The 136976-nt window shown below is 42.7% G+C and overlaps 1 pseudogene; it reads right to left on the bottom strand.

Annotated features, from left to right (window-relative positions):
* Positions 1-20674: 20674 nt before the first annotated feature.
* On the bottom strand, positions 20675-114228 carry LOC120023342 (annotated as a pseudogene).
* Positions 114229-136976: the final 22748 nt, after the last annotated feature.

The following is a 136976-nucleotide window of genomic DNA, read 5'->3' on the forward strand; positions in this document are numbered from 1 at the left end:
GTATTTGTGTGTAAGGTAGTTGTTGTGAATTTGTTAGATTACTTGTTAGATTTTACTGCATAGTCGGAACTAGAAGCACAAGAATTTCACTACACTCGCATTAACATCTGCTAACCATGTGTTTGTGACCAATAAAATTTGATTTGATTTGAAAAGTTTTGAAATCTCCCAGTACTTTGCTGCAGCTTCCTTTTTCGCCTGCTACTTTACTGCAGACACAGTTATCTGAGCCATCCGATGGCCAGCGCTAGGCCTACAGTGCACTTGATTTACTCTTTTGGCCAGAGTTTGTACGTTCAGACACATGAAATGATTTAAAATCAGAACACTACTCCTACCCGGCGTGAAGGGCAGCTGAATCGAGTGCACCTACCGCCAACAGCGCGAGACAGCGCGAGATTTTTTTTTTTTTTTTTTACAGAAATGTTTGGCGATCGACTAGAAATGCCTTTGAGATTGACTAGTTGATCGACCGTTTGTTGACCACTGATGTACACTATCGGACACAGTGTCTGCGTTCACACGTGAACTCCACATTTGTGTAGGCATGCTGGAGAGTATGTTTGTGCAGATTTAGCTGTTGAATATCCAATTCTCGCAGGTCTGTGTATTGTAAGACACATTTTGGGCTTGTTGGAGAACAAATGTTGCCAAGCATAATAAGAACCACTGTAGAAGATTATTCATTGCTCCCAGCAAAGGTTTAGCCAAAACTAAAAATCCCAAACTGATTCACTTTTCCAAAAGCTGCACAATATCTACCAGATGCATCAGTGTTCCTCCAAGCAATCGAGAAGTAATTCCCTTTATCGGTTAAGATGAATATTAAAGTTTGGTGCCGCGGGGATTCGTTCAGTGTATCTTAACTGCACTGTTTATGCACCTGTCAGGGATTGGGTTCTCATAAAAGATAGGGCATTCTGTCTCTCAGAGTGCAAGCATCAAGCTGTTAAGTTACCAGCGGTGACAATAGAAACATACAAGCTCACTGGGAGTGGTAATCATCTCAGTCTTCAGTCCCCATTATCTGACACATGTACTATCAACCCAAACCAGAACAACAGACCACCACACTGATGTTGTTTACACTCGATGCAAATGATCGGTAAACAAACACCGGAATAGAGACAGGGAAGACATTCCAGTCAGAGGACCTGTGATGCATATGCAAATGAGTGCTCTCATGGCACGTGTGTAGCAGGAAATTAAGAGAGGAGAGCAGAATGAAGGCAGAATTACAGAGTAATATGGACATATGCAGATGTGTAGATACGCATTGCTGTTTCGTTATGACCCGGAGAAATGGCCCTTGTTAATATTCAAACATCTTGATAAACAAAAGATACAAATGAAGCCGGTCCTCGAGGAATGACAGGCTGCTGAATACTTAACGCCTAGCCAAAACACACTGTGCAACTGAATTCATTTAATGGGCATCACATGTATTACACTAAAACAAACAAAGAGTGGGAGCATGCTGGACCACTTAATGTGTATCTCGGGTCATGTCTGGTAATGCACTTAAAACAAAATGGCAGTCATGTAACCCTTGGCACCTGAGGGTCATTTATCAAATTGGTCTGCTGCAGCTGGCCCAACTTTCAAGGACCTCCTTCCTCTTTGACATGGATTTCATTAAGGTCATTCTTCTTACCCTACAACAAAGAAGAAGACTTTGAATCAACCTAGCGACGTTCTATCAATGTTCTTGTTTGAAACCACCATGTATCAATTTAACAAATGAACATTCAATACACAGCCTGATCCTGCTATGCCATTGGCTCGTCATTGTCTGTGTTTGCTGTGGCATTAGGGTCATCATTGCACCTATGTTCATATGGAGAGAGATGACTTGTCATTGTGTGGTGTGTACTGTATTGCACTGTTGACTTTGTCATGCTGCCATATTGGATAGAGTCCACCCTTGTTTTCATGCCCAGATGCTACAAGGGAGATAAATGGATTCGACAGAGGGAGTTTGTCAGTTAGCTCATATATTCACTCAGTATACGCAGACAATGTTAACAGGACACAAAACTGCTTTAAAAGTGAGTTAGCACACATATAGGGTTTGTAGTGGCTTTTGTTATGGATTATACTCTGACATCAACTTGGCTTTGTTTCGGGCCTTGGTTCTTGGAAATAACTTGAAACGGCTGCCAGTATCAGCTATGTATTTCTTAAAAGCCACAGAGTATATGCAACGTCTAGCTCAGGAGTAGGAATGTTATAAATGTGAATTGGAATTGTTCCTGAGCTATCATTATCATATCATGACATGAATAAGGTTGCCTTCCTATGACCCAGTTCACATAATCAGAAACCGTTGGAGTTAGATGGAAGCTTTGAAACGTTTGCATTAGATGTGCGAATTGATTTGGGTATTTCCTTAGTGTTGATAACGGCGATCTACTCCTGACTTTATAATTAGCATTTCTAAAGGCATGAAATTGTTCATTTATAGCTAATATGTTTCGGGTCGGATGGTATATTGGCTGTCTGCTTCTATGCTTTATCTCGAGGTCTATTGTCATCTGATTATGTGTTAGATGCCTCCCTTGCCATAACACCACTGAAGCATAAAGTAAAAATAAAAGCAATTTGAATGTGAACATGCATAATGGCCACGCTAAGTGCACTAGCCTAATGGTTTCATTATATCATAATAAAGGTTTGATGTATATTTCAAATGGCCATTTAAACCATTATGGTGCATATAGGGATTCCTAACAGACACTTTAAGTAGTCTTCTAATCTTTTTTCAGCTTCAGGATTGTAAAAGTGCGACTAAAAAAACAACAACATTTTATGATCTCTGAGTTCATTGCAAAGCACATTATACTATTTCTGGGGACGCAAGGCTTGAAGGCCATCGTCTTGCAAGTGTGAGTCACTCTGTCGCTTGATTAGATTTCGAAAACGGAGTAGGGCGCATTGAGAATAACAAGGAAGGGGAAGACCTAAACATGTCCTAAGACATCATAACACCGAGTGCAGGAGAGGGTTAAAAAAAGATTAGTCAGCTTCTCTGTCCCAAGCAGCACACTCTCCTTTGAACGGAGGCCAGCAGAAGAAAAGGCTCTCTCTTCTTTAACTCCCAATCCAGCGCTGTCAGTCAACTTCAAAGCGGTGGCTGTGCTGTCTTTCTTAACCTCCAAATCTGGCGAGTCTTGTTACAGCTGTGCAGTGGGGACAGAGTGGGCACTGTGCTGGGGCTCCTGATTAACCCCAGGGCCAGGGCCGCTTTCCACAGCCCAGACGGATCCACTTTCGCCAGCCTCGGCCCCTGTAACGAGACCCCGCTCCAATAGCCCACTTCAAAGAGGCAGGCCAGCAGGAATGTCAGGTTCAGAAGCAGAGGGAGGGAGAGAGAGAGAGAGGCTGTGTGTTTGTGGGGGGAGAGAGGCCTTGTGTGTGGGGAAAGGGGATGTGTGTTTCTGTGCATGTGTGTGTGCCAGTGTGGGAGAGGATCAGTCTCAGTTTCTGGACAGCAGGACATCGCCTCTATCTGGGCCTAACTCGCTCAAGCGCTTCCTTTTTTCATTTGCAGTGGAGTGAAGTCCTTTTAATTTAATTTGGCAGCAAAGCGAAAGGCCCTTGGGGTTGTTTGGCCTGTGTCTGGACCAGCTATTCCACTTTAGAGCTAGACATCATGTGTACCGTTCAGGCTTTTCCACTGCTACAGCTCCCTGCCTGGTTATGCTTCACGATGCTTCATCTTCTCTCTGATCTCAGAGGCCAAACCAAATCTGTCACACCAGGCAAGTTTTTTTGGGGGGCAGTCATGCAAAAATCATTAAAGTAGCTGATCACTGACATAACTCAATGACTGTATGTAACAGGGTTTTCTTTCAGGCATCATACTAGGCCTATATATCACCTATTAAAGTGCTTCAATTTCACTTCAGAAGGGAGATGTACTAGTGAAGTAATCCATCGCGTGAGGTGGTGAGCGATGAGGAACGACCCACTGAGCACAGATGTCAGTTCAACGTTTTTTTTTAAATTATTTACATTTGGTTAAGTTGTCAACTAATGTGAATTCAACGTGAAATCAATAAAAAATGTCACCATGACGTTGGATTTAGGTTTAAAAATGTTGATGACTTTTTGCAAATCCAATCAGTTTTCCTCCTTGATTCAACACCATCACATTATATTTTTTTGCCCAATGGGGAGGATCATCATGTCATTGTGATGGAGTAGAGACGTGCGGTGGATAAAGCCGTCGCTGCTACTGTCAACCACCCATGTCTCTAGCGTCTCTCTCTCTCTCTTGTACTCTTCACAGAGAACTCTGGATGACCCTTGTTCCCATAGAGAGGGGAACTAGTCTCAGAGCCGGATCTAGTATGTGACCTACGTTCAATTTTTTTTGATCAAATCTTTGCAACGGAGATCAAGGCACACCCACTAACTATTACCGGTGTCTTTCTTTCCTTCCCCTCTTATGAAGTGAAGACATCTGGAGTGCAAGATCAAAAAAAGGATTGAGGTGCGTAAAACACAACACGACAACAAAAACGGTGCATCAAGTTGGAGCAATGAAATATCATCAAGTTATAAGCCTTTAATCTGTGCCTGGAGTCGCCGAAGAAACTCTAAAGGCAACATCTTAGAACTATGAAAACAAAAGAACACATCATCTGTATTCTGCCTCAGTGGCTTCCAGCGTTCCAGTACCATGTCACTCTGGATCACTTTATGATATTGGGGGATGTGAATGATGCGAGCTAGAGGGCGGTTTATCCAGCACGCCCCCGCCATAAGTTGCATTTCCCCACAATTCAATAAACAGAACGGCGGGGGGTCCGGCAGGGATAGAACAAATCAAACCACTCTTTGAAGATGAGCAACAACTTCCTTCCTTGATGTTCCCTGTGTGCCAACGCTGAGAGTGTGATCGCGTTAGTTTTGCAAAAGGGCCACACCCACAAATATGGAGTCGTGTGGAAAGTCCCAGCGAATCCCTGGCAGTGTCACGAACGTCGTAGAGAGGAGACCAAGGCGCAGCGTGATGATAATCCATCTTCTTTTAATAAAGAAACAACACTGAACAAACTACACAAAATAACAAACGACCGTGAACGCTATAAACACTGAGTGCAGACATGCAACCTCACATAGACAATAACCCACAAACCAAACTGGAAAATGGCAACCTAAATAGGATCCCCAATCAGAGACAACGATAAACAGCTGCCTCTGATTGGGAACCAATCTAGGCCACCATAGACTTACATATGCCTAGACTACACACACACACCTAGACATACAAAACAATCATATCCACCCTCGTCACACCCTGACCTGACCAAAATAATACAGAAAACATAGAATACTAAGGTCAGGGCGTGACAGGCAGACTTGGTTTTAAATACTATTTGAAAGAATTTAAATACTAATACTATTTGAAATCATTTAAAATACTTTAGCTGGGTTTGATTGAGCTGCCTGGTAGAATGGATCCCAAAAGTGCAAATCCTGCCCATCTGGCACTTCAGACAGGATAAACCAAACACTGAAAGTAGTTGAAAGATCTGTGTAAGGGCCACATCTTTTATTCTATAAATAGTATTTGAAACCAGGTCTAATCCCCGGTGGGGAAATTAAGAAGACTGTGTGGCTGTGAAGATGTGCAGTACCAGTCCCTTCGATCATGCTGGGTCTTCCTTTTGTGGCGTGGAGACAATGGGCGGCGGCTGGGGACAGACAGGCAACCTGAACCTGACAGAGGAAGCTCTTAAAGCCACACAAAACAAACTGCTGAGCTCGGGCATTTCCCTCCTCCTGAAAGACTATCTCCGCTGTCTTTAAAGGCGAAGACGACTAATCTCCTCAAGTCACTGTGCTTGTGCTATTCCCCCTCCCTCTCTCTTTTTCTTACCATCCCTCAATTTTCACTCTCCTCTGGGGTATCGGCCATTATGATGTCATTGGATCCCCTCGCTGGTCGTTCAGGGTTCAGAGGTCAATGGACAAAAATGTCCTGTTCAGTGTGTTGTGTTCCTTGCAGGGCCAGGTGTGTTTTGGTTAGTAAGGCCGGAGATACTCAAGAGAAAAGGCATTGTGCTGTTTCGAACCAAACAGTCCAACACATTAGGTTACGGCTTTTTATACTTGTTCCTGGCTTAATCGATGCTAAAAATGTAAATGCAAGTTTTTATTAGTTTTGTCTTTACAATTGACATGAAATAGCTCAAATAAATGTTTCCGCTTGTAACCGTACCTATATAGTCCTTGCAGAGGATGAGTGAGCATCTCATGCTTCTTGGGACAATATTTACAGATCTGTGTTTTTAAGTTGGAAGAACCCTAGGCAGGTAATCAGTACTAAGCCAAGTAACTAAATAAACACTGTCTCTTTGATGTGATTTGAAGAAAAAAACATAGACCTACAGCAAACAGAGAACCACCCATCCACCCTCAACCAACTGACACACTAATGAAAACGCTCATGATGGTCGTGCTCATCTGCACATAGAAATACATTACATTATGTGTTACCACAGTACATATCATTTCTGATGACATCCACAATGGGTCGAAACACCGAGCAACAATTTAGTCCCGTTTTGAAATCAATTATCTTTTTCAGACAACCCTATCTCTCCTTCTCCATCATCTTCCCCGGTGCCTTCATTAAAGAAAGGCCTGGAACAATTATATTCAAGCCTCCTATTATGCCATTAAACCTGCCTGGACTGTGTGCATACTGCCTCATTACCTTGGCCAAAAAGCCACCTTAACCTCCATTACAAGCCCGTCCTGTATTTAATTATGTTTTAAGCTATTGAACCAAAAGCAATTAGGTTATAAAAGAGAGCTTGTTCGTTAACGTGAGGACTTTTTTCTATGAGGTAGATCCTCGAAGAGCGGATGATAATGAAACGCGACAGTTATCGAAATGACAGTACAATGCTAATGTTTCCAGGTACTTGAACTTGTCACTCACGATTTTGATTGTTGGAAAAAAAACGAAAGGAAAAGAGAAGTCTACGCTCTGTAGAAAATGAGTAATTTGTGTTTGGGTGGGTTAAAGTTAAGGTTAGGGTTAAGGTTAGGTAAAGGGTTAGGTTAAGAGTTAGGGTTAGGAGTTAGGGTTAAGGGTTAGGGAAAATAGGATTTTGAATGGGAATCAATTGTTTGGTCCCCACAAGGATGGTAAAACAAATGTAGGTTCTGGCCTTTCTAGGGAGTTTTTCCTAGCCACTGTGCTTCTACACCTGCATTGCTTGCTGTTTGGGGTTTTAGGCTGGGTTTCTGTACAGCACTTTGAGATATCAGCTGATGTAAGAAGGGCTATATAAATACATTTGATTTGATTTTTGTGTATTTGTCTGCCTGCGTGCATGTGTGTGTGTATGTGCGTGCGTGTTTGTCTGTGCGTATGTGTGCGTGCAGGCATGTCTGTCTGTGCATACGTGTGTGTGCTTCCATCCGTGTTTGCCTGTGTTTGTGTGCATGAGGAAGACTGTGAGTCAGAAATTCTGCATGTGTTCTGTCATCACAACTGCAGCGCGCAGAGACACAAACTGATAAGAATTCACACATCACATTCGCTCTGGATTTGCTTTAAACTTCCTTGTGTGTAACTGAGGGACAGACACAGGCCAGACACGTGGTCTACATTCTATTGGCCACTAAAGGGTCAACCCACCGGTCAAACAACACATTACTCTATGTCCACACAGGACAGGTTAGAATGCACAAGACTAATGCAACAGCTCATCCAATAGTTAATCTGTGGATATTAATGCAACATTTACCATAGGCAGCATGAAAAAGAACCTGTCTTAAGAACAGGGAACAGAACACAGTGTACTTCTGGGATAGTGGTAAATATGGAGGTTCCAATTATTTGGATCATTTCAATGTAGCCCTTGCATTTCTCAAAACTAATGAGCTTACTACCACCAATTTATTTTTAGCTGGAAACGTGCCCCCGGAGGTAATCGAAGAGCCTGTGATGATTAGTCGGGCTATTGAACAACCTTTTCCCGATACTTTTGGCAAAATTTGCACTCATAGCATATTATCACCTTGTATTTCATCCACTTGTAGCCTAGCAACTAAGTGGGGAGAAACAAGCTTGATCTAATAACACGCAGAGGTTATTAGAATTGATTTCTGCAACTTTTTCCAAAGTGAAGTCAAACCAGACCAGCCGTCGGGAAGATAATTAAGTATCAAAATAAAAATAAGTTTCAATCATATTCTTGGCCATTGTTAAGAACTCTTGTTTGGCGCCATCTTTTTATAAAACACCTTGTCTGACCTGACTTGACTGTACTGGCTATTGATGACATCTAAAGTATATGCCTTTGTAATAATACATTGGTGGGAGATGGTGACAGTTGACTTCCAGTGACAAAATGGTTTAAAAAAAAATTGGTACCCAGAGTACCCTTAATATCAAAATGGGGGAAGAGTTACTTCTTGAGCACAGAAAAAGCAGAACAATTTCCTACATAGGCCTACGGCTAAGTATGCAAATAATCTGTGTACAATAAAAAGGGGTTATGCTGATGATTAGGCTGTTACTGTTTCATCTAGTAAAAAGGGGAAAGACAAACAGGTCGATATAGATACACATTTGGTCATTCAATCCCATAGGTGTTTGATTCAGCTGTGATTGCTGTTAATCCAGCAGCATGGGGTCCTGCTGACTCGTGTCTGTCTGGTCTGGTCTGTCTGTCTGTCTGCCTGCCTGTGGTTGGCTACACTACAGCCTCTAATCACCGCCATCACGTTCATCTTACAGACGCCGAAAAGGAGTGCAATTGAGCAGTGAGGCCGGTTAGGAGAGGTTTCGATATCACTGTTGGGCCTCAGCTTTGAGGTCTGCAAGCATGTTTATTTTATGTATAATTATCTGTTAACAACGGTTATATGGGCATAGACAATTGATTCACATCTGACTTATTGATCAGGTATGATAATACAATTCAGAAAGATTGATCGTGGTAATGTGAAAAACGTGTTTTTTAATATTCCTGGTAGGAAAATGTAACAATCCCCAGCCTTATCAGCATGGAAGAGGACTGGTGCTTTTATAATTTACATTCATATAGATGGCTTTTGGAGGGCTGCTGGCCAATTTGTTTTCAAATTAATTGTTTGCCATGAAATGTAAAAGTCTTCTTCATTAGGTAGTGTGAAATCCTCCCTGTCTGCTATTTCTCTGAAGTCTAGCTAACCATTTTAATCTCGGCTCCCAACTCCATGGCATCTATACCCTGATAGAACCTCAGGCCTGCCGTCTAAATAATTGCCTCATTAGTAAAGGGTGCACAGGTATGGCATAAATATAAACTCTGAGACTGTATGTTAATCCATCTGCATGTCAGACACACTCTTTATTCATGTGATCAAAATTCAGCTGAATTGTATTGAGGGCTTTAGAACTGAGATGGGGATTTAGTAACAACCAATGCATTCCAATGAGGAGCCAGCTATTTAAGGGAGGAAATGCCTTAAAAAATTGAACTTACTCCTGTTTGGCTTTGTTTACACACAGTAATTTCACTTTATGCTATTCAGAAGTTTATCGCATTGTAGACAGACCCAAAACACAGCGCAAACATCCCATGCTATTTTACCTTTTTACCTCGATAGGTCAAAATCCTGTGAAGATCAGAACAACACAGAGCAAAACAAAAGAGATCCAACTACAAGCCTCTCCAGTCTCCAGCATCAAAGCCATTTGGCCAGACTGCAAACCTGCTGAATTGTAGCTTTGCCTCATTTTTCTTCCTGTGATGATGGACTTGCCATTACACCTTTGGCCTCCAAAGCAATGGCTCAGAGAGCATCAGCGCTAGTGCCGGGCTAGTGCACTGACCATATGACACAGACTTGTGAGGTTACCTTGAACAACCAGCAACCTGATAGACGACGTGACTTTTCCATGTAGTGCTGTTCCAGGAAGACAGAGTGCACAGGAGTGAACGCGTGACAAAAACAAATCACCGCCACAATAGGGATAATTCATCTGAGCTTATGCTTACGAATAACGCGTCTGTTTATTCCAATAGATTTGTATGAATGGCAACGGATTGAAAGGATAGCGCTAGTAACGTTGAAGATGCACCTGGAGCGCTAGGACGTAGCAGAGCTTTAGCTGCGTTCACATCTTCCATCAACTCTTTCCCCCAAGGGTATCCGTCTGCTTCAATATCTGTTTTCTTAAGTTGTTATTATTCATACTATCTTGTTTAGCCACGACTGGGAGTGTGTTAAGCAGTTGAAAAATAGTCATTATGCAGATTTAAAATGGATTAAGAGAGGACCTTGCGCAACCTTGAATTTTAATGAGCACAAACACACACACAAACACACACACACACACACAAACACACACAAACACACACGCAGATAAAACCTGGACAGGTTGTGTAAGAGAACACAGCACTTTCCTGACTCGCTTCATTTTCAAGAAGAACGCTGACAAGAGAAAAAGAGCTCTCTATTCTACACACAAACTATCCAGCCAGAGACAAAAGTGTTGGCAACTTCTGCCCTCAGCCTTGACTTCCTTGCAGCGGGCCCAGTGTGCAATCACATTAAGGACTGTTTGATGATGTATTATGTCAAGTATAGCAGTGACCCCCCTGGAGAGGGTTCAGTGGAGAGATTGGACAGAGGTGTAGCTCCCTGTAATTAAAAAGTATGTTATCTCTGGCCAGAGTGTTATGGCTAAAGCATTGGCACCGGTCCAACTCTGATTTAATCCCACCCAACCCTGTCTGTGGACGAGGTCGCAGGGTCACAAACAGCCTCCGCACAACACTATTCAGCTCCACTCAGACAGAGCAAGCCTTCTCCCATGGGGCTGCAGCAGCGGCTCCAATATACCATCCCCCACCCCACACTGCCGTGGTTAGGGCCGAGCCAGGAAATAATCATCCTCCCCAATACACACACACACAATTTTTTTTTTTTTATCAGGGAATCATAAAATCAATGACAGAAGCCTTGTGCCAGGAATACAGGGCATTCGGAAAGCATTCAGACCCCTTGACTTTCCACATTTTGTTACGTTACATCCTTATTCTAAAATGTATTAAATAAAAATAAAAAATCCTCAGCAATCTACACCTAATACCTCATAATGAAAAAGCGAAAAAAGGTTTTTAGAAAAACAGAAATACCTTATTTACATAATTATTCCAGGCTGTATCACATCCAGCTGTGATTGGGAGTCCCATAGGGCGGCGCACAATTGGCTCAGCGTCGTCCGGGTTTGGCTGGGGTAGGTCGTCATTGTAAATAAGAATTTGTTCTTAAGTGACTTGCCTAGCTAAATAAAGGTTAAATAAATAAAAAATAATTCTGACCCTTTGCTATGAGACTCGAAATTGAGCTCCGGTGCATCATGTTTCCATTGATAAACCTTGAGATGTTTCTAATACTTGATACTTGGAGTGTTATGGCTAAAGCATTGGCACCGTCCAATTTACTTGTGTTAAATTGATTGGACTTGATTTGGAAAGGCACACGCCTGTCTATATAAAGTCCCACAGTTGACAGTGCATGTCAGAGCAAAAACCAAGCCATGAGGTCAAAGGAATTGTCCATAGAGCTCTAAGACATCATTGTCTCGAGGCACAGATCTGGGGAAGGGTACCAAAAAATGTCTGCAGTTTTGAAGGTCCCCAAGAACACAGTGGCCTCCAACATTCTTAAATTATAGAAGATTGGAACCACCAAGCTCTTCCTGGAGCTGGCCGCCCGGCCAAACTGAGCAATTGGGGGAGAAGGGCCTTGCTCAGGGAGGTGACCAAGAACCTCGATGGTCAATCTGCCAGAGCTCTAGAGTTCCTCTGTAGAGATGGGAGTACCCAAAGGACAATCATCTCTGCAGCACTCCATCAATCAGGCCTTTATGGTAGTGGCCAGAAGGAAGCCACTCCTCAGGAAAAGGAACCTGACAGCCCACTTGGAGTTTGCCAAAATGCACCTAATGACTCTGGTCTGATAAAAACAAGATTGAACTCTTTCGCCTGAATGCCAAGTGCCACATCTGGAGGAAACCTGGCACCATCCCTAAAGGTGAAGCATGGTGGTGGCAGCATCATGCTGTGAGGATGTTTTTCAGCGGCAGGGACTGGGAGACTAGTCAGGATCGAGGGAAAGATAAATGGAGCAAAGTACAGAGAGATCCTTGATGAAAACCTGCTCCAGAGTGCTCAGGACCTCAAACTGGGGAGAAGATTCACCTTCCAATAGGACAACGACCCTAAGCACACAGCCAAGACAATGCAGGACTGGCTTCGGGACAAGTCTCTGAATGTCCTTGAGTGGCCCAGACAGAGCCCAGACTTGAACCCAATCGAACATCTCTGGAGAGACCTGAAAATATCTGCGCAGAGACGCTCCCCATCCAACCTGACAGAGCTTGAGAGGCTGTAATCGCTGCCAAAGGTGCTTCAATAAAGTACTGAATAAAATGTCTGAATACTTATGTAAATGTAAAATTTCCGATATAATTTTTACAAATATTTTCTACAATAAAAAACAACAACGGTTTTTGCTTTGTTTTTTGGGGGTGTTGTGTGTCGTCATGAGGGAAGAAAAAAACTAGTTAATCAATTTTAGAATACGGCTGTAACATAACAAAATTTGGAGAAAGTCAAGGGTCTGAATACTTTCCGAATGCACTGTATTTAACTCAGTGGGCCATTGGCTGCGGTGGTGAGGTAACGGGAGGTTCACTACTCGTTCAGCCATGTCTTCCGTTGTGAAGCCATGACTGCCGGTTTGAAATCGCCTTCAAAGCAAGCCCAAAGCAGGTCCAATCAGTTGGCAAGGAGCTGTTCAACCCATATGACAACATCCTCAGGTAATGAAAAAAATGAAAGTTCCCTTCCTCGTCTCCTGGTGCATATCAATAAGTCTCTTGGAGGACTGTCGTGTATTAGTAATACATGGTTATAACTGGGCAGAGGTAGCTCGGAGATACAGTATAGTTCTTTACGCTATCCATGTTTTCCTACACTCAAGTTTTCTGCTACTTCCCAAATCTGAACATATTTTTAGCCACGTGTAAGTCAGGGTGAATACCGCAATAGACCAGCTAACAGGTGTCAACTTCAATAGATCCCCCATTTTGTAACAATTATCTTTTATATTCATATGGTATGCATGCTGCCATTGCATGATTGATTTAATCTATACCATGCTTCCTCAGTCACTGCAGATGTAAGCTTTCCCTGTCCACAAGTTGTCAGGAGGCAAGAGGTTAGGACACCTGAAAATGACTAACGGACCAGATAAGAATTTCCCAACATGCTAAGGTTATCGAGGTCACAGAGGAGGTCAGTTAGAGTACTGGGTTGAGGGAGAAAGTAGAGCCATACTCCAACAGCTCCCTTTCAACCCCCAAAGATAAGGAGTTTTTTATTTAACTAGGCAAGTCAGTGAAGAACAAATTCTTATTTACAATGACACCCTAGGAACAGTGGGTTAACTGCCTTGTTCAGGGGCAGAATGACAGGTTTTTACCTTATCAGCTCGGGGATTCGATCTAGGAACCTTTCAGTTACTGGCCCAATGCTCTATCCACTAGGCTACCTGCCACCCCCAAGTTATAGACAATCAGAGATGGTAGTCAATCATTCTTTCAATATCAGCTTTTAGGCCCATACACTCGACTTAACGTCATATGGTGCTATCCTCAAAACAACTTTTCCACTGAATGTACTTTCAGTTCCAAACATTCTCATGTATACTGTGTATGTACTCATCTGCAAATTCACTTGTGCCTGCTACAGCATTGCCTAAGCTGCTGTAGTTGTTGTAAAATTGCACAGATGTGCTGTTTATACCCAAGCTAAATTAGACGAAGTTGACCGCAAAATGAACTGCTGGGGGTTTAATTCCTGTTTATATTGCTGGCTTTGTTTTGTTTTGTTTGATTCAATATGATAATAGCAACCCTCTCAGATCGTACACTGAGAACTGACACACCGCACCACTCGATATTTGATATCCCCCATCTCCATAAAGTTGCTATTGCTTTCAAAAAGACAAAGCAAAATGTGATTCGATTTTGGGTGACGAGTCCTTTGGCTTCATTGACATTACAAAACAAATGTTATACTGAACAAATAAGTAATGATGATTAAACAGACTTGTCCTTTGTATACGGTACCAGTCAAAAGTTTGGACACACCTACTCATGCCAAGGTTTTTCTTTATTTGTTGTAGAATTGTAACGCTCGTCGTTGGAATGAGAAGAGATGTCGGACCAATATGCAGCGTGGTAAGTGTCCATATTCGGTTTATTAACTGAACACTAAGAAATACCAAAATAACGTGAAATACAAAACGAAAACGAAACAGTCCCGTATGGTGATAACACAGACACAGGAAACAACCACCCACAAAACACAAAGAAAAACAGGCTACCTAAATATGGCTCCCAATCAGACAAAACGACCGACACCTGCCTCTGATTGGGAACCATACTAGGCCAAACACAGAAATAGACAACCTAGACATACAACATAGAATGCCCACCCACATCACACCCTGACCAAACAAAACATAGAAACATACAAAGCAATCTATGGTCAGGGCGTGACAGTACCCCCCCCCCAAAGGTGCGGACTCCGGCCGCAAAACCTGAACCTATAGGGGAGGGTCTGGGTGGGCATCTGTCCGCGGTGGCGGCTCTGGCGCGGGACGTGGACCCCACTCCACCATAGTCTTAGCCCGCTTAAGTGGCGTCTTTGGCACGGCAACCCTCGCCGCCGACCTAGGACTGGGGACCCTAATAAAGGGCACCACTGGACTGAGGAGTGCTTCTGAACTGAGGGGCGCCTCTGGACTGAGGGGCAGCTCCGGACTGAGGGGCAGCTCCGGACTGAAGGGCAGCTCCGGACTGAAGGGCAGCTCCGGACTGAAGGGCAGCTCCGGACTGAAGGGCAGCTCCGGACTGAAGGGCAGCTCCGGACTGAAGGGCAGCTCCGGACTGAAGGGCAGCTCCGGACTGAAGGGCAGCTCCGGACTGAAGGGCGCCTCTGGACTGAGGAGCGCCTCTGGCCTGAGGGGCAGCTCCGGACTGAAGGGCAGCTCCGGACTGAAGGGCAGCTCCGGACTGAAGGGCACCACTGGACTGAGGAGCGCCTCTGGCCTGAGGGGCGCCTCTGGCCTGAGGGGCGCCTCTGGCCTGAGGGGCGCCTCTGGCCTGAGGGGCGGCTCCGGACAGAGGGGCGGCTCCGGACAGAAGGGCGGCTCCGGACTGAGGGGCGGCTCCGGACTGAAGGGCGGCTCCGGACTGAAGGGCGGCTCCGGACTGAAGGGCGGCTCCGGACTGAAGGGCATCTCAGGCGGCTCCTGACTGAAGGGCGGCTCAGGCGCCTCTGGACTGAAGGGCGGCTCAGGCGCCTCTGGACTGAAGGGCGGCTCAGGCGCCTCTGGACTGACGGGCGGCTCTGGCGGGTCAGGACAGACGGGCGGCTCTGGTGGGTCAGGACAGACGGGCGGCTCTGGATGGTCCGGAGCTGCCCTTCAGTCCGGAGCTGCCCCTCAGTCCTGAGCCGTCCTTCAGTCCGGAGCTGCCCTTCAGTCCGGAGCTGCCATTCAGTCCGGAGCTGCCCCTCAGGCCAGAGGCGCTCCTCAGTCCAGTGGTGCCCTTCAGTCCGGAGCTGCCCTTCAGTCCGGAGCTGCCCCTCAGTCTGGAGGCGCCCCTCAGTCCAGTGGTGCCCTTTACTAGGGTGTTCAATCCAGGGTCGGTGACGAGGGTCGCCGCTCCTAAGGTGTCACAGAAGTGGGCCGAGACTATGGTGGAGTGGGGTCCTCGTCCCGCTCCAGAGCCGCCACCGCAGTAAATGCCCCCCCAGACCCTCCCCTATAGGTTCAGGTTTTGCGGCCGGAGTCCACACCTTTGAGACACCTGCCCCCCCCCCCCCCCAATCAGAGGCAGGTGTCAGTCGTTGTCTCTGATTGGGAGCCATATTTAGGTAGCCTGTTTTCCTTTGTGTTTTGTGGGTGGTGGTATCCTGTGTTAGTGTTTTCACCATACGGGAATGTTTCGGGTTGTTTGTTTTGTATTTTTGTTATTTCGTTCAGTGTTCTGTTTGATTGATTAAATTATCATTATGGACACTTACCACGCTGCACATTGGTATGATCCTTATTACTCCTCCTCAGACGAAGAGGACGAAACCCGTTACAAGAATAATAGAGAAGACATCAAAACTATGAAATAACACATATGGAATCATGTAGTAAGCAAAAAAGTGTTAAACAAATCAAAATATATTTTATATTTGAGATTCCTCAAAGTAGCCACCCTTTGCCTTGATGACAGTTTTGCACACTCTTGGCATTCTCTCACCCAGTTTCATGAGATAGTCGCCTGGAATGCATTTCAATTAACAGGTGTGCCTTAATTTCTGGAATTTCTTTCCATTTTAATGCGTTTGAGCAAATGAGTTGGGTTGTGACAAGGTAGGCGTTGAATACAGAAGATAGCCCTATTTGGTAAAATACTATGATGAAACTGGCTCTCATGAGGACCGCTACAGGAATAGAAGACCCAGAGTTACCTCTGCTGCAGAGGATAAGTTCATTAGAGCTAACTACACCTCAGATTGCTGACCAAATAAATGCTTCACAGAGTTCAAGTTTCTTTTTTTATTATATATATGTACATGTTTTATTTAACCTTTGTTTAACTAGCCAAGTCAGTTAAGAACAAATTCTTATCTACACCGGCCAAACCCGGACGACGCTGGGCCAATTGTGCACCGCCCTATGTAACTCCCAATCACGGCCGGTTGTGATACAGCCTGGATTTGAACCAGGGTGTCTGTAGTGACACCTCTAGCACTGACATGCAGTACCTTAGACCGCTGCGCCACTCGGGAGCCCCAAACAGACACATTTCAACATCAATTGTTCAGAGGAGACGGCGTGAATTATCTCTGCATGTGTGGTTCCCACCGTGAAGCATGGAGTAGGTTGTGTGATAGTGTGGGGGTGCTTTACTGGAGAAACTGTCTGTGATTTATTTAGAATTCAAGGCACACTTAACCAGCATGGCTACCACAGTATTCGGCACGATACGCCATCCCATCCGGTTTGCACTTTGTGGGACTATTATTTGTTTTTCAACAGGACATTAACACCAAATACCTCCAGAATATGTGTAAGGGCTATTTGACCAAGAAGAAGAGTGATGGAGTGCTGCATCAGATAACCTGGCCTCCACAATCACCCGACCTCAACCCAAATGAGATGTTTTGTGATGAGTTGGACCGCAGAGTGAAGGGAAAGCAGACAACAAGTGCTCAGCATATGTGGGAACTCCTTCAAGACTATTGGAAAAAGCATTCCAGGTGAAGCTGGTTGAGAGAATGCCAAGAGTGTGCATAGCTGTCATCAAGGCAATGGGTGGAAACTTTGAAGAATATAAAATATATATTTTTGATGTCTTACCCTGTTAGTCTACAATGTAGAAAATCGTAAAGTAAAATAAAAGAAAAACCCTTGAATCAGTAGGTGTGTCCAAACTTTTGACAAGTACTGTATGTCTTCACTTCATGTAAGATATCTTCAGGTTTCATCCACAACTTTCTTTCAACGTGGATGGTGGTGAACTTAAATGCCCACAAATGATTTCCACAAAGATATTTTGAACATTTCTGATTTGCTGAACTTAAGCAAAGGCCTCATCTTCAATGCCAAGGTATAATCAACTGCTCTGTGCTGTACATCTGACTCCAGTTACTCCACTTCAGTATTCATATCCTGCTCTCTACCTCTCCATATCTGATCCTCCTTTGTGAAGGGCCAATCATCTCTTCTGATTCGCTCGTATTGCAGTTGGAACCATTTCACTATACATGTCCTGTGATTGGCTATGTTACTTTCGGATGGAAAACATCAACCATTCTCAGACAGACAGAGGTAGAAAACGTATATCTGGGCTGATCAGAGTGCACAATACTGTTGGAATGTGTATGGCTTCAATCACGTCACTTGGATAAGGCACAAAGTTCTGATCATTTGTGACCAGGGCGAGTGCAGCCTACCATATGCCCTATGATCCAATTAGAGGTCCTCCTGTTGACATTGGCAGGCAAAACTGTGCTCTGTGACGTATTCCTGTTGTAAATAAGTATCTCAGTGAAGTTATACTACATTTCATATAATCCAGTTTGAAACTCCACTTTAAACATTATGGGGTAAAGTCAGCTAGGACAGTGGAATACAACATCTAGCATTGTGTCTCTCTGCACACAGCTATTTACTCCACCCCCGGCCAGGTTGTACACTGTTTTAACAGTTTCCCAGTGTTCTTTTGGCCCGGGAGCAAGAGTGGCCTCTAAACATTGATGTTCACTTGAGGGACTGCATATTCAAGAGTGAAGAGTTTTGAAATGAGAAACTAAAATGGACCGTCGTTAAGAAGAAACAAAGGTTGCAATTGTAAGCGCACTCTAGATGACAGGGACCTTGACGTACATGTCACATAAGAGGTCAGAGTTCACTGACTTTTCTACTGAGTCTTTACTCAATGACCTTTCACTTGAAGATTTAAATAACTCTCAGAGTAATAAGAAAGCTGGCCATTTCTTAAACTTATAATGTGCTTAAAGAAAAGGAGATGAAGGGTGAAATCATTTGTGGGAAAACACTTTTTTAATTTGTTTGAACTATGGGGTCTTCAATGTCTCTTATTAGGCAAAATTGTCCATTAGCATTTTAAACGACCGGGTATCTTCATTATAATCAGGGCGAGATGCGTTTCTAGAGCCGGGGAAGTATTGATTGAGCGGCAATGTCAAAGTCTGCATGAAGACGCGGCGGCAGACTGCATGTGACAGGCCTTGGCCTCGGTTGAAAGCGGATCAGTAGTCAGAGAGAGGGGGCTGAGGGAAAGGAAATAATCAGTTTTGCACACTTCCAAATAATTACAGTAATATGAAGATAATTACAGTGGAGGCTTGGCAGCTTTATCATGAGACGGCCACATTCGGTAATGTAATTTAATTTATGCTTCCTGTGAAAATAATCCCTCATTCCGATTACACAGAGGCGAAATGACATCGTTGTAATTGTGTTTTGTTCATTTGCACAAGATGTATGGATTTTAAATGTATGCCCATCCGTATTTCTCCACATAAAAAATCTATACAATGTGTTTGAGGAATGAGCTGAATTACTCTTATCTATATTTATTGAATACCAACAGCCGGGTATATCCTTACAATGTGTTCACAAGAGGAAATTGTGAGGAGGGTAAAATATACCTACATAGGTAACACTTTATTATAAGGCCTATAATAAACCATTTATATGGCATTTCTAAGGCATTTACAAACCGTTTGCTCACCATTTATGAATAATTTCTCCCACATTTGTGAATGTTACTAAGCTAGTTATTCACACATGTATATATATTTCCTTAAACATCCTGTGGTGTGTGCTTGTTCTTTAACCAGGTACAGAAGGAATGTCTACCCATGGCATGCCCATCTTTTTGGGAGAAATTACACTGGTCACTCAAGTATTTATAAAATATAAATAGCACTCACTTTAGATTAGGGACTGGAAAAACACTTTACTAATGATTAGTAAATTACTTATAAATGTGGAAGTAATAATTAATCAATTGTGAACACACAATTTATAAACGCCTTATAAATGTTCGTGTTACCCATATGTTTAAGCACAGTTAATATTTGACAAGAAGAATTCTAATTGCCTGTCTTGAAAGGGGGAAAATATTTTATGCTAGTGGATTCCTGCCACACATTACGCTTGTTAAAGGATTTCTGCTGCTAATTTACACTACAATAATGATAAAATGATGGTTACTTCTGCTATCTAACAGGGTAATTATGAAACCAAAGATGCTATCCTTCCTAAATCCAATGAGTTGAAGTCACTCTCAGATCTTCGCAGTTACAGATTTATCTCTACTTCTAGAAAATCTTAACTGAAATCAGGCAAAAATATTCCAAGAGCCTTCTTGGTATGAAGCAAACTTGACAGGAGTTTTGCTTTTCACTGCATCGCACACACTCACAACGACATCATACAAAAAAATAACAAGCCCCTAACTCATTATCAATCTTGGAGACCAAAGTATGACCGCAATAATCTCATTTTAATTTGGGTTTTATTGGAGTTGGGGGTGAATAATCAGATTGTCCCAGTTGGAGATGGGAGTGGGTTGGCCAGCACTTGTGAATGTCTCCAGATGGTGTGGCTAAAGCAGACCGGCAGTGAAGCAAAACTGAGGGAGGGAGGACCTCAAAGAGCATGGCACTGACTTTTTTCTCTCTCTCTCTCTCGCTCTCTTGCTCTCAGCCTCACTCTCTCTCAGCCTCACTCTCTCTCGCTCTCTTGCTCTCAGCCTCACTCTCTCCGCTACTCTATTTCCATCCATCTCTCTCTCCCAGGCTCCACTCCTCTCTCTTGTCTTCCCTCCTTCCCACTCTATATCCCCCTATCCATCACCCCACTCTCTCCCCCCCTCCCAAACAGTTACGCACAATCCTCCAGCAGAGGGCTAGCACTATGCCCCTAGTCCCCTCAACCCACCAGCCGGTCTCCCCACACTCCTACGGGGGGGCGATAGTGGCCTGCCCTCCCATTACACCAGGGGCGTAGGGTTAGCACACAGCCCTCAGGGCAGGCAGCTGTCAATTAGTGATTACTCCGCCGAGAGACCCCCCTCGTTAATCAGGGGCCCATCGCCTAGCAACCGGCCAGAGGAACTCTTCACTACTCTGAATGCCTGGTGAGAGGCACAACACTGAGAGGGTCTTACAAAGAGAGAGGTATGGGGGGAGAGAAGGAGGGAGAGAGAAGGGAGAGATGAGATGGCTGTACCCCATGGTGTTGTTTTGACTGGTAATTCCTTTCTGAAGGGGATGGACCACAAGTATTTGAATTGCAACAACGGTTGAAAATGTATATAATGTACATGACATATTTGTGTGAACACAGCTCCTTCTGGGTTATATTTTAATATGAAACTACAACTGTATAATTGAAAAACTAAAATTACACAGCAGGATCTACATTCATGCTGGACACCAATCTACCAGAATCCTTACACTTTAGACATCAGCAGCTCTGCTGCTCAAAAAAACAGACCGCCTCCATTTTAATCAATTCACTTCATCAGACAGACCTTATTGCCTTATTCCTCCAGGCTGTTCCATTGCAAATGCATTAATAACCTGTGAATATGACTTCTGTGAGCTTGGAGTCACAGCCGCCTGACAGAGTGGCAGCGCCGAGAGCCTCGAACAGGTGATAAATCTTTGTCACATTTTATTCGAGGTGGGCATGCAAACAGTAACCTCATATCGAGCCGTATTACCCAAGGAGACACTGTGGGGTGTCGTGGAAAAAAAGAGTGCGCTGCGCCAGTCGGTATGCTAGCCACGAGCGTCTCTTCTGTGATGTCATTAAAGCAGCAGTGGAAGAGGAATAAGCCCCTGCTGGTATAGAGGACCAGAGGGAGGCTCTCGCTAGCTGAGGTTGAATCCTTCCAAGTGGTGCTTCTAATGGCTGGGTGTATGAGAACCTTCAACCACTGCAAAGTGGAGGCTCCCATGACCGTGACAGGTTCATCACGAGCTAATTACATTCCTATCCAAATTCCTACCTTTTATCATGAATAATATTATAAAATGGTGGTGCTACAAGGAACCTCAATTGATGGAAAACATAGGCTACTATATACTCTATGTCTGCAGGAATGTGTAATGTTACTGTATTTAGTTGTGAATTGCACTGGAATGGAAATTAATGGAGAAAGCTTGCTCAGTAACCTAGGTAACAGAGTTTGGCTAATTCCCTGAAGCAGAAGTCTCAAGCTAAGCCAAAGACAGGCATGGATAAAACATATACCAATAAAGAGTGACAATGACCATTCCCTCTCATTTTGGTGGGAAAGATAACATTAAAATGCAGAGAAAACAAACACAGTATACGCCTCCTTAAGGTTATGACATCACTGTAATCACAAAACAGCAGTGAAACCCGTTCACCATGAAGACGCCAGCTGTGAACACCAATTTATTTGACAGTATAAATATTATATTTTTTTAGAAGAGAAACGTTTACAGTTGACCTCCGCGGGTCAACTGCTGACTGGACAATAGAAATTGTCACTTGGCTCGTTATTTATTTACCTTGTGCGGTCACTTTTTAGACAATTAATTATTCTTGGCCCTGAAAGATTTATAAGCAGGTTGACCGGGGCACTCAGACAGTAAACGGGGACTGTTGTCAAGGTACTAGGGGAGTGATCTTAGCAACCCAATTACTGAATCATGGCAACCCCCCAAAAAACTGGTCCCCAATGCTAGGTCATCGCAAAACGTTAACCTGAAAAGCTTCCTTGAATATTCACATTATTCAGCATTAAAGAACAGTAAGGAGAGCCTTTCTTATGGTAGTGCACGGAAAGTAGCTGACACACTGCCCAGTCACCCCTCCACTCCACCCCCCCATCGCTAAATGATGCGCAATGCCTTCCCACCAGTTCCCAGGACATACAGCTTCACATCTGAGCAAACTCACTGTATTTAAATGCTTTTGTCCTCTCAGCATATCTCGTCGTTGTCTAAAAAAGGAGCCGGGCTCCTTCCTCCCTTCCATCCTTCTCTCATTCCCCCTCCCTCCTTCCTGCCTCCTCTGCCCTTGTCTTTTTCCTTGACGGCCGAGCGCTTGGGTGGTCCGTCTGACCGCACTGACCCCGATGCTTGGGATGACGTAAATTCGCTAAGGATTAGCGTCTCCCTCCTCCTGTGACAGTCTTCTTTGCTCCAGCTGATGTGGGTTTGTGCCCCTGGTGAGGCGAGGTGGGGTAAAGTTGGAGGAGGTTGGGGGGGATGCTTGGTTACCGACAGCTGTGTGCTGGTGGGCTGGGCAGTGGTGTAACAGTAGCAGTCTCATCTGCTACAGCACTGTATGCATAGCTGCTGCACTGTGGTTGTGAGTGGGGATGTACTTTACTCCACCGCATGCCTATATAAGCTATAGGCTAGTGTGGGCAAGCAGTTCATTCACCGTTGAACGTGTAAGTCAATGGTCCCTAAGACGTTCTATCAAGCCATGCTATCATTCACAAACAACGGAATCCTTAGGAACTTTTACAGCTGCTCCATCGAGAGCATCCTAACTGGTTGTATTACAGTCTGGCATGGCAACTGCACCACCCTCGACCGGAAGGCTTTATAGAAGGTGGTGCCTGAAGGCCAAGCGCATCACTAGGGGTGAGCTCCCAGCTATTCAGGATGTACATTCCAGGCAGTGCCTGAGAAAGGCCACCCCCAAAAAATTGACAAAGACTCCAGCCACCGGAGACATGGACTGTTCTCCATGCTCCCGTTCGGCAGGCGGTACCGGTGCATCAAGGCTCAGACCAACAGAGTCCTAAACAGCTTCTATCCCTTGGCCTTAAGACTGATAAATGGCTAAACACTACTGCTCCCCGTCCCTCCTTCGCTGCTGCTAAAATGATTATTGATTGGTTTAATTACTACCACTACTACTGTACTACCACTACGCTGCTCTTCATTGATTACTGATTGCCATTACCATTAGTACCTATCTATTTACACTGCTACGGGTCATTATTACTCCTGTTCACATTTACATATTAGTATCCACCTATTTATCTTGCTACTGGTCACCGTTACTCCTGTTCACATGGATACAGTCCATTCGGAAAAGTATTCAGACCCCTTCCCTTTTTCCACATTATAAAATGAATTAAATCAGTTTATTTTATATTTTTGCAAATTTATAAAAAATTAAAAAAACGTAAATACATTATTTACATAAGTATTCAGACCCGTTACTGTGATACTCGAAATTGATCTCAGGTGCATCCTGTTTCCATTGATCATCCTTAAGATGTTTGTACAGCTTGATTGGAGTCCACCTGTGGTAAATTCAATTGATTGGACATAATTTAGAAAGGCATACACCTGTCTACAGGGCATATTTTTGCAAATTTATAAAAATAAAAATAAAGTGAAATAGCACATTTACATAAGTATTCAGACCCTTTACTCAGCAAAAATGTAATATTTTGCTTTGTTTTTGCTTTGTCGTTATGGGGTATCGTGTGTAGATTGATGAGTGGAAAAACATGTTTTTATAAAAAAATTGAAAAAGGCTGTAACGTAACAAAATGACTTCAACCTAAGTATATGAAAACTATGGAATCAAATTTAGAACAAGGCTGTAACTTAACAAAATGTGGAAAGAGTCAATGGGTCTGGATACTTTCCGAATTCACTGTATATTATTATCTATTTATATATTCCTGCTACCAGTGACATATATATATCTACCTATTACTGTTTACTATTTTACTATTATTATTATGAATCCTGCTACCAGTCAGTTCCTCCTAATCCCCGCTTACATGTACGTATTTACCTCAAATACTCCAGTATCCCTGCATATTGTGCATTTCGTATTCCCACTGACCCTGTATATACAGTTGAAGTCGGAAGTTTACATACACTTAGGTTGAAGTCATTAAAACTCGTTTTGACTGTGCCTTTAATTAAACAGCTTGTAAAATTCCAGAAAATGATGTCATGGTGTTAGAAGCTTCTGATAGGCTAATTGACATAATTTGAGTCAATTGGAGGTGTACCTGTGGATGTATTTCAAGGCCTACCTTCAAACTCAGTGCCTCTTTGTTTGACATCATGGGAAAATCAAAAGAAATCAGCCAAGAGCTCAGAAAAAGTATTGTAGACCTCCACAATTCTGGTTCATCCTTGGGAGCAATTTCCAAACGCCTGAATGTTCATCTGTACAAACAATAGTACGCAAGTTTAAACACCATGGGACCACACAGCCGTCAAACCGCTCAGGAAGGAGACGCGTTCTGTTTCCTAGAGATGAACGTACATTTGGTGTGAAAAGTGCAAATCAATCCCAGTACAACAGCAAAGGACCTTGTGAAGATGCTGTAGGAAACAGGTACAAAAGTATCAATATCCACAGAAAAGTCCTATATCGACATAACCTGAAAGGCCGCTCATCAAGGAAGAAGCCACTGCTCCAAAACCGCCATAAAAAAGCCAGACTACGGTTTGCAACTGCATATGGGGACAAAGATCGAACTGTTTGGCCATAAGGACCATCGTTATGTTTGGAGGAAAAAGGGGGAGGCTTGCAAGCTGAAGAACACCATCCCAACCTTGAAGCACGAGGGTGGCAGCATCATGTTGTGGGGGTGCTTTGCTGCAGGAGGGACAGGTGGACTTCACAAAATAGATGGCTTCATGAGGATGGAAAATTACGTGGATATATTGAAGCAACATCTCAAGACATCAGTCAGGAAGTTAAAGCTTGGTCACAAATGGGTCTTCCAAATGGACAATGACCCCAAGCATACTTCCAAATTTGTGGAAAAATGGTTTAAGGACAACAAAGTCAAGGTATTGGAGTGGTCATCACAAAGCCCTGACCTCAATTCTATAGAAAATGTGTGGGTAAACCTGAAAATGTGTGTGTGAGCATGGAGGCCTACAAACCTGACTCAGTTACACCTGTTCTGTCAGGAGGAATGAGCTGAAATTCACCCAATTTATTGTGGGAAGCTTGTGGACGGCTACCCGAAACGTTTGACCCAAGTTAAACAATTTAAAGGCAATGCTACCAAATACTAATTGACTGTATGTAAACTTCTGACCCACTGGGAATGTGATGAAAGAAATAAAGTCTGAATAAATCATTCTCTCTACTATTATTCTGACATTTCACATTCTTAAAATAAAGTGGTAATCCTAACTGACCTAAAACAGGGAATTTTTACTCGGATTTAATGTCAGGAATTGTGAAAAACAGAATTTAAATGTATTTGGCTAAGGTGTATGTAAACTTCCGACTTCAACTGTATATGTTATTTCATAGTTTTGATGTCTTCACTATGATTCTACAATGTAGAAAATAGTAAAAATAAAGATAAACCCTTGAATGAGTAGGTGTGTCAATACTTTTGACGGACCAACTGTATATTTTTTGTTAGTCATTCACTTTTGTTATTGATTACTGGACTGTTGGTCAGAACTTCCAAGTTAAGCATTTCACTGTACTTGTGCATGTGACAACAAAACTTGAACTTGAATGGAACAGTTGCAATTCATGGGTTAATCCTCCAATATTACCCTGAACTCATCTACTTGACTGTCTTCTTACTGTCATACTGCCAGAGCCAACACAGCTGGGAGCTCTTAAGGAAACTTGGCATAGCTATGTAGGATGGTGCCCATCCTGTTTGCTGTTTTGTAAAAATAACAGAGAGACCGAGATTTTATTATTTTCCTTGCACGGTAATTCACCCAATCTCTTACTGTAAATACACAGCGGAAAACACGAGGGCCATGTTTGTATTCCCAAATTAAAAGGAAATCTTCTATCCTCTACTCTTCTCTCCGGGTCATCCCTCGTTCTGCATGCATGACCTTACAATGGAAAAAGATGTGTTTACATGCGAGGTCTTAGGAGAACAGCAAGGGTGAAGGAGACACTCATTCTTCTTTCCTATTATACTGAAAGTAGAACCACAAGAGGAGAGCTAACTATTAGAAGCCCTTGGCAAAAGAGCTTCTCTGTAAACAGAGGCGCCCATGGTGCTCAGCAAGTGCCTGCCTGCCTGCCTGCCGTAGAGAGGTTAGCACACTCGAGTCTCCCAGCTCTGTTTATACAGTAACCATACTGAGAAATGCTGTGGCATCTTTGATGCAACCTGACTCTCTGTAATCACTTGTGTTTGGCTTTGATCTCAGGGAGGGGAGAGAGAAAATAATTACATGTTTTTGGGTGCCATTTTACAATGAATAAAAGATGAGACTACATTTGAATAGTATGGCAATAAGAGGTTGTCTGGTTGGTAGGTGATAGGGAGCTGTTGAATGCTACTTGGGGGGGAATAAAACAAGACCAAATAAGAGAGAGTGACACGGTGTTCTCCGGCAAAGAGGCTCTCAAGGATCAACATTCTCCATTCTACCTCACAACAACAAGAGGGTCTGAGCTCATCATTGGCTCACTGTGTGGCCAACCTTATCTGGCCTCGATGCATCCTAGGAGGCAGGAACATATTGACCACTCGCTCTGCATATCAAAGTGCTTCTCCACTTATTTGCTGCTTCAGTCTGCCTGAAATGCTTTCATTTTAGCCCTTCATGAGCCTCAGAGTTCTCTATGAAGTCTGATAAGAGGAGTCTGATGAGATATATGGATATGACGCAACGAAAAAGAAAGAGACAGATTTATTCTGCTTTCATCTATTGTCAGAATGAAAAGGATTGTGTGACGCTGAGCAACAGATGTCTGGGACGTTGAAAAGCATGTCCTTACTTGACACAATGTCTGACCGAACTCAGACGTGTATCTACAGCGAACCCCTGGAATATGTGTAAGTAGAGAGAGAAACTGTCTAGGCAGTGACAGTGGGCTAGACTGTGGTGGGAAACAAACAAATTCAATCGAAAATGAATACGCGCAACAACAGTATATGATTTAGAAAAATCACAAGTTTGATATTTAGTGCCAGTCCTGAGAATACTTCCATATGCTGTGTATGATTATTAATCATGTGGTATTTGATTGAGTGTATGGTCAGACAACCAGCAAGGGTTGACTCATGCAGTTACAATTGCGATCACTATGATGGAAATGTATCAATTGCTCAATCTATGAGCATGGGAGGACAGGAAGTCTGTCATCCTCACCTTTCACAAGTGATCTATTTCCTAAGTTGAACATTTATTGCCGTATTGCATGCACACACACCATATAGGCTATGGTATTATATATTGAGGGAGTCCAGACGTGATGACAGTAAAACATGCAATAAGCATTCCTCATCTCTACCAGACAACACCCTCAGTTTGAGTGATGGTGTTACGAGAGTCCTCAGTCTCTAAGTGCTGGGGTGGGTAGACTCTTGATTATGACAACACCACTCCACCTTTGGCTCTGACCCCTATCCTGCTTGGGGAGTCGTGACCTCTTTTCGAGTAGGGGGAGGGAACGGTTGACCAGGAACGGTTGAATAAATAAAGGAAGGGGAGGGGGAATGCTTGGATTGGTCAGAGAGAGGTTTATTTTTGGCAGCAGCAAAATAACGTAAGCCTCCAACGATGGGATCCATTTGCGTAAAACAACTGGATCACTCAATTAACAATAATATAGTCTTTGTTGATGAGAATAGACGTTTTACAAGCAGATCTCATCGGGACTACACTAAACTACAGTACCAGTTGGCTTCAACAAACGTGTTGAGTTGAAGGCAAGTATTGTTGCTGTTAAATCTGTAACTTGCAGTGTTTTTTCCCCCCACAATGATATGTCTGAAGCTGACAGCAGAGTCCTTGCCTTGTCCTATGGCTCCATGCAGAGGGGTTGTTATATAAGGTAGCTAGTCGAGTACCTGAGGGAACGTTTGCTGTGCTCCACTGCTTTCATGCTCTGAAGATGGAGAGATGGGGGGGGTGAAGGAGGGAGGGATGCAGAGGAGGAGAGGAGAGGAGAGGAGGGGAGGGGAGGGGAGGGGAGATGAGGCAGCTACGCAGCAGGTAGTCTCAGCAGGTCTACCGCCTCCACCGTTCCCAGCTCTAACCTGAGGAGACATGACACATGGCTTGCTCCATCCCAGGCCTGAACGAATGACTGACTGAATGAGCAATGGACCATTGCACACATCCCAAAAGGCAGCCTTAACGGCCGATACATCCCCCGTCAGCCCCAGGTTCCTAATTGATTGCAGTGACAGGTGTTTTCTTTTGAAATTCTAATCTAGTTTTTTTCTCCAGGTCGGTGTGTGTTTTGTTACGTCTGACAGACCAGGTGGATTATTGTGGTTCCTGTGTCAGTTAAGGCGCAATACATCTAGCACATCTATGATAATCTGACGCGAGGCTTCGGTGTAATGTCTGGTCTGTGACGCTCTGGATTAACTCTAAACATTTCTGAAACCTCTTAATCCCTAACGAACCAGACCTGATGCTATCCTAACTGACACTTTTGGCTTCAGTCAGGACGATGCCGTTTGAAGTCCCACCTCCAAAAATCCACTCTGATGAGCGAGATGACGTCATTGCTTGAAATAACTGGTAAAACTTTTTAACAGCTTTAGGTTCACAGTAGAGATTCTATTAATAAGACAGTGTTGCGGCCCCTCTGAGTGCATTCAAATCAAATGTTATTTGTCGAATGCACCGAATACAACAGGTGTAGACCTTACCGTGAAATGCTAAATTACAAGCCCTTACCTGGGGCGGCAGGTAGCCTAGTGGTTAGGCCAGTAACCGAAAGGTTGCAGGATCAAATCCCCAAGCTGACAAGGTAAAAATCTGTCATTCTGCCCCTGAACAAGGCAGTTAAACCATTGTTCTGTGGTAGGCTGTCATTGTAAATAAGAATTTGTTCTTAACTGACTTGCCGAGCTAAAAATAGGTTAAATAAAATAAACTTTACCAACATTGCAGTTCAAGAAAGAGTTATGAAAATATTTACCTACTAAAGTAATAAATTCTAAAAAGTAACAATATAAAATAACAATAACGAGGGGTACCGGTACCGAGTCAATGTACGGGGGTACAGGTTAGTCGAGGTAATTTGTACATGTAGGTAAGGGTAAAGTGACTATGCATTCTCCTCTTCATATGGTTTGACTTTGACATTTGAAATCAATAAGGAACAGAGCGATTGGTTTTTACAGTAGCATTGAGCTCTGGCCTAAACACTTCAATCAGACCCACAAAAGTCTGACACGAGAGACATGATTTGTAATGAGAAGAACTTTACCTGTGATATTTTGAATGCTGGCCTATTCAACTTTTCAAATCATCTAAATAAGTGTAATCCACGTATTACCATTTCAGTATGCTGTCTATTGAAAACGAAATAAAGAACCTTTCTTCCTTTTTAAAAACATCTGTCAAGCACAAAACGGTATACATACTGTTCAACTGAAAACAGAAATTATTAGTGGGTGCCTCATTCAGTTGAACATCTGGCATCTTTACATGACCAACTTGTCATTCATCAGGATTAAGAGAGAGTGAATATAGACCATTATATAGACCCTTACCCCCAGATTCCCGCCCCCTCCCTCTCTCCTTCTCTCCAGTGGCCTCCACCGGCCTTCATACTAGAAAGGTATTGGCCGTTTCAAAAGATGCTATTGTATCATCAGGCACAGCCAGGCCTGTTAATTAAGGCACACATGCTGTCTCTCTCGCTCTCTCTCTCTCTCTCTCTTCTGAATCTCTCGTCTCTCTGAGATCCACTGCTGCTTCTTGTAGAGGCTAAGTGCTAAAACATGTTCCCACCTGTACAAGACCTTATGGAACTAGAGCTCCATAGGCTTCTATGCCCTGTCAGTGTTCTCTGAGCTCTTGATCAGAACTGGATCTGTTACCAGAAACGTTAGACATGGAGGAGAGGGTGGGTGTGAGAGTCTAAAGAGTACAATGATCTGATAGCGGTCATAACAGCTTTGTTTCAAAAATACACTTTTCAGAACACTGAGGGAAGGAGGCATGTAACGGATAATGTATTTATGGAGAGAAAAAACTCAAACACAATGAATTCAACAGACCAGGCATAATTGAAATATAATTCCCCACGAATAACTTGATTCAGTATACTGCAAAGTGTAATGAACACGAGGGGCGACAGAGAGCTGGATTCAAGCGCAGGGCACAGCAGGTGTTTATTGCAAAGGACCACAGGAGGAGGCAGGTAGCTGAGTCCAGGGGCAGGCAGAAGGTCATACAGAGGGTGCGAAAGGGCAACAGTACAGGCAGGGAAAAGGCTAGTAACATAATCCAGGAGATCAGGCAATAGGTTGATTACAGGAAATCCGATAGGCTAAAGTACAGGCAGGGAATAGGCAAAAGGCGTTGTTAGTGAGGCAGGCCAAAACTATCATACACGGGAGGAGTAAATCACGTGAAAGCCCAGTGCTCTGAAAGCCGTGTGTCACAAAACAAACAATACCTCACAGTGATGGGGTGCAAAGAACTGAAGTAAAGAGTGTGTGATAATGACCTACAGGTGTGTGAACAGGTGGTCAGAATTCAGGTGATTGGGATCTGGAGAGTGAGCTGCATTCAGGGGATCTATTTGTTTGAGGGTGTGAGTTGGAAGCAGACGTTACACAAAGGAGATTTTTCATATTCTTAACTCAAACCAGTTCCCCACAAGCCAAGTAAATATGCCAACTCCAATGAAAATGGCCCTCTATCACACCGAATGACCTAATATAACAGCATGTTTACCTCAAACTGCCTCACCAAGATTCCATGTGAGCTCACTGACGACTGCTTATTCTATTACCAGCATCATCTTGCATCCACAGTTCAGAAATATTTGTCTTTTTTTTCTCATTACAATAACCACTGATCCCACACAAAAGGTAACAGAGATAGTAACAAATCCCAAACTTGCCAAATAGAGCAATAGAACAATACATCTCGGCATTAAAAAGTATGTAGGAAGTTATGGAAGATTTCCATTAGGATTCATGAAAAGCATTAGCATTTTTAGCGAACAGTAAATCTACAGTGTAAGATTATGCCGCGGCGCACCCACCTGTCTGTCTGAGACTGAGTCAGTAAACCAGAGCAATGTGAAAGCCATCTCGCCAAAGTCAGAGAAATGTGATGTCAATGGGCGAGATAATGAATGGCGGCGATAACTGGGGGAGAAACTCATCATACGCCTGGGTGATGGGTCCGCGCGAGGACGAGGAGGCCATAAAAGAGTGAATGAAGAGATGTAAAACAATACGCCTGGGGAAGGAGGGAGGCAATCTCAGGGGGGAGGTGGGGGGTGACACTTCCTGGTTGCCAGGAAACTGAGGAAGGAGAGGGTGAGTCAGCCATGTCTGCGCTCCATCAAAAAGTGTGTCCCTCACTCACCGCCACCCCTGCTCCCCGTCACTCTCCCTTCAAGTCACACGTAATTCCACTTATTTTAACCGCCAGCGAGAGGTGTCCTCGGCTGAATGTCAATTGTCTGCTCAGGGAGTGAGGGAGAAAAAGCAAGCTCCCTCAAAGGCATTTTTATTTGAAGCTGTTACCCAACATGACCTTATATTTTCCCTTTTAATTGCTCGGTATAATGTTGTTTCTGTCTGTTTTGACTGCCGTTTTGAGTCATGACATATACAGATATTGTCCTGTATACACTGAGTGTACGTGACTGACTGGACAGGTGAATCCAGGTGAAAGATATGATCCCTTATTGATGACACCTTCAATCAGTGTAGATGAAGGGGAGAAGACAGGTTAACTTCTTGCAACTATAGGGGGTGCTGTTTCGCATTAGCATAATTTGCTCTACAGATTAAACTGCCTAGTACTCAATTCTTGCTCGTACAATATGCATATTATTATTATTATTGGATAGAAAACACTCTCTAGTTTCTATAGCCGTTGGAATTGTGTCTCTGAGTGAAACAGAACTCAATCTACAGCACTTTTCATGATAGGGAGTCAGATTTCAGACATCTTGGCCCCTGATCTGGAGTCAGTTTAAAGGTCCGTGTAAATGCTATGGAGAAACAGACACTTCTTACGTCTTCCCCTGGATGTCAGTACGTGATGACGCTTTGAATGGAGTCGATTGCGCAATCAGTGCCTCTATAAATCACCAAATACCGGAAGTAGCGTTCTTTTGGACTCTGCGCTCAACGCAAGAAGGACATCTGACTGGCCTTTTTCCAAGCCTTGGTTTAGCCAGTAATATAGCGCCGGTCATGTTTTTACTCGTAATAGGTGTTAAAAACATCATAAGGTAGTTAATTTAAACCGTTTTATAGCAATTTATATCCGTTTAGTGCGATTTTGAGGCATTGCTTTGTAATACACTTTGAAGAGCCGGGCACGTTTCGGGGTCCCGGTCGTACGTTAGTGGGCATTTCGACGGACAAGTGGACATCTTTCGACCAAAAGAAGATTAGACCCAAGAAAGGATTCATTGGCCAAGATTCTGATGGGAGAACAGCTCATAGTAAGAACAATTTATGATGATAAATCGTGTTTCTGTCGAAAAATGTTATACGCTTATGCCGCCATTTTGTTTGCTATAGCTTCGCTTGGCGCAACCTGTATTGAAAAGTAAGGATAATTTAAAAAATGTAATTCCGCGATTGTATTAAGAATTAAATTGTCTATCAATCGCTGTCCACCCTGTATTTTTTAGTCAAGTTTATGAGTATTTATGTATAAGACTAGATCACTGTCTAATATGGCGCACGACATTTTCTGACCAGCTGGGCTACTTTTATCATTGTCTAACCATGATTTTGGTGGCTAAATATGCACATTTTCGAACAAACTCTATATGTATGTTGTAATATGATGTTACAGGAGTGTCATCGGAAGAATTCTGAGAAGGTTAGTGAAAAAATTAATATATTTTGGCGATGATAATGATATCGCTCTCTTTGGCTTGAATCAGTGCTCGGGTAACGTTTGCATATGTGGTATGCTAATATAACGATTTATTGTGTTTTCGCCGTAAAACACTTAGAAAATCTGAAATGTTGTCTGAATTCACAAGATCTGTGTCTTTCCATTGCTATGTGCTGTGTATTTTTAAGAAATGTTTTATGATGAGTAAATTGGTAATACAAGTTGCTCTCTGTAGTAATTCTAGTCGCTTTGGTGAGATTTGTGATGGTGGCTGCAATGGCAAACTATGATTTATACCTGAAATATGCACATTTTTCTAACAAAACCTATCCTATACCATAAATATGTTATCAGACTGTCATCTGATGAGGTTTTTTCTTGGTTAGTGGCTATCAATATCTTAGTTTAGCCGAATTGGTGATAGCTACTGGTGGAGAGAGAAAATGGTGTCTTTTGCTAACGTGTTTAGCTAATAGATTTACATATTGTGTCTTCCCTGTAAAACATTTTAAAAATCTGAAATGGTGGCTTTATTCACAAGATCTGTATCTTTCATTAGGTGTCTTGGACTTGTGATTTAATGATATTTAGATGCTACTATTTAATTGTGACGCTATGCTAGCGATGCTAATCAGTGTGGGGGGGGGGGGGGGGGGGGGTGCTCCCGGATCCGGGGTTGAGGCTCGTGAAAGGTTAAAGAAGGATTTTTAAGCCTTGAGACAATTGAGACATGATTGTGTACCATTCAGAGGGTAAATGGGCAAGAAAAAATATTTAAGTGCCTTTGAACAGGGTATGGTAGTAAGGGCCAGGCTTACTGGTTTGATTGTGTCAAGACCTCCAACGCTGCTGGGTTTATTACGTTTAACAGTTTCTCGTGTGTATCAAGAATGGTCCACCATCCAAAGAACATTCAGCCAACTTGACACAACTGTGGGAAGCATTGGCGTCAACATAGGCCAGCATCCCTGTGGAACACTTTCGACACCTTGTCGAGTACATGCCCCGACAAAATTGAGGCTGTTGAGGGCGAAAGGGGGTGCAACTCAATAGTAAGAACGAGTTCCTCATGTTTTGCACACTCAGTGTATACTCTGATATGCAGTAGGCTACAAACAGGACATCGAAACTCCAACGAAAGCAACTGATGGAAGCAAAGGAGGAAGATGCAAAAGACCCCTCTCATCAAGTTGGCACACACCGCTCCAGCTGTTGCCGTGAATTATGGGAGTTATGACTTATTCAAAGCAACCTTTGTGTCCCACTGAAATGTATTCCCTGAATGTGCTTATACCAACATTATGGTTTTATTTCTTTATCTATCTGCACACACCCTAAGTAATTAGGTCAGTCTTGATAAGTGAGCTGTGTGTGTGTGTGTGTGTGTGTGTGTGTGTGTGTGTGTGTGTGTGTGTGTGTGTGTGTGTGTGTGTGTGTGTGTGTGATAAATAGAACACAAGTGGCGTATGGCTGGTGAACATGGCATGCGTGAAACATAAATGCACTTAGGCTGACGTTCAAGGTCGACCCTCTGTGACAGCTGGCCCATTCTTACGGACTATGTTCGTCCTGTCGGTTCTTGAGAACAGCACTTGGCTCAAGACCAACCACGTTACATTGATCTTGGTAGGGAAACTTTGCAATAGAAAGAGTGGACTGCTCCATACCAATTGCATGCCCTCGAACCAGCAAAATAAACTAAATATTTTCTCTGACTAATAACCTATGTGTTCATGTCAAGAAATTAATTTGTAGCCTACATCACTCCTGGCCTGTTATTAGTAGGGGGGGGGGGGGGCTAAACAAATCCATATTCTGTGGGTCCATGCTCTATGAGATAGAAACAGAAAGAGATACAGGCCACCGATAGAATCTCTAGCCAAAGGGCAAAAGCAATTATTAATCAGTGTATTTTCTCACCCTGTGAACTGTTTTACCTTTCCCAGACTACTAACACTTACCAGGCATCCAGCAATGACTACTAAATATGACTTGCTTAGTCAAAGGAGGAGAGGGAAGAGGTGATATGAAGTGTCTCCTATAACCAGTCAGCTTACATTTTACAGTGCCAGCCTGCACTTAGGACGACAGACAGATAGACAGACAGCCTGGCCATGTGTATGAGTTATGGGCATAGGGAGATGGAAAGGAGGGCAGTCTTGGGTGAAATTCAAGGGCAGGACACTCATGTCTCTCCAATCTCCCACCTCCACCACACCATAACACATTAGGATTCCCTGTTGGCTATAATCTCACAGGGTGTGTGTGTATGTGTGTGTGTGGAGGGTGAGGCTTTTGTGTGTGTGTCCGTTCTTTTTTTTATTAGCTGAAAAGGTTACTGGTGCATTTGTAATACCCCATACTTGTCACCCCCTACGCCCCTCAGCCTGGGTTGAGGTAAGGCGCAAATCTCCCCCCATCTCCTCAATGAAGCCAGACGCGGACATTTCAATGGCATTATCCCTCCCTATCCCCCGTACCATAGGTGCCGAAATATCAGCCGGGAAATAAATAACCCAGCCAGATTAATTATTTGGCCCAAATAATACAGAATAAAAGCTCATCGGCCATGCGGCGACAGAAAGGGAGGAAATGATGGGCAATTGAGCAGAGTTATTGGACGCAACAGTGCATGTGTTGGCTTCAGATAGATATAGGGCCAGGTCTTGCCCGGGCTATGAATATGCCGCCTGAAAGGTAAGAGATTAATGAGACGCCCTGACATCACAGCCCTGAGAGACAGTTATGAGAGGGATCCATCTTGGGCCTCATCTCCATGAATGGAGAGAAAAATAATGATATTGTGAGTAGAAATGACTGACTGGCTGCCAGGGTATGTATTGTTGAAGTCGGAAGTTTACATACACTTAGGTTGGAGTCATTAAAACTCTTTTTTCAACCACTCCACAAATTTCTTGTTAACAAACTATAGTTTTGGCAAGTCGGTTAGGACATCTACTTTGTGCATGACACAAGTCATTTTTCCAACAATTGTTTACAGACAGATTATTTCACTTATAATTCAAAGTATCACAATTCCAGTGAGTCAGAAGTTTTCATACACTAAGTTGACTGTGCCTTTAAACAGCTTGGAAAATTACAGAAAATTATGTCATGGCGTTAGAAGCTTCTGATAGGCTAATTGACCTAATTTGAATCAATTGCAGGTGTACCTGTCGATGTATTTCAAGGCCTACCTTAAAACTCATTGCCTCTTTGCTTGACATCATAGGAAAATCTAAAGAAATCAGCCAAGACCTCAGAAAAGAAATTGTAGGCCTCCACAAGTCTGGTTCATCCTTGGGATCAATTTCCAAACGCCTGAAGGTACCACGTTCATCTGTACAAACAATAGTACGCATGTATAAGCACCATGAGACCACGCAGCCATCATACCGCTCAGGAAGGAGACGCGTTCTGTCTCCTAGAGATGAACGTACTTTGTTGCAAAACCTTGCAAAACCAAAACCTTGTGAAGATGCTGGAGGAAGCAGGTACACAGTAAAACAAGTCCTATATCGACAACCTGAAAGGCCGCTCAGCTAGGAAGAAGCCACTGCTCCAAAACCGCCATAAAAAAGTCAGACTTACAGTTTGCAACTGCAAATGTGGACAAAGATCGTACTTTTTGGAGAAATGTCCTCTGGTCTGATGAAACAAAAATAGAACTGTTTGGCCATAATGATCATCGTTAAGTTTGGAGGAAAAAGGGGGATGCTTGCAAGCTGAAGCACACCCTCCCAACCCTCCCAACCTTGAAGCACACCCTCCCAACCCTCCCAACCTTGAAGCACACCCTCCCAACCCTCCCAACCTTGAAGCACACCCTCCCAACCCTCCCAACCTTGAAGCACACCCTCCCAACCCTCCCAACCTTGAAGCACACCCTCCCAACCCTCCCAACCTTGAAGCACACCCTCCCAACCCTCCCAACCTTGAAGCACACCCTCCCAACCCTCCCAACCTTGAAGCACACCCTCCCAACCTTGAAGCACGGGCCATTTTGAACCTGTAATCGAACCAACAAATGCTGATGCTCCAGATACTCAACTAGTCTAAAGAAGGCCAGTGTTATTGCTTCTTTAATCAGAACAACAGTTTTCAGCTTTGCTAATGTAATTGCAAAAGGGTTTTCTAATGATCAATTAGCCTTTTAAAATGATAAACTTGGACTAGCTAACAGAACGTGCCATTGGAACACAGGAGTGATGGTTGCTGATAATGGACCTCTGTACGCCTATGTAGATATTCCATTAAAAATCTGCCATTTCCAGCTACAATAGTCATTTACAACATTAACAATGTCTCCATTGTATTTCTGATCAATTTGATGTTATTGTAATGGACAAAAAATTTGCTTTTCTTTCAAAAACAAGAACATTTCTAAGTGACCCCAAACTTTTGAACGGTAGTGTATATATAAAAAATATATAAAAAAGAGGGGTTAAATACATGTACAAAAAAATTGAATAATGTGTCCTGATCTTAAGATATAGGACAGACACTTCAGAACAAACTTCCTTTAGATCATTTTTTGGGGACTATCTTTTGTTCCATGTTGTGAATGTAACGCTCGTCTTCGGGAGAAAGAGAGGAGGACCAAAGCGCAGTGTGGTAAGTGTTCATGATGACGTTTAATTCAAACTCAGAACACTAAACAAAACAATAAACGATGAACAAACGAAACAGTACCGTGTGGCGACAAACACCCACAAACCAAAAGACAAAACAGGCTACCTAAATATGGTTCCCAATCAGAGTCAATGACAAACACCTGCCTCTGATTGAGAACCATATCAGGCCAAACGACAAACCCAACACAAAACATAGATAACCCACCCAACTCACGCCCTGACCACACTAAAATAAAGAAAATACAAAAGAACTATGGTCAGAACGTGACAGTGAATCTGTTATTCAATGCATTTGTATTGGCTACTAGCAAATAGTTTTTGTATATAACTTTTTGATACATCAAGGGGTCTTAAAATTCTAAATCAAATAGCTAAATGATCCTTGGTATGACCATCTTAAAACAATTCCATATAGCTTAGTAGAACCCCGGCTTAGACAGGGCTTAGACTCTGAGTTAAAAAGCATATTGATGAGTTAATTAAGAAGCTGAAAATAAAAATGGGTTTCTTCTATAGAAATAGGTCATGCCTCTCGCTAAATAGCAGGAAGCAGATTATTCAGTCCATGTTTCTACCGGTCCTAGACTATGGCGACATCATCTGTAATACATATGTCAAACTCATTCCACAGAGGGCCGAGTGTCTGCAGGTTTTTCCGTTCCTCCCTTGTACTTGATTGATGAATTAAGGTCACTAATTAGTAAAGAACTCCCCTCACCTGGTTGTCTAGGTCTTAATTGAGAGGAAAAACCTAAAGCCTGCAGACACTAGGCCCTCCATGGAATGAGTTCGACACCTCTGATCTGCATTTTTTTTAAAGCCGTTAGATGCCGTTTATCATAGCACACTGTGCTTTATTATGGGCTACAGTTGTAGCACTCATCACTGCATTCTCTACCAGAAAGTTGGTTGGCCATCTTTTATGCCACGTAGGTTGATACATTGCTATGTTTTCATTTATAAAGCCCTTTTACAAAAACTCCCACTGTACCTAACATCATTAGTAACCTTTAGACATACTGTATGAGTTACCACACCCGATTACCATACCCGGTTTAACTCTGGAAATTCCTTGGGTCTCTACTGAGTTAGGTAAATCGGTGATTCGTTTTTTTTCCACCGTAATCTTCAAAATGTTCTTAAATTTGATGTTTTGTTGTCTCTAGGGTAGGGATATGACAAATGGGAAAATGTTCTTAACGTTTAACCAATAAGAAAAATGTATACAAATCTGCTCTGCTGCAAGAAATAGTTTGGGTCTCTTTCAAGCATTGCACCTGTACTATCCTTCTCATTTCACTTCTCAAATTATTGCCATACAGGACCTGATGTCACTTGCCTTTCTCTGCCATTTTTCCAACTGTTGACGACAATGACGTAGTGCTGGAGTCAACACCAAAATAATTGATTCCACGAATGGATACCATTTGCACGGGTTCCTTCACACTGTTCATAGCGTTGTAGCCAGGTAACCAAAACCGCTGAGAAGTTGAGCTTAGTGCTTCAACGCTCTTAGTTGTTGCAGAAATTGACCCGCTTAGGGCTGTTGCGGTGACCATATTACTGCCACACCAGCGGTCACCAGTTATGAAGACAGTCAAATTCCATGTGACTGTTTAGTCACGGTAATTAGGCTTCTCCAAGCTCTGATGCTGCTGCTAGTCATTAGTAGCCTATCAAACTTGCTAACTGCTTGGTACTCAGCATTCTATTGTCCAGCTAATTACTCTGACATCAATGCAAATATAACCAAAAATCTAATCAAACACTTCATGAGAGCCCATGAGCTCATGTTGTGCAACATTTTTATAGAAAACAGAGTGATGGCCTCTACTAAAATGAGAAGGATCCCATAAGCTTTCTATAGACTAGGCTTACAATATATATTTCCCAACTTTCCAAATATTAAGCACATTGTTTATCTTTAAAACCGGAGTATAGCCTACCTCGCTGGTATGAAAATGAACTACAGAAAAAGTGTCCTCCATTTGCTATATACAGTTGAAGTCGGAAGTTTACATACACCTTAGCCAAATACATTTATACTCAGTTTTTCACACTTGCTGACATTTAATCCTAGTAAAATGTCCCTGTCTTAGGTCAGTTAGGATCACCACTTTATTTTAAGAATGTGAAATGTCAGAATAATAGTAGAGAATGATTTATTTCAGCTTTTATTTCTTTCATCACATCCCCAGTGGGTTAGAAGTTTACGTACACTCAACTAGTATTTGGTAGCATTGCCTTTAAATTGTTTAACTTGGGTCAAACGTTTCGGGTAGCCTTCCACAAGGGTGAATTTCGGCTCATTCCTCCTGACAGAGCAGGTGTAACTCAGTCAGATGTGTAGGCCTTCTTGCTCGCACACGCATTTTCAGGTCTGCCCACACATTTTCTATAGAATTGAGGTCAGGGCTTTGTGATGACCACTCCAATACCTTGACTTTGTTGTCCTTAAGCCATTTTGCCACAAATTTGGAAGTGTGCTTGGGGTCATTGTACATTTGGAAGACCCATTTGTGACCAAGCTTTAACTTCCTGACTGATGTTGAGATGTTGTTTCAATATATCCACGTAATTTTCCAACCTCATGATGCCATCTATTTTGTGAAGTGCACCAGTCCCTCATGCAGCAAAGCACCCCCTCAACATGATGCTGCCACCCCTTGCTTCACGGTTGGGATGGTGTTCTTCGGCTTGCAAGCCTCCCCCTTTTTCCTCCAAACATAACGATGGTCATTATGGCCAAACAGTTGGAAACCGTAGTCTGGCTTTTTTATGGCGGTTTTGGAGCAGTGGCTCCTTCCTTGCTGAGCGGCCTTTCAGGATATGTCAATATAGGACTCGTTTTACTGTGGATATAGATACTTTTGTACCTGCTTCCTCCAGCATCTTCACAAGGTCCTTTTGCTGTTGTTCAGGGATTGATTTGCACTTTTCGCACCAAAGTACGTTCATCTCTAGGAGACAGAACACGTCTCCTTCCTGAGCGGTATGACGGCTATGTGGTCCCATGGTGTTTATACTTGCGTACTATTGTTTGGACAGATGAATGTGGTACCTTCAGGCATTTGGATATTGCTCCGAAGGATGAACCAGACTTGTGGAGGTCTACAATTTTTTTCTGAGGTCTTGGCTGATTTCTTTTGAATTTCCCATGATGTCAAGCAAAGAGGCACTGAGTTTGAAGGAAGGCCTTGAAATACATCCACAGGTACACCTCCAATTGACTCAAATGATGTCAATTAGCCAATCGGAAGCTTCTAAAGCCATGACATCATTGTCTGGAATTTTCCAAGCTGTTTAATGTTACAATAAACTTAGCATATGTAAACTTCTGACCCACTGGAATTGTGATACAGTGAATTAATCTGACTGTAAACAATTGTTGGAAAAATTACTTGTGTCATGCACAAAGTAGATGTCCTAACCGACTTGCCAAAACTACAGTTTGTTAACAAGAAATTTGTGGAGTGGTTGAAAAACGAGTTTAATGACTCCAACCTAAGTGTATGTAAACTTCCGACTTCAACTGTAAGTGCATAGATGACAAGGATTTTTTTTTTCCTGCCCCATTTCGAGGAAGGTGCATGATACTGGTCCATTCTAAATCAAAACAAATTTCACACATATATTATTTAGTACATGTAAAGACAAGATTAAATCAAGAATAGTCTGATGGGTGACAATATTAGCCTATCACTGATAAATTATCACTTGTGAATGATGCCCAGCATAAGAAACTGCCTTTTTTTGCCACTTTTTAGAATCATAGTCGCACATCCCATGTACCCTAGCCCATAAGCCTATATGTTTTGATAAGGTTTGTATCGTAACTAAAGTTGCCAAATAACTTCTTAAAATTAAGCACATGAATCTGCTTTACAAGGGGTTTAGAGCCTAACTGGTATACATAAGCAGCGCGTGAGTTTCAAATTTGGGGAAGACAATTTTCACCGGGTTAGGGTTTGGCCGGGGTAGGCCATCATTGTAAATAAGAATTTGTTCTTAACTGACTTGCCGAGTTAAGTAAAGGTTAAATAAATAAACAAATAAAAATGAACCTTTATAATAAAAGTATTACATTCATTATCACATTTGTGGTCACTTTTGATAATGGTGTTTTCCGCTAATGGAACATTCGCGTTTATAACCTACTTCCATGTGCACATTGCTGCGCTCATAATGTGAAGAAATAGCCTGATTGTTTATCAACATTTTAAGCTAAATGTTATGATCTTTTGCGCCAGCCACATTATATACATCAAAAAAAATGTATTATGCTAGAGGTTGTATTGATTTGGGATCAATTGCATCCCACAACTGTCCCAGACTATGTTTGGTATATTTATCTCTTGCACAGAACAAAATAGGTCGACTTTTGTCCTATGGGGGATCGTAGATTGACATAGGCCAGTGATTTTGCTTTCTGTTAGGCCTACTCATCTTGTTGGCTGACGAAAAGTAAACGTGGACATTTCTTCCAATATCTTCAATATGCACCTCGGAATTGGATAAGGATGCACGCATTTGCGTCCCCAATGTGTCTGTGAGAAAGACCCGATCACGTGACGGAGAGCCATGTGAGTGAGAGGCGCTTTGGATTGTGCAGCACTCAGGGAGAAGGGCACAACGCACCACTCCGGGCCGCAAAAGGCATGGATTGTTTTAGGGTGCATTACGGCCACAAAGAGGATGCCGCCGTGAAATCCGAGTCATTATCAAGTGCTTGTCAAATTGTCAATGAGAGACTATTGAAGTGTGTACAGCCTGCGCCAAAAAAAACAAAGCAGGGCTCATGCCTTTAAGCGACTTTTTTCAAATCATTAGAGTCTCATCATGCAGCCTTATGTATTAAAAATCAAAACATATAGCCCAATGTTTGTAGAACAACCAAAGTTACATTAATAACTCTAAAATAAGCATGTAGGAGTATCTATTTGTTTACCGTTCAACACAGAATAGCCGCATGTGTGCACTCACTCAAATAGTTTGGAGAAAATATTGATATTTTATTCAGCCTTGTTCAATTTTATTCTTCATACTATAAAATTATATAAAATAATGCCACTGAATTGTAAGCACTCTGCATCACTGGCTCTGTGGAAGCCAGGTGGTGCTGAATGTGTTTATGTTAATTAACAGTCTATTACCGTGAGACTTACAGGTATTTGCTTGACAATCACTGGCTGACGAAATTTCGTGACCGCCACAGGCCTAGCCACTATGCTGTTTACTTTCTGCATCTACGTCATATCGTCTACTTTTACACAACTTTCCCCATGCCTTTATAGCCTATCATCTAGTTAAGTCATAACACAGAACAAAAATAGGTTTTGCAATAAAAGTGAACAGTTTTTGTTTCGGGATTTTTATTAACGTTAAGGATCCCAATTTCTTTTAAACGTTTAAACATTCACATCCATGTAGGGCAATTCAGAAAGCTGATTGAGGACCTTATGACTGACTAATGTGCCATTTTTTATGACTGTGTTTTCTTTCTGCTTACCTTTTGTATTTGTGTTTTGATGTGTGTATTTCTGTAATTTCTGTAATTCAGTGCTCATCTGTAAAAAAAAGAGCTTGGACTCCATGATAAAATAAATGTTAAATAAATCCGGTAGCCACATTTCTAAAGACCCACTCTTCAAAAAATGGGTGAATCTAACCCAAATACTCTTAATCTAGTCAGAAGTAAAGCCTATGCTGGCCTAGTCCCCATGTTGCAGAGTGAAGATTAGGCTCCCTGAACCGTCTCCCACCTGATGAGGGCAGGCTGGATTAATTTTCCATCAGGCTAGTATTTTCCCTATGGGAGAGGAGCTAGCTACCATCCACATTCAAGAGCTAGACATACTATGAAATAAAACATGGAATCATGTAGCAACCAAAAAAAGTGTGAAACAAATCAAAATATATTTTATATTTGAGATTCTTCAAAGTAGCCACCCTGCACACTCATGGCATTCTCTCAACCAGCTTCATGAGGTAGTCACCTGGAATGCATTTCAATTAGCAGGTGTGCCTTGTTAAAAGTTAATTTGTGTATTTTCCTTCCTTCTTAAAAAAAACAAGTCCATATCATGGCAAGAATAGCTCAAAAAATCTAAGAGAAATGACAGTCCATCAATTTTCTAAGACATGAAGGTTAGTCAATCCGGAAAATTTAAAGAACTTCTTCAAGTGTTGTCGCAAAAACCATCAAGCGCTATGATGAAATTGACTCTCATGAGGACCACCAAAGGAAAGGAAGACCCAGCGTTACCTCTGCTGCAGAGGATAAGTTCATTAGAGTTACCAGCCTCAGAAATTGCAGGCCAAATAAATGCTTCACAGAGTTCAAGACACATCTCAACATCAACTGTTCAGAGGAGACTGCGTGAATCAGGCCTTATGGTCAAATTGCTGCAAAGAAACCACTACTAAAGGACATCAATAACTTCTACTTGCACACAATCCCGGATCCGGGAGCACCCCCATCAGTAAAAAAGCTGACTAGCATAGCCTAGCATAGCGTCACAAGTAAATACTAGCATCTAAATATCATTAAATCACAAGTCCAAGACACCAGATGAAAGATACACATCTTGTGAATCCAGCCATCATTTCTGATTTTTAAAATGTTTTACAGGGAAGACACAATATGTAAATCTATTAGCTAACCACGTTAGCAAAAGACACCACTTTGTTTTTCCACCATTTTTTTCCTGCATAGGTAGCTATCACAATTTCGACCAAATAAAGATATAAATAGCCACTAACCAAGAAACAACTTCATCAGATGACAGTCTGATAACATATTTATTGTATAGCATATGTTTTGTTAGAAAAATGTGCATATTTCAGGTATAAATCATAGTTTACATTGCAGCTACAATCAGAAATTGCACCGAAAGCAGCCATAAAACTTACAGACACCAACGTCAAATACCTAATTACTCATCATAAAACATTTCTGAAAAATACATAGTGTACAGCAAATGAAAGACAGGCATCTTGTGATTCCAGCCAATATTTCCGATTTATTAAGTGTTTTACAGCGAAAACAAAATGTAGCATTATATTAGCTTAGCACAATAGCCAGAAACACTTGGGCGCCGACGACTAGTTCACATCTACGACAGATATATGAAATAACATCATAAAATGTTTCTTACTTTTGCTGATCTTCCATCAGAATGTTGGACAAGGTGTCCTTTGTCCAGAACAGTCGTTGTTTGGATTTAGAACGGCAACTTTCCCTCTTCATTTAGCACGCGCACTAGCCAAGTGGCACGGATCTCTCCATCGTCAACAAAGTCAGAGAACGGAACACGGCAAAACTCCCGAAAAAATTTCAATAATCTGATTAAACTATATTGAAAAAACATACTTTACGATGATATGGTCACATGTATCAAATAAAATCAGAGCCGGAGATAGTAGTCGTCCATAACGGCAGCTAAACAGAAGGCAATCCCACTGTCCACCTCGCGCTCCCAAGAGTACCGGAAATGAGGGACACGTCATACAAAGAGCTTGTATTCCAATTCAGACCAAGATAAACACGAAATTTCTTCTCTCACAGCCTCTTGACATCCAGGGGAAGGTCTATGAAGTGCACGTATACTCTTACGTATCATGCCCATGTATAGGCAGGAAGTAGAACAGAGCATTGATTTCAGACTTTCCACTTCCTGGTCAGGAAGTTTGTGCCAATGAGTTCTGTTTGACTCACAGATATAATTCAAACGGTTTTAGAAACTAGAGAGTGTTTTCTATCCAATAGTAATAATAATATGCATATTGTACGAGCAAGAATTGAGTACGAGGCCGTTTGAAATGGGCACCTTTAATCAGAGCTACTCAATACTGCCCCTGCAGCCATAAAAAGTTAAAGTAAAGACGAAACACGAAAACACTACAACAAACTACAAAACAAATAAACGATGTAGACAGACCTGACTAGAGAACTTACAAACTATGAAGAACGCACAAACAGGAACAGACTACATATACGAAACGACAAACGAAACAGTCCCGTGTGGTAGACATACAGACACGGAAGACAACCACCCACAAACAAACAGTGTGAACAACCTACCTTAATATGGTTCTCAATCAGAGGAAACGTAAAACACCTGTCCCTGATTGAGAACCATATCAGGCTAAATGACAATGAACCTAAACATAGAAACACATAACATAGAATGCCCACCCCAACTCACGCCCTGACCAACTAAATACATACAAAAACAAGAGAAAACAGGTCAGGAACGTGACATAACCCCCCCCTCAAGGTGCGAACTCCGGACGCACCACCAAAAGTCTAGGGGAGGGTCTGGGTGGGCATCTGTCCACGGTGGCGGCTCCGGCTCCGGACGCTGTCCCCACACCACCATAGTCACTCCCCGCTTCCGTATCCCCCTCCCAATGACCACCCTCCAACTAAACCCACCTAAATTAAGGGGCATCACCGGGATAAGGGGCATCACCGGGATAAGGGGCAGCACCGGACTGAGGGACGGCAGCTCCGGACTGAGGGACGGCAGCTCCGGACTGAGGGACGGCAGCTCCGGACTGAGGGACGGCAGCTCCGGACTGAGGGACGGCAGCTCCGGACTGAGGGACGGCAGCTCCGGACTGAGGGACCGCAGCTCCGGACTGAGGGACGGCAGCTCCGGACTGAGGGACGGCTCTGGCTGGTCATGGCTGGCTGACGGCTCTGGCTGATCCTGTCTGGCGGAAGGCTCTAGCGGCTCCTGTCTGGCGGACGGCTTTGAAGGCTCATGGCAGACGGGCGGCTTTGCAGGCTCAGTACAGACGGGCGGCTTTGCAGGCTCAGTACAGACGGGCGGCTTTGAAGGCTCAGTACAGACGGACAGTTCAGACGGCGTTGGGCAGACGGGCAGTTCAGGCACCGCTGGGCAGACGGCCAGCTCTGACGGCTCGGGACAAACGGGCAGCTCTGACAGCTCGGGACAGACGGGCAGTTCTGGGCAGACTGGCAGTGCAGGCGGCTCTGGGCAGACTGGCACACCTGTAGGGAGGAGACGGAGAGACAGCCTGGTGCGTGGGGCTGCCACAGGACCCACCAGGCTGGAGAGACCTACAGGAGGCTTGATGTTAAAAGGCACCTGAAGGACCGGGCTGTGAGGGAGCACTGGAGCTCTGGTGCGCAGCCTTGGCACCACTCCCCCAGGCTGGAGTACTACTCCAGCCCGTACCCTCCAGAGTGCAGGCACAGGTTGAACCGGGCTGTGGATGAGCACTGGAGATCTAGTGCCTACTACGCGCACCTCTCCCTTAGGCTCCACTCCCACATTTGCCCGGTACGAGCGAAGCGTAGGCATAGGACGCACTGCACCCTCCCAGTGCCCCGGAGACACAGCACGCAGAGCCGGCGCAGGATACCCTGGACCGAAACTGCGTACCGGAGACCAGACGCGCTGAGCAGGCACAATACGCCCCGGCTGGATGCCCACACTCACACGACACTTTCGGGGGGCTGCCCTATAGCGCACCGGGCTATGGGCACGCACTGGCGACACCGTGCGCTTAACCGCATAACACGGTGCCTGACCAGTGACGCGTTGCTTATAATAAGCACGAGGAGTGCGCTCAGGTCTGCTACCTGGCTTAGCCACACTCCTCTCTAGCCCCCCCCCCCAAAAAATTATGGGGCTGCCTCTCGTACCTGTCGCGCTGCCTTGCTGCCTCCTCATATCGCCGCCGCTCAGCTTTCGCTTTCTCCTGCTCAGCTTTGGGGCGGCGATACTCCCCAGCCTGTGCCCAGGGTCCTTCTCCGTTCAAGATCTCCTCCCATGTCCAGGAGTCCTGGGATTTCTGCTGTTGCTGTCGCTGCCCTTCTCCCCGCTGCTTGATCCTTGTTTGGTGGGTGGTTCTGTAACGGTCGTCCTCCTCCTCTTCAGACGAAGAGGAGGAGTAGGGATTGGACCAAAGCGCAGCGTTGTAATATGACATAATGAATTTTATTAAAGTAAAGACGAAACACGAAAACACTACAACAAACTACAAAACAAATAAACGATGTAGACAGACCTGACTAGAGAACTTACAAACTATGAAGAACGCACAAACAGGAACAGACTACATATACGAAACGACAAACGAAACAGTCCCGTGTGGTAGACATACAGACACGGAAGACAACCACCCACAAACAAACAGTGTGAACAACCTACCTTAATATGGTTCTCAATCAGAGGAAACGTAAAACACCTGTCCCTGATTGAGAACCATATCAGGCTAAATGACAATGAACCTAAACATAGAAACACATAACATAGAATGCCCACCCCAACTCACGCCCTGACCAACTAAATACATACAAAAACAAGAGAAAACAGGTCAGGAACGTGACAACGCAGCACAAATAAATACCCGAAAATCGCAATTTACTGATATAAACTGATATAACTCGGTTTAAAATAACAACATTATGATGTCTTTAACACCTATATCGAATAAAATCAGAGCCGGATATATCTAAGGGCTATAACGGGAGCTTTCTAGAACGCCATCCTGAGGTCTGTCTTGCGTCATGGCGAAGGGAAAAAAGAGAGTACACCACGTTGCCAGCCCATTTATAAGGCCTCAGATCTGCCTAGCAACTCCATTCCAATTCTCACTATTTGCTGACATCCAGGGGAAGGCGTATGCAGTGCATCTCAACCAATAGAATACATGCAAATTAATAAACCGACCTCAGAACAGCCTGCAGATTTCAGATTTCTCACTTCCTCATAGGAAAATTGCTCCAACTCGAGTTCTGTTTTACTCACAGATATAATTCAAACGGTTTTAGAAACTAGAGAGTGTTTTCTATCCAATAGTAATAATAATATGCATATTGTACGAGCAAGAATTGAGTACGAGGCAGTTTAATTTGGGAACGAAATTATTACAAAGTGCAAACAGCACCCCCCATTGAGAAAAGGATAAGAAGGTGGAGACTTGCTTTGGCCAAGAAACATGAGCAATGGACCTTAGACTGGTGGAAATCTGTCCATTGGTCTAATGAGTCCAAATGTGCGATTTTTGGTTCCAACCGCTGTGTCTTTGTGAGACGGAGAATAGGTGAATGGATGATCTCCACATGTGTGGGTCCCACCGTCAAGCACGGAGGAGGTGTGATGGTGTGGGGGTGCTTTTCTGGTGACACTGTCAGTGATTTATTTAGAATTCAAGGCACACTTAACCAGCATGGCTACCACAGCATTCTGCAGCGATACGCCATCCCATCTGGTTTGCGCTTGGTGGGACTATCATTTGTTTTTCAACAGGGCAATGACCCAACACACCTCCAGGCTGTGTAAGGGCTATTTGACCAAGAAGGAGAGTGATGGAGTGCTGCATCAGATGACCTGGCCTCCACAATCATCCGAACTGTCACGCACTGATCTGTTTCACCTGTCTTGGAGATTGTCTCCACCCACCTCCAGGTGTCTCCTGTTTTCCCTATTAGTCCCCGGTGTATTTATCTCTGTGTTTCCTGTCTCTCTGTGCCAGTTTGTCTTGTGTTGCCAAGTCAACCAGCAGTTCTCCTAGCTCCTATATTTCCCAGTCTCTGTTTTTTCTTAGCCCTCCTGGTTTTGACCCTTGCCTGTCCTGATGCCGAATCTGCCTGCCTGACCTCTCTGCCTGTTCTGACCTCGAGCCTGCCTATCCCTTTGTACTGTTTGGACTCGTACCTGTTCACTGAACCCCTGCCTGTCCTGACCTCGAGCCTGCCTATCCCCAGGTACTGTTTTGACTCTGACCTGGTTTAAACTCTCCTGTCCCCTACCTGCCTTTTGCTTACCCATTTTGGTGTAATAAATATCAGAGCTCAACTACCTGCCTCCTGTGTATGTATTTGGGTCTCGCCTTGTGCCCTTATACAACTTCAACTCAATTGAGATTGTTTGGGATGAGTTGGACCGCAGAGTGAAGAAAAAGCAGCCAACAAGTGCTCATCATTTGTGGGAACTCCTTCAAGACTGTTGGAAAAGCATTCCAGGTGAAGCTGGTTGAGAGCATGCCAAGAGTGTGCAAAGCTGTCATCAAGGCAAAGGGTGGCTACTTTGAAAAATCAAAAATATATTTTGATTTGGTTTACACTTTTTTGGTTACTACATGATTCCATATGTGTTATTTCATAGTATTGATGTCGTCACTGTTATTCTACAATGTAGAAAATAGTAAAAATAAAGAAAAACAAGTTGGTGTGTCCAAACTTCTGACTGGTACTGTATATATTTCCTGAACTTTTTTTTATATCTCCTATATACAGACACTTCAAAACCTTTTACTTCATGATGTATTTTTTTTACTATTATTTGGTCATTTATGAATGCGTTATTCAATGCGTGTGAGCTCCACAGAGGCTACAGACCCTGGTAATGTCCATGACATCCATGAACCGGGCCCTTTGCCATACCCTTATTCCCCTACATCCATCCATCCGCCCTAAACCCACCCCTCTCCACTCTCTCCTCCCTTTTCACCCGGCTCCCCTCTGGCCCTGTGGGGGCAGCCCCTGCCTCCCATCTGCTGTCTGCCCCAGCAAGGAGCTGCTCCTGCCTGCTCCCCCTCCACTCACATTTACAATTCAATTAAAGGCAACGAGCCCCTTCCTCCCCTCCTTTGTCCTCCTTTCCTCCTCCTCCTCTCTCTATTCAGACAAGCGCGGCTGGGCCCAGTGGAGCGGGAGAGAGGGCTCTCCCCCATGCAGTGAGGGTGAGGCAGGACACTACACACTATGAAGGGTGGGATAAGAAATACTCTATGGGTAACCTCAATCTGTGTGAGCCAAGCACGCACGCACGCATACAGACTCACGCATGCACACACACATAGACACACACACACATAGTTAAGTTTACATAAACATGTACACAATAACATGCCCCCTCTGCCTCTTTTCCTTAAAAAAATAGAGATTGGAAAACGTGCTAACATCTGGCAGGGTGATATTGGCAGGCTGGTATTTAAAGTAGAGCCAAACACTGTACGTATTATCAGTGTCAAATATTCAAATGAGGTGATGGTAGAGGGGTGAAATATTGTATATTAATGATTGACACTATTCTTTTCCCCATTGTGACAACCTTCATAGAAAAGAGGGTGGGTGAGGGGTATAAGCCTATGAACAATACAACTAAACAAAACTAGGTCACACGTTGCATTACATTGGCCTTATAACAGAGTAACAGTGGAATAACCTATGCAAGGATGACATATGATTTGAATACTGTCAGTCCATTCAGATATGCGTAAGATATTGTCATGAATTCAATTTCTTTGGACAAAATGTATAGTTACTCAGAGAACAGACCGGTGTTAAGCTACGCATACACTTACACTGCATAGTGATTCCAGATAGCTAGATGCTAGATGCAATACAATAAAATAATGACACATTAATGTCAATACAGTTGACCCTCTTCTTGAAATTAGCATGGCTTTCTCCCAAACAGTTTTGGCTTCTTCTGATTTAATCTATGGGTAAAAAAAAGAGCATTATGAAACCTTGAGAGTCTAACTTAAGTCCCTCGTAACTTTTGATCCACTGTAATGTGAATGCAATATCCACAGGCATCCTTTTCTCTGGGGAAAAAAAAAGATGACCAAAAAGAAATTGGGTCTTTAATATTTAATTACCACCGTGCCAACATGTAACTTTTATCACTTTCTTTTGTCATCTTGGGCGAACCCAGAAGAAATACAGAGAGAGAGAATACGGAGAAAGTGTAGGTGGCAAGCACAGACGACTGAGAAAGAAAGAGTGTGAGTTGCAGAGGGAGCGGGAGGGAGAGAGGGGGAGAGGGAAAGACTTTGTCATGAGGGAGCACATAAGACAGTGGAGTATACTTGAGAGGGAGAGGGAGGGGAGAACAAGATAGAGTAATGAGGTGAGAGGGGTGGCAATATATGAGGTGTGTCTTTAAAAAACGTGCGCCAAAGTGCCAATTTCAGTATGCGCTGGTGGGGATATTTAAGACCAACCGAAAGCTGGTTTTAGCAGTAACAAGGTTGGTCATGGCATAGATTTTGACAACAGAATCACAGCCAATCCAGCCGTGACGCACAGTACCCATATGCACATGGAACAAAAGAGATGTGCTTTTTTGGCCTCAAACCTCCTATTTAGAACAAAATAATAATTTGCATTTAGTTTCATTTGATTAAACCAAGCATAGCGTCTCCTCCTCTCAATGAAGGCTGTTTTTTTTGTCATGCCCAACCAATTCACCAATTTGTCAAGACCATCGATACAGGGCTTGGCTCATGTGACCGATTTGAAATAAATCTTAATCACCAAAGCTTAATTAAAAGAACAAGTTTGGCAGCAGCAAACAGTGAGCGGACATCACCTTTTATCTATGTAAGCTGTTCAATTATTTTTTCCAGCTCCTGCTTATTTTTCCAGCTTATTTTGGAAAAGCATAAAAAAAACTCCATTTAGGCTATATGCCCATCATGGAATGAGAGATAATCCAGGGACACTCATATTTAGAGACATTTAAGTTATTTTTCTGTAACAATTGCTTGTTTTCCATTTCGATGGATTCAGAAACAAGCCCTTTAAAAGTAGCCCTGGTTAATTGGATTTGTTCTGACATTCTTGATTTTCTAGTTTTTATATTAATTATTATTTGTGTACTTGTTTGACATTTTACTGCACCGTTAGGCGCCAGTAACACAACCATTTCACTGCACCTGCTATAAGATCTACTAATGTCACGAATCCCGCTTCCTGAGTCTGGGTTTGCCTGTGTGTCTGTCCTGGAGTGTGTTTCAGGTGTCCTGGAACGCACCCTGTCTGGTTGCCGGGCGAATTAGCTTGTTGGGAGATTGATGTTCACCCGCACCTGTGTCCCATCAGTATTCTGCACACCTGTCCTGATCATCATCTCTCCCCTTCAAAAGCTCTGACCTGACTTCCATTCCCTGCCGGATCGTTAGCCATGAACAGTATGTTGTGCCATAGTACCAGACTCAAGTTGGATAGTATTTGTTTTGTTGTTTTTGTTTACGTATTGCTTGCCTTGAACTTACCTCCGTTTGTTTTGCCTTCAGTTACTCACCCGGATCATTCACCCCATTCCCGCCTGGTTGACGGAGGATTCCGCTACTCCATTGGATTCACCTATTTCCTCTCATCAATTCACCACCGCTGCCCGCTACGCCATCTGGATATATCTACCCTTTCACATTTAATTGTAAATAAATACTCACCTTCTTCCTACGCTCCTTGTCCTGGTCTGCTTCTGGGTTCGATCTTGAAAGAACGTGACAACTAAACTGTGTACGGGACCAATAAACGTTGATTTGACTTACCCTTACTCTACTGTAACAAAAGCTGGTTCAACAGCAATGTGTCTGATGTCTTTCTTATCCTGGCCGTGCATTTGCCAAGTAGCCTATCCATAAAATTATTCTAAACGGTCTACTTGTGAGGCTTTTGCGGACATGCTTTTGCATTATTCACAATTCACATAGCATAGGCCTGCAGTGCATACTCCATTCGGCTTGTATCCATCCCCATTTCCAAAGAGTGCTTCTTGTCCAGTTACCAAAGATATGCTCCTCCAAACATAGGCCATTCAAATTGTTCAGTCCTATAAAGCCATGTCATCGGAAGGCCTAGGCTATATATTTCTTTTTGAGAGCATGCCTCACACATACAATATAATTCACGGGAGCCTAATATTTTTTGGGGGGGAAGAGAAGTGTGATGCGTGAAGAAAGGCCTGTACTTGTAGCGCTCCGCCAATGCTTAAATTTACCATTGCGTTAGGTTTGTTAAAATAGAGCCCTCACAGACATAGTGTCATTACTGCTACAACACTACTCCCTGTGCTCAGTGGAGGTGGGTGGTGAGGTGCGCAGTACATTGCACTGCTGTGCGTCTGACTCCCTGACACATGCAGACTGACAGCCCTGTAGCCCTTTCTGGGGCCCTGTGTTATTAGCTGCTGTCTGTCTGTCTGCCTTTCGTCCTCATGCAGCATCCCCTCTGAGAGGCCCCCCCCTGCTTCTCCCATCCTCCCTGCTTCGCCCCAGCTCCCGTCTGGGATGAGGTGGCAGACTGCGTTAATGGCTGATAATTTGTGTAATTACCAGACCAAGAGAGAGAGAAAGAGAGAGCAGCACACACAGCTGATGAAGGGCCTCTCGCTCCTCAACGCTCCTCATTTAGGGCCCCTTGTTCCCCCTCATTCGCTCGGAATGGAGCTAGAGTACAAATGAGGGCCTCAGACCATGGCGCTGCCTGTCATTAGGACGACAATAATAATAAAAAAACTGTCATTATCATAATAATGCATGTCAAAGTGATTTGATGTGTCTTTAATTTCAATGGCAGAGGCACTTCAGGATGAGGATTCCTGGGCTGCTTCAGTCTGTTCTATGTTGGAGACAGACACTTTGCATTTTCTACTCATTTAACAGCTCATATCCCCCCAGAGCTTTTGATTTAGCCTGGTCTCCGACCCAGAGCAAATAGAAGCCTAATTATTATTTCTTATTCATCCCAAACACATTTATGAAACATGTTTTCCAAGGCTTGATATCTAAACAAGTCTAAAGAGTTAATACCTTGTGCACACAAACATGGCTGAACCCAGTTGACCCACACCAAGCTCTGTTAAAAATGTGGACTGTCGGCCAGGTCCAGAACATGGTGTTTCTCTGAATTCTCTGTGGCGGTGCAAAAAAGGCGATTTATTGAGAGTAGAGAGAGGGCCAAGTATGGTGGCAAGAGCAGATGTAAGATTTATGACAGGGAGAAATATCCATGTTTTTCCATCATACGTGTACATTCAGCCCATCTGAGTGGAACTGGGGGACGAGCTGGGGAAAGAATTGGGCGAATTATGTGCTACTCCAACTAAGAGTGAGGCTCGCAAAACTCTCACCCAGCTCATAAACCACACTGCAAAGGGAAGGTTGTCGTTCAACGCCCAGTGCCCAATGTTCCATACACTCCTCTCCCTCTGGCTCCCATGAATAAAATACTTACTGTATTTCCAGCATTCCAATTTCTATACTAACATCCGACGGGCCAGTCTAGTGGGTAATCTTTGTATGCATATTCATTCTGAACGATTTTATACTAGCCTACAAGTAAATATATATTTATTAAACATAATTGATGTGCTGATCCAAAAAAAGTGCCTCAGTCCTAAAAACAAATAACCAGTAAGCATTAAGGAGTCCTCGCCACTGAGTTTCTCAGGGGGCAAGAATAAGATGCAGTGACACAACAGCTGCTGTGTGTGGTGCAACAACGTGAACCCTCCTAACTGATGGATGGAGAGCGAAACCACAAAGTGGTCTGAAGTGTGGAGTGGGGCTGCCATAACACGGCTCTGACCCTCATCTAATGATGTCTGTGGTTCTTCATGGTTGTTCACACGCAGCAGGAGCCAGCTAGTAATCAGGAGCAAAATTCTATAAAAGTTTGCCTATCTAAACTCTGCTAATGTGATGACTCATCGGGGACTTGCCGTGTTCGAAAAAGCCTAAAGATTTCAACATCTTAATGCCACTGTAAAAAGCTGTTTAAACCTCTCGCGCCAAGTGTTAGGTCTATTGTTTTGTCTCTTCCTTGATTAAACTTTGATTGGGGACAAGTCGAGCCGCAGTTAAAATTACAGTGAGTGAATATTCACAGCTGTACTAATGCACATCACTTCGAAACCAACTCTACAATTAGCCTGCTTATAACATCTATTTTAATTGACTGCTAGGCTCATTTTGCTTGAATGTATAGCGCTTCAAATGTTGAGAGAGGGGAAGTGTGTGTTTCGCTCCCTCTCTCCACGTCAATGCTTGTTTTGAGAAAAGAAACAGACATGGCTGGCAAATCCGAGGCTCCCGGCGATGTCTAGAATGGTGTCTGTTTTCCACTCTCCCAGTGCTGCTGAGCCTTAATGCATCTGGCACTCTGAACAGCATGTTGCTACAGTTTTAACATAACAACCTACGGCTTCCAACCAGGAATGGGCTCGGGGAGCAGAGTAGAGATTCAAAGTATTTACAGACACACTTAAATCCCCTCCTAAAATGGCAGAGATGAGGAATTGAGAGCAGTGGAAGTCAGGCAACAGTGGATGTGGGAGAATATGTTTAGCAAGAATGGACTGTACTGTTGGGTCTATTTAGGTTACTTTAGTGCAGGGCAGGCTCATCATGGATGGATGGTGTTGGAGAATAGCTCAGCTCTTCCACTGAGGACAGGACAGAATTTGACTGGGAAGACAAAAAACAATAACACACCACAGTTAGACAAAAGCGCTAAGAATTAGTTAGTCCAAGCAAGGATGGAAATCCCATTGATGTGTAATAATGTGATTTGTGTTTGTGTAAGTGATTGACTCTACATACAGTAATTAGAGAAAATTGACAGGGCTACTCAAAATACTTGGAGAGGAAACATTCAATGCGCCAGTGGATGACATGGCTTCAGTTCATATTAGGAGAGAGTAGTGGAGTGGTCATCAACTTTTAATCAGGGAACAGGAGGAGACTTAGCTGCAAATACAAATAGCAGATACATTCCATTACAGCATCTCATCATACGTTTGAGCAAAACATTTCTCCATGAAGTCCATCTCAGAACTCACAGAGTCAAACACAGACTGCACATCTCACCCACTAAGCACATCAAAGTATCCCAATAAACGTTAAAGCCCTAATCATTCACATACCTGACGATAACTAACAACTGCGAGTGACAGCTGATGTCTGTTGTTTTATCCATTTGCCATGATAAAAGATCCACTGCGTCAACATCTCTTTTAATCGAACTTTTAATGGATGATGCAAAGGAAGCTATCAAATCATTCTAAATTGATTTAGACATCCCAGAGAAGACAGTAGAAACGTCCATAGGCTCAGCAAGTAAAGCATCATAACGTGCAATTACCTCTGCAAGCTCCTTTCAGTTGCACTTGTTAGTGTAACTTTCCCTCTCGTAGTGCCCCCTTGCTTCGTCCCACAATAAGCCATTGTTTACAAAGCAACGTGCCCCCTTAAAGCCAACTCTTACATGCCCAAAAATGCTGTATCCCTGTTTCTTCTTACCTTCTCATTGTGTTTCGCAGTTTGAATACGCAGACCGTGGTCCATTACATGATCGATGCAGCTTTTCCCCCAGAAGCTTGAATCTGATGTGGGCAATGACAGGAGTTCTTCAACAAAGAATCAACAACATTGTCATTGGCATTAGCGAGTCATTCTGTCCGGAGAAAACTGCAATCTGGTAGCTGGCTAGAAAACAATATATAATCTACTTCCTCTGTCTCCTGGAGTTTGAATAAACTTATTTGAATTGAATAATATCCTACAAATGCTCAACTATCACTATTCAATATCTCAATCTATCCAACAATTGTCACCAACTCATCAGGCTTCTAAATCATATGTGTACTACTAGGCTCATTCTCTGATTCTTTGATTGGACAATATGTCAGTTTATACTGCAAAATATTTGACTGGGTGGAAGACGTCCTCCGGAAGTCGTCATAATTACCATGTAGGTCTATAGAAGGGGGTGATGAGCACAAGCCTCTCAAGTTTGGTGTTGAAGTCAATGTAGCCAGAGGAGGATGGAAAATAGCTGTCCTCCAGCTAGACCATGGTGCTACTCTAGAGGGTGCTGTTGAGACTACTTTGATCTTCATTGCAAAATAATGTGTTTTAATCAGGTATTTGGTGACGTGGATATATTTAGTATAGTTTTATCTAAAAAGGATAACTTTTTAAATGTTTCATTATTATATTTTTTCTGAAATTCCCTGACTAGCATGGTCTTCCCCTTCCTCCTCTGAGGAGCATCCACTGCTTAAAGGTTATATTGCTCTTTGCACAAAAATAGGAAAGGAGAATTTTAACATTAATTCCAGTCCAGCTCTCTTGACTTTCATTCCTTACCTATCAATGTGTTTGTTATAATTTGTATACTGGGGAATCAATATGATCAATATATAAACACATAACAAATGACACTGTGGGCATTAATGACACCCTGGGATTATAACAGCTAATGCTGCCTGGGAAAATCAATCGATTAGATCCCATCGCAGTGCACAGAATCAACGGGAGACACATTGGGAACTAACCAGCCAAGCCTAACACTACTCATGAGTTCACCTGAAAAGGCCTTTCTTGGATATCCTTTACAGCCTGCTGTGTCTATCTGGTAACCTCTCAGAAATCTAAGAAAAGAGTTGAGCGGGTGCCATGATGAGGCATTGGCTAATGTTGAAATGTCAAAGCACCTTAATTAACACTAGGGCTATAACTGTGATCAGAGCTCTCTTGGTGCAGCCCGAGGTAACATAAGCGAGCTGTGTAGACCCAATCCCTCTGCCTCAACCTTGCTCCCAGATCAATGGAAATAGATTTCCTGCTTTGGCACACACCTGAATGCTGTCAACAGCACATACATTTCGTTCTCTCTCGCTTCTTTTCCCCTCTTATCCAGTATTTCCTATGCAATCCATATTTCCCTAGCACGGTGCATGGAAATCTCAGGAGCTTTTTTGGCACAGCACCTTGCCATAAAACAGGAGAGTCTGTTTATGGTGGCCTCATTTTTACTCTGTCAGCTTGCCTGGAGACTGAAAGGGTTCTTTTAAAAGGGGGACTGGGGCCTTTGGATGAGGCTAAAGCTTTGGTAAGCCCTCTCCTCTCCTGTATACATAACAGACACAAGGCCTTCTCTCCTTACTCCTCAGCCTTTAACATTTGACATGTTTTTTAACTTATGATCTGGATTAGCAGAAGATCATTTGGAAGAGAGTGAGGGAGACATGTTAGAGGGGAAGGGGGAGAGGGTTACAGTGCACTGTTATCATTCACATCCTGACTCAGTCAGAGTTGACACCGCTGCTCCAGAGAATTACTGGTGCGGCAGCCCGATACCTCCTTCCCGGAGTAGCTCCTAATCTTCCCACTCTGCCGATTCCGAGTTTTCCACCACAAGCCACCTGAGTTCCCGAGGTTTGCGATTGACTCGTTACCAAGAGTGCTGAGTAAGCAGAGTGTCACCTAGCTAGGGGAAAGAGTTGTTCTCAGTAGTAAATCCATTTGCATCCTCCCCTGTTTTATTTGCTCTCGTCACTCTGTTCCCCGTTTCTCCATTCAGGCTTGTTTACCTGGCAAGCCGAGTGTGACTAAAGGAAATTCCCAAAGCCCGAGATGGGATTGGAGAAGGGAGGGAGCGTGGGGGGATTGAGCAGTTAAGGGGGGTTGGGGAGGGGGAATAGCAGTATTACTTAGAGCTGTAACCCACCATCCCCATGCAGCCCCCAAAGGGTTAATTATAATGTGCAGCCTAGTGTAGATGAAATAAGGGAGGATCTCACACTAACACACACACAGGGAGTCGACAGGGCTGCACACTAACAACGATAGGAGATTGAAACAACATAGTGCCGCTGCTCTGCTTTTAATCTGAGCTAATCGGGAATGAAAATAAATATACTTCTAGCATGGGGAACATTCATCTTAGGCTCGTGCTGAGGCTGAGTGATGAGGCCAAACAGAACAGCGCATCATATGTGTTCTAGTCTTTTAACATGTCTGCTCTTCATTTGGAGAATTAAGGTTCTTATATTGGTTTAAGGGCGGAAGCAGCCCAGAGATGAAGAGGTAAAATTTTAGGATGGATTTCTCCGGGAGACATTAATCACCCGCAAACTGAATTGCATTCGCGGGTCATCCCGGTCTTTAAAGGCAGACCTTGTGAAGGATCCACAAAGGCAACGCCTTGAAAAGTGGGACAGATCTGACAAACCAACTGTTTGCAATTGATCTGTCAGAGTTGCCACATAGCTTAGCATAAATCTTTAATTAGCTGTTAGCTGAGAAGTTGGAACTATGAAAAAAAATTTTTTTTGCAGACATGTCTTCAGCAGCGGTTCTGCAAAGCCTCTGCTCAACAACAGCAGAAAAAAACACTTTCCTTCTCTTCTGAGATTCCCTAGTCTACTTATAACACAGATAGCAAAAATAAATTATTTACACTTTCGACCGGCTATAAAGGATCAAGACTGTTGCATCTCTAGCTTTGTGGGGCATAGAGGAAGTAAATCAATCAGGCTTTCTCTCAAACGACGACAGAGAAAGCAACGTGCAGGTTTCAGAAATCAGAAAAGGCCAGTTGCCTGGTAAGTGTTTGGGAGTTTTTAAACACAGCCATGTTTGTATTCAGACCGCAGTTTGGAGGATGAAGGTTCTTATATTGGTGTAAGGGCGGAAGCAGCCCAGAGATGAAGAGTTTACATTTTAGGATGGATTTCTCCGGGAGACATTAATCACCCGCAAACTGAATTGCATTCGCGGGTCATCCCGGTCTTTAAAGGCAGACCTTGTGAAGGATCCACAAAGGCAACGCCTTGAAAAGTGGGATAGATCTGACAAACCAACTGTTTGTAACTGATCTGTCAGAGTTGCCACATAGCTTAGCATAAATCTTTAATTAGCTGTTAGCTGAGAAGTAGGAACTATGAAAACACAACCATTTGTAAAGACATGTCTTCTGCAGTGTTGCGCTCACTGAGCCGTAGCAGCGGGGAACCCAACCCAGCCACAGACACTCCGACTGAGGCCTGGGCTAATTTGGCTGGGATCACTGGGTAACCCCCTCACCCCCCCCAGATGAGGTGGCAGTTGACAAAACTACCTTCATTTCCTTTTGTTATTGTAGCAATAACGGAGAGCAGAGCAGAGTCTGAGAGCAGCCCATGTTCCGGCTTAAGGACAGTGGGGGCTAGAAGGTGAAGGCATGAAGGCAATGCTCCATTGAACTTTAGGGGCTGATCAAAAGGAATGCGACCTGGGCTTGGCGAGGCAGTGGGGCTTATCGCCACAGCAGCAGAGGTTTTGAGGAGAAGATCCAGGAGCACCAGCTCTTTGACATGCATGTGGATGTGCCCTGTGGTGTCACCCAGGAGCCTATGCAATCTGCAGTAAGCAGACCATTGCGTTGTACAGTGTAAGCATGGGCCAGAGGTAGCTAGAAGGGAGAGTGTTCAATACTCAGTCGACAGTGGTGGGGGGTACAGCGACTGTATACATTTCCATAAACGAGCCAGCAACAGCGGTGGTTGATCATGCTTCCTATAGCTCCACTGTGCTATGTACTTACCCCCCACATGTCTACAGGCCAACCCCGTCAAACGAGCAAGTGTACCTCAGTGTTGATCAACACCTATTGATTATCTCTCTTGCTAATTGAGCTCAAGTAAATTACGAGCAATTAAAGCATGAATGATACATTAACACAGCTGCATTAGCCATGCAAGACTTAACATGCCTACATTAGCCAAACAGTATAAATACTATAAAAACACTAACACATACACATAGGCTATGGACACAATCTTTTTTTTGCTGCACCAACAACTTCTAACAATTGATGCAGTGCCGGTTAAATCGCTCGAATTGCCTCACTTTTCCCGAGCGCTTAGCTCGGGTCAGTTGATCAGTGCCTTTACCCGCGGGAAAAGCCACCTGCATAAAGGAGAGGGAAATAGTTGCAATGTTCTTCTCCTGTCGTAGTTACCCCAGTGCTCCCCTACTTCCCTTACTTGTGATCAATATTGACGTCGTCGTTAAGGGCTACTTGGTAATGAGTTCTGGGCCAAGGGACAGAGATGAGGATGCAGGTCATGTGTGCACTGTGCAGTATAAACTGAGACCTGTTGAAGTGGCGCCACGTACTGGATATCATCCATGTTCCTACTCCTGTTTTTGAAATTGTGAAGATCGGTTAATCAATGAGTGTATACATTTCAGACCATGTCTATGGTTAAAAAAAAAAGAGTTTGTGTTATTTAACGGAACACACAACTTAACAATGATTTCATCAAACTCTTCAAAATGAGGTGGTCAGCCGTGATGCTTTGCAGACATCTCTCATCAGACAAATGATAGTGTGTCACAGGGGGAGGGCGGGGGAGGGAGGAGGGAGGGAGGAGGGATGGGAGGAGCTGCTCTGGGGTCAGGAGAGTGCGTGACTCAATCACTGGGCCCCACTAATAGCCATGCAAACACACATTTAGCCTTGCAAACACACATTTACCCGTGACACTAAAATCCAGTGGTGAAAAATCGTCCATCACAGACTAGCAAAAAGCTTCAAGCTGAAAATAAAAGAAAGAATGAAAGAAAAGGACAAGAACTGAGCCACCATGAGCCGCAGCAAGAAAAAGACAGATCTATTTGCAGCTCTGCCGCTATAAGAGATCCAGTGAATCTCTGTCACTCCTGACCAAGAGGAAACCAAAAGACAACACGAAGGAGCCCATTTGTTTTGGTCCTCCAAGCCGTCTCTTTGCTGTGTAAATATGGGTAGTGCTCTAAGGCTGGAAAACGCTAGGCCGCTAAAATAACACTTGCATGGATGGCCACCTCCGGCTAGGATTCAACCACAAACGTGACAGGCGATTACAGCCAGTAAGGCAAATTGACCAACTCACGGCCTCCTATAAAATTCTCTGTCACCATCCACTGTGTGTGTGTGTGTGTGTGTGTGGTTGTGTGTGGATAATCCAAGTAAATCTATCACTTAATCATTATCAATAGGTATGTTTCCATCCAATTGGCGACAGATTTTGGTGCAAATATTCTAAAATCTGCATGTCAGATGTCCATCAGAGATATGGGAGGTAGGCCGTCATTGTAAATAAGAATTTGTTCTTAACTGACTTGCATAGTTAAATGAAGGTTCAATTTAAAATTTAAAATGAAACGTGGGAGGTAAAAAAAAAAAATTGAAAAGTGTTTACATCAAATCCATCAAAACAGATAAAAGACTGTGTGTGATAACGTAGTGAACATACAAATGACTTTTGAGGTTATATTCCCATGTAACGAATATGAAATACAATTTAAATGGGTTTCCATCGCATTTTCAGCTCTACTGTTCTGTCACACAAAAAATGCATTATATAGCGAATGTCTTGGCACGCTCGCTGTAGCCAACAGCTCGCAGATACAGTGAAGGTATAGCCTACATGATGAGATAATTATGTACAAAATAGCGAGATTATCTTTATTTGTCAAACGGCAGCCAAGCATCGATCATGATGTCACCAGAATAAGACCGTCGATATTTATTGGAACGGAGCAAAGCTCATCACTGTGCACTTTCACCACCCTGTGAAGTTTATCATAACTTATTTCATCTGTAGCCTAATAAACTGCATGCTTTCCCGAGTCGTAGTGGGAGGACCACACACCATATCATCGCGTGACTCCAAGTTTACTTCGATATGATGGTTATTGGCGTAATTCATTTTACAGACACAAAAGATCCCATCTTATCTTATTTTGTTTTGTCGACATTTGGAACGTTTACTGATACGGTGGCTGTTTCCATCAGGCCTGCAATGACAGCTTTTATCCAACATATACTTTACTCACATAAAAAGGTTGGATGGAAACCTGGTTAATGTGGAAGATAAAGATACTGTACATTTAGGCACAGTAGGAGGCTATAAACAGCACATTAATCATAGGTTCATAAAGAGTTCCTTTAGATATGCAACCACGATGCCAACACTGAGGCATTCCAAAAATGATACATATTTTAATAGAATATGGCTTTTTAAAACACCATAACAGAGTAATGTTACACATTGTACTCTCCAAGATTCTGTCTGGAGGTGTTTAAGATATTTGCTTAAATGGAGGAGTTGTAATAGGTATTGTTTTAAGTGGGGTAACGAGGAGTTGAAATAGGTCTTGTTTTAAGTGGGGTAACGAGGAGTTGAAATAGGTCTTGTTTTAAGTGGGGTAACGAGGAGTTGAAATAGGTCTTGTTTTAAGTGGGGTAACGAGGAGTTGAAAGAGCAGGTGCAAAATATTTTATATGTTTTTCAATGACAGAGGCTGTTTTCTCTGTCTTTCAACTTACCAGCCAAATCAAATTGATGCACCGAATACAACAAGTGTAGACCTTATCGTGAAATGCTTACTTACAAGCCCTTAAATATACAGTACAATGAGGATTTACACATTCATATAGGGGGAGATGGCAGCCTAATGTGGCTGATATGCCAAGTGACAACTCCTTAACAAGTCTGTGGGATCAAATGATTTGTTTACCACTGGGGTGAGTTGCCACTGGGCTATAACAAACTCCCATCATTAACATAGGCCACTGTGGTGTCGTTTTCGGCACGCGGTCCCTTCAGCCAACGCTGACACTTTCAGCACTTGTCTTACATACATTTGATGTGTGTTATAATGGGAGGGGGGGGGGGGGGGGGGGGCATAGCAAGTTCTTTATGTATGTGGAGTACGCATCCATTCTCCAATGATCCAAATGTGCCCGTCTGAAATACTGCCACGAGATTACAGGGCTAGTAGGAATGACAGCAGCTGCATTTCGTACAAACGGAGCTGAATACATAATGCATACCGTTGTCTCCATGAACCCTTTCTCATGCTAATAGGAACCTTTCTGGAGATGTCTCCAAGGTATGTGTGGATGGGGAGCCCAGTGACAGGAGAGAAAAACTCTAACAAAATGCACAGTAAAATCATCGCCGCCTTCCATCCTCTGTATAATCAAGGCATTAGATTAAACATCTTTAATTAAATAGGCCTATACTTCAGCTTTGTTTGGCAAATAGGAGAGGTACCTTAGTTCAAAGTTGTTGTCAGCCTATGATTGGAAATTTCCAGAAAATCACAGCAAAAGGCCTATGAGGTTATTTATGGCTGTAGAGGCCTGGGTCCAGACAGAACACCTATACAACATGTATGGCAGAGCCATCAGTAGATGTGATTAACATGTCTGAGAATATAACCACTGTAAGTGGGAGGAATGGCTCTCGGGGTGACGCCTCAGACACACCAAGGAAACTGACTGTCGAGAGGTACTTAGCACCTCTACCCAGAGTGTTGGCAGTCAATTATTTGTTGGTTACATAGAACAGAATATCCCCAGTCAGCCTCGCTAAAATACTCCAGACCACAGGGTGGCAGTAGTGCTGCTTTGTTAAGCTATGTTTGGCTTGTGCCTGCTTCTAACTACCTAGATAGCTAATGTTAGCTAACTAGCACACCGCAGTAATGTTGTTGCTCGCTAGCTAGCATTTGCAGAAAGGCCTTGTTGATACTAGCCAGATGGCCACAACTAAATCAAATTTAAAAAAAAAAAATGTATTGGTCACATACACATGTTTAGCAGATGTTATTGTGAGTGTAGTGAAATGCTTGTACTACTGTAGATAACTAGCGTAGCTAGCAACACTATAATTTAATCACAATGGATTTGTTTTTGAATGAAGCAGCTGCCTGTTAGCTGCCAAGAGTCAGTGGAGTTGCTAGCTATGTCATCCTAACTGGCTGTAACAGTTCCAATGGTGGAATGAAAGAGTCAGGTGCAGAGAGCAGGGTAATCTCCAACAAGTGGATATTTATTCCTTCCAGAAATAAAGTACATAAACGGCGACGCCACACAAACAACGGGCGCGTCAAAATACTGTCCAATAAAAGTAGGACTGAAATCCACTATAAGGAACACCACCAACACAAACAGAAAAACAAGCCCGCACAAAAGTCGGCGGGCCAACTGGGTTTAAATACCCCCTAACCTAAACACAAAACAGGTGATACAAATTAGACTAACTCAAAAGAAAACAGAAAAAGGGATCGGTGGCAGCTAGTAGACCGGAGACGACGACCGCCGAGCGCCGCCCGAACGGGAAGAGGCACCATCCTCGGCGGGATTCGTAACACTGGCAATCGGTGAGGCTAACGCTAGCTAGCAAGCAAACTGGCACTGGCATTATTGGATAATGGAGATTGGAAAAAATGATTTATTTATCAACTTGTTAAATAGCTGACTTGGTAAAGCATTGAGTGTTGTTTGCAGCACTTACCACCACATTCGTTTCATATTAAGTGTGTGTGACAGCCTGGATCAGTTAGCTAGCAACCTTTAGCTAACTAGCTAACTAGTGAGCAAGTGCCCATTATCAAACCTAACAAAAAAATACTCATTCAAGCACAAAACTCATTCGGCAGATAGAGAAGATGTAAAGACTTGCACTTAAATAGTTTCAGAACAATTCTGATGAAAAGGGGTTGGATTACACCAGTTCATTCTACATGGCCCAGTGGCCCAGGTGGGCGGATTTAGCACATTTTTGAAAATTCCATTGGTCCTTAAGTAAAATCACCAACCAGGGGAACCGGGCCATACAAAACAAACTCGCCCACTCTTTCGGCTCCCCCATGTGGAGGTCTGTGCTCTCTGATTGGTTCAAAGTCAAGATGTCAGCCACCGACACGCAGGGCAATTCTACATGTAGAGACGTCCAGTTCGTCAGTACCAGGCAGTGTCTTTTGTTCTAGCAAGAGAAGTACCTATCGGCAGTTTTCTTGCTGTGTCTGACCTCTAAATCGAGTCCAGGCATTAAAACCCAAGCCATTTAATAGTATGGCTGATAGGTATAGCCACTTAGGTATAGGCACTAACTGCTGTTGGGTAGATGAATGAAATGCCCATTTATGTTCCCTCTGCTTAAATGTTTTACAATTCCCCTTCGTTTAGTTGTTTGAGTGCACGGTTCAGTGATCGAGAACACACTTCCCACTGGGCACACACTGGTTGCATCTACGTTGTTTCCACGTCAAACCAACATGAAATAGACGTTGAATTGACATCTGTGCCCAGTGGGTTTCAACTAAAATGTAAATCAAGTTACTTTTTACAAGCATGTGGATGCCAATGTCCAAGTTAGATACTCATTTGTCATTATGTGTGTATTGCAAATCACTATACACGTGCAATGAATATGTTTACGGTCTGTATCCTCCTATGCAATGTCTCCACATCTATTATTATCTCTATGTTGTTATTTACGTGAAGTCTGTATGTGAATGATCAATTTGTGTTGTGTTTGTGTGGAGGATGTTGTTACAGCAACAGCGAATAATAATCCTGATGACTGAATAAACTGGGTGTCCCGTATATGGACTTTTTGTGGTTTCACAGTGTGTTCTGGGCTGTGGTGACCTCATCCCTCCTGTGGACAGGACTCTGTGGTCAGGCCTCATGGAGTAGGGTTTCAGCCACTGTCTTTAGCATTGTTTACTCTTCAGCCTGTCACTGGTGCTATGTCAATACTAGGTAGGTTTCAAATCAAATGTTATTGGTCACATACACATGGTTAGCAGATGTTAATGCGAGTGTAGCGAAATGCTTGTGCTTCTAGTTCCGACCGTGCAGTAATATCTAACAAGTAATCTAACAATTTCATTTATTACATCCACTTTTTAATTATTAAAGTGGCTAGAGATTTGAGTCAGTATGTTGGCAGCAGCCACTCAATGTTAGTGATAGCTGTTTAACAGTCTGATGGCCTTGAGATAGAAGCTGTTTTTCAGTTTCTCGGTCCCAGCTTTGATGCACCTGTGCTGACCTCATCTTCTGGATGATAGCGGGGTGAACAGGCAGTGGCTCGGGTGGTTGTTGTCCTTGATGATCTTTTTGGCCTTCCTGTGACATCGGGTGGTGTAGGTGTCCTGGAGGGCAGGTAGTTTGCCCCCGGTGATGCGTTGTGCAGACCTCACTACCCTCTGGAGAGCCTTACGGTTGTGGGCGGAGCAGTTGCCGTACTAGGCGGTGATACAGTCCGACAGGATGCTCTCGATTGCGCATCTGTAAAAGATTGCGCAATCGAGAGCAAGCCAAATTTCTTCAGCCTCCTGAGGTTGAAGAGGCGCTGTTGCGCCTTCTTCACCACGCTGTCTGTGTGGGTTTGGACTGGCCTTTTAGATTCTAGCCACTCATTCCACACCAGTCTTAACTGATCAGATTGGGGATCAGATTGAATCATGTGTGAAAAGGCTAGCTTTTTCCATTGACATGAATGTGTTTTAGCGGACATATGGAATTATTTTAAGGTCATACTATGGATAATTTAGCTGTTTGATTTTACATTTTAGGACCCCTTTAGGTATAAAAATATATTGATGTTAAATGTTGGTCTTTAAAACTAAAAACCATAGAAAACGCATTGAATAATCAATTCCTAAATAGAAAAAAGGGCAATCAAATAAATCATAAGAAACAAGGTTTTGAAGTGTCTAAGAAAACTCAGGAAAAACATCTAAGAAAACTCAGGAAATACAGTTGAAGTCGGAAGTTTACATACACCTTAGCCAAATACATTTAAACTCAGTTTTTTACAATTCCTGACATTTAATCCTAGTAAAAATTCCCTGTCTTAGGTCAGTTAGGATCGCCACTTTATTTGAAGAATGTGAAATGTCAGAATAATAGTAGAGAGAATGATTTATTTCAGCTTTTATTTCTTTCATCACATTCCCAGTGGGCCAGAAGTTTACATACACTCAATTACTAGTTGGTAGCATTGCCTTTAAATTGTTTAACTTGGGTAAAACATTTTGGGTAGCCTTCCACAAGCTTCCAACCATAAGGTTGGTGAATTTTGGCCCATTCCTCCTGACAGAGCTAGTGTAACTGAGTCAGGTTGTAGGCCTCCTTGCTCGCACACGCTTTTTCAGGTCTGCCCACAAATATTCTATAGAATTGAGGTGAGGGCTTTGTGATGACCACTCCAATACCTTGACTTTGTTGTCCTTAAGCCATTTTGCCACAACTTTGACAGTATGCTTGGGGTCATTGTCCATTTGGAAGACCCATTTGCGACCAAGCTTTAAACTCCTGACTGATGTCTTGAGATGTTGCTTCAATATATCCACATAATTTTCCAGCCTCATGATGCCATCTATTTTGTGAAGTGCACCAGTCACTCCTGCAGCAAAGCACCCCCACAACATGATGCTGCAACCCCCGTGCTTCGGCTTGCAAGCATCCCTCTTTTCTCTCCGAACATAACGATGGTCATGATGGCCAAACAGTTCTATTTTTGTTTCATCAAACCAGAGGACATTTCTCCAAAAAGTACGATCTTTGTCCCCATATGCAGTTGCAAACCGCAGTCTGGCTTTTTTATGGCGGTTTTTGAGCAGTGGCTTCTTCCTTGATGAGCGGCCTTTCAGGTTATGTCGATATAGGACTTGTTTTTCTGTGGATATAGATATTTTTGTACCTGTTTCCTCCAGCATCCTCACAAGGTCCTTTGCTGTTGTTCTGGGATTGATTTGCACTTTTCACACCAAAGTACATTCATCTCTAGGAGACAGAACACGTTTTCTTCCTGAGCGGTATGACAGCTGCGTGGTCCCATGGTGTTAATCCTTTTACGGCTAGGGGTTCCGCTAGCGGAACGTTTCGACAACATCCGGTGAAATGGCAGAGCGCGAAATTCAAAAGAAACTATTAGATATATTTCACTTTCATACATTCACAAGTGTAATACATCAAATTAAAACTTATCTTCTTGTTAATCTAGCCATTGTGTCAGATTTCAAAAAGGCTTTACGGCGAAAGCACACCATTCGATTTATGTTAGGGCAGCGCCTAGCCACAAAAAACATACAGACAATTTCCAGCCAAGGAGAGGGCTCACAAAAGTCAGAAATGGCGATTAAATTATTCACTAACCTTTGATGATCTTCATCTGGTGGCACTCCCAGGACTCCATGTTACACAATAAATGTTCGTTTTGTTCAATAAAGTCCCTCTTTTTGTCCAAAAACCTCCGTTTAAATTGCCGCATTATGTTCTGTAATGCATTGTCTCTAATAACATCTGGTGAAATTGCAGAGAGCCAAATCAAATTACAGAAATACTCATCATATACATTGATGAAAGATACAAGGGTTATACATAGGATTAAAGATAAACTTTTTGTTAATCCAGCCGCTGTGTCAGATTTCAAAAAGGCTTTACGGCGAAAGCAAACCATACTATTATCTGAGGATAGCACCCCATCAAACAATCACAGACAATCATATTTCATCCCGCCAGGTGCGACACAAAACTCAGAAATAAAGATATATTTCATGCCTTACCTTTGAAGATCTTCTTTTGTTGGCACTCCAATATGTCCCATAAACATCATAAATGGTCCTTTTGTTCGATTAATTCCGTCGTTATATATCCAAAATGTCAATTTATTTGGCGTGAATGATCCAGAAAAACACCGGTTCCAACTCGCGCAACATGACTACAAAATATCTCATAAGTTACCTGTAATCTTTGTCCAAACATTTCAAACAACTTTCCATATTTTCTAATGTAAATAATCGATAAAATTTAAGACTGGATAAACTGCGTTCAATACCGGAGGAAAACAAAGTGGAGCGTGCTTTTCATGTCACGCGGCTCTATCAAACAGTACACTTCACTCGACCCTCGTTCTGAACAGGGCTACTTCTTCATTACACAAAGGAAAAACCTCAACCAATTTCTAAAGACTGTTGACATCCAGTGGAAGTGATAGGAACTGCAAGCAACTGCCTTAGAATTCTAGATTCCCATTGAAACCCCTTGAAAAGAGAGTGACCTCAAAAAAATGTTTTCCTGGATGGTTTGTCCTCGGGGTTTTGCCTGCCAAATAAGTTCTGTTATACTCACAGACATCATTCAAACAGTTTTAGAAACTGCAGATTCTTTTCTATCCAAATCCTACTATCCTACTAATAATATGCATATCCTACACTTTTCATCCGGACGTGAAAATACTGCCCCCTAGCCCAAAAAGGTTAAACTTGCTTACTATTGTTTGTACAGATGAATGTGGTACCTTCAGGCATTTGGAAATTGCTCCCAAGGATGAGCCAGACTTGTGGAGGTCTTGGCTGATTTCTTTAGATTTTCTCATGATGTCAATCAAAGGGGCACTGAGTTTGAATGTAGGCCTTGAAATATACCCATATGTACACCTCCAATTGACTCAAATTATATCAATTAGCCCATCAGAAGCTTCTAAAGCCATGACATCATTTTCTGGAATTTTCCAAGCTGTTTAAAGGCACAGTCAACTTAGTGTATGTAAACTTCTGACCCACTGGAATTGTGATACAGTGAATTATAAGTAAAATAATCTGTCTGTAAACAATTGCTGGAATTAATTACTTGTGTCATGCACAAAGTAGATGTTCTAACAGACTTGCCAAAACTATAGTTTGTTAACAAGAAATTTGTGGAGGAGTTGAAAAACAAGTTTTATTGACTCCAACCTAAGTGTATGTAAACTTCCGACTTCAACTGTATATACAGTATATATATATTTTTTACATATATTTAACCAATTTTTTTGTGTAGTCACAAATCCACCTTCATAGTTCCATTTGTTTTTTTAATCCTGTACCGGTTACCTTCAGACGAGTCCCGTGACACTTGTGGTGGTACAGCAAAACCATGTTGTTCGTGAGAATCCCATTTCCAAAGAGTGGTCAAAATAGTTTGTAGGCCAAACATTTCGGGACGCTACAGACGTTTTACCAAGAAGACCGATTTTCGGGATGTCTCATGGTCTGACAAACACCACTCTAGCTCTGCTACCTTTCACCCCAGATGCAGAAGTGCGACATCGGCGGATGTGGTAGATTGAGACGGATCCAATGCAAAAAAATAGATATCTGTAGCTTAAACTGATGGATTTTGATTGGTATGTTTTTATTATGTTAATTAGGTTGATGCACCAGTGAGCCAATCAACTCTAGCGGGTTAAAGGGGTATTTGTATAAATGCCAGGGAAGGGTTGTTGAATAACCTTTGCACTTTGGCTTGACCTTTTCCCCATTACTAGCTCTAACTTTGCTGATAGCTACTTTACTGAGGAAAAAAGGTACTTACTATGACAGTGATATGCGATTGTCTCACCTAGCCATCTTAAGATGAATACACTAACTGTAAGTCGACTGGATAAGAGCAGCTGCTAAATGAGTAAAATGTAAAACTCCAGACAGACTCTACTAAGGGAGAACAGATATCCCCTACTGAAGCTCAGTGGGTATGATCACGTAAATTCAATAAAGCCCTGTTCTACAAATTAATTATCCTTATTGATAACTGGAGTTTGACATCCTATTTTGGCCTAAAGTTTCAGATACATCCATAATTTGCCCTTGGACAAAATATTGGATATGTACAGTATGAACTTCATATTGATTAATACTGAATCGTTGATTGTTTGCAGACATGCCAAAAAGGTTACTAAAGACAAATATTAGGCTACCATCCGGAATTTTCTATAAGGGGGAGTGGGCTGTGTTTGCTATTTATATGTTCCAACTCAGCGGCCGAAGAGGGGGGAAATGGGTTTCTCTCTGAGGAATCATCCATTGGTAGCAGAGAGAGGGAGAGGGAGCCTCTAACACACATTTTAGTGACCTATTAAGAGCATTACATCGGGCCCCAGACCCGGTAATCTGGCCTATCCTCTTAAAAGTGGAATTGATTGAAAGAATTGATCCGCTCAGGCATGGCAGACACCATAATTACCTCACGTAAATCTTGTCAATCACGTATGAAATGTCAGGGGGGGGGGGGATCTTCTGCCCATGTGATGCTCGTCTTACAATTGATGGCTCAGAGCCAGCCCTGGTGTTTGACAACTGAGGACAAAATAGTGTGTGAGAAAGAAAAGTTTGGATGACTTATCAAGGCCACCGGCTGCAATACTGGATGAGATTGATGGGATTTTTGAAAATAAGAGAGAAATGTGACGTTTTCAATTGATGTTTATCATAAGAATATGGGGCATTGCCATATTGAAAATGTTTAACGCAAACCTCCTTAAAAAGGAGGTTGCTTGACGTTGTTTGGCTTGTTTATAATGGCTAGACATGGCTGAATATTAGTTAGACATCAACTAAAACAATTGAATAAAATGCAAACATCCATATTTATCCCGGCTGTTCAAACAACTGATGCAGATTAATATCAGACAATCAATCTCCTAATCTACCATCAGGCGACCACAGAATATACAGTGCCTTCGGAAAGTATTCAGGCCCCTTGACTTTCCCCACATTTTGTTACAAGACAGTGATTACAGCATCGAGTCTTCTTGGGTATGACGCTACAAGCTTAGCACACCTGTATTTGGGGAGTTTCTCCCATTCTTCTCTGCAGATCCTCTCAAGCTCTGTCAGGTTGGATAGGGAGCGTTGCTGCACAGATATTTTCAGGTCTCTCCAGAGATATTTGATCAGGTTCAAGTCCGGACTCTGGCTGGGCCACTCAAGGACATTCAGAGACCTGTCCTGAAGCCTCTCCTGATTTGTCTTGGCTGTGTGCTTAGGGTTGTTATCCTATTGGAAGGTGAACCTTCACCCCAGTCTGAGGTCCTGAGTGCTGTAGAGCATAACTGTTTTCATCAAGGCTCTCTCTGTACTTTGCTCCATTCATCTTTTCCTCGATCCTGACTAGTCTCCCAGTCCCTGCCGCTGAAAAACATCCCCACAGCATGATGCTGCCACCACCGTGCTTCACCGTAGGGATGGTGCCAGGTTTCCTCCAGACGTGACGCTTGGCATTCAGGCTGAGGATTTTTATTTATTTCGTCAATTTTAGAATAAGGATGTAACGTAACAAAATGTGGAAAAAGTCAAGGAGTCTGAATACTTTTCGAAGGCACTGTATATCTGATGGGAAAGCTTCTAAACCCCATCCCAACCATCTCTGATTAAATGTGATTCAGTGGGGCATCTTTTCCCCCTTCCCTAATCAGGACGTGATAGTAACAAGGCGTGTGGTGGACCAGGGAGGGGGTGACGATGGGTGCCATGATGCACTAAAAAGCAGCTGTGCCGTGGATTATGGCCTTGCTGAGCATTAGTCAGCTGGGCCATTTCTATAACAGTGAACTGCAGCTTAGCAAGCCACCTCTGTTTATGCTTTTTGGAGGAGAAGTAGGATTCCTTCCCTCTGACAGATGACCTTTCAGCCCACAAAGTGCAGTGTTAAGACTTAGCTCGGCTCTGGGGCAAGGCAAAAGGCTCTGATGAAAAAGCACTCAACAAACAACTCCCATATGCAGAGGTGGCAGTGCAGGCAGGACAGAATGGTGTGGAGGAGAGCGAGAGTCCACGAGAGAGAGAGAGAGTGAGAGAGATGGGACAATGCGATAATAACGGGACTAAAACATAGTCTACGATTGTCCACTCAACTCAATTTACATTGCCCTGGTCCGAATTGTGCACCGTAAGTTGAAACGTGCTTCAAATCAACCAACCAATCCCCCTCCCCCGAATCAATACGGTCCGAGAAAGAGAGAGCGAGAGCGCTCCTGGCCTGCTGTTAATTAAAGCCCTGTTGATTGTTAAATTCGGACGGTGGAAGTGTAAAGAGGTGCCTTTATGGACAATCAGCAGCAACAGATTTAGCATTGGTAGGGTAAACAGAAGAGTGAAAAGGACCAGCTGCTCGAGAGAATTAGCATTGCCGCATCTGATCCAACACAAACCCACAACTGCTTACTCTCAGAAAGAGGAGTGTGGAGAAAAAAATCTGCGCCTGACCTAGACTAACCCCAGATACAAAGCCAGCGAGGCCCTGGAGGCAGAGCATTAATTGCAGCCCACTAAGCCTGATACGGCACATCTAAAAGCAGCTAGCAGTGAGTTAGCAATGAAGGCAAGTGTTAGGCATACAGCTGGAGGGGGGGGGGGGGTAAAATGGAAAGTCATACAAAATGCATACTGTAAACATCAACAAACACTTGACGAATCCCAGCTAAGCCTATTGAGGGATTGTTTTGAGGTAAGAGTTTTGAGTTGGTGGCAGGCGGATAGGAGCTCATGACACCAGACAGGGGGTAGGGTCTCACACACGCACGCACACACACACAAAGGCCTGCATTCAGCAAACAAACCTTCCTTCATCAACAACAAAAAAACTCCTCAACTCCTCTCCCACATCATACACATCCTCGAGAAGAAAATAGATAGTGAAAATACCCTCTCCTCACACACTGAAATAAATTACGAGTGTGGGCGTTATTCAGTTGTGTTTACCCTGGTTGCTGGCTTCAAACCCACGCTGTTGGAAGAGAGCTAAATTGGACTCTCTCACCGTATAGATTTCCCATCACCAGTCAGGAATCAAAGAAGACGCAGAGAAGAGAGGAGAGAGAAGGGAGAGGAGAGAGGAGGCAGAAACATTGGCCAATATGATCACCAGAGCCCATTGTTTCCCCTTAGATTAAATACATACTCAGATTAAAACCTCTTAGTGAATAGGGGGCGCTGTTTTCACTTTGGGAAAAAATCGTGCCCAAATTAAACGGCCTCGTACTCTGTTCTAGATCATACGATATGCATATTCTTATTACTATTGGATAGAAAACACTCTGAAGATTCTAAAACTGTTTGAATTATATCTGTGAGTAAAACAGAACTCATTTGCCAGCAAACTTCCAAACAGGAAGTGAAAATTCTGAAAATTGGGCTCTGTGTCAGGCCTTGCCTATTCAATTGCCTTTTATTTATGGATCTGTATGTACATCATACGCCTTCCACTAGATGTCAACAGGCAGTAGAATGTTGAATGGGGTGTCTAGCTTGATGTGAGACCGAATGAGAGCTTTTGGAGTGACAGGTCCGCCCTATTGGCAGTATTCAGCTGCGCACCAGGGAACACGACATTGTTTTCTGCAATGCGTTAGGTATACACGACGAAATGCTCCGTCTTCGACGTTATTGGATACATCATAAAAATGGATTTTCAACTGAGTTTGACCAGTTTATTCGACGTTTATTGTGACTTTTGGAATTTTTCGTTCCATGCGCCAAGAGTTGATGGACATGTGCCCTCCACAATGCTAGCCAAAGTTGCTAATTCGACAGAAGAAATGGACAATCTAAAACAAAACAACGATTTATTGTGGAACTAGGACTCCTTGCACTACATTCTGATGGAAGATCATCAAAGGTAAGAGAATATTTATGATGTTATTTCATATTTTTGTGGAATATGTTGGCTCCAACATGGCGGAGAATGGCTGGGCGCTGTCTCAGAATATTGCATGCTGTACTTTGTACTAAAGTAATTTTTTAAAATCTAACACAGCGGTTGCATTAAGAACCAGTGTATCTTTCATTTGCTGTACAACATGTATTTTTTAGCAAAGTTTATGATGAGTTTTTTGGTTAGATTACGTGACTGTCCAAAATATCTCCGGACAATTATGGCGCCGTATTCACAATGTAAAACCACGATTTGTAGCTGTAAATATGCACATTTTCGAACAAAACATAAATGTATTGTATAACATGATGTTATAAGACTGTCATCTGATGAAGTTGTTCAAAGGTTAGTGATTAATTTTATCTCTATTTGTGGGTTTTGTGAAAGCTATGTTAGCAGTGAATAAATGGCGTTGTGTGTTTGGCTATTGTGGTGAGCTAACATAAATATATATTGTGTTTTCGCTGTAAAACACTTAAAAAAATCGGAAATATTGGCTGGATTCACAAGATGTTTATCTTTCATTTGCTGTACAACATGTATTTTTCATAAATGTTTTATGATGAGTATTTATGTATTTCACGTTGGTCTCTGTAATTATTCTGGCTGTTTTGGTGCTACTTGTGACGGTGGCTGCAATGTAAAACTACGATTTATACCTATAAATATGCACATTTTCGAACAAAACATAAATGTATTGTATAACATGATGTTATAAGACTGTCATCTGATGAAGTTGTTCAAAGGTTAGTGATTAATTTTATCTCCATTTGTGGGTTTTGTGAAAGCTATGTTTGCGGTGAAAACATGGCGTTGTGTGTTTGGCTATTGTGGTGAGCTAACATAAATATATATTGTGTTTTCGCTGTAAAACATTTAAAAAATCGGACATGTTGGCTGGATTCACAAGATGTTTATCTTTCATTTGCTGTATTGGACTTGTTAATGTGTGGAAGTTAAATATTTCAAAAAAATATTTTTGAATTTTGCGGCGGAATGTTGTGGGTGTTCCGCTAGCGGAACCCCGGGGCGAGAAAGGTTAATAGTCACAGTGGGAACAACATCCCTTATATACTTCCTGATGAACTCAACCACTGTGCCCGTATATATGTCAACGTTATTCTCAGTCAACCCGGAACATATCCCAGTCTGCGTGATCAAAACAATCTTGAAGCATGGATTCCGATTGGTCAGACCAGCGTTGAATAGCCCGGGTACTTCCTGTTTGAGTTTCTGCCTATAGGAAGGGAGGAGCAGAATGGAGTCGTGATCTGATTTTCCGAAGGGAGGGCGGGGGAGGGCCTTGTAGCCATCCGGGAAGGGAGAGTAACAATGGTGGAGCGGTTTAGAAGCGAGAGTACTAAAGGCAATGTGTTGATAGAACTTTGGTAGCATTTTCCTCAAATTTGATTTGTTAAGGTCCCCAGCTACAATAAATGCGGCCTCAGGATATGTGGTTTTCAGTTTGCACAAAGTCCAATGTAGTTCCTTGAGTGCCGTCGTGGTATCGGCTTTAGGGGAATATACACGGCTGTGACTATAACCGAAGAGAATTCTCTTGAGAGGTAATACGGTCGGCATTTGATTGTAAAGTATTCTAGGTCGGGTGAACAAAAGGACTTGAATTCCTGTACGTTATCACAATCACACCATGAGTAGTTAATCATGAAAGGGAAAGGGGGATACCTAGTCAGTTGTACAACTGAATGCATTCAACTGAAATGTGTCTTCCTCATTTAACCCAACCCCTCTGAATCAGAGATGTGCGGGGAGCTGCCATAATCGACATCCACGTCTTCGGCGCCCGGGGAAGAGTGGGTTAACTGCCTTGCTCAGGGGCAGAATGACAGATATTTACCTTGTCACCTCAGGGATTCGATCCAGCAACCTTTCGGTACATACACCTCCGCCTTTCTTCTTCCCGGAGAGTTCTTTATTCCTGCCTGTGCGATGTACTGAGAACCCAGCTAGATGTATGGACAGGGACAGTATATCAGGAGAGAGCAATGATTCTGTGAAACAGAGTATGTTACAGTCCCTGATATCTCTCTGGAAGGAGATCCTCGTCCTGAGCTCGTCTACTTTATTGTCCAGGGACTGAACATTAGCAAGTAATATACTCGGAAGCGGTGGATGGTGTGCACGCCTCCTGAGTCGGACTAGAAGTCAACTATGAACACCTATTTTCCGCCAGCGGCATCTTGGAGCAGTCTCTGGGGTAAGTTCAATTGCCTTGGGGGGTATGAACAAAAAATCTAATTCGGGAAAGTCGTATTTGTGGTCAGTTGGTGAGTTACCGCCGCTCTGATATCCAAAAGTTCTTTCCGGCTGTATGTAATAACACAAAAAAACATTCTGGGCTAATAATGTAAGAAATAACACAAAAAATATATAATACTGCAAAGTTGCTTAGGAGCTAGAAGCAGAGCTGCCATGTCTATCGGCGCCATCTTCTCTCTTCTCTTTCAAGCCCCCTCGTTGCAGTAAGAGAAGATGCCCACTTATTGCTACAATCTCAGACAGCTGTTGTTTTCTGAAAGTGCTCCCGTACATAATGTAAGACCCAAACATTTCCTCCTAAACAGACACCTATAAGAAGAAGCCAGTAAGTTACTATAACTTGGCCAGTGAATGGATGAATGGAGTATTTAGCCAGATGCTATCGAAACTAGTGAGGCTGCAAAATCTGAATGGGACTGGAAGCTGGACATCGATAGCGATGTAATGGGCTGGGCAGCATGGGAAAAATGAAATGTAATGTCTAGGGGGCTGCTGACGTCACCGGAACAGAAGCGGACCTGACTTATAGAATCTGGAAAGATACTGTACTATCTGTCTGTCTGCTGGTGGCAATAAACTAAAGATTAACCTTTACGTTCTTGGGCCGCTCTCCAGAAGTAGCCTGAAGGGCATTCTCCGCTGTTTACTAATCAAAATAAAGTTGCTTTTTCAATACTGCCGAGTCCCGGAGATGGCTTATAGCCTTATAGCAGTAACAGAGACCTTGGAGTTATTGACTTCTCCGCTCTACCCATATGAGGATCATAAATGTGGAAGATGAACACCTTCCCACCACTCGGCACAATATACAACCGCCAGCCCTTGAGAAAACATTGGTTTATTAAAAACAAACATACATAGATATATTGGTACACCACCAATATGACTAGCAGTAAAACATATTGTACCAGTAAAACAAACTAAAAAAGTTTTTTGAGTATTTCCAAAATGAGGAATTTTTCTGTATAATATTCTTAATTTTTTGTGTTTCAAACACTAATACCGTATATTAAGTCCAACATAAATAAAGTACTAATCTTAGATCCAACTTAATTTGATCAATTCCAAAACTGTTAGATCTACTTAATCTCTCTGATTAATTACTTTCAGTGGTTGTGTCTTAATATTTAACATTGTTTTATAATTGTACATTTTAATTCACTTCCTTTAGCAGTTAAGAACTGGAGGCAGACCTGCAAGCATCACAGAATGCTGAATTTGCCTCTGTCATTGCAAGTGATGCACATGACGTAGCTGATGGTGGGAATGGGGTGTCTCATCATTACACGTCAATGCGCCCAACAGTTTTGATATCCTTTCATCATGATCTATTACACCTCATAGCATAACAAACTGCTTACTATAATATAGAAAAATACTTTTCTTTCTTCAAACATTCATACAACATCGTGTAAAAGTATCATGAAGTCTAACCTTTTTTAATTACCCACAATCCTCTAAAATCTGTGCAAATTGTTGCAAGAACATTGAGCAAATTAAACACAATTTCCCTTGTAGTTTTTTTTGGACACAAATAAATGTTTTGATTATGCATTTATCTTATGTTGAATTATTTTTTTTTTCTTCAAGTTGGTTGAACAAGTGAAGTAGAGTAAAGTACTTATTATATTCAAGTATAGATGACAACTAGATTTCTTTGTCAAAGGAATTATATTTTCAAGTATAATTTACTAACCAACTTAATCATTAACACTGCATTATAGCAGAACAGAAAATGATTGGTCGTTGTTTGGGAGTTCCTAGCTGTATCCTTTGTGAACGGGGGAAATTAGCTCTTTTTTCCACCAACACCAAAGCGTGATCCTCTTTCACCCTGTAGCTTTGAGCCAGGGCCAAGGCTCTGAATGGTGCTGCTGACCTCTGACCTGCTGACCTGGCCCTCAAACCAAACAACAACTGCACAGCATCCCAATTCTCAGGGGCCAGGAGAACACACACATGCACGCTCACACACGCACAGAGCAGGGTAGAGCAGAGCAGAGCAGGGTAGAGCAGAGCAGGGTAAAGCAGCACCCCATCTGGGCCTAAAGACTGACCTCAGGCCAAGACCACAACAGAGCACCACAGTTCCCACACAAGCCCTGGAGCATGACGAGGGAAACAGAGGAAGAAAGAATGAGAGGAGAGTCGAGGGGAGGAAGGGAAGGAGGAAGGGTGGGGACAGGGATAAATACAGAGGGGGAGGGGGAGAGGAAGACTGGGTAAGCGAGAGAGAAAGGCATACACTCTTAGAAAAAAAAGGTGCTATCTAGAACCTAAAAGGGTTCTTCGGCTGTCCCCATAGGAGAACCCTTTGCAGAACCCTATTTGGTTCCTTGTAGAACCCTTTCCACACAGAGTTATACATGGAACCCAAAGAGGTTCTATCTGGAGCCAAAAAGGGTTATCCTATGGGGACCACTGAAGAAGCCTTATGGAACTCTTTTTTCTAAGAGTGTATATCAGACAGGATATAGGTGAGAGGGAGGCAAGAGAGAGGGGGTGGGGAGATGGGGTGAGGAGAGAGGTAGGGGAGGGATAAATTCACATTTTTGTAAATTACAGCTGGTGCACGATATCTATGGAAGTCTCAAGCAATTGCTAGCCTGAGGTAGAGTATCTCATGATAAGCTGTAGACCACTGTCACGCTGGCATGAATGATTCGGGAGACAGGCACAGGGATGCATAATATTTTTTTTTATTGTACCCAAATTACGGTGTGTAGTGTAAAGGCACGGGACGAAGTCCAAACAAACACTTTACCAAACACAGGGTAGAAACGCAAACAAAAGAGCGAGGAGTACCTCGAATGAATAACACAAGCACACAATGTTTAACACATGGGACGAGACCCGTAATCATCTGCGAAATCCACAATGGCACGAAAGCCAAAACACACAGCACAGGTACTCACACGCACCTACGGACATTGTAACAATAATAGACCGGACAATGGTAAACCAAGGGCACACTTATACGATTACTAATCACTGGGAATAGGGGCCAGGTGTGCATAATGAAAGTTCCGGAGGGATCAGTGACAACCACACTATCTACCTAGTGTGAGTTTATCTGTATTTTTCGTAGCTGTTTACATACCACCACAGACTGAGGCTGGCACTAAGGCAGCTTTGAATGAGCTGTATTCTGACATAAGCAAACAAGAAAATGCTCGCCCAGAGGCGGCGCTCCTAGTAGCCGGGGACTTTAATGCACAGAAACTTAAATCCATTTAAATGTGCAACCAGAGGGAAAAGAACTCTGGACCACCTTTACTCCACACACCGAGACTGTCACGCCCTGACCATAGAGAGCTTTTATTCTCTATGTTGGTTAGGTCGGGGTGTGATTTAGGGTGGGTCATCTAGGCGTTTATATGTCGATGTTGGCCTGTTATGGTTCCCAATCAGAGGCAGCTGTTTATCGTTGTCTCTGATTGGGGATCATATTTAGGCAGCCATTTCCCCTTTGTGCTTTGTGGGATCTTGTATTTGTGTAGCTGCCTGTGAGTTGTCCAGAACGTCACGTTTCGTTTGTGCTTGTTTGTTTTGTTTGGTGAGTTTCTATTTATTAAAATATGTGGAACTCTACGCATGCTGCGCCTTGGTCCATTCCTTATGACGAACGTGACAGAGACTGACAGAGCTCTCCCTCACCCTCCATTTGGCAAATCTGACCATAATTCTATTCTCCTGATTCCTGCTTACAAGCAAAAAATTAAAGCAGGAAGCACCACTGACTAGATCAATAAAAAAGTGGTCAGATGAAGCAGATGCTAAGCTACAGGACTGTTTTGCTAGCACTGACTGGAATATGTTCCGGGATTCCTTGGATGGCATTGAGGAGTAGACCACATCAGTCATAAATAAGTGCATCGATGACGTCATCCCCACACTGACCGTACGTACATACCCCAACCAGAAGCCATGGATTACAGGCAGCATCCGCACTGAGCTAAAGGCTAGAGCTACCGCTTTCAAGGAGCGGGACTCTAACCCGGAGGCTTATAATAAATCCGACGACGAACCATCAAACAGGCAAAGCATCAATGCAGGACTAAGATCGAATCGTACTACAACGGCTCTGACATTCTTCAGATCTGGCAGGGTTTGCAAACCATTACAGATTACAAAGGGAAGCGCAGCCGAGAGCTGCTCAGTGACACAAGCCTACCAGAGGAGGTAAACTACTTCTATGCTCGCTTCGAGGCAAATAACACTGAAACATGCATGAGAGCACCAGCTGTTCCGGAAGACTGTGTGATCACGCTCTCCGCAGCCGATATGAGTAAGAGCTTTAAACAGGTCAATATTCACAAGGACGCAGCGCCAGATGGATTACCATGAAGTGTACTGCGAGCATGCGCTGACCAACTGGCAAGTGTCTTCACTGTTATTTTCAAACTCTCCCTGTCCAAGTCTGTAATACCAACATTTTTCAAGCACCATTGTGCCTGTGCCCAATAACACTAAGGTAACCTGCCTAAATGACTACCGACCCATAACACTCACTTTTGTAGCCATGAAGTGCTTTGAAAGGCTGGTCATGGCTCACATCAACACCATTATCCCAGAAACTCTAGACTCACTCCAATTTGCATACCGCCCCAACAGATCCACAAATGACGCAATCTCTATTGCACTCCACACTGCCCTTTCCCACCTGGACAGAAGGAACACCTATGTGAGAATACTATTCATTGACTACAGCTCAGCGTTCAACACCATAGTGCCCTCAAAGCTCACCAATAAGCTAAGGACAATGGGACTAAACACCTCCCTCTGCAACTGGATCCTGGACTTCCTGACGGGCCACCCCCAGGTGGTAAGGGTAGGTAACAACACATCCGCCGCGCTGATCCTCAACACAGGGGCCCCTCAGGGGTGCATGCTCAGTCCCATTCTGTACTCCCTGTTCACTCATGACTGCCCGGCCAGGCACGACTCCAACACCATCATTAAGTTTGCCGATGACACAATAGCGGTCGGCCTGATCAACGAAAATGACGAGACAGCCTTTAGGGAGGAGGTCAGAGACCTGGCCGTGTGGTGCCAGGACAGCAACCTCTCCCTCAACGTGATCAAGACAAAGGAGATGATTGTGGACTACTACCCATGCTCATCGATGGGGCTGCAGTGGAGCAGGTTGAGAGCTTCAAGTTCTTTGGTGTCCTCATCACCAACAAACTAACATTGTCCAAGCACACCAAGACAGTTGTGAAGAGGGCACGACAAAACCTATTCCCCCTCAGGAGACTGAAAATATTTGGCATGGATCCTCAGATCCTTAAAAGGTTCTACAGCTGCACCATCGAGAGCATCCTGACTGGTTGCATCACTGCCTGGTATGGCAACTGCTCGGCCTCTGACTGCAGGGCACTATAGAGGGTAGTGCGAACGGCCCAGTACATCACTGGGGCCAAGCTTCCTGCCATCCAGGACCTCTATACCAGGCAGTGTCAGAGGAAGGCCCTAAAAATTGTCAAAGACTTCAGCCATCCTAGTCATAGACTGTTCTCTCTGCTACCACATGGCAAGTGGTACCGGAGCACCAAGTCTAGGTCCAAGAGGCTTCTAAACAGCTTCTCCCCCCAAGTCATAAGACTCCTAAACATCTAATAAAATGGCTACCCAGACTATTTGCATTGCCCACCACCAATTCCCCTATTTTACACCGCTGCTTCTCTCTGTTGTTATCATCTATGCTTAGTCACTTTATTAACTCAACCTACATGTACATATTACCTCAACTAATCGGTGCCCCCGCACATTGACTCTGTAACGGTAACTCCTGTATATAGACTCGCTATTGTGAATTTACTACTGCTCTTTAATTACTTGTTACTTTTATTTCTTATTCTTATCCGTATTTTTTAAAACTGCATTGTTGGTTAGGGGCTCGTAATTAAGCATTTCACTGTAAGGTGTTGTATTCGGCGCAAGTGACTAGTAATACAATTTGATTTGATTTATTGTGGGTGTAGCGAAATGCTTGTGTTTATAGCTCCAACAGTACAGTAATATCTAACAATTCACAACAATACACACAACCTAAAAGCAAAATAATGGAATTTAAGAAAATATAAATATTAGGATGAGCAATGTCAGTGGCATAGATTAAAATACAGTAGAATAGAACAGTATATAGATATGAGACGAGTAAAGCAAAAATATGTAAACATTATTAACGTGACTCTGCTAAATGACTAAAATGTAAATTGAAATGTAGTGTTCCATTATTAAGTTGCCAGTGATTTCAAGTCTACAGTTGAAGTCGGAAGTTTACATATATCTTAGCCAAATACATTTAAACTCAGTTTTTCACAATTCCTGACATTTAATCCAAGTAAAAATTACCTGTTTTAGGTCAGTTAGGATCACCACTTCAAATCGGCTACGGAAAGCGTGATAACACGGTCTGTCGGAACAGCTGGTGCTCTCATGCATGGTTCAGTGTTACTTGCATCGAAAGGAGCAGAGAAGGTATATAGCTCGTCTGGTAGGCACGCGTCACTGGGCAGCTCGTGACTGGGTTTCCCTTTGTAATCCGTGAAAGTTTGCAAGCCCAGAGAAAGAGAATGAGAAAGAAAGAGACGAATGCGAGTAAAAAGGGAAGGAGGGCGGGAGGTTGAGAGGGACAGGAGAGCGATCAGGGAGTGAGAGACAACCGCACCGCAAAGGCGAGACGAGCTGAGGGCGACACGCTGTAACACGGCCCTTGCTGCACAGACAGACTGGACGGTGCAGCGGTGCAACGGGAGAGCTTCTATCACTTCCTTCCCCTTCTGCATGACTGATTCTGGTGACAGGGCAGTATTCCCGAGTGTTCCCTAACATAATGATATCACCACTTCTTCTCTCTCTCCCTTTGTGATGAGTCAAGGCAACCAGAGGATGACTTCAGAAAAAAATTACCGCCTAAGGCTGGCTTCTCATTAAAGCGACCAGATGAAACAACAACAACATCGGGTCTGGTTTTTAAAGGATCTGTAATTTCAGGGAGGAAAAGATAAAGGCTTATAAAAGACCTCCAACTCGGGATGAGAGGCCTTTGTGAATCCTTCTCAGACTAGAGTATGATGATTCTTCTCCTTGAAGCTGAGAGAATACAGTTAACATTGCCCTGGGCACTAAACCTTGAAACCCAGGCTGTGAATTGACTATAGTGCCAGGGTCTTTCATATATAAAAGACCTGCATTATTCTTTCTCCCTTTACATTACACATATCTCAAAATGTCATTATTCGCACAAGCTGCATAAAGTGATGATGACTCAGAAGTTCTGAGTGCATATTTCCATACATTACTCTCTCAGACATAACTGGATGATTCACTAGTGCGCTCCTTGAATAGGACAGTATTTGAATATGAGTGTGTGTGAAATTGTGTTGTGTATGGCCGTGTCTGTGCATATTAGTTTCTCTCTCTCTTTCTCTCTCTCTCTCTCTCTGACTGTGTGAGTGTGTGCGGCTGGTTGCAGGGTGGTGGCACCGTGCTGAGACAAGCCCTGCCCAGGCAGCCTGGCTGAGGGGGCAAGCAGTAGCAGGCGTACGTACACACACACAAACACACACGCACACACTTGGCAGCTGCTCCTTCTGCAGCTGCTACTGCCACTGCCCATCCCAACACTCCCTGACCCGTCTATATGAGAAAAAAGGGATAGAGGGATAGAGAGGGAGATTGAAGGGGGGATGAGGGGACACAAGAAGGACAAAGATATGGGGTAAAGGAGGAAGAGTGGGACAGAGAAGAGCTGTATTGTAGATAGAGGGAAGAGGGGCAAGGGAGGGGAATAGAGAGAGGGAAGGGGGAAGAAGGGAGAGAGGGAATAAAAAAGGGTGGGGTTGGGGGGATGGTGCACATATGAGTCATCAACACCACAGATAGATCTCAGCATTGCCACACAAGACACAATCACTGTCAGTGACATTAACACAAGCTTAAACCGTACAAAATGGGTTACAATTATGTGGATTACTCTCAATGAATCAGTGACACAATTAGCTAATGTTGCAATAGGCGGAAGAACACATTTGTCTGTAGTTAACCTAAATTCACCATCAGGGCAGGCCTGTATCCAACAGATGTGTTCTACATTTACTGTAAGACAATATTTCTTAGACCATAATATTGCTAGTCCTTATGCTTAGACTATATCTAATCAATGAACATTTCTAAGGCTGGGAGTATTTTCAAGGGCATTGAGAAATGATAGACTGACATTAGGCTCCAGAACAGACAAATAGGGTCTGGGATGTGAGGCACATTGAACAGTCAAAACTAGATTTTCCTAGGTTTAATATATATTTCCAGACTATGAGGTTGGAATAATAATGTGAAACTGTGAAAATTATGATAATGCCCTTTTAGTGTAAGAGCTGTTTGTAAAGGCCGACTGAAATGTCTGCTTGATTGGCTGGGTGGGGGTTTTAGGCAGCCTGGTATAAGTTAATAGACCAATAATAAAGAGAGTTTGCCCTCCTCTTTGCCAATAACAGTTAGTTTTCAGGTTACACATCGGTCCCATTAGGCTCCTCTAATTAGGCCCCTCTCTCAGACCACTCCCAGGCAGTCCTAGCAAAATCTTGCTTGAGAATTGCATTTAGCTGAGAAGCTATTTTTGTTTATTTTTGACCATTTTCATTTAAAACAATCACAGTAAGGTACCTAATTGTTACCCAGAAATGATTTGATATTGAGATAAAAACGACTGCATTAGACCTTTAACACAAAAAAACTTTCACACCGCCTGGGAGCATGATCTGTCACACACTGCTTCCAAACGATACACACACCCACAGAGAGAGAGAGAGAGAGAGACACACTCAGGCATTCACACACACACACACACACACACACACACACACACACACACACACACACACACACACACACACACACACACACACACACACACACACACACACACACACACTATAGGGAGGAAAACATGGCAGCGTTATGTGTTGGTGAGTGTATAATAGGAGCACAGTATGAGCCCCCAGGCTCTGGTTTTATCCTATGCTCAAGGCCGTTATAGATTACAGCAACACAGCGAAGCAGACTAGGCTTACTGTACCTCCAAGCTGTATAATATGGGTTCTCTAGCAGGGAGGGAGAGAAGAGGTAGTGTCCCACCGAAGAGCACACACACACACACACACACACACACACACACACACACACACACACACACACACACACACACACACACACACACACACACACACACACTGGGCTAAGAAGAAGGGACAGAACTTCTCATCTCTTCTAAAACATGTTAATGTAATTCACTGATGTTGTGTCTTCACTGCCAAAGCATTACATTTAAGTGACTTCATATGATAACAACAAGAGCAATATAAATGTCACCCACCAGCTGAGGAGCATTTTATAAGTGTAATACCAACATAACACTAATACATTTACATAACCTGTAAAACAGTAAAGGCACGTTAGACAGTGTGAGTTACTTGAGGAGTGAAGACAAGGGAAGGAAGCCTGTCTGCCCTGCATCTTTCCATGCCTACAGGCAGTATAGCAGGCTACAGTCCCGTAGCAAAATAAATGTGCTTATCTCATCACAGGGATCCAACACTCCTGTAGAGGGCAGTGGTAATGCCAGAATCCAGTACAGTGGGAGACTCAGAGAGAGAGAGGCAAACGGGAGGAACTAAGAAGGCGCTCCCACGCAACTAGGATTTCTGGCATTCTTGGCAGCCTCTCAGAGAGGTCACTCCAGACAAATCAAGGCAGCACAACCTTTAAACCTTCAAGAGGGTCTGTTCTCCCCAATCCAAGGAGGTTTGAATGAATCATTAATTAAAGTAAGCACGGGGTATAAATGACTCTTTCTGAGAAAATTCCAGGGCCTGCTATCCAAAGCAATAACCCTCTGATTTGGACAGGATGTTTGCATTTCAGACCTTTTACAGGCTTGTGTAATATCATGGTAAATGGTATGGTTGATGTGTTTTTTATAAGCTACAGAGTGACTGCGGTTGATACACATTGACCCAGTTTAGTGCAAACATGTGAAACGGAGCCTGTTTGTATCATGTGAGATGTGAATCAGTGATGTTCAGAACAGACAACATAAAGGGGGGTGTTGTGAAGCTTTCCCACTATCAGGTTCAACACACTGAAAGGAAGATATCTTTGGAAATGAGAATGTTTGGAAAAAAGTTGGTGTCATGACTTCTGCCGAAGTCAGCCCCTCTCCTTGTTCGGGCGGCGTTCGGCGATCGACTTCACCGGCTTTCTAGCCATCGCCGCTCCATTTTTCGTATATCCATTTGTCTTGTCTTGTTTCCATACACACCTGGTTTTCATTTCCCCAATTAAGCTACTTGTATTTAACCCTCTGTTTCCCATCATGTGTTGTGTGTAATTGTTTTCATGTTATGTGGTGTTAGTTTACGCGCTCTACTTTAATGTTTCGTTTTTTGAGCGCGTTTGATTCATGTAGTGCTCTCGTTGTTGGGAACTATAATAAAAGTGCCCCTGTTCATTAATATCTGCTCTCCTGCACTTGACATCGCCTCTAATACACCATCCTGACAGTTAGAGCTTTAATAATTAAACAAACACATTACATTGAACATAAAGCATGTAGGTTAGAAGTTTAGTCTTAACTCAATTCTACAGACATTTTCTGAGCGTTTTTCTCCCCATGGGACAGATCTTAAAGAGAGACAAGTCACTCACTACATACAACATCACCAGATTGTTATCCGTCCACATAATCATAACATAGGCTATCGGCATGGCTGGAGTATTACACAGCTCCCTTCATCTGACATTGTGTATCAACGTAATCTCATTGTTATCTCAACCCACGACAACACTTCTCAATGTAAAATGAGCGATAGGATTTGGCACCAAATGCCTAGCAAACATGAGGGTTATGAACACAGTGGAATACATGCATTCTTGATATTCATCTTTTAACACTAGAACTGCTGGGCCTTGATGGACCCCCCTTCAAGCTAATGAGCAGTCATTCTGACTGCAACATTCAAACAGTGTAATTAGTCTATTTCATAAATGCTATCGAAAAATTATAATTTGGTTGTGTTTATGAAGGCCTTGGGTAACATTAGAATATTATTATTTTATTTCAAATAACACAATAGTATTTTCATTCGTTTATGTTACTGTAGGCTATGTAAAAACATAAAACACAAAAGTGTTCAATGTATTTTATTTGTGGAGTTCCATTGTTACAACTATGAAACAGAAAACATATGTGTTGGGAACATGGTAACAGCTTATTTTTTATAACAATAAAATAAAAAATACCTCAACCACCAATACGCACAGTCAAAGGATAATTGAATTATGAAAACATCAGTACCCTAAACATCATTATAAGTTCCAAGTGGCCTTGATAAATAGTGAAACTCTGTACAAAAGCAATAATGGCAATTTAATGACTGTAAGTGTTGATATGACAGTAGTCAAAAACAGTCAATTATTGTCAGCTCGTGCTTATGTTGTGTGCATTTTCACACAATGGCGTCAGTTGGATTTCATTTAGCTGTTATCTCTTGTCTTAACAGTTGTCTCAATTGATGTAACTTTCACTTGCTTGTGGTCCCATCATTTTGTCATTGTCTTGTCATTCTTCAGCACCATTGTGGAGCACAATGGCTAACGCAGGTGCCCTATTTTGGAGGGAGGGAGCTACTGTCTTACTTTGTTCATGGTGCTGGACAGACTTGTTTTCTTTGCAAGCAAATTGTTTGCCAATGACAATGAAGTTAAGAAATTGTCCATGGTGACATTTCTCCCCTTGCCAACTTCGCTCACCTGCTGTCCGATGTAGATATTTTCCCAGATATTGAAAGCAGTTCACTCAGTACAGTTACGCACGCTCATACTGTGTAGCCTACTCCAAGTAGGCCAGAGTAGACTGATAAGACTGCATTGATTCAGTGGACTGATATAGGGTACATACCATTTTAAGATTATAATTAGAAAGGATCAATACAAGAATATTGCCCGACCTGATCTTCATTCACAATTGGATATTAAATAATTACTCATCATTCACTTATCCGATCTTATCAACTCACCCATTCTCCCCATACATTTATTCTGTTATATGTGTGAAATTAGTTTTGGTATAGTTTAGGTTCAGTTTTGAGGCAATAGTCAGGGTGATTATCAGCTGGGAACTTTCAACTTTTGGAAGAAAGAGCAGAGCAGGACCTACTGTTGGGAGAAGGAGGGGCCATAGGAAAACCAATTTAAAAAATGACATGCCATCCTAATACTGGTTATAACTACAGTTCAAAATGACATGCCCTCCTAATACTGGTTATAACTACAGTTCAAAATGACATGCCCTCCTAATACTGGTTATAACTACAGTTCTGTTTGTGATATTAAGATTTTAACACCGACGGTGTGTTATAGAGACTTATTTAGGAAAAGTCAAGGATAGAGGGGGACATGACTTAAAAATACAAATGAGAGTAATACATATTAAATAAAATGAGCAGTCATGATGACTGCTTTAGCGGTTCTAGTGTCAATGCCTGTGCTAGCTGATGTGTCCTGTCACATAATGTCTGTGTTCAGACGGTCATTCAGGTCGGGAGAAGGAGGGGCAATGGGAAAACCAATCCAAAAAATGACATGCCCCCCTAAAACTGTTTTGAGTCCCACCTGTTTAGCATAACATTATTTTGCCTGTTTTGCATGTTATTTTGTTATTAATACATGTCACATATCAGTTTGCAAACAATAAAAAAACAACGAAAAAAAACAATGAGTTAATAATGCCACATACAAACTTTTTTGCTTTCCTGAGTAAGAACGCTCCAGTATGCAGGTCTTTCAGCATAGCTCAGTTCTTTCTGAGATGTGGGACAGCCAGTGGAAAATACGGACCAGGGGGTTTGGTAATGTTCTCTAGTTGTGATTGGCTCAGTGTTCTGTCATTCATGGGGACACTACATCAGTGCATAACCTAGGGGGAGCTTTACTTTCTAAATCTTAGCAGTCATCATCATGAATCAAGTTGAATCCACTGGCAAATCCTTTTCAATCCTTGTCATATGAAGAGAGATTATGAAGAGAAATTATAGATAAAATGTATCGGTGATCATCAGGCATTGGATATAAACATTACACAACAAGTTGGAAATCGCAAATTCAACAATGAGTGGTTTGTAAGGAATCAGTGGCTAACTGCAAGCATTGCAAAGCAACCACTAGCCTGCTATTCAGTGGAATGTGTGTGTTATCCAAGTCTGGGTTTAATTATCTCTTTTCCAAGCTTGTCAATCCAGCATGACTTCTGTCGCTTTCAAAACAACTGGAAACTCAGAACTGTGAAATCTCAGACTTCAGTGAGTTCAAGACAACTGGGAACTCCGAAAAAAACCAAGCTTCGACTGGGAAAATACGATTTGAATGGTCATCGAATTCGGAATTCCAAGTCGGAAACTCAGGCCTCTTTGTAGACTGCCGACCTGAAGATCACTGACGTCATGATTCAACCTTGTTTTTTTCAGACTTCCCAGTTGTCTGGAAAGCACTTTAAATCCAGAGAATGCCAGACTGACACATTTTGATGACAAAATTTGCCCACGAAAAACCGCCGCACCACCTTCCTCTTCAAGTGAGCACAGCACAATAAGGTGAGTCCAAGAATGTCTTGAATCCTACTGCATAAATGATGTAATATGCCAGGGAGACATGTATACTGTAGCTAAGAAAGTAATACTAAGTGTATGTTGTGTAGTAAGCTGTTGGTAGCCCATTTGCCTCACCCTAATAATTTGGTCCCTTTTCCCCTCATAGCTTATCCTACTGTTCTGACTTGGTGGTGCACATTTAGCCTACAGCCTGTTTTAGAGAAATGTCATCATCGAATTTTGTAAGAGCTTTTATTGTCTGCTTATATGCCCCCTTTATTTATCCTACGGTTCTGACTTGGTGTACAGGGAGCACGCTGTAAGAACGGCCTATAGTCTTAATTTTGTCGCTGTACAAAAGTGCTGAACAAATACAGTACCAGTCAAAAGTTTGGACACACCTACTCTTTCAAGGGTTTTTCTTTATTTTACTATTTTCTACATTGTAAAATAATAGTGAAGACATCAAAACTATGAAATAACACATATGAAATCATGTAGTAACCAAAAAAGTGTTTACAAATCAAAATATGTGACCCGATTCAGGAAACTAGGCGTATGTCGCAAGACATGACTTCACAGGAGAGCCGTTTGAATGTAATTTTTTTTTTTTTATCAAAATGCATTTTTTGGGGCCAGAAATGCCTTCTCGAACATATGAACTTTCATGTGCCTTAGTAACAAACTGTTATGCCATCTGTAAATATGAATAAAGGTTTTAAATTAAGAGCCTATGTAACGATATTCGTCTTCGGATGAAGAGTAGTCATCGGACCAAAGCGCAGCGTGGTAATTGTTCATGTTATTTTTATTAGAACAGAAACACTAAACAAAATAACAAAGAGAGTGAAACGAAAACGAAACAGTCCTGTAAGGTGCAGCAACACAAAACAGAAAACAACTACCCACAAAACCAACATGGAAATGGCAACCTAAATAGGCTCCCCAATCAGAGACAATGAGAAACAGCTGTCTCTGATTGGGAACCAATTCAGGCCACCATAACCTACATACCCATAGACCATACAAAATCCCCATAGATAAACAAAAACCCTAGACAATAGAAAAACTAAACAAACCACCTGTCACACCCTGACCTAACCAAAAAATTAAGAAAACAAATATAACTAAAGTCAGGCCGTGACAGCCTAGTTTAGCCAAAGAAAAAGCCAGGAACCTTCCCGCTAGCCATGATTGGCTGACATAATGAGTGGGCTGGACATGCCGAGAGATGAGTTTCAGATTGTTCTGCGGTGGAGCATCTTGTGTCTATAAAATGAGATGCTCTTTATGCGTAGATAATCCTTTCTACTGCAGTTTTTTCTAAAGATATAATGTTAGCCATGAAGAACTGCAAATATGTTGCTACTGCTCTCAATAACATTGCTGCCCTGAATTTATCAGGCGCTATCGACATCAGTGGTTGTGATGGACTACTTTCTGGGGGACGATCGTGCCATGCTGACTCTCTCTGACTCTGACTCGGTGATGGGGAAGAAACGGCGATCAACAGTGTTGTTGTCACGGAAGAAGTTGACCGAGTTTTGAAATCAGTGGAACACAATGTGCCAAACAAGCTATGCAATCTAAACGTAAACGACACAGGACATCTTATTTAATGAAAGGTGTTGCAGTCTGCCATGAAGCTTTCATCCATGTATACCGGTAATAATCTAGCTACAGTTTCAGATATTATACGTTTTCAATTTTGTCAGAAAGTTGTTTTCATTGCAAGTTAAGGCTTGCTGTTAGCTAGACAGCTGGAGTTCGATGGCTGGCTTGCTAGCTAACGTTAACATTGAACCTAACTTATTTAGGTTCAATAGCTATGACAATCGGTTTGTATTGCTAGTAACGTTACTCTATGGACTGGGATTATAGTTCATTTTTTAGCTTGCTAATGTTAACGTTACATGTCTAAACAAAAGACCCCAAGTTAAAGCTTGCTGTTAGCTAGCTAACGTTAAAAAACATCATAATGTAGTTATTTTAACTTCTTATGGCTGCAGGGGGCGTATTGAAAAACTGGAAAATATGTGCCCATTTTCAAACGGCCTCTTAATCAATTTTTGTTCTTACAATATGCATATTATTACTACTATTGGATAGAAAACAGTCTCTAGTTTCTAAAAACGTTTGAATTATTTCTCTAAGTGGAACAGAACTATTTTTACAGCCCATTTCCTATCCGGAAGTGAGATTTCCAACATCGATGTCGCTCTTCAAGACCTTGTCTATAAAAGGGCATGTCACTTAGGACTGTAGAAACACGTCATACGCCTTCCCCTGGGTGTCATGCGGAAGTGAGAGCAGAAAGGACTTGAATATCTCGTCCAGGGACTGAACACAACCTCTTGGAGTGAGACTTGCGCACTTTATTTTTTTTTTCTGGGCGCGAAGTAGGACCTGTACTCGGCTCCTGGAAAACGCTCGTTAAAGGTGAATATGACCTCCGGCTTCGATTTTATTTGATACATGTCACAATATCATCCTAAAGTATGTTTTTTCAATATAGTTTAATTATATTATTGAAATTTATTCTGGACTTTAGACGTGATGCGACGCAAGAATTTTGTCAAGATGGAGAGGTTAGCGTCGCACTGCCAGTGTGCTTGCTAATTCAAGAGGGAAATCGTTCGTTCTGGATCGAAATAAAGACGTTTCTGAACAAAGGACCCCTTGGAGAACATTCTGATGGAAGATCAACAAAGATAAGGACCCAATTTGGGATGCTTTTTCATATATCTGTCGAACTGTGCTATGCTACCGTTCGACTAGAATCAATGCTGCTGTGTGCTAGCTAATGTAGTAAGCTAATATAACGATATATTGTGTTTTCGCTGTAAAACACTTCAAAAATCGGAAATATTGGCTCTTTTCACAAGATCTTTGTCTTTCATTAGCTATCCACCATATATTTTTCTGAAATGTTTTATGATGTGTAATTAGTAGTTGACGTTGGTGTCTGTATTTTCTCTGGCTACTCCCGTGCGATTTCTGACTGTAGCTATGATGGTAGCAGTAATGTAAAACTGATTTATAGCTAAAATATGCACATTTTTTGAACAAAACATAGATTTATTGTGTAACATGTTATAGGACTGTCATCTGAGGTAGTTTTTTCTAGGTTATTTAGGTTGGTTCTAGGTTAGTTAGGTTGGCTTGTGCATGCTACTTGCATCCTACTTGTGCTGTGAAAAATGTCTGTCCTCTTTTTTATTTGGTGGTGAGCTAACATAAATATATGTGGTGTTTTCTCTGTAAAACATTAAAAAAATCGGACATGTTGGCTGGATTGACAAGATGTTTATCTTTCAAATGCTGTATTGGACTTGTTAATGTGTGAAAGTTAAATATTTTTAAAAAATAGATTTTGAATTTCGCGCCCTGCACTTGAGCTGGATGTTGTCATAAGTGTACCGATGTCGGGACAGCCCGCCTAACAGGTTAAACCGAGTTATATCAGTATATTGCGATTTTCGGTATTTTATTTGTGCTGCGTTATGGTGAGTTGGACACGTCTTCGCCACATGGCTAATGTTTGCTGCTAATTCCAAAGTTGAAGACGACAATCTACAACCGAGCAACGATTATTCTGGACAAAGGACAACTTGCACAAGATTCTGATGGAAGCTCATCAAATAGTAAGAACTATTTATGATGTTAATTCGTATTTCTGTTGAAAAATGTTAAACTATTATTCCGCCATTAATTTCGGTGCGGTCTCGCTTTAACGCACGCTGTATGTCGTAGTAACGTTAATTTTAAAAATCTAACACAGCGGTTGCATTAAGAACTAATGTATCTTTCATTTGCTGCCCAACCTGTATTTTTTAGTCAAGTTTATGATTAGTTATTGATTAGATTAGGTGCCTCTCCCAAGATTTCTCCCGACATTTTGTTTGCAGTTTGGCTACTATTCTCATTGTATAACCACGATTTGTGCCGCTAAATATGCACATTTTCGAACAAACCATATATGTATTGTGTAATATGATGTTATAGGACTGTCATCTGATGAAGTTTTGAGAAGGTTAGTGAAAAATGTAATATCTTTTGCTGGTTTATTCGCTATCGCTAACGTGCATGAATCAATGCTGCTGTGTGGTTGGCTATTGTAGTAAGCTAATATAATGCTATATTGTGTTTTCGCTGTAAAACACTTTAAAAATCTGAAATATTGGCTGGATTCACAAGATGTTTGTCTTTCATTTGCTGTACGCTGTGTATTTTTCATAAATGTTTTATGATGAGTATTTAGGTAATTCACGTTGGTCTCTGTAGTTATTCTAGCTGCTTTGGTGAGATTTTGTGATGGTGTCTGCAATGTAAAACTATGATTTATACCTGAAATATGCACATTTTTCGAACAAAACATATGCTATACAATAAATATGTTATCAGACTGTCATCTGATGAAGTTGTTTCTTGGTTAGTGACTATTTATATCTTTATTTGGTCGAATTTGTGATAGCTACCTATGCAGTAAAAAAAATGGTGGAGAAAAAAAAGTGGTGTCTTTTGCTATCGTGGTTAGCTAATAGAAATACATATTGTGTCTTCCCTGTAAAACATTTTAAAAATCAGAAATGATGGCTGGATTCACAAGATGTGTATCTTTCATCTGGTGTCTTGGACTTGTGATTTCATGATATTTAGATGCTAGTATTTACTTGTGGCGCTATGCTAGGCTATGCTAGTCAGCTTTTTTACTGATGAGGGTGCTCCCGGATCCGGGATGAGTACCAAGTAAAAGTTAATGTGACATGTTTAAATAAAAGACCCCAAGTTAAAGCTTGCTGTTAGCTAACTAACGTTACCTGAGGTCAGATGGCTGGCTTGCTAGCTAACGTTAACATTGAACCTAATTTATTTGGTTAACTTTAGCTATGCCAATCGGTTTGTATTGCTAGTAACGTTACTCTATGGATTGGGATTATAGTTCATTTTTTAGCTAGCTAACGTTAACGTGACATGTCTAAACAAACGACCCCAAGTTTAAGCTTACTGTTAGCTAGCTAACATTAGCTGAGGTTAGATGGCTGGCTTGCTAGCTAGGTATTAATTAATTTATGTGTATGAATTGTGTGTAACTTTAGTGATGTTTTCTCAGAATGCCATTTCGCATTGCTAGTTATAGCCTACTGTTAGCTAGCTAACATTGAACCTATTTGGTTAACTTTAGGTAGCTTTGACAATTGATTTGTAATGCTAGATAAAGCTTGCTGTTAGCTAGCCAGCTGATGTCGTTAGATGGCTGGCTAGCTAGCTAACATTGCGTGTATGTATAGTGATGTTACCTCAGAATGCCATTTCGCATCTATTTTATAGTTATGCTAAAATATTTGTATCTGGAATTTGTCTTTCAGCATCAGCAGAACACGCCTGACTCTCTTCCACCAGTCATACAAGGAGAATGGTCCAATGCCTCCTATCAAAAAGAGAGCTGGCCCAAGCAAGCAAAGGCAGCAGCGCAGTCATCAACTACATACACCATTTCTTCACCAACTACAGAGTTGGGGAAACACGTGTGGATCTGAATTGTGATAACTGCAGTGGCCAAAACAAGAACAAGTTTGTGCTCTGGTATTGTGCCTGGTGGACGAAGCACAAGCTCCACCACAGTCTGGACCTTCACATCCTGATCACAGGCCACACAAAGTTTGCCCCCTACTGGTGCTTCGGCCTCATCAAGCAGCGCTTCAGAAAGAACAGAGTGAACACTTTGTCTGAGATTTCTGGTGTTGTGAAGGACAGCACTGTGACAGGGGTCAACATCCCACAGCTGGTTGGATTGGAGGATGGTACGGTGCTGGTGGAAAGCTATGGCTGGCAACAACACTTGACTCCATACTTCAGGCCGCTGCCACAGATCAAGCAGTACCAGCACTTCAGGTGAAAATCATGTTCATTGCATTGCATGAGGTTATTCTTCTTATCTAAATTTGGGAGGGGAGTTGATGTTGTTGTTATTCCCTGTTTTACAGCTTCGATGCTCTGGAGCCTGGTGTTGTTGTGACCAAGGAGCGTTCTGACTGTCGGGACCAGGTTTCAGCTGCTGCGTAACGCTGACATCCTTCCTCCCATAGATGGTCTGCCTGTACAAGCACCACCTGGACTGGACACAGCTTGACAAACGTATCTTTTTGGAAGATCAAGGAGTTTTGCGACGAAGAGGCTATGGACATCACATGCCCTGCAACAAAGTCAAGGGCAGGGCAGAAACAGGCTCTCCGAATATAGATTCCCTTGTTCATGCGTGGTTCAGACGGAACAGTCATCAGCACTATCTGCAGTGCCTCTATTCAAATGGCTCTCCTAACACACACGCCATACGTTGCTGCTACAAAAAAAAAATGTATCCTGCTGCTCAGCCACTTTACCCCTGATTGTATGCGTATAACTACCTCGTCTATCACTGATATCGTTATTGATATTGTTCTTGTATATACTGTATATCATTTTATTTTGACACAGTGCAAGTAACCATTTGGATATACCGTTAATACCTTCTGTAGAGACCCATCCACTTAGCAAGACTTAGCAAAATATTGATATATTTAATGAATATTGATACGTGTGGTCGTAACATGATTTTGTGACATACCACAACAATATCATGTGACCGTATCAAGTGTCCACCACATATATATATGGCCATCCTCATAAATATATGGCGCATGCATCTGTTTATGTACTGTACATGTGCACCTCACTCAGGTTTTAACTCAGGTTGCATGGCCTTAACTTATGTATGGTATACTATGTGATAAGTGCGTGTGTAACAGTATATAAAGTATGCTAATGTACTGGTGTGAAGGCATTTGGGCAGTGGTCAAAAGTACTTAAGTAAAAATATTTTAAATTATAACTTAAGTATTTTGGGGGGGTATATGTACATTACATTCCTATGTATATTTTTGGCAACTTTTCATTTACTTCACTACATTCCGAAAGAAAATTATATACTTTTTACTCCATACATTTTCTCTGACACCCAAAAGTACCTGTTACATTTTGACAGGAAAATTGACCAATTCACACACTCAAATCAAATGTATTTATATAGCCCTTCTTACATCAGCTGATATATCAAAGTGCTATACAGAAACCCAGCCTAAAACCCCAAACAGCAAGCAATGCAGGTGTAGAAGCACGGTGGCTAGGAAAAACTCCCTAGAAAGGCCAAAACTAGGAAGAAACCTAGAGAGGAACCAGGCTATGAGGGGTGGCCAGTCCTCTTCTGGCTGTGCCGGGTGGAGATTATAACAGAACACGGCCAAGATGTTCAAATGTTCATAAATGACCAGCATGGTCAAATAATAATAATCACAGTAGTTGTCGAGGGTGCAACAAGTCAGCACCTCAGGAGTAAATGTCAGTTGGCTTTTCATAGCCGATCATTGAGAGTATCTCTACCACTCCTGCTGTCTCTAGAGAGTTGAAAACAGCAGGTCTGGGACAGGTAGCATGTCCGGTGAACAGGTCAGGGTTCCATAGAAGCAGGCAGAACAGTTGAAACTGGAGCAGCAGCACGGCCAGGTGGACTGGGGACAGCAAGGAGTCATCATGCCAGGTAGTCCTGAGGCATGGTTCTAGGGCTCAGGTCCTCCGAGAGAGAGAAAGAGAGAATTAGAGAGAGCATACTTAAATTCACACAGGACACCAGATAAGACAGGAGAAGTACTCCAGGTATAACCAACTGACCCTAGCCCCCCGACACATAACTCCACCCACTTTGCCAAAGCACAGCCCCCACACCACTAGAGGGATATCTTCAACAGAAGGCCGAGTATAGCCGAGTATAGCCCACAAAGATCTCCGCCACGGCAAAACCCAAGGGGGGCGTCAACCCAGACAGGAAGACCACGTCAGCGACTCAACCCCTGTAATAGAGTTAGAGGCAGAGAATCCCAGTGGAGAGAGGGGAACCGGCCAGGCAGAGAGAGCAAGGGCGGTTCGTTGCTCCAGAGCTTTTCCGTTCACCTTCACACTCCTGGGCCAGATTACACTCAATCATATGACCTACTGAAGAGATGAGTCTTCAGTAAAGACTTAAAGGTTGAGACCGAGTCTGCGTCTCTCACATGGGTAGGCAGACCATTCCATAAAAATGGAGCTCTATAGGAGAAAGCCCTGCCTCCAGCTGTTTGCTTAGAAATTCTATGGACAATTAGGAGGCCTGCGTCTTGTGACCGTAGCGTACGTGTAGGTATGTACGGCAGGACCAAATCGGAAAGATAGGTAGGAGCAAGCCCATGTAATGCTTTGTCTGTTAGCAGTAAAACCTTGAAATCAGCCACTGCCTTAACAGGAAGCCAGTGTAGGGAGGCTAGCACTGGAGTAATATGATCACATTTTTTGGTTCTAGTCATGATTCTAGCAGCCGTATTTAGCACTAACTGAAGTTTATTTAGTGCTTTATCCGGGTAGCCGGGAAGTACAGCATTGCAGTAGTCTAACCTAGAAGTGACAAAAGCATGGGTTAATTTTTCTGCATAATTTATGGACAGAAAGTTTCTGATTTTTGCAATGTTACGTAGATGGAAAAATGCTGTCCTTGAAACAGTCTTGATATGTTCGTCAAAAGAGAGATCAGGGTCCAGAGTAACGCCGAGGTCCTTCACAGTTTTACTTGAGACAACTTTACAACCATCAAGATTAATTGTCAGATTCAACAGAAGATCTCTTTGTTTCTTGGGACCTAGAACAAGCATCTCTGTTTTGTCCGAGTTTAAAAGTAGAACGTTTGCAGCCATCCACTTCCTTATGTCTGAAACACAGGCTTCTAGCGAGGGCAATTTTGGGGCTTCACCATGTTTCATTGAAATGTACAGCTGTGTGTCATCCACATAGCAGTGAAAGTTAACATTATGTTTTCGAATGACATCCTCAAGAGGTAAAATATATAGTGAAAACAATAGTAGTCCCAAAACGGAACCTTGAGGAACACCGAAATTTACAGTTGATTTGTCAGAGGACAAACCATTCACAGAGACAAATTGATATCTTTCCGACAGATAAGATCTAAACCAGGCCAGAACTTGTCTGTGTAGACCAATTTGGGTTTCCAATCTCTCCAAAAGAATGTGGTGATCGATGGGATCAAAATCAGCACTAAGGTCTAGGAGCACGAGGACAGATGCAGAGCCTCGGTCTGACGCCATTAAAAGCTAATTTACCACCTTCACAAGTGCAGTCTCAGTGCTATGATGGGGTCTAAAACCAGACTGAAGTATTTCGTGTAAATTGTTTGTCTTCAGGAAGGCAGTGAGTTGCTGCGCAAAAGCTTTTTCAAAAATTTTAGAGAGGAATGGAAGATTCGATATAGGCCGATAGTTTTTTATATTTTCTGGGTCAAGGTTTGGCTTTTTCAAGAGAGGCTTTATTACTGCCACTATTAGTGAGTTTAGTACACATCCGGTGGATAGAGAGCCATTTATTATGTTCAACATAGGAGGGCCAAGCACAGGAAGCTCTTTCAGTAGTTTAGTTGGAATTAGGGTCCAGTATGCAGCTTGAAGGTTTAGAGGCCATGATTATTTTCATCATTGTGTCAAGAGATATAGTACTAAAACACTTGAGTGTCTCCCTTGATCCTAGGTCCTGGCAGAGTTGTGCAGACTCAGGACAACTGAGCTTTGGAGGAATACGCAGATTTAAAGAGGAGTCCATAATTTGCTTTCTAATGATCATGATCTTTTCCTCAAAGAAGTTCATGAATTTATTACTGCTGAAGTGAAAGCCATCCTCTCTTGGGGAATGCTGCTTTTTAGTTAGCTTTGCGACAGTATCAAAAAATAAATTTCGGATTGTTCTTATTTTCCTCAATTAAGTTGGAAAAATAGGATGATCGAGCAGCAGTGAGGGCTCTTCGATACTGCACTGTACTGTCTTTCCAAGCTAGTCGGAAGACTTCCAGTTTGGTCTGGCGCCATTTCCGTTCCAATTTTCTGGATGCTTGCTTCAGAGCTCCGGTATTTTCTGTATACCAGGGAGCTAGTTTCTTATGACAAATGTTTTTAGTTTTTAAGGGTGCAACTGCATCTAGGGTATTGTGCAATGTTAAATTGAGTTACTCAGTTAGGTGGTTAACGGATATTTGTCCTCTGACGTCCTTGGGTAGGCAGAGGGAGTCTGGAAGGGCATCAAGGAATCTTTGGGTTGTCTGAGAATTTATAGCACAACTTTTGATGCTCCTTGGTTGGGGTCTGAACAGATTATTTGTTGCGATTGCAAACGTAATAAAATGGTCGTCCGATAGTCCAGGATTATGAGGAAAAACAATAAGATCCACAATATTTATTCCATGGGACAAAACTAGGTCCAGAGTATGACTGTGGCAGTGAGTAGGTCCAGAGACATGTTGGACAAAATCCACTGAGTTGATGATGGCTCCGAAAGCCTTTTGGAGTGGGTCTGTGGACTTTTCCATGTGAATATTGAAGTCACCAAAAATTTGAATATTATCTGCTATGACTACAAGGTCCGATAGGAACTCAGTGAGGAACACTGTATATGGCCCAGGAGGCCTGTAAACAGTAGCTATAAAAAGTGATTGGGTAGGCTGCATAGATTTCATGACTAGAAGCTCAAAAGACGGAAACGTCGTTTTTTTTTTTGTAAATTTAAATTTCTTATCGTAAATGTTAGCAACACCTCCACCTTTGCGGGATGCACAGGGGATATGGTCACTAGTGTAACCAGGAGGTGAGGCCTCATTTAACACAGTAAATTCATCAGGCTTAAGCCATGTTTCAGTCAGGCCAATCACATCAAGATAATGATCAGTGATTAGTTCATTGACCATAACTGCCTCTAACATTAAGTAGCCCTATTTTGAGATGTGAGGTATCACGATCTCTTTCAATAATGGCAGGAATGGAGGAGGTCTTTATTCCAGTGAGATTGCTAAGGCGAACACCGCCATGTTTAGTTTTGCCCAACCTAGGTCGAGGCACAGACACAGTCTCAATGGGGATAGCTGAGCTGACTACACTGACTGTGATAGTGGCAGACTGGCTAACAGCCTGCTGCCTGGCCTGCACCCTATTTCATTGTGGAGCTAGGGGAGTTAGAGCCCTGTCTATGTTCGTAGATAAGATGAGAGCACCCCTCCAGCTAGGATGGAGTCCGTCACTCCTCAACAGGCCAGGCTTGGTCCTGTTTGTGGGTGAGTCCCAGAAAGAAGGCCAATTATCTACATCTACTCGATGCCGACACATCTTTCTAGCTGATTTACACGCTGAAGCTATGTTGCGCTTGGTGACCTCTGACAGTTTCATCCAAACATCGTTGGTGTCGACATGGATAACAATATCTCTATACTCTCTACACTCGCCAGTTTTAGCGTTAGCCAGCACCATCTTCAGATTAGCCTTAACGTTGGCAGCCCTGCCACCTGGTAAACAGTGTATGATCGCTGGATGATTCGTTTTAAGTCTAAGTTAAGTCTAACTTATCAAGAGAACATCCCAACTGCATCTGATCTGGCAGACTCACTAAACACAAATGCTTAATTTGTAAATTATGTCTGAGTGTTGGAGTGTGCCCCTGGCTATCCGTCAATAACAAAATCTTTAAAAAACATTGTGCCGTCTGGTTTAATATAAGGAATTTTAAATGATTTATACTTATACTCAAGTATGACAATTTATTACTTTTTCCACCACTAGATGTGGCTGGGGGTTATAGCATTTCTTTCACATGACCCATTAATTTAGACAAGTGTATCTGGGTAAGCGTCATCTAATATTTATAAAATATGTTGATCTGGAAACTTTCTGTTTAGCTGGAATTTTTCCTTATTGTAGTCTACTACCACTTTTAGTCTTAATCTTTACTACACTACTCACTGTTGAGCACATGACCTCATGTGAATCCTTAAAGAGATGGGTGTGGCTGGCTCCCGGTCCAAAATGACCGTCCCATTATAGCTGATTATAAATCCATAATACATATATTATCACCTAATGTTGTGTTAAATCTTTTTATCAACTTAAGTTCTTGTGAACATTACAAGATTTGAACTTCTATTTGCTATTTATGGCCTGTAAGCCTCATTGACATGAGCTCATACAAACTTGCTTTTGAGTTAAAAAAAAGCATAATGTATGGATTATTTTGACTATAACAAATACTCAGATGAAAAATATTGTGCTATTTATCACAGACTACTTTGTGTCAAAGTTTAACAAGGACATTTGCTTTGAAACCATTTCAAATGTTTAAATATTGTTACAAAATAACATCTGTTGTGCTCCCAGTCAAAACTGACCGGTATGATTTTATTAGTAAAGAAAGGACATAGGCCCAAAACTATACATGAAAACTTTACCATATTACAAAATGAATGTCTGAACACATTAAAGAACAACAGTAACAATAACAGTATTACTAACAATAACATTAAAATGTTTGCAATCTGTCAATCACATTTTGTGTGTTCTGATGTACATGTTAGACAGTACGTGGTGGTTGTTGCATGTGCCTTGCAAATATATTTTGGGGTTTTACCTTCATTTAACTAGGCAAGTCAGTTAAGAACAAATTCTTATTTACAATGACGGCCTAGGAACAGTGGGCTAACTGCCTTGTTCAGGGGTAGAACAACAGATTTTTACCTTGTCATCTCGGGGATTCGATCTAGCAACCTTTTGGTTACTGTCCCAACGCTCAAACCACAAGGCTACTTGCCACCCCATAATTGCACTGCATTTATGGCACGTGATGCTCGTTTTGACATCTCTTGGTGAACACAGATTGCACCTCTTCCTTTTGTCTCTTCTGTCTCTGGCGGCCGTAGATCTTGCTTCTGGCCCTTGTTTATCTCTCACCAATCCAGCAGAGGATGGTGTTGGAGGAAGGTGTTGGCGCCTTTGAATGAGGGGTGTCACCATGGCTTTCCCCAACTCTTCTAGGAATAGTCTCGTCTTGAAGAATTTCCCCTGCTTCCAGCCTGGATTCACCTCCATCCACACCACAAACGCGTTGTAGGCTGACATATCTAGGATGTTGAAGAACACCACCATGGGCCAACGTGCCGTCATCCTCTTACAAGAGTTTGTGCCAGTAACCTGCAAAAGTGCAACAATCAGTGAATAAAATAATGAGTACATACAAGTGATACTTCATGTCTTGCAAAGTAACATGTAAAGAATTGCATCAAAGCATTGTTTTAATTTATCACATCTAAAACATATTCACATATTCAAATGAATAGAATTGACTCCATATTGTTCACAAATTCAATGAGTATTTCACTAAACAACATGTCTTATTTTTATGGTGCAGATAAAACAATCTGGTAATAGAAAAAAAAAGTACATGAGACTTTAAAGATAAAAAGTAACATACCTTATCAAGGCTGTCAACTCCCCCGCTGTTCCTGTTGTAATCCAGGACAGCGTTGGGCTTCTTGTCCTCCCTGGTACTCACAGCGACATCCCTGTGAAGAGTTGTCATCAGGAGCACATTCTTATTTTTCTTCGGGCAGTAGGACACAACAGTGTGTGTATCGTTGAAGGCAAATTCAGAGGAAAAACGATCCCTGTCCTTGGTAGTGAGTAAGGCAGGAGGCAACTCAGGCTTGTTCCTTCTGACCGTCCCCACCATGGTCATTTTTTTTGGAGCAGCTCCTGACCAAGAGCATATTAGGTGAAGAAATTGTCACATGTTATGTTGTGCCCATGGAGACCTGCAGTCATTTCCAGGACCATCCGCTTCCCCTGGTTCCTTTCGGGAATACCGTCAGCAGGTTTCCCGGTGTAAACCTGCATGTTCCAGGCATAACTTGTACTGACATCACATGCTGCCCATATCTTTACTCCATATTTAGACAGTTTGCTTGGCATATACTGTTTGAATGGGCAGCGTCCCCTAAAAGTGACCAGACGCTCATCCACTGTGATGTCTGGACTTGGGTTATAGATGAGTGGCAGGCGCTCCACCCACTTGTGCCAAACATCTCTGATCGCTGCCAGCTTGTCTTGTTGACGGCGGCCTGGTCTTGTATCACGGTTGTCGAAGGGAATCACCCGTGACAACACATGAAATGTCTGGAGTGACATAGTAGCATGAAAAATTGCCCGACCAGACTCTGTATCCCATAAACTGGTGGTAGATTTGTTTATGGATCTGTACACACCAGCCAAAATCAAGAGACCCATGTATGCTTGGACGTCTGTCCGGTCTACCTCCTTCCAGTTGTCTTTGTAAACGCATCTCCCCTCCAAGTTGGTCATGTTTATCACTATAGTTTTGATTGACTGTCAGGAACAGTTCGGAGCAGGACTTTATGTCATCAACCCGGGATATGGCATATCTCGTTGGCCCTGGGGTCATCCTGATAACATTTTCAGCCGACAGCCGACCTCTCCTCTCAGGTGGGGATGAAGACCAGGACAAATTCCCATTCTTTGACCGGAATGTAACAACAACCTCAGCAGGGCCCTCTTCCTCATCACTGGATTGTTCCACATCAGTTGTCTCTTGGTCTTGATCATATTCTGTGTTGTCTTCAACTTCTGACACTTCCTCCTCTAATGCATCTTCACTGTCAGTTTCCTGGCCTCTCTCCTCCTCACCAGTGTCATGATCAAAGATATGATCAAGAGCCTCACATACAGTATATCATTTGGTCATTGTGCTGCCACAGAATGAATTGTGAGCAAGGCCTCAAAAAATCTTTATATACCAGAGCTGTGAGAAAAGTTCTATATACAGTATTATTGAAACAATTTTGCAATTGTTTGTGAGAATGCCAACAGGTGTTCCCGTGGGGGACAGATTCTATTGGGGAAAGGTTCCCGTGGGGGTTACTATGGAAGCCAAGAAGGGGAGTGAGGTGTGTGTGTGTGTGTGTGTGTGTGTGTGTGTGTGTGTGTGTGTGTGTGTGTGTGTGTGTGTGTGTGTGTGTGTGTGTGTGTATGTGTATGTGTGTATGTGTGTGTGTGTGTGTGTGTGTATGCTCAAACACACATGCATGTGGGGTCTGGGAGAGGAAGTGTGTCCATCTGATGAATGGGCATGTGCCTGAACTCAATTTTATACACTAATTGTAGTCTCACCCATTCATTTCTAATGACCGGTCATCATCATTTTTGGCCGGGAACACCACAGGTGTACAAAAGTTAAATAAAACACCCAAAATGTTATGATATTCATCTAAATGTATTTTGTGTGTTCAGATGCCGTGTGGACAAAGTCATGGAACCTTATGACAATCAGATTAAATGAGCTACATTTTTCAGAGAGCAAACTTGTAAATCGGTCCAATTAGACCGGAACACAAAAGGAGGGTTAAGAGGGTATGAAAAATGCTGAATGGGTATAGACAAAGGAGAGCTCTCCAGTAGGTACCAAATTATTCAAAGGCCCTTTTCTCAAAAGTGAGTTTACAAGTGAATCAACTTTCAAAGCAGAATTATCACTTTGTAGCTCTGAGTCTGTACTTTTATCCAATGTTAAAAACCCAGTTTCAAATTTTGCTACATAAGACCGAATCCAGGTGGTGACTAACATATATGTTATATTTGATATCCTTCAAAGTAGCCACCCTTTGACTTGATGACAGTTTTGCGCACTCTTGGCATTCTCTCAACAAGCTTAATGAGGTAGTCTCCTGGAATGCATTTCAATTAACAGGTGTGCATTGTCAAAAGTAGCTTTTTGGAATTTCTTTCCTTCTCAACGCGTTTGAGCCAATCAGTTGTGTTCTGACAAGGTAGTGGTGGTATACAGAAGATAGCCCTATTTGGTGATAGACCAAGACAATATTGCGGAAAGAACAGCTCAAATAAACAAAGAGAAATGACAGTCCATCATAACTTTAGGACATGAAGGTCAGTCAATCTGGAATATTTCAAGGACTTTGAAAGTTTCTTCAAGTGCAGTCACCAAAACCATCAAGCGCTATGATGAAATTGGCTCTCATGAGGATCGCCATAGGAAAGGAAGACCCAGAGTTAGGATGAGCTCATTAGATTTACCAGCCTCAGAAATTCCTGCCCAAATAAATGCTTCACAGAGTTCAAGTAACAGACACATCTCAACATCAACTGTTCAGAGGAGACTGCGTGAATCAGGCTTTCATGGTCGAATTGCTGCAAAGAAACCACTACTAAAGGACACCAATAATAAGAAGAGACTTCCTTGGGCCAAGAAACATGAGCAATGGACATTATACCGGTGGAAATCTGTCCTTTGGTCTGATGAGTCCAAATTTTAGATTTTTGGTTCCAACCGCCGTGTCTTTGTGAGACGCAGAGTAGGTGAACGGATGATCTCCGTATGTGTAGTTCCCACCATGAAGCATGGAGGAGGAGGTGTGGGGGTGCTTTGCTGGCGACACTGTCTGTGATTTATTTAGAATTCAAGGCACACTTAAACAGCATGGCTACCACAGCATTCTGCAGCAATCTTCAAAAACCCTTGAATGAGTAGGTGTGTCCAAACTTTTGACTGGTACTGTAGTTATATTGACTACGTCCGTCCTAGCTCGCTCATTAATATCTTCATCGAAATTACGGATTGCCTCTTATCCGCTCGTCGTCCCCTTATGCCATTGTTCTTACATCTCAATTGTCAGTAGAAACCACATTTGTTTAAACAAGTCAGCCATGTCAGCCATGTTTTTTAAAAGGCAGTAAATGTGGCTGAATGAACTGTTTCGCTGCCAGACAAGGCTCCGCTGATAGCCAGGTGTAGCAGTGGTAAGGCATTGGGACTGCTGTTGGATTTGCTTTATGTAGGCCCTAACAGTTTGTGGGCACTGTTTGTCACCGTTACAGTGCAATATATGTATTGTTTAGTGTTGTGTAGCGTAGTGGCTTTGCTGGCATGCATCGACAAAATAGTTTTTTAGTTTGCCCCACCAAGATTTACATGCTGAAGTCCCCTCTGGTTCAGACTGTGCTGTATGGAGGTTTGGAGGTTCCAGAGGCGTCGGCACCCAGCTGCACAGCTTGTTCTGGATGCTAATTGGAAGTGAGCGTTGAGCGCACAGGACAATTACGGACGCATTATCATCGCCACGCCAGCGGCAAAATATGAACACTGTGCCATTTGTCAACCACACATAGGCTTTTTAATCAAGCCTTCCTGTTTTTGTATGGGTGTGGGATATATACGTGTGTGTGTGTGTGTTTTATGCCTGAGAGCCTTGGCATGCTGGCAGAGAGGGCGGAATGTAACCCCTACACCCTGCCAGAGATGATCTGTGTGTCTGTATGTGAATGCCTGACTCAGTGTGAGTTTGTGTGTGTGTGTGTGTGTGTGTGTGTTATGAGGAGGCAGAATGCCCTGTTTGGACACGTCTCCATCAGCTGTCTCTCCACTCCCCTCGGCCGAGAAATAACTTTGCATGAGCTATTTGTTTTTTCACGGCACCCACACCGATGTCTCACACCAGCTGGATGCTACATAACATGGGAATGCCCCAGTGTGGCATCTTTAAGTTCATGACCGTTGAGGGGAGGGATCCTCCATAAGAGGTGAAAAAGAAGGGATGCAGGGCGGAGGAGAGGAAGAGAGGAACCCACTGCTATCCTCTTTAATCAGTCGTTTTTTTCTGTCCACAGGAAGCACCTGCAATCCATCTCCCCGCTCTGGGATTGCTGAGACAACGAGTGGCATAAATGTTTTAGGGGAAGACTTAATTAATTGATTCATTGAGTGATAATAGCAGGCGGTATTTATCACAGGTGCATTCGCTTTCATGGCTGGGGATCGCCAGCGGCAAAGTCAAACTTAGAGAGACAAACTCGGTGCCAAAAGTCGTGTACCAACCACAACAGCTGTAGCAGTCCTATAGTCAAAGGCAGATAAAAAATAACAGAGGGGCCTTTTAGGAAAACAGGAATGTTTTCAGGAGGGTGTAACGTTATAGAACGTTCAGATAAAATATACTGTGTAGAACAGATATGATTGTCTGTTCGGTAGAATGGGGAATCATGTCAGCTCTATTCATTACAGTTCTTTCTACCTGCAACATTCTGAACGTTTCACCTCACTGACCACACCCCTGAATTACTGGGGTACAATTGGCTGACCTACATTTAATATCATGTTTTTAGGGTTAAAAAGCATGTCCCCATTACAGGGTTAATTGCCACAAGGACCGCTCTCTCGCTCTCTTACATTAAATAGTTGACAGAAGTGGTGGTGGTACTATTCCCCTGCCTGTTACTGTGTGTGTACATTAAGTCTAGCGCTGAGCTATTTACTTTGTAAGTGCATGAGCAGAGATAAGCTGGCCAAAGCGGCCATGCATCTTGCCACTAACACAATAACCTTCTGTACGGTCTAGCCTACATGTTGCAAGGTACCTAAAACATGCCCTTCCACCAGAAAAATCCTGTTTGACATGGCTATCTAAAAACCTCCAGACAAAAACAACGTTAACCATTTTCATTAGTCTTAAGATGAAAGGCATACCGGGCCCCAACGCCATCCCTCACCATTCCCTAAGACAGCAACCTCTGACAGCCATCTTGCACTAGCAGACAAAAACAAACTGCGGACATTGAGTTCTCATTTGTTCCGAGTCAGGCCTACTGCCTGGTGCTTTCTCTCTCAGAGTGAGCATGTCTTGCCTTAGAAGGTATAGGGATAGGAAAGGAGGGTGGAAGGGGAGAGGGAAGGGGGTTAGTACTGCCTGTCCTCTAGGGGGAACCGGGGAGAGACAAACTGGCAGGGAGTTCAGAGTGAGCAAGCCGGCGACGTCTTCATCCTGAGCCTTGTGGAGCTGAGGATGCCCAGGATGCATCAGAGCCTTTCACAGTCCTGCTCTCCCGGGCCCGCTCACACACACACAGACATGCACGGGCACATGCACGCTCAGACACTCACAAACGCATGGCAGCACAACCGCAATTGCAGAGGAACAGAGAATCAATCTCAGACACTGAGTCTGAGTGAGACAAGCAGCAGACACTAGACTACATCGTCCATGTAGACTTCACTTCCTCAACTTCTTTCCCTTCATTTTCTTTCACACCCAATGATCTCAAATTACTCAATGGGCGAAACATTGTCATAGACACCTGTCAAGTCCCTTTCACCTAACAAGGAGAAAAGAAAGGAAGGAAGGGAAGCAAGGAAAGGAGATGAGGGAAAAGTGAACCATACAAACATATTAGGATACAGCCAGAGATAGCCAAACTCTTGATAATGATCTCCAGAGCAGAGGAAGGAAAGCAAGGAAAGGAGACAAGGACAAGGGAGCCATGTAAAAGTATTGGGATTCAGCCCATGTCTACATGGAAAATGAGCTGCAGGAAACATGGGAGAGAGAAGTGCCATATGTGCCGTGGCCACACTGACCAAGCCTGAACCTGCAGCAGACGCTTTGTTCTAACATGTGTTTTAACCATCAAAGCCATTAAAAACCCATTACATTCTGCAACTACACAGATCGTAAGTCTTTTTTCCTGACTCAAGGAATCATCACTCTTGTAAATGCACCGTGAATGATCCCAGCTAACAACAAACTTAGAGAACGTTCCCTTAAGAGTCTCATTAGGTAATGTTTTCATAGGAATGTTCCAGTGAAGTGCAAGGACTCTATCCAAGAGACCATTCTATTAATGTCACATAGAACTTACCCATAACGTGGTTACCATGTTCTTAGAGTATTCAATATTAATGTTATAGACACATTTCAGGGGAACGTTACAAGAACATTCAAGGGTCAGGAGAATATTCCATCAACATCCTACCAAACATACACAGAACATGGTTCCCATGTTCCATAAATGTTTCATGGGAACATTGCAAAAACATGTCTGTGTATCAGTTGGCAGGACATCGCCTGATGGTCCCAAAGAAACATTCTCCAATCTCACAACGTCTGTTGGAGACAGACAGGTCGAGTGGCAAATGAGGTGAGCTCCTCCCCTCCTTTGTAGGCACTAACTCCGCCATGGCTCGTTTGCAAAAGTCTAAGGCGAAATTAATGCGGTTTTTGGAGGAGATTTGTTCTATGAGATAATCTTCATCAGCTAACATTACTTTTGGGGTATTTTAAAGTCTTTCTGTAATAAAACATGCACATAAAGGCTTCATAATTCATAAAGGGCCATGTTATCTGACCAATATTGTATCACAGAACAAAACGTATAAGATCTCCTAAGTCTGAGTTGACCTCAGAGCTGATTTTCAGTGTTCATCCCAAAACCACATTCATTCCCCATTAATTTCCCCCATAGGAATGGCTGAACGATCCAGAGGTAACTAATTTCCGTGTTTTAGGGCTACACGCTCTATTATAAGCCAATATAATAGCCTCCACTATCCAATGCAATAGCCGTTGACGAGAGAGGGGCCCACCCTTGCAGGGGGGGTGCCCAAGACACGAGAAGTTGGTCACTGTTTGGCCAGGCTTTCATTCTATCCAAGTAGATGTACAAAGCACGCATGGACATAAACGGTGGAGAGGTTTTACTTCTATAGAAGTGAAGGGCGGCGGGTGGAAAGCCACAAGCTTTAAGGTGAGGCAATTGTAATCGCAGCTCACCTTAGGCATAAAGGCAGGGTTGGTTGGATAACCCGGGGCAAAATGTAGCACGAATGGTGGACTGACAATGCGTGCAGCTCACTCACTCACTCGTAGATGTAAAGGCAATCATTAAAGCTGTTCTGAAGAAAATATATTTATATCCAAGCTTTCCAACAGCTCGAAAGGCTGCTGCGAATTAGCTTCAAGGCTAAAGGCTTGGAAACTGGGAGTAAGCGATGCGCTCCCTTCGTAAAACCACATAACAGAGGGTGTTTCCCTACTGTGTTGTTGTCGAAGCCTATATGACAGCCCGAGAATAGACTTTAACAGTGGAGAATGTCTTCCGTCTGTCCAAAGGTGCTGCATAAAACCTCAGATACAGAACATTGGTAAGGAATTATCTGTTTTTGGTCAGACCACATCTCAAAAATGCACCACCTGTTTCCATATAGTGACTGTGTACAAGGGGTTCTTGCACTCTGGATAGTTACAATGACTCTGAGTGACAAGCCTGTTGCATGGCAAACCCAGAGGGCCAGGGTTTCTGGGTGAAGGTGGAAAATCTCTCTGTTCGCTTGGGTCAAAAGATCCCTGTAGATGCCAGGGCTCATTGTAAAGCAGGAGAATGGTCTCCGCTAACCAGAGCCTCCCTGGCCATCAAGGGGATACCGTATTGAAGGGTAAGCCTTGTTCCCTCACTCTGTCCAGAGTGGGGGGTATCACATATAGAGGAGGAAAAGTGTAGAGCACCACACTTGGCCAAGGAGGTGCCAGCGCATCCAACCACAGTGGTGATTCTCTTCTTATCACAAAGAACAACGGACAGCGGACCCTGGCAACGGACCCTGGCCCTCTTCGCATCGTCTTCGTGCGATGCGAAGAGATCTACGGTGGTTAGACTGTATCTCTCCCAGATCGGGGTAACCACCTCAAGTCTGCTACGACATTCAGTATGCACGTGACATGAGTAGCGCAAAATGAGAGGAGGTGTGCTCTGCTCCACAGAATAATCTTGATACTTAGTCTGTGTAGATACAGGGAGCGAGTGCCACTCTGGCAGTTGGTGTATGACACCACAGTTGTATTTTCTGTCCTGACCAAGATATAAGAGAATTAAATCAGCCTTCGGGGTAATTTATATGAGCGTGGCGGAGCTGTGGGGCCAACAATCTTTTTACTGCTCTTCCCTCGTGAACTGCGCCCCACCCTGTGAGTGACACATCTGTCGTCACCACCTTCCTCAATGTCACTACCCCTAGGGGAGTGCCTGAAATGAAGATCAAAGAGCTCTTCCATTGACAGACCATCTGTGATCACCGTTATCATTCAATTGAGGTTCCGTCATGGACAACGGCAGATACCCAATGTACCCAACGCTGGAAGTCTCTCATTTTCAGTAGTCCTAGCAGTACAGCTGAGATGATGGACGCTGTCAACCCTAGTACTCAGAGAAAGGTTCTGAGAGTGACTGAGTGCCCCTTGTTGAACAGGGAGAGGCACTGTCGGAATGACGTGATGCGGCTGTCTGATAATGAAGCCCAATGAGAAAGAGAAACCACCAAACAGCTAATTTTTTTGTTGATCTTGAACCTTAACACATGTTTCGTTCCGCTTGCTCCTGTGTTGGGGAACAAGGCAGGTAATCGTCTATGTAGGCAGATGGCGAGGTATTCGTAACCTGTGCCTTGAAAGGCAAACCTGAGTAACCTCCTGTGTGCTGGCAGAAAACGTACGTGAAAAGAAGTGTCTTGCCGGTTGACTGAAGTGAACCAGTCACCTTGATACAGCGAGACAGCACATTGAGCGTAAGCATACGGAACATGAACTTTCTGTTACTGCTGTTACTGACCCGTAGGCCCAGAATGGGACGCATCCACACCCTTTTTGTGAAGCAGGAAGTACCAAGTGTAGAAAATCCCTAATTAGCCTCCACTCTGGGACACATTTTTACTTTGCAGAGAGCAAGGTGCAAAGGGGGATGGGCTTTCCATTGTCAGAGGCTCTACCTGGGAGTAGCAGAATCCAACTATGGCTCCTAACTCTTTGTTTGTTTCCAGGAGGGCATGTTGAGACAACCTCTATAAACTCCTATCCACCACCTCAACTCACATCTGGACCCTTTGCACGTGGACAATCCTGTCTCTGGACATTCCCAACTGCTGTTAGTGTGTCTTTGACAATAAAACCTCTATTCACTTGCACCATTACTTTCGGTTTCAATGCCCTGTTTGTGTTTGTCTTGAGTGTGGTATTAAAATCGTAAATTGTATCTCTGTCCTCCACTGGTCATTCTATGTCCTCTAATAATCTAAACCGGCAAAGGTGGCGCCAAAAAGAAGCCGAGATGGCTCTCTGTCACTCGTATTACTTTGATAGCCCCTTTGCTTAACAAGCAATTTCGCTACACCCGCAATAACATCTGCTAAACACGTATATAAGACAAATAAAATTTGATTTGATTTTAGTAGAAAGGAGATTTCCTGCTCGCTATTGACACCAGAACTCTGTTGAACATGGGTGGCTCCATAGTGAACTGCAGTCTGTACTCCTTTGTGAAGCCCCTTTTGTCTTGCTTCGAGTTGCCCACAAGTTGGATGACTCTCGTTTACCGGTGGTGCCAAAGCGCCCTCTGTGACATGGCAGCGGCAAAAAAGCCCATACAGTTCCATTGGCGTGATAGAAGCATCGAGGAAATCTGCCTTTTCCTTGTCTGATAAACTGGACAAGTTGAGCCACAAGGCTCTATACCCACCAAATCAAGGCTCATGGTATGCCCAAAGCCTTGAATGGAGCCTCTGGAGGCATGGAGGCTGAGATCTGAAATGACACAGATCTCCTCCCGTAGGTCCTGGTTGGCTGTACCAGTGGCTAGGAGATTGTCCATCTCCAGCAGAAAATTGGCCTAGTAAGCCAACAGTAGGGATGTTACATTTAACGCCCGTACTCAAAGTGAGGCAGACACGTAGACCTTCTGGAAGATGGAGGCGGAAAAGTGCTCCGTCTTCCCAGGGAGAGAAGTGCTGGTCTGTGACGCTGCTCTGGGGTTGAGGTGATTGGCCAGTGACGGCTCAGCTCCTCCATGCATACTACAAAAACCCTTATAAACATCTGTCTGTGTAATTAAGTTAGAGATATCCGCAGTGAAAGGTGGCGGAGCTACAGCGGTGTTTGCCAGACTATGAGTCATGAGAAAATCGGTCTTCTCACAAAAACGTCTGTAGCGTCCGAACGGTTTGGCCTACAAACTATTATGTCCACTTTATGGAAAGATGAGACTCCCATAAAAACTATGGTGTTCTATGTTTTGCTCTACGACAGCCAAAAGCCTCACAACACTCGCCTGAATGTAGGCCGGTACCAGTAAAAAAAAGAAATGGAAGTATATATGGAAGTAGTTTAGTGCCTAAAAAAAGTATTAAATATGTATATAGGAGCTGACAAGGTCAAAATCTGTCGTTCTGCACCTGGACAAGGCAGTCAACCCACTGTACCACGGTAGGCCATCATTGTAAATAAGAATTTGTTCTTAACTGACTTGCCTATTTAAATAAAGGTTACACAAACAGCATGATCATTACACAGGTGCACCTTGTGCTGGGGACAGTAAAAGGCCACTCTAAAATGTGCAGTTTTGTTACACAACACAATGCCACAGATGTCTCATGTTTTGAGGGAGCGTGCAAATGCTGTCAACATACTGACATATCTAAGCCTTTATACTTAGGCATGAACGAATCCACATATTTTCAGAAATGTATCATATCTGTAGTAATTACCGGATCATTCATGTATCCATATTTTTTTCTAAATGCAGAATTTCCATAGAAATCCTTACACGATATGTTATATTCATCCTCATGTCTGATGAAAAATGGGCTACATCCGACTCATGATCAATGTCCAGAGCCCAAATTATTTGACCTTTTATCAAGATGCTGATTTGGACCTCAGTCAAGAGCATATGCATTGTATGTGCTGAGAAAATATAATATGTCGGCCTACTTTCAGTATTTGTTATCGTATAGAGAAAATAAAATGTCCACGTAGGCCTATCTCAGGATATCTAATGAGTCTATATCCTTCCACATCATGTATGATATCCGGAGGGAATCCCAAAATGATTTGCGCTTGAAAGAAAAATATGGATTTCATTTTTGAATATATTGTTGAACATAATATACTCTACGAGCGTATATATTAATAATTGTATGTAAGTCATGTGTTATTGAAATCAAAATACTACTCACGTTACAGAACAAGCAGTAAAACTTCATATGACACCAAATTTTGCTCTGTAGCACCTACAGATGAAACATTATGGAGTATTAATTAAAGGAGGCCTGAGTAATTCCATAATGTCACAAATATCCAACTTCAATGAATTCTCAATTGTGCTTTCAGATACAAATGCCAAATATGTAAATAATCCTTCCTCCAAAGGACCCTTCTATGCATTACACTTTGTGAAAATCCATATTTTGTTCTAGTTTTGTGAGGAATCACCCTAATGGCATTGCGTTAACCCACTGTTCCCCGGGCGCCGAAGTCGTGGATGTCGATTAAGGCAGCCCCCCGCACCTCTCTGATTCAGAGGGGTTGGGTTAAATGCGGAAGACACATTTGAAGGCATTCAGTTGTACAACTGACTCGGTATCCCCCTTTCCCTTTCCCATTATTTACAGTGAAGGCTAATGGTTCCACTGTACTGCAGGGGTGGAATGCCAGCTCTGGGCTGCAGACGCCACAGCTGCAGGGCCAGAGCCAGAGTGGACCTGGAGGGTCAAAGGCCACCAGTGATGTTACTTGAGCCTACGCAACGTACACAATCAATTGGCCGAGGGTCCTGCCCTTTAGTCAAATCGCTCTTAATGCCTGAGCGCAACTGGACAAATGGTTGCCAAGGAAGGTCGACAGAAAACAGAAGCATGAGATCCAACTATGTACATGCTTTTAATGTTTCTTCAGCCTGCGTAGGAATACACTGTAGAGGAAAATGTAGAAAAGAAAAGATCCAACTAATCCAAAGGTTCCAGACAGAGGAGAATCCAAATAAACAGTTTGAGGGAGGATGTTGTGTTTCAGTCACTGAAAAAAAAACAAGCAGTAGATCTCAAGAATGAGCTACATCCAAGAATAATCCTTCTCTATTTGTGCGTGACAATGTCAATTTAGGATTCACCAGCTTACGCCTACCTTAACACAGCTAGGGGCTGTATTAGGATCTCATTAGGATATAGAGAATCCCGCCCCCTAAACTTCAATCAATCAATCAATCAAATGTATTTATAAAGTCCTTTTTACATCAGCCGATGTCACAAAGTGCTATACAGAAACCCAGCCTAAAACCCCAAACAGCAAGCAATGCAGATGTAAAAGCACGGTGGCTAGAAAAACTCCCTAGAAAGGCAGGAACCTAGGAAGAAATCTAGAGAAGAACCAGGCTCTGGCGGGTGGCCAGTCCTCTTCTGGCTGTGCCGGGTGGAGATGTTAACAGTACAAGTCCAAGATGTTCAAATATTCATAGATGACCAGCAGGGTCAGATAATAATAATCACAGTGGTTGTAGAAGGTGCAACAGGTCAGTACCTCAGGAGTAAATGTCAGTTGGCTTTTCATAGCCGATCATTCAGAGTTAGAGACAGCAGGTGCGGTAGAGAGAGAGGGTCGAAACCGCTGCGAGCATCAGCACGACCAGGTGGACTGGGAACAGCAAGGAGTCATCAGGCCAGAGAGTCCTGGGGCATGGTTCTAGGGCTCAGGTCCTCAGAGAGAATAGAAAGAGAAAGAGAGAGAGAGAGAGAGAAGGAGAGGTAGAGAGAGAGAGAATTAGAGGGAGCCTACTTAAATTCACACAGGACACCGGATAAGAGAGGAGAAATACTCCAGATATAACAGACTGACCCTAGCCCCCCGACACATAAACTATTTCAGAACAATTACTGGAGGCTGAGACAGGAGGAGTCGAGGAGAGTCGGGAGACACTGTGGCCCAGTCCGACTATACCCCCAGACAGGGCCAACCAGGCAGGATATAACCCCACCCACTTTATCTGTTAGATACAGAGAATCCCAGTTCACTCTGTGTATATCAAGTCTGAAAATGCATGAAGAGCTAGTGAATGTTACCAGACATAAAATCACAATGACAAGGAAATATTGTAGTAGATACATACAGTAGACATATAACACACTAACTGTTTGCATTTACTGTACCATACAGTCTCTCTCATTAATTATTCAAGTGATGTTTCACTGCCTGGTAGTAGCAACACACAATCCCAGTGGTGACAAAGACTGTATGAAGCCAGTCTACAAACCAGATAATGAAGAATGGTTTCGTTTTGTTGACTTTATGAGCATCTGGGATTGATGGGTCATCAGTAATCTTGAGGTTATGAATGAATTGCTTATTTTGGACAATAGCAGAAAAATGTATCTATATATATCTAATATGCAAGGCAGACCTCTAATATCTTAGTCATTATTCCTTTCTCTCTGATAAATTGTATTCGGTATGAGTCTGTTATAAACTCAAGCTCTCTTTCTGGGGTAAACAACAGTATATCAGGATACCTACAACTAGAGTATTTTTATTGGTGAAAACGCTAACATTTCAGAGGGCCAATAAATTGGGCTTGCATAATGCTGGGATGTGGAGTTTAAATGGCCATAACAGTGGAGTCACCTAAGCAATGATCAACAGCAACGACAACAGAGCCTCTGCATTGGTACATTTCACACTTCATAAACCAAAGACATATTTATTCCATGCATTCATACTCTACACACTGTAGTGAGGTAATGTATACAACCTTAAATTATTCATTTATTTAATCATTTTCCCCACTCAAACCTACTTTCTGATAAGCAGCTTTAGCACTAGGTGAATGCTATATTGTGTGGCCAGGTTTTATTTCACTGTCAGCCGTTTTGGAGGGAATTACCTCTGGAACATAACAAAATTCTGTAACAAACCCACACCACATCACATGGAAGGAGTAGCTGTAAATTAGTAATTCCAATTCAGACACCCACCTCAGGTAGCATAATCCAACACTATGGTTTTGCTGCTACAGCACTATCCAACACTATGGATTTTGCTACATCATTTATTTAACAACACAAGTGAAAATAGATATGAATTTTTCACACAGTCAATGATTGTTTAGCACCGTCAATAAGTGTAAACTATTCAGGTAGCTAATTTGTTCCCTTGAGAGACATACAGCTCTGGGGGTTAACAGATGAACCATAGGTAAATTATACGCAGTGGGTGTTAGCAGTACACACACACACACACACACACACACACACACACACACACACACACACACACACACACACACACACACACACACAGACACAGACACACACGCACACACTTCTCTACCAGTTCTAAGAGGGACCACAGGGGCCCCTAGTAAAACCATCAAGGGACTAGGTCCTTAGGAGGAAAGGGTGTGTGGTTGCACCCAGGCCATATAGAGCAGCTACTTATCCCCCAACACTGCTTACCCCACCCCTCAACTCAGTTCTATAGACTTGACTACTGATGCCCACATTCAGCCTGTGCATAGGATAAACCCTTATTTTCTCTACTCTCCCCACTTCAACTCAACTCCTTCACTTGAGAGAGAGAGGCAGGTCTTTTTCTGCACAGACTCCTGCAGTTTTACGGGAAGATTTTGTGATCAGTGAGCCCTGAGCACTCTCTGAGGGGATCAGCCTTTACGAGGGCCGATGGAGCCGACTGATTTGATCTTCTCTACTTTCACTGCCTTTCACAGGAGTTTTCATCAAACTTCCTGGCCCCACTCCACGGGAGCTGAACATTCTCAATTCTTTTTTCCCCCGGTGAAATAGACATCATCCATGACAGGAGTGGTACTGATGAAGATGTGGAGAAAACTGAGAACTGGGGCTTGAACTTCACGTCAACTCAGCCCGGATGAAAGGATAGGAACTTAAAATATTCAGTTATGATTCAAACAATTTCCCCTCAATATGTAAGCGCAATACCCCAGAAATACATCCTAAGCATGCCTTTGTGGGGGAAGAAATGGTGTTCTAAAAACAACATCCTGTCCAGCGTTTTCACGTACACTTCCTGTATAGCAGTCACAGACCATAACGGCAACCCAACTGACCTTGTGCTTTGAGTCCCCGTGGATCATGTCATAATGCAATAGTTATTGTAATCTGATAGCGGAGGCTTACGTGGGAAATCCCTTTGGCATTGCATGCATTTACTGGTAAACCAAAACACAAAGCCTATAATCTCGAGCTCATTATGAGTGATTTTTCCCCCACTCACACTAATGTAATGACGGTGACAGATGAAACCACCAGTCTTATTGTACATGCAAGAATGAGGTGACTGCCAGGGCGAGAGAGGTGGTGACATCACGATGATGGGACTGACAATTGAATATGATGACAAGACAGTTTTAATGACGGAAGCTATGTTCCATTCACTGAGTATTCATGCTCTAGCCCAGAGGAGGTAAATGGAGTATGTTGCCAATCCTAATGATCTACTAGCGTAGATACGAGAAAATGTATGTGAATACCTAACATCTTCAGTGAATACCTCCCAGGTCTGAGTCACAGGCTTTAAACATAAAACAAATTGCTATTATGGAGGAAATACAGTTCTGACCACTTGAGGTTCAGTGAAATAAACTGACTAGTCTTTTTCTTCTGAATTGAAGAGTTTTTTAGGCTTAGCTCGTATTTTTTTACGTCGGGTTCACTGGACTAGCTAGCTAAATTAGCATGGTCCCTAACGATGTGTTACAGAGGGAAGGGACCGTTAGATGGCTACTTTTCACAGGGACTGTTTTTAACTGCAGCAATCAGTGGTTTGGTACATCGAGGGGTGTTGTACAGGTCACACATTCATTTGAGAAATGGGCGGAAGTGTTGGCTGCGAGAACAGCCTTAATTACTGAATTGGCAGATAACCCCTGCAATCCGCTCAGATACTACTGACACTTGAGGTCTACCACTCCCAGACTTGTCCAATTGGCTGTGGTCCCTTTGAAGGCCCTGTTTAATGTGTGTGTCTTTGGTCTGGCATGTGTCTGTCGCTGTAGACAGGGACAGGGACAGGGCCCTAATGGTCGACTGTCTCCTCACAGTTCTTCATCTTTGAGTGTGTCTTGATGATGCCGAAAGTAATTGAGATTTACTATTAAAAAACAACCGTTTCTTAATGTTGTGTGAATATTTTCTGTAAATGTTTTTGTGGGAATAATTTGGTGACCTCCCTAATGAAAACTAAATGGAATACAGAATGTCGTTAGACATATCAACACCTGTCACATCATGTGTGGTTCACATTCGATTCCCTTTGTTATCGCTTTCTATCATTTTTCCACCTCCCAAAACACCACCTTACCCTCCCCAATCTAACAACATAATTACCTCATCAAATAAACCATCAAGAAAGCCCTAAAAACAGGATTTGTGAGGGGAGGGAATTGAAAAAAACACCATCACGAAAACAACATGTGTGAGAGGCATGAAACTGGGAAAGTCAGGAGAGCAGAGCCTTGAGGGCATACAATCAATATTACATTTTCCATTGCCACCTTCATAGCTATTGTAAATGGCTTGTGTCAAAAATAATAACAGGTTGTATCACGCACCTTGAGTTTGCAATTTCATTCCTCCCACCTCGCACCACTAGATGTTGATGACACTAGTGGCAGACTCACTGACTGAGTCATCTTTTTGTTCGGGTCAAATTCGTATCTCTCTAGCTGATGACAATTCTGAGAACTGGAGGTAGAATATGTGGACAAAAGGCTTACACATGCTACTCGACGTGATTAGGCCTTTGTGTGCATGTTTTCACCCTGAGCCCATTGCACAAATTATTAGAGGGTTTGGAGAGATTAAATCTATTCTCACTTATGTTGTCATAGCACTCCAGGCAGCAATAAGGGAGATGAGGAGAAGCGGTAATGTGTGTCCGAGAGGGACAAATTGAAACTCCACTCTGCTGGATAGCACCACAACACTGTGATTTCAAATGGCAGTGTATACTCAGTCTGTTGTTGGCTTTAAGTCTAGTTGATTGCTTCATCTTATCCATCCATTGTCTTGAAAAGAAAACACACATGCAGAAGAACAGGGCGGTTGGTGTACCTAGCAATTTGTGTAAGTGGAAATATATATATATTTTATTTTTAAAGAACCCTTTGTAACAATCTAGTTCATGACAGAACTACCCTCACTGGGTTTTTCAGTCTACTCCTGTAAAGCTCATTTGAATCAGTGCCTAATGATAGCAAAAGGTAGAAGTCCCTAATTCTCACTACCGCTTCCTACAAGAAGATAATAGCTTTCTCTGTGAACATCTCGGGGCACCAGGAGTGCAGTTATAGATTGTTCAATTGAGTTGCCAGATGAGGACGAGGGGAAAATGGCTTTTGAAAATAACAGCAATCCCCATAACTAGGCTATAAAAGAGGTACAGTATTTCTCATGTGCACACACGGGGTATTTACAAAGGGACACACGGGGTATTCAGACACGCACAAACACAAACACACACTCATACATGGTTGAACATAAGGCATCACCTGCTGCAAGAGCCTGCTGGATGGAATTTTGCAGGAATCACTAAAGCGAGAATAACTCTAAAACGTCACCTTGCTGCTATAAAGAATATAGTTTAATAAATATAGATTCTAGACTTATCATACATCTCCATTCAACAACCATGCAGCCAGATGTCAGCCAGAATTGTGGGGGGGGGGGGGGGGGGTCAAAGTGTCAAGACATCTCCAACATGCTATCAACACATATGAGTGACTGACCAACACTAACCACTAGCCATGTGATAAATCACTTAGAGCATGAATCACTGCTGATACGTGCTATACTGTAAACGCATATAATATGACAGTCCACCACCATAAAGCTATACTAGATCTTACTGCTGTATTCTTTGGGGTCCTCCTTGGTACTTTCAAAGAGTGACTTTCATCTTCTGTTGTCTGTGTACTCGGGTCGTTCTTCAATTGCGGTGGCATCACTTGCCTTTGCAACCTTTGAAAAACATTTTTTTTTTAAATGACAAATAGTTACACATCATACCGTGTTTGTTTTTGTTTATATTGAACTGATAATCAATGATAAAACATAATGTCCTTCATAGTGCAAAATGTTTAAAGGACTTACTGTAAGCAAATTGGCTTGTCCCAGTTGTGACGTGTAGTTGTAGTGACATGTTTTTAGGATTTAGAGATATCTACAATATCTATTATTTTGTATGCTAGAAAGTGAACAAAAGAATGTAATATATTATATACCTCAATAAAAACAAAGAAGCCTACTAAAACAAAATACAATTTTTCTAGTATAATGTGTGTCCCTCAGTTTTATGTAATTTGTGTTTCCGCCTTGAAAATCACTACTTAAAAAGACCTCTCCAATGGAAAACTGTTATCGGGAAGGAGTCTATATTATCTAATCACACCCTTTTAGTATGTCATACATTTTAGGATTCCATTGATCATTTGGTGTGTCTAAATCCAAAGTGTCACTTGGTGTTATTTTTTAATTTTTATTTAACTAGGCAAGTCAGTTATGAACAAATTCTTATTTACAATGACAGCCTACGAACAGTGTGTTAACTGCCTTGTTCAGGGGCAGAACGCCAGATTTTTACCTTGTCAGCTCAGGGATTTGATCTAGCAACCTTTTGGTTACTGGCCCAACATTCTAACCACTAGGCTACCTGCCACCACCGTGTTACTCAATTTATTAAGAGAAATAACTGTGAGCAAAATCATTAATCGTAATACTTTAGTAAATTATTTTTAAAGAATGAATGGCTTAGATTTGAGCATTTGTGGCCTCATTTACCTAAAATATCTAATTGGCATAACCATCATCGGTGTTACGACTCTTACTGATGGCACAATGTTATCATAATTGTAACAATTATTTGTTCATACATTTTTAAGCTACCATATTTGTTGAATTAGAATGGGAAGATGTACTCAAACACATTGGAAAAAAAAAAAAAAAAAGGTTATTCTAAATTTGCCATAAGGGAGAATTTTCTTTACTATCCTTGTGGGGACTTTGGGGGATTTTAGATCCCCACAAGGATAGTAACAAGGAAAAATCTCCCCCCAATAGGTCAAAGGCTATTAAGTTCAGGGGTTAGGTTTACGGTTAAGGTTACAGCAATGGATAGGGTTAGAATTAGGCTTAAGGTAAGGGGTTAGTGGTTAGGTTTAGGGTTAGGATTAGGGTTAGGGTTTGGGTTAGGGTTAAGGGTTAAGTTTAGGGTTAGGGAAAACAGGATTTTGAATGGAAATAACATTTTACCTCCCAACGAGAATAGAATAACATAACGTGTGTGTGTGTGTGTGTGTGTGTGTGTGTGTGTGTGTGTGTGTGTGTGTGTGTGTGTGTGTGTTTTGGGAGTAGAAAAGTAGAAAGGGTGGAGAAGGTTTACAGGAAGGGGAGGGGAGGGGCTGTAGGGGACTTGAGAGGGTGCCAAATGCCACAGGATCCAGCAGAGCATGTCAGGGCAGGAGAAGCCAAGGCACCAGGAGACAAACAAACACCCAAGGCATGTGTGACATCCAATCCATCCATCAAACATAACCCAAAAGGTGTACGTCAATAATATTCAAAACATGAGAGGGGAGCCAATAAAAGCAAACGCAAAACAATTTAACTTGACTGTTGAGGAAAGCGATTTTGCAAATCTTCAGAGAAAACCAAATCCTCACTGCCATATAACTTCAAACAAGCCCCTTCTTTCTCGTCAAGTAAAAAAAATCCAAAAGCCAATCTACTCATTCTAGCAAACAAACACCCAGAGAACACACTGACATTATGTTGTTGTCTGGGGGGTGGGTGGGTCACACACACAAACACACACACACACACACACATAACAGCCACACACATAACAGCCACAACATCGGTGCTGTGTAAGATGATGGATTGTTCCAAAGGTGTCTTAAGGAGGTGATAAAAAGGTCTGTAACCTTCCCTAAATGAAAGCTCTCTCTGATTTGTAGAGCGGAGTGGCCATGTTTGTGGCGAAACAGTGGGTGGTCTGTCACCAGGACCATGGTCCTCTCTCAACGACCCCCACATTTACATATTTTTAATGGTCAGTGTCCTCTGGCCGTTGTAAATCAAGACAGGGCTTAACCTTTTTGGAGCCACCTCCTCGGGAGTGGACAATGTATGCCCCTGCTATTTTTGTCTGCTTACAAAAACAACAACATATTCCAGAATGTTCTTATGGAAGGCCTGCTTGGTTGTTTTTGATATGATATAAATTAATATTTGAGTGTAAGTGACAGTCAATGACATATAAAAGTCAGAGAAAACACATCCTTGACACCTTGTATCAGATTGTAAATCTGATGTAAAAAAAAAAGACTGATACCTTCTCTAATTCCATTTCCATATGCATGAGCAATACTGCTGAGAATTTGTTTGTCTTTCTGATATTCTCTGCTGCGTTCATCCATAAAGTTCACCACACACACCACATTCTCCCGGGCACAAGTGAGCAATTCGAGTTAGGAGTTAGGAGAAACACACCTGGTAAGACCCAGCGCTCCACTCCCATCTCTCTGAGTAAAAGGCCAATGCCCCACCAGGAGAATAAGGTTCCGTCCCAATGGCACTATTTTCCCTATACAGTGCACTACTTTTGACCAGAGCCCTGGTCAAAAGTAGTGCACTATATAGGGAATAAGGTGCCATTTGGGAGGCGGCCTAAGCCTCTGTCGTAATGGAGATCATGGAGATCCAGGCAGATTATTCTCATTTGACTGCCTAATGAGTGCCTGAATGGGATTCCTCCAGTGATAACAGCCGCATTTGACCAGACACTACAGGAGCCTGTGTGTGTCACTTCCTGCATGCTCATGCAATTAGTATTTTATACGGTGTGTGATAGGACTACATTACAAGGATACATAAAACACCCAGTGTAGTCAGTTGCTGATTGTTCCTACAGATCTTGTGGATTTGAGTCTGTGGGCTTTCTATCAGTCTAATGCAGTGTGCAGACGTCATTCTCAAATAAGAATCTTGGTCCTTTTACTGTACTTTGAGTTAATTTCCGTTAATGTAAGAGGGATGAAAGATGTTGTCCGTTAGTGTGAACATATTTCTGGAACCATAAAGTCAAGATAGCTCACTTTCACTCAGTGACATGGGCGCAATGCTGTAGTTGATTGATGACATATTCCATGTGGCCATTTCTGACCTGTCAAAGCCTAATTCACATTCTTCATTGCTTCATCAATTTTGATGGGCCTATTTTAGCCTTTAAGGTAACGGGAGAAACATAGGTTTGACCTCATGCACACTATTGAGATATTACTTCTGCCTCTCTGTGTGAATCTCCATTTAGAACTCCATACAGATGAAGATATCGATTAGGAGGCCATGGCAAAACGGTGCAGTATGGAATGACACACCACTTACACATCATTGCGTAAATGTACACTAAATCACCAAACGGCGAGTGTTGCATTACTAGCTATGGACGAGGGCTCGGCAGGGGTGAGTACTTTCACTTTCACTCAGTCTTTAGTAAATTGGATTAAACTGTCCATTCATTCAAGTATTGATGTTCCTTATGACAGCTGCTTATCCTCGCAGGGCAGTGGAGACACCAGAGCCCCTCCAACCAGCTACTGGCTGGATGGGACAACGGCGAGGAGAGGCGATGTTAGACACCTGAATCTTTAACACCAGACACTGCACGGTCAGTCCCCAACATTGGACAATATGAGTCAAAGCAAGGTATAGGCTAGATAGTAAATCTCCAGCAATGTTATAGGGAGTAAACATGGATAATGTGATTGCGAGATTTCAATGGGCAACTCACTTATATAATAGAATGTAATCAATATCAACATCCTCCCTCAATCTATTTCTTATGTACAATCTTCAAGACTATAATTATCATCATCATCATCACAACCACCTTTACAATTACACACTTCCGCCGCAGCATGCTTTAATGTCACTCTGCTTATTAAAATCATGCTTAGACGTGTATCGATCAGACCGCAGTGATGATCAATCTGTGGTCGGCTAAGACAATGATGTAGAGTTCATTCATTTCCCACATCATCTAGTTAAAGTCCCAGGGTCCTAGTCCCAACACACTAAGCATGGTACAATAGAATCGTGATTTCCCTATGCTACTTACTGGTGATGACACAGTAGAACCGAGGACAATTCCGGAGTTCAGTCAATTCAGTCTCTTGGAGATGAACATAAGAATGATCTATGAAATTTGGGAAAAGATGTGCAATATTTTTAAGGGCTCATTCCTCTCACTCTGCACTTGTAATATTTTAATCATGTAATACCTAACTAAAAGCTATTTTCATAAGTCATTAATCAGAATTTCAAGGTGCTGCTTTCCAGTATATAGAAATATGATCCTGCCATTCAACAGGAAGCATGATATAATGATCCCCAGCTGGCGAAGTCATAAAACATCATATGAATGTTCTCTGACAAGATACCCTACCTAATAACATACAATTGAGACACAGAGACAGACTACTGTAAAAGCACAATTCCAAAAAGAGAGGGAGCTAACCAAATGACTTTCACAGGGCCCAGGCACATGTAGATCAGGGGCCGTATGCATCAAATGTCTCAGAGTAGGAGTGCTGATCTGGGATGAGTAATGTCTTTTAGATCACAATGAATAAGATTACATGGACAGGGAGGAACCTGATCCTAAATCTGCACTCCTACTCTGAGATGCATGAAACATATGGCCCCTGGACAAATCGCATGTAAACAATATAATCAATTTGGGTTGGGTTAATCTTTTCAAGCATGTTATGCTATCCACATGATCCCTCTACTAAAGCTGAGTTATCGCACCATAAACACTCACGACTGTGATGACTCGTATACTAAGAGTGTGAAAGCTGATTATTATGGATGACAGGTGGCTAGGAGAATAGGTCAGCATCAACCAACCCCATATGAAAAAAGCTATTTCTGACACACAGTCTATGTGGCCACTGATACCCCAAACACCCTGTGTGTTGAAATCAATGGGCATCCCATGATACGAGATGCCCTCATAAATCATGGTTGGTTGATCATTTGTCAGGAGGCAGGGGCCTTTTGGTAACCTAATTATTTCAGCACACTGTCGCTGACAATAAGACAGGACTGCCAATGCAAATCAAGACAGGGTTCCTGAATGTGGTTCGGGGGGGTTCTAGGGTCACTGGAGTAGGGTTTGCGGTACACAATATCCCCGCAATAGATTATACCCATGTGGCATTAAAATGGGACAAAAAGTCTGCTTCCTGATTGAAATGTCTCAAAGGCATGTGATCCGTCTATGACTTCTAGTTCACTAGCATTCAGTCTTCTATTCAAGCAACAACTTAAAGCACACCGTGAATGTCTTTCCTGCCATATCACTGCTCCAACCCTCATGCGCAGTGTGTCTAAACAGTCAGTACAAGTTAGGGCACAGTGCACTGATTACCAGATCTCGGACTGTGCATGCAGGCCTTTGTGTTCAACTGAAGGTTCCCCATTACCCTTACATTCCAACCGAAGTGGCCTCACATCTGGAGTAAAAGCTCAAACAAGGGGTAGGTGAACTGTACGATGCACGCAGGGCGAGGAGGGGGAAACTTTGTAAAATGGAGCGTCTCGCTAAGTGCTCGGTGTATAGTATTGGCTTTCAGTGTCATTAACTTTTCAGCAGTAAGCAGGTTTCTGTCGCCACTGACCAAATTGCTTTAAATGCATAGCAATTACACAGTCCAGGCTGGTGCTTAAAGGATAAGGAAAGTATAGTTTCTGTAGTACAAACCTTTGTAATGGGATTAACGGTGAGTCGCGTTGATGAAGGAGCTCTCTCTGTTACTGGGAGGAGGATTCGTTTCCCAATGATATACTGTACCTAGCCAGTTGGCCCACATGTTAATGACCAGATTACCATTTTCTAATTAACCAATCTGAAAGGGTATGTTAATAATGCATAGAATCACAGTGGTAGGCTCCACTTTTTTTTTATTACATTCTCCGCTTCCCCATTTTTCTTTTTCCGAGGGAGCGGCGGCTGGGGTCGAAGGTGAAGCACCTTCTCGTTATTCATTTTAAAAGTTAAAATGTGTTAGCTGGAGGCTTAAACATAGCTTTAGCATGTTTAAGTCATGCTGCGCTTGTCAGGGAAGGCATGCGGGTCCTTGCCTTTGATATATATTTGCGGCATAATGTGGTCGGGTTTGAAAATCAATGAGCGGTCTTCTTTTGATCACAGTTTCTTCCCTCCGTCATCTCGCCACACACTAAAAATAGATGCCGAGCATCCTATCACTGAGGTGAGGGAGCCAAAGTCATGTAACTTGGAGTAGACACAGTCCACTGGCCTTATAAACAGGTTTAAAATGGATTCTTTCACTTGCACTTCCTCCTCATAGACGGGACAATTCCAACTGAACTTGATATCAAAAACACAATCCAAGTCCTAGGCTATATGCTTACTACAATATGAGAAGCACTCTGCAGTATGAGAAGACATATTCTTATTCCTCTGGTGGTGTTCTGTAAAAACAGTTTCGGAAAGTGCTAGACAAAATAAGGCATTCAAAACACTATCTAGCAGTGGTGTCCATTTCTTGCTGTGGTGGGGTTTGGGGACCTGTGAGTATTCGTAATGACACAATGTGACAGCATTTCTTAGTTGGAACCCGGCCTCAGCGAGGTGCTCAACCAAGCAAATGAACAACCTAGACCAGCAGGGTCCATGCAGCATGTCTCAACTGTACAGGCCCTTGAAGAACACCAGTCCCCACAGGCCCAAGACAATCTAAAAAAAACACCCCTGAATCACCTGCAAGCCTGCAGCTGCCCCTGCGTACTACACCACTGCATTTGTGCCAGTGTTGCGTTTACTCTCTGCAGAGTCCTGTCTACTGTCAGTATGACCAGACTGCATGTTATTCTAGTCTAGTCTGTAAAGCTCAAGCAGTTATGGGAACTCAGGGGAGCCAATAAAAATCATCTCGCAAATCCTGTTAAGAGGAGATGGGAGCCGCCGACTGAGCTCTGAACTCCCCGAGATACCGACCGATCTGCTTGTTTGTTATCCTGCTTATCTTGAAGGTGTAGCTCGTGGGCTGCAATGTACTGTATATTTGATGAATATTACATTTTTTCAATAATGGATATAGATTTGCCATACTACTTGTGAATTGTTCATCGGCAACCCGTGCATTATTTAGTGATACATTTTCTTAAATTTCCCTCCCAAAAAGCAATGTTGGGGATGTGTTTGGAGTTCAGGGAGGGAGTGGGGAGATTACAGAGAGAGATATAGAGAAGGAATATGGTATTTTCCACTTATAATGTATCTTGGCAGTTTCATCGTTTTCCCATCATCTTAAAATAACGTTGGAAGTGAAATATGCATCACTAGATGCACAATGAACACGAGCACGTACAAGAGGTCTTAATGGACTTTTTGGCAACCATTGTCACTTTGATAATGCAATGGTGAGAGAGGGTATTATCATATACAATGAGCTCCAAATGTATTGGGACAGTGACACATTTTTTTGTTTTGGCTCTACTCCAGCACTTGGGATTAGAAATGACACAATGCGCAGACTGTCAGCTTTCATTTTAGGGTATTTTCATCCATATCGGGTGAACCATTTAGAAGCACTTTTTGTACATAGCCCCCCTATTTTAGGGGACCAAAAGTATTAGGACAAATTCACTTATATGTGTAGGTTTAGTGTTTGGGCCTATATTCCTAGCACGCAATGATTACATCAAGCTTGTGACTCTACAATTTTGTTGGATGCATTTGCTGTTTATTTTGCTTGTGTTTCAGATTATTTTGGCCCAATAAAAATGAATGGTAAATAATATATTGTGTCATTTTGGAGTCACTTTTATTGTAAATAAGACTAAAATATGTTTCTAATCACTTCTACATTCATTTGGATGCTACCATGATTATGGATAATCGTTAATGATTCATTAATAATAATGAGTGAGAAAGTTACAGATGCACAAATATCATACTCCCCCAAAAACACTAACCTCCCTGTTGCAATGGTGAGAGTCTTGGGGGTATGATATTTGTGCATCCAACAAGTTTGTAGAGTCACAAGTTGATGTAATCATTGCGTGCTAGGAACATGGGACCAAATACTCAACTTTTGACTACTTTAATACACATATAAGTGAATTTGTCCCAATATTTTTGGTCCCAAAAAGTGCTGTAATTTCTAAATGGTTCACCCAATATGGATGAAAATACCCTCAAATTAAAGTTGACAGTATGCACTTTAACCTGATAGTCATTGTATCATTTAAAATCCAAAGTGTTGGAGTACAGAGCCAAAAACAAAAAGTATGTCACTGTCCCAATACCTTTGGAGCTCACTGTATAATAGTGGTAGGCTTTGCCTTAGCTAATGACAGAGAGGCAGATAGGGAGGCCCTTTTCACTTGTTTAGTGGAAATTGGATTACTTTGACAAAAGGACACATTGGCATAATTGGTGACAAATGACTATCTGCATGTGGCATCACTTAAAATAGCTCGGCTCGCTCGATATCCTTTTAAATGATGCAAATGACTGAAAAAAGGCTAGCTATTTTGATTTTGTGTGTTGTGATGCCACTCTCAATTATACAACGCCATATGAAATCAGAAGCATAAACCTATAATGAGGAGTCTGCTGATCCAGCAATAGCCTTACAGACCGACGGCATAAAATGCTAACAAGAGAGAGGGAGAGAAAAACATGTCAATTTTTAGCTCCCACTCTCCACATTCAATATTAAATCTAGATGGGACGTGTTTTTTTTGAGACATGGGGGTGCTATCAAAAACCGTGTAGCGTTGCATTCATTAAAAACCCAGCCCCTCTAGTAACCCATGCTTCCTGTAAAGTGCCCCGGGGGATTCGGTGTGCTAATTATTTACTGAAGCAGCTGAGACGTTTCCAATGAGACCCCGTGCTGATGCTCACTGTGAAGGAGGTGCCCTGATGGGGTAACCTGGGTAACACATGAATTGAAGGAGAGAGAAGAGGGACACTGGGGATTACAATGGTCACTGTGTAGAGAGGGGCGTTTTTAGAGAGGGCTTGTGTGGTGGTGAACATGGAGGGGAAGGGCCACCAGGGGCCCAACAGAGGCCACAGCACAGTATTAGATTACAGATGAATATGAATGGCCAACTGGCTGCAGGCTTGGGGCAAAAACTGCATAGCCTTAAGCTTTTTGTCCTAGTCTGTATTACTTAAGCCTGAGTGAGAGGGAGGAGTCGGGGGTCCTGGATGTTTTTAGCCGTTATCGCTAGTTAGAGACAGAAGAGCCTCTGAGTCAGAGGGGAAAGGAGGAGAATACCATGAGAGGGGATTTTCAAAACGTAGGCCTCTAATCGCAAGCTTGGCTGTGGGTGCTGTGATCATCTTTGCTGAACTAGCAGAATTGTGAAGAAACAGTTAAACATTCACTCAAGAATCTAACTGAAACAATGTCTTCTGTCCAAGCTATAGTCTGTCACTTTAGCTGAGTAATACAAGTTCCCTCCCTCCCTCCTCACCTTTCATGTCCTCCCTCCCACCCAAAAAGGGGGGGGGGGGGGGCATGTGGCATCTGGGCAACCAACCAAACAGACTTTCCTTCAGCAAGCAGATAAACACATACAAGAGTCTAGTGAGCTCTGAAATACAAATATTCCACTCAATTTGATTTGAGAGGGCCAGCATTATCTGTGGATTTTAGATCTATTTTTAGTTCAAGGGTTAACGGTTAACATACCGCTGAAATACCTAAAGCTACTCGTGTTCCAACAAAATGTAACTCAATAAGATTCTAATCTGGATTAAAATATAACATTAAATCTGAGTTATATACCATATATAGCATTCAAACTGGGATATTGGACTAATATTGGGGATTAATGTGCGTTTTATGGAGATTAAAGTATACACAGAGTCATGTTGGAAAGTGCAAAAGGCTGTGGGGGTTACTGTAAAGCTGTAAGATAAACATAGAGCACAGTGTTACAATTAATTCTAAACAAGGTTCCACAAACCCCAAACTGACCACAATCAAGTCAACCAACGTGTGTTATTGCTTCCCAAACAAAACTAGATTACATTGTAAGCTTGGTGGTTAATCAGAATGTAGTTAACATTAATGACTATGATGCTTTTTTCTCTTTTTATGGGGAGTTAAACATGTCCTTCTCAACAAACTTTATCACACACGGTGCAGCTAACTTCCACATAGCCAAGTCCCAGATTCTATGTAAAGGGATATGTCTGTGTGGGACTTGATTCAATCTAACAGAGAACTATGGTGAAAAGAAGCAGGTGTGCTATAGTCATTACAGGGAGCTCCTGTCTTACGGATAGATAATTCAAATGACTGATGCATGACCTCTGCAAAAATATATGTGACCTTTACCAATGAGATTTTACCACCTGTCAAAGTGGATTCTTACAGCTGTGATTGAACTGTTACTGTTGTGTCCTGTATGACAATTGGACGGTCACCTCTACCACTAAACACAGCCTATTTCCTTCCTGCTACTTCATTATAACGGTCAGTTAGCACTAAACCCAACACCGCTAATAGAAAAGGGAGGACACGAATGTCATGCAAAGACTGATGTATATTCACAAATGAATCTGCCGGCATACAGAATCAAACCCAAATTCCCCCCAAATCAACGATAATGTGTAGGCGCTGTCTCTGAATCAAAGTACAAAAAAATCCAACAAGAAATACATTAATGATAAAATAATGATTCATCTTAAAAGCTGCCACCATTCTGACACACCTCACTCAAATCAGGAAGTGTCTATGGGTGTGGCTAGGGAGTGACCATGGCACCGTGTGGTTTACATCTTCAACAACCTGTCTGTGATGCAAGACATAATAAAAACACAGCACACCAGTGACAAAGTTGTGACTGGAAAAAACCTGACGGAAATGTGGTGTTTCTATGTCAAACGGTTGTGTTATATTTCAGTCTTCTTTGTGTATTATTCAGATTATAAAGTGTATTATTGGATGAGAAACTCAGAAATGAATACATTTCAACTCTATATCTTTTTAAGCCCATAACCATGTGTGTGAGGTGTATACTTTTTTCAAAGTAGATTTGTTTAAGACTACCAAGAAACCCTCTGTGTGACCCTGATTTAGTCCACTGCAGTAAAAGGTTAACCCCTGTTTATATTGAGAGTGCATTTCTGTCTACGATGTGCTGGCTTGGGTACTGAAAAACCATGGAGGGAAATGAGCCTTCGCCTTCCCTCTCACAAATGTGAAGAGATGGCGATGGTAAATATCACTGCAACAGATGGGACTGATGCTCTCTCTCTCTCTGCCCTCTCTCTCACTCTCCCTCCCTCCTCTCTTTCTCTCTCTCTCACTCCCTGCCTTCCACGTGTCTCTCTCTCCTTCGCTCTCCCCCTCTCTCCCACCGTCTCCCATGCAGAGGGAGAGGGAGCAGCAGAAAATGGATACCAATCAACAGAAGGAAAGGCCCGAGGCCAAGATGAGAGCAGTGGACACTGGCCTGTTACGCAGCCAATTCCACAGACAAATTCTCTAGGACTATTTACGGGGGACATTAAAGGTGCAGATATGAGCTCGTACATAAGGTTACACAATAAATGCACATTCTCTCCATCTTCTCTATCTTAAAAATGGATCCTGGAAAAATCATGAACTACCTGGGACAATAGGGATCGGTAGCCTCTGTTGTTGTTGTTGCATCATCGCAGTTAACTGTCAGGCTCGGCTGCAGGATAGGGAAACGCAAAGTATTGACTGTATATAGCAGCATGGTGAGCCTACATATCATCACGTAGAGAGGCCTGGAGGGGTGTCATCCTCATTAAAACTCAGATTTGAAGGAGGCACAAATCCTGCCCAATGGTCAATTCTACCGACACCAAACATGTTGATCTTTAGGCAAACAGCGCTGTGTTGTTCTGATACCTTTAGCTGTGGAGGCTAAGCTACTGTAGCTATTCCCACAGCCATGTTTTATCAGACCATCCCCACTGAGAGAAGGAGACATGTGAAGCCACAGCACAACAGGGGTCCTCCTGGGTCTCTCTGAGCTAGCCAGATAGGTGATGCTATACACTTTGCTGCTACAACACCATGGATAGCAAAAATGGGAGGAGAACGACTCAGACATCTGTGCAAATCATCGAATATACCTTATAATTGCCTGATTCGACAGCAACAGAGTATGACAGAAATGAGCCACCTATGGTTTGACTGAGCCTCGGGGCCGAGACAGTGATGAAATTGTTCGGATGTCCGCTTTAAGTAACTTGGCAAATCAGAAAATCACCCATCGGCCCCTCAGTTCTTTGGCAGAGGGCTTTGTATAGGTGTCACGTACAGCGTTTGGCCATGACATACCGGGTTACATGAATGATTTAAGAGCTCAAGGGATTGTAAATTACTTTCTTTTGTCACTGCCATTTTCCCCTGCCTGGAGTTTGCCTTGGATGGTATCTCATTCAATGTCTCCTGAGCATTCTAGATTTCCATTTATTTATTTAAGGAGGAAATAGAAGGGAAATTTCAACGGGTCACTAATTTCATTTCACCGTGTACCAATGGTATTAGCCCAGAGCAGATATTTCAGAGAAACACAAAATCAATGTTCAGATTCTATTGGGAATTGCCAGGGAATCCATTAGTACCTTTGACCAATAGGTCAGGTAAAGTAATAGCTAGATAAATGTTTTATTACAGATTTGCAAACTGACTTAATGGGAGGGCTAAACCTGTGCAGTCACGCATGGCAAATATTCATCATTAGATTCCATTGGTGTGATTCGCACAGATCAGTTTTAGCCATGCAGAGCTCTTCCTGACTTCTGATAGGTTACTGGTGACATTTTGTATCCACCTGTTCTCAGTGGTGACAAAGGCAGCATCTCCATGGTTGTAAAGTCATCCATGTCAGACGCCAATACTCCACACTATGAAAAGTGAAAACCATCACAAATTAGTTTTCATATTTCAAAATGTTGATAATATCTTTTAGCATTCATAAAATGTTGTGTGCTATGTGTATGGATTCTGGTTGAGATACACTCAGTGACCAGTTCATTAGGTACACCCATCTATTCCGGGTCGGACCCCCCTTTGCCTCCAGAACAGCCTGAATTATTCAGGGAAAATGGAAACGTTGCTCAATTGGTATGAAGGGACTTAACGTGTGCCAGGAAAACATTTCCCACTCCATTACACCACCGCCACCAGCCTATACCATTGACATTAGGCAGGATGGGGCCATGGACTCATGCGGCTTACACCAAATCCTTACTCTACTATCAGCATGAAGCAACAGGAACCGGGATTCGCCAGACCAGGCAATGTTTTTCCACTCCTCAGTTGTCCTGTGTTGGTAATCGTGTGCCCACTGGAGCCACTTCTTCTTATTATTAGCTGATAGGAGTGGATCCCGGTGTGGTCGTCCGCTGCAATAGCCCATCCGGACCGAGGAGTTGTACATTCCGAGATGCCGTTCTTCACACCACTGTTGTACTGCACCGCTACTTGCCTGT

Source organism: Salvelinus namaycush, chromosome 28, assembly GCF_016432855.1.
Source record: "Salvelinus namaycush isolate Seneca chromosome 28, SaNama_1.0, whole genome shotgun sequence".
NCBI classification, from domain to species: Eukaryota; Metazoa; Chordata; class Actinopteri; order Salmoniformes; family Salmonidae; genus Salvelinus; species Salvelinus namaycush.